This window comes from Aythya marila, assembly GCF_965140915.1.
Source record: "Aythya marila genome assembly, chromosome: 3".
Classification (NCBI taxonomy): domain Eukaryota; kingdom Metazoa; phylum Chordata; class Aves; order Anseriformes; family Anatidae; genus Aythya; species Aythya marila.
In genome coordinates, this window is record NC_139044.1 from 94688119 (window position 1) to 94809499 (window position 121381).

General features: G+C 43.2%; 2 protein-coding genes across 6 annotated transcripts; both read left to right on the top strand.

The window, feature by feature from the left end:
* The first annotated feature begins 1064 nt into the window (after window positions 1-1064).
* GCLC (glutamate-cysteine ligase catalytic subunit) lies at window positions 1065-33638 on the top strand. 3 transcript variants are annotated; one of them, XM_082758388.1, is made up of 17 exons: window positions 1065-1343; window positions 13100-13212; window positions 14526-14708; window positions 16787-16900; window positions 17683-17741; window positions 17842-17978; window positions 20368-20442; window positions 21366-21482; window positions 22246-22384; window positions 22898-23010; window positions 23707-23799; window positions 24532-24636; window positions 26071-26316; window positions 28044-28125; window positions 28221-28324; window positions 28429-28549; window positions 31989-33638. In XM_082758388.1, exons 1-17 carry the CDS (start codon window positions 1194-1196, stop codon window positions 32192-32194), a joined length of 2157 nt encoding a protein of 718 aa, XP_082614514.1. In that variant the 5' UTR covers window positions 1065-1193; the 3' UTR covers window positions 32195-33638. The 3 variants fall into 3 exon arrangements, with proteins under 3 accessions (XP_082614514.1, XP_082614516.1, XP_082614515.1); XM_082758389.1 differs by lacking the exon at window positions 1065-1343 and adding an exon at window positions 7209-7685; XM_082758390.1 differs by lacking the exon at window positions 26071-26316.
* Window positions 33639-42737: 9099 nt separating this feature from the next.
* ELOVL5 (ELOVL fatty acid elongase 5) lies at window positions 42738-99382 on the top strand. 3 transcript variants are annotated; one of them, XM_082757567.1, is made up of 8 exons: window positions 42738-42820; window positions 82915-82980; window positions 84871-85058; window positions 91581-91658; window positions 92288-92459; window positions 93945-94069; window positions 95849-95983; window positions 97452-99382. In XM_082757567.1, exons 2-8 carry the CDS (start codon window positions 82923-82925, stop codon window positions 97581-97583), a joined length of 888 nt encoding a protein of 295 aa, XP_082613693.1. In that variant the 5' UTR covers window positions 42738-42820; window positions 82915-82922; the 3' UTR covers window positions 97584-99382. The 3 variants fall into 3 exon arrangements, with proteins under 3 accessions (XP_082613693.1, XP_082613692.1, XP_082613694.1); XM_082757566.1 differs by lacking the exon at window positions 42738-42820 and adding an exon at window positions 63788-63874; XM_082757568.1 differs by lacking the exon at window positions 42738-42820 and adding an exon at window positions 66067-66157.
* The last annotated feature ends 21999 nt before the right edge of the window (window positions 99383-121381 follow it).

Genomic DNA, 121381 nt, shown 5'->3' on the forward strand with positions numbered 1-121381 from the left:
GTACACTGTCCACATTTTAGGAGCTCTTAGTTGGGACACTGAGCTAGGACAGTTGGTAGCCCCTTTACCACAGAAGCATCCTTTTTCATCAGGAACATCAGCCTGGCCAAGGTGACACCCAGAAGATGTCCTCCTGCCTACACACAGCTCTACATTCCTGGCTGACCCCCCTTGCTCACATATCCAGGCTCACAGTGATGGCTGGATTTGGGACTGAGGAAGAAATTTTCCCCAGGCCCAGCTGTGCTAACATGTGCTGGCCGTACTTCACTTTGCAGCCTGAGAAAAGCCCATTAACTGGAGGATCACCTGAATATACCATTATTTATCGCGTTCTCTGATACCGCAGACACAGGGAGCACAGAATATCCCGAGCTGGAAAGGACCCGCAAGGCTCATCGAGTCCAACTCCCAACTTCACACAGCACCACCTGAAAATCAGACCGTGCGTCTGAGCATGTTAAGCGTGTAACAAGTTGGAATCTCATTCTAAATCTGAAATATATACATCTGTCTCAAGAGGAATCTCATTCTAAATCTGAAATATGTATGCGTGTATGTCTCAAGAGGACTCGAGTGCCTCACTGAGGCACTCACTGAGGCCACTTGGCTGTAGCATTAGGGACTATATTGACGAAGCGTGTCGGTGCAGAAGCTCACCCCTGCAGCAGGGGGTGGCCGTTCACCCATTTTTTGTCTTTTCGGCTTCCATTCGTGCCAGGCCCGGCCTGGCTGCTCTCCCTTCCCCCTGCCCCTAGCCACCCAGCCCCTCCACCTCCCTCACCCCCCCGCCGCCCACCCCCTAGCAGAGAGACCGCACACACAAGCCTGACTTCCAAACACCTTTATTCCCCCTCCAGACCAAACAACCGCAATTAACCCACCCCACCACCCCCCTCTGGCCCATCCGAGGCCCCAGCAGCAGCCGAGCCGTGGTACTCCGAGCAGCGGCAGCAGCAGCAGCGGCAGCAGCAGCAGCCGCAGCAGCACCACGCCCGGCCCGGCCCGGCATTGCGGGGCGGAGCGAGCGGCGCCAAGTGCTGAGTCACGGCCCGACGCCGCCATCACGTGTGGCGCCGGGCACGGGCTGGCCGCCGCCGCCGCTTCTTCTGCCGCTGCCCCTCGCCCCGCAGCCCTGCTCCTGTCCTCGTCCCTATCCCCGTCCCTGTCCCTGCCACCCTGCCCGGCCCGGCATGGGGCTGCTGTCGCAGGGCTCGCCGCTGAGCTGGGAGGAGACGCGGCGGCACGCCGAGCACGTGCGGAAGCACGGCATCCTGCAGTTCCTGCACATCTACCGCGCCCTGCGCGACCGCCACAAGGACGTCCTCAAGTGGGGCGACGAGGTGAGCGGCACCCCCTCCCTCCTTCCCTCCCTCCTTCCTTCCTTCCTTCATCCCCCCCCGCCTTCCTCTTCCTCCCTGCCTCTTCCTCCGGCACCGCGCAGGTGCCGCGGGGGGGGCCGCGGGGCTGTAAAACGCCGAAATAATGCGGGGGGGAGGGAGGGGAGAGCCGCGATTAACGCTGTTGTTGGCGTTATCGGAGCCGGGGAGGCTTGGCCTGTCGCGATAGAGCCTGGCGGGGAGAGCTGGGGCCTCGCTCGCTGCCCCCCGACATGCCCTGTCGCCGACATGCCCCGTCCCACCGACAGGCTGCGGGACATCAGCGGGGCACGCACCCGAGCCAAGGAGCCGCTTTCCAGAGGAGAAAGTGAGGTTTTGGGGGCTTTGCGCCATAAGAAGCTGCCCTGTGAGGGGAGTTGCGCTGTGGGGTGGCCGCTGCGTGCTGTAGGGTTTCGCAGCCGGCGCGGTGTGGGTTTGGGATCCTTCAGTACACAGCTGTGAAGTTGGGCTGACAGCCACACACACACACGGGATCGGGAATAAAACCGGAGCTGACGGTGTCCCTGTGGCTCTGAGGGTTAGCTGGAGGGTTTCATCATGCAGCCCAGGTTGATCTGCAAGCAAGCTGGCTCGGCTCAGCTCCCCTCCTCTCCCTGGGGTTCCTGCTCTGAGGAAACAAAGCAGCCGAAAGCTGTGCCCCCATCCAGCTTTTTAGGCTGGCTTTTTTTCCTCGGCACAGCCTCCGCTGTTCCCCTGCGAGATCCAGCAAGTTAACGTAGGGAAAGTAACGGGAACTTGTGGAGGAAAGGGGCGAGTAAGAGTAGAGTGCCCCTTGCAGCAGCAGCTCGTTGTTGGTGAGCCTGGCCGTATGGCAGGGCTGCACCCTGCAAACCTCATCCCAGCCGTGGCAGAGAGCTTACTGAAGCATTTCTGCACGGTAAAGCGTGGTGCTCTTTAACGAGACTCACGTTTTGTCCTGCCCGGGGTGATAGGGCGAAATTTTAGGGGCAGCATGATTTGCTGCCTGCCACACTACACTCCACGAGGAGCTTGGAGCCACGTTCAAAGCAACTGTGAACACTCAGAAGTTCGAGTAACTGGGCTCATAATCTACGCATTACTTTAGCAAATGATACTAATCCTAGGTGTGGCAATTTATCTTTATTCTGCCTTATTGTGCAATTTTTTATGTAACAGCGTTTAGGAGTGTATTAGCATAGCAGAGGCTTGTTGCCTGTCTGCTGCTCTGCGAGCACAGAAACATACCCCTCTCTACAACTTGCTCAGCTGTGCTGTAGGTAGTGGGGAAAACCGTAAACTCATTTTTCGTTTTTCTTGCAAATAGCTAGTTATTAGATAGCCACATTTATATGCCGCTTAGATGATTCAGCTGACTAGCTGGACAATTTTCATTAAAAAGCCTTCTGTGCCCTTCAACCTTCTTGTGTGTAGTCATAGCCCGAGGGTTTGCTCTTGTCTGAAAACCTCTTGAAGATAGAAATCAAGAATGAAGATGACAGGCCTCACATAATGGTAGCGATGAAATCAGGGTAAAGAAAATTACTTTTGTATTCCCAAGACGTTACTGAGACCAGGTTTGGCAAAAGGTACCTTGTTTTACTTTGTTTTTAATGACTGTTAGGAGGAAAACCCAACTTTCATCATGCCTGCTGAGTTTGTCTTCTACTGTAATGTCATTATTTTAAAGATTGTCTAGCTAGTGCCCTTGTAATGCCTTGTAGTAGGAGAACCAAGGGGTTTACCAAAACAATCCTGTTTTCTGGGGGGGTCTCTATGTTTTGGACTGTTTTCTATAACCACAAAGTTCTTGCAACAGTTCTTTGTGTTTTTTTTTGTTTTTTTTTTTTTTTTTTATAAAAAAGCCACAAGTGTAGCACAGAATAAGACTTGCTTAAAAAATCTTCCTAAGGGTCTCTTTGAACCCACGTTTGCAGGTGAAGGTCCTCTGCCTCTTAATCATCCTTCTGCCTCATTTAGTTTCAGACTGATCGTTGGCCTCCCTCTTTATGCTTGGCTTCTCCTGGCTGTGGGAAATACAAAATACTGGGCTATTTTATTATCCCTCATCAAACCCCACCTAGCTATCCATGCCTTAATGCCCACGAAAGTTGGGCAGCAAATAGGTCTGCCAGTACTGTTGCACATTTTCCTCATGTTTCCATCTTTGTTTCCCACACAGCAGTGTCTGCTCATCTGTGGGTTTCCAGAGTAAGGAGTCATTAGATTGTCTTTTATTTTTTTTTTTCCTCATGCAGCAAATGAAAAAAAAATTTAAACCTTTTCAGGGCTGTGTTTTACAAGTCCAGCAGAGGTAGCAGGTACTACGTAAAACAACTAGTTGGGGATGCTTGGCAGATGTTAGTGGTACCTCTTATGGTAAAAACTGTTTTGTTTGGAGCTTTTGAGAGTAAGGCAAAGTCTATGCTGTTGCTTTCCAGCTTTTCTGCTGAAAAACTGGCTCGGGTGCTCGTGCACAGCAAACCTCCTGTGCTGCACAGCACCTCGTGTCTGCTGATTGCATTCCTGCAGCTGACGGATGTTGCTTAAATTTCCCTTTGCAGCTTAATGCGGATGCTGGGATCAGGCAAGTGGAATGGGAGGCTCTCGGCTAACTCAGCTCCATCCTTTGTGCTGTGTGTGCACGTGAGTCTGCAAGGACATCAACGTGCACATGTGCAGGCACACACACGAGTACATGTATGGGATGCTTTAAGTTTTTCTACTCTGTTTAACTGCTAAAAGGGACAGGTTGACTGCTCTGCAGGCTGAATCCCTGTCTGGACTGGGCAGAAGAGTTGGAAAAGAGAAGTTGAAGGGAGCAAATACTGTAGAGAGGAAGGGAGAGCTGCTTCGGTTTGTGGAAGTGTGAAGAAAAGTATGCTAGAGGGAGATCCCCTCAGAAGGAGGGTTGTAGAAAGCAAGCATGGGCAGAACATGGCTTTATTTGAAAGTGTATGTGGATTAAAGGGCAATCTGACTTGCCTGGCCTTGTTCAGTGCAGTTGGACGTAATGACCCTGCTGTGGCATGGGGCTGGCTACTGCCAGCGCTGGGGCACGGAGCATAACAGGCGTCTTCAGCTTGTAGAGAGCTGTTGTCTTTGTGGAAAATTAAGGTGGAATTTGGCCATCTTTAAAATTTGTTTTGATGCTGAATTCCATGAGGCATCGTGAAAAATGTGACACTGCTGCTTGCAAGCTGAAATCTTCCTGACTTTTTTCTTTTTTTTCTTTCTGCATTTGTTTCTTTCTCAGTCCTTTCTTTTATGTTCTTTTGATCTGTACTCTTTCCTTATCTTTCTTCTTACTTTTGATTTACTCTGCTCCTTGTTCATTAGTTTTTTTTAATTATACCGTGAAATGGATTAGAAAAAAAATGACCACTTGCTGCTCAGCACTTCCTAATGCAAGCAGCAAAGCAGCCTTTCTCAGACGCTGCAAGAAGAGAAACCAAAGGCCTCTTACCACAGTGACCCACAGGTATTCCTCCTGGTCAGACAATCTTTAAAGTTTTCTCCTTTTTCCTAAGGAAAGCCTGGGCTGTGAGAAGAGCTCCTTTTCCTTCTGAACGATATTTTTCCCAGGGACCTAGCTACAGCATTAACGTCTTGCTGTTGTTCACAGCCTGTACGTGTTTTTCAGGGCAGCAACAGCAGTGTTCAGTGACACTGCATCACAGCCCGTGGATTTTCAGACTGGTGAAATACTTGTTGCCACTGAAGGACGTGGTGTGGGGTTCAGACGCACACACACTGAGGCTCCTGTTTGATGTCTGTTACTCCTGTAAATCCAGGAGCAGTCCAGGGTGTTCTTAACAGTGATGAATCTAGCTCACCTACTGCAGGAAATAAGTACAGCTCCTGTCCCTAAAACACACAGGTAAAGTTTTGGCTACTGCTCCTCTAAAAGACAATAAAGAGGCCTAGAGAGAGACACACTTGCTCAAAAGTGAATGCAAAGAGGAATTCAGGTGGAGACAAGAAAAGACACTGACTGTTCAAAGGAACAGGTTCAGAGAGCATCACGGTGTGCAGGAAAAGCATTCAGCTTTTCTCATTTTACAAGAAATTTGGGTAAGCTAGTGGAGCAGAAAAGCAGCAGATGTCCTTTTAAGATAATTACGAAGTCTGGGTGTCCTGTGGAATAGGATGCCAAATGATAGCTTTAAAGCTAAGGTGGACACTTAGGTGGATGACAAGCATACAGTTTATCATGTTTTTTATTCAAAACATTTTTTTTATATCCACATGCTGGAAGATATATGTCCATAGCCACTTAGATAATAGTATATATATTGTTTTACATTGAGCCCTTGCCACTTTAAGGGCAATGGCTTCTGGTCTCCCTCTCCCAGCAAAATTCCCCCCACGGAATGCATTTTTCAATTTCTTTCATGCAGAAATTCCCCGCGATGGCCCCCTGCCAGATGCAGCCTGTCTGGATGCCTCTGGATGGTGGCTTTCCTACCCGATGTGCCCACCGCGTGAGGAAGGGCAGCACTTGTGAGCCATTTGGTTATCCCTCATGTGCCTGCCTGATCACACTTCGAGCTTTGACTAGATAAAGGGAGGCTGACGTTGTTTGTTTACAAATAATTTGTGCTTCCTTTATTTTAGAACAAGCAGCAGGTGCGGCTACAATGGATGTGTCGGCTGATAGTTGTTGTACTACCTCTCTGCCCTGCCTTAATCCTGTGGGAAATGCCTAAAGGGAACTGAACCTAAAGCCTCCAGCTCTCAAAACATGCGTGAAGTGATGACTTCTTTTTAGTGGTTGTATTTATGGAAATTACTAACTTCTAAGCATGGGTTTCTGTTAAGTTTCTTTATACCTGGTATTGCTAGAGTGGCCTATCCTGAGCTTAAAACTGCTCAGACTGCAAAAAAGGGGAGCAAACAAACAGGGAGAAAACTGCAAAATACTTAATATCCACAAGTCTAGAGCCATTATGCTGAAGAAAACATAGAAGTTTAGATTTAGAGAGAAAACATCTGAGAAGTTTAGCTCCAGAGCAACAGGAAGGGGCTGGGATTTGGGAAGCTATCCCTGACTACTAAAAATAAAAATAAAAAAACTTGTACATCGTGATATTTTCTTTACCCCAGGCTGATAGGAAAGCAAAAGCAATTCTCAACTCCAATCCTAGCAGATGAAAATGCAGATATATCTATAGGTCCTTTGCCTTACGTCTTTTCCAGTCCTTGTTTCTGCTCATGTTATGCTTCTGCTTTTACTTTTCTTCTATAAACTTCTCTCTATTCGTTTGGAATTGCTTTCATAAAGTTTATTAGTGTAATCCTACTGGTATTGGGCTGAACTAGACTGAATGTTGCAGCAAATAGAAAAAGCATCCCACTGTAAACTAAAGCTAATTTTGCAATTCGTGGAAAACATTTTGGAAGGGTTTTTAATCGCTTGTTTTCCGTAAACAAACTGTAATTTGTCATAAATAGTGACCAAGCCCTGTGACATGCATTGATATCCTCCTCTGCAATCGCGGATCTCAATAAGAGGAATTTTAATTATCCGCTGGTTGTATTTCAGATAGAGAAATACTCTGCTCACAGTGAACTTCCTGCCTTTTGTGGATGTCAAATGAATTGTTATAATCTTGTCGTGGAGTTACTGTCTATTGCTTCAGCATAATTTCGCTTTTGCCACGGGACTTCCTCTTCGTGCTGTGCAGATGCATTGTTTTAGTTAATAGTGTTAGAAAAGCTGAGTAGGAAGGATGAGTACAGGAAGGATTTTTTTGTTTTTATTTTTTTCTCTCTTTGTGATGCAAGAGGAAACTTGGAAGCTTGCAACGTCTTGCTTCACAGTTGGAGAAATGGTTTGCTGTTAGTCTATTAAAACATCTAGCTTGTGTGGATTAGAAAATAGTTGTGCCGAAAACACTTGTGCCTTTTTGTCTTAAATCTAAAATTCTGTGAGTGCCATAAATTTGCTCTTGCTACAGAAATCTAAACGTTATCCTAATCTTTTACAGTCTTACCTCAGATATGACGCAGTGCAGCGGTCAAAGAGGAGGCACCTTGTTCTCTAATGTGCCACATCTTGTTCTGGAGACGCATGCAAAGAGTTATGACCTCTAAATTTAGTTTTCAATAACCCAGCTTCCTGGTTTGTGGTATGTGCAGCGCAGGACATCCTCTAGTTGCGTTCTATCACATGCAAAAGAAGAAAATCTGCAGCCCTGATGTCGGCAAGCGGGAGGGCAGCGGGCAGCAGCACTTCATGGGGGCTGCTTGGGTTGCCTGGGATGAGGAGTGCTGCATCCTCTTCTGTATCTCTGGTCATCTTAGTGTGGTATAAAAGTACTTCAGGTTTGTACAAACTCAATGTAATGAACAGCGGTTATGCTGTTTTTTGTTTGTTTGTTTGTTTGTTTGTTTTTGTTGTTGTTGTTATTGTTATTGGTTTTTAGTGCACAATTTCTGTAGGTTGGTTTCATGGAGAGCTGCAGACTGCTTTGGTTATTGGATTAGCCACTTTGAGTCAGCTTGATCAAAATTAAGCATTTCAGAAAATAAATTTGAGTAGCAGATTAAAAAAAAAAAGTTTTACAACAGAAAATACCCATTGTAATCCTGTGAGCATGGGAGTGCTCTGCATTGTGACAGTGAGCAGTTTGGAGGCTTGCTGATGAGAAATGGGGAGAATGGCTTCTGCTGCGATCCCAGAGTTGTTTTCCTCGTAAGTTCACTCCCTCGGGGGTTAGGCTGTCCTTTGTGGGCCAGTAAACCTTTCATTAAAGGTGCATCATGATCTGGTTATTACTGTGGCTCCACGTTTTATGACAGCAGTGGTGAGAAAATAGCTGTGTTTAAAAAACTCTACATATATTGCAAATACGCATGCTTACGGAAAAACCTACTTTTTGCACTTTAGCACTGAATACTTGTGGTAGAGGTCTTTTGATGAGCAGTCAGGTTATTAAAACTTTATTCTTCTGTAGGCTGTTATTTTAATGATATGTGGCATGTTAATGATGCATTAACTGACCAATAAATGTATCAGGAATTATGTTTTCTTGCTATGATGTAGTTTAATAACTGGTGAAATGAGTTTTGTTTTGTTTGAGGCTCTTGAGAGGAAAGGTTGCCTTTTTATTTATTGTGTACGTAAATATATGAGGCGTACTACGTGAAGAGATGTGAATTAAATGTTCTAGTGGCTTCTGGGAATAGTCAGCAAAAGCCAAGAAAAGTCAGGAAAACCTTAGATCTTTCTTAAAAGCTCCAGGCCAGGGGTGAAGTATGCATAAAGACAGCTGGCATTATAAGGTGACTCCAACAATTGCTTTAGATCCTTGTGGCAGTGGCTGCCCAGTGAAGGCACTGCTAGAGAAGAAAGCATCACTAAGATTTTATTCTAGGAAGAAGGGTCGGCTGTGAGTCATCCAGGACTCTGCTGTGTCTCCAGTGACTCATTTGTGATCAGGTCTAGCCGGAGGCAGGCGATCAGAAGCCCAGGTAAAAGGCGAGTGCACAGGGCTGATTTTCCCAGGAGGATGGACAGGGCAGAGAGCATGCAAACTTGCCCACTTTCCTCTCAAAAGCAGCTCCTTTTCAGGTAACTCTTTTTGACACATCTTCCTCTGGTTTAGAATCTCAGCCTGCTCAGCACCTCATGTCTGACCTTACCGAGCTGCGAGACCAAATTCCTACTTGTGTATTTACATACAGATGTGTCTCATGGCAAATAGTTGGTATGCTAAAAGCACCTGAGTAACTACACTCTGGAGAAAAAGGCTTTTGCCCAAATGTTAGCCAGGCTTTGTTCCTGGTGTACCTGGCATAACGGTGTTAGTTGTGTGCTGGGAGGGGGAGCTGATACTGGGAAACTGGCCGCTGCCCAGGTGTGTATTTGGACAATGATACCCTGTGGGACTTGCATCAGCTTAAGTCCTCCTCAGCTCGTAGCGTTGCTGCTGCTGAAGAGTTGCTGGACGGGTATTTCTTCAGTCTTAAGTAGCGAGTTCTCTGCAGGAAGAATACATGCAATTATGGTCAAATAAAACTCCATGAACTCTAGCACTCAAACACAGCTTTAGACATGCTCGCCCATTTTCAGAGGACTATTAGCTTTCATGTTGCTGCCGGGCAAGTCCAGTAACAACTATTTGGCTTCGTGTGGTGAGAGTGGTTTGGCTCTTCCCCAGTTGAGGGTGATTCAAGGTCTTGTTTGCAGTCATATTTACAGAAGCAGCATTAAGAATTTTGAAAGCCTGACATTTCTCCAGTAGCCAGCTATGAGAAGTAATCCTGACAAATGAAGCAGGGCTATTCTAGGTACTGTCCTGACAGCGAGCTGCTGGTGAAGGCCTCCCTCTTAGAAGACAAGGCCATGGAGTGAAACTGATGTGGAAATATTCTGTAGTTGCAGTATGCTGCAGGTTAGTAGTTGAAGGAAGCTGGTAAAGAACAGGGGTTTTTTTGGCTCAGAGGTAGACCTGTTGCACTTGAATATTATTAATTTTGTATGTAGAATTTATTTGCCATTTGAATGCATTTAACTTTTTCCTAGGCTTGTTGTATATGTGGAGGGATTTACAGCTTTCACTTCACAATCTTCTCGGCCAAGCTCTTGTCCCTCTCCTGGTGAGGTGTCCACCACACTTCTGTGAGCTGGACAGACTCTTGCTGTTCGAAGGGTTTAGGCCACTGAAACCATGTTGTACACCCCTCTGTGCAGGAGGGAGCCAAGTGGCAGGCTTTTTTCTCCTCATGCATCATGTTCTAGCCGGAGAAGAGTGACGTCTAGGGTTTGGTTTGCTTTGGGACAAGAGCCCCAGCTAGACACAAGGATCCGTGGTGTCTGCCTTCCTTACAGTGGCAAGGTGTGCTTCCCTTGCAGATAAACTAGTTAAAAACAGGGAGAAAAGTGAACTATAAAGGAGTCTGGCAAAGCGATGAATTACAAAGGCTGGGTGAAGCCCCACACACTTGGCTTTCAGAGTCAAAGCTCTCATGGGCATACTGATGCTTTCAGCTAGGCCGCAGCTCTCTGAACTTCACTGTGGATAAAAAACATGTGCAAAGTCTGTAAACGAAGAGCTGAAGTTAAATGTAAAAATGTGTGAACTGTGAATTTGTTTCCCTTTTTCTAGCTGGAGGCTAAATCTTTTGATGAGCTTAAATTAAATTCTTCAAGGATGCCCATTCAGTCGGTCCCTCTGTTGGCAAGATACTCTGTGGGTTACTCGGAATCGTTGGCAGCTGTCTGAAGCTTTCTTCTTTTCTCATTAAAATTAATGGCAGATCTTCTGTGTGTGAAGACAACTTTGAAGGTTTAGTCAAATGTTTCCAGAGGCAAGAGTAGCAGTTGTTTCTAAAGCTGTTTGCATAAATGAAATATATTCACTACAGCACTCAGATCATGAAACGTTTTGGTTTCTTTCTTGTTGCCTTCTTGGCTTAATGCTTCTTTACATTCTTTTGGCTAATTTTCTTTTGTGGAACTTTTAAGCTGTATATAATACAGCTTATAGAGAAGTACAGTGTTCACTCTACCAGCTTGTTGTAATTAGATTTGGAGAGGGATTACTGAGATAGGAGGCTAATCACAGGAACATAAATTAGAATAGTGGACAAGTGTTGGCCTTTGGTGTCTCTCAAACACAGCTGCAATTACTCTGCCATGTTTCTGCTTTCAGTCCGTCCTGCAGGCACCACAAGGACTGTGTGGTGGGTTGCCAGGAGGGCAGCAGGCTCAATATACCCTGTCACACGTCTGTCTTTATAACTTGGAGAACTGCAGTTATGTACCTCCACTAGTTCGGGCTGGGTCTAAGCAAGGATAAGTTGGCTGAAGCTTTTCCAAAGCAGGAAGAGATGTGGTAGGAAAACCAGAAGGTGTGAAAAAAGTCCTTTTATATCCCCACTAATCACAGGTCAAGTGTCACTTGAGAGTGAGAGACTGGTACTCAGTAATAACTAAATCAGTGCTCGAGTGCGTTCTGGTTGACTGTTGTCTGCAGTTATCTCGAGTAGATTGTTGTGGCACAATACACACAAACCACAAAACATGCTGCACAAAGAAATAGCGTCTTGCATGGAAACTAGAAATCATTTTTCTTTAGGGGATTAAGATTTGATCTTAAAAAATACTGAGAACATGCATAATTGCTCAATGAGTCCCTGCAGGATTTGTCTAATCAGATTCTGTAGAATTACAAACATTCTCGGGTAATGCTGTTTCAGATTTAATCACAAATCCCAACAGAGGATTACATTCATTGTCACTGCGGCTAGCAACAGCTCTTCTGTGAATGCCAAAGTAACCAAAGACTGGGAAGCCCACAAATCCACTTACAGTGTGCTGGAAAGCACCGCACAAGCTTTCCTGTGCTTTGGCAGCCCGTTTTCCTATACTCACAGACTTCTGTACAAAAACAAGTTGCTGCCAGCTTGGACCCAGCAGCTCCAAAATCTGTGTCGTGGTGAGTCTGAGCCTCTGGCATCGAAGCAGCTGAGTTCAGTAAGTACTGCTGGATGGCATCCTACACAAAGTCAGAAAAAATGACTGAATAGCACAGCACAAAGACTGATAAATTCTAGCAGTGGATTTACAGTTCACAACTCGAGCTTGATGTTTACATTAGATTAGTCGTGAAAGTTGTGGAAGCAGGGGTTTGAGAGCTGCAAACAGAAAGCATTGTGTATCACTGCTGGGCCAGCCAGGAGTTCTCACAGCCCTTGTGATGCATTTCCATGTATGATTTCTGATTTTACTTGGCAGGCAAAGCATCCCCTTCCAAATATGTGTCAGGAAATAGTTATATCAGTAAGTACAGAAGGGTTATAATGTCCAGGTGACTGTCAGGTGGTGCTCTAAAAGGCCTTAAGGGAGTTTTGATAGCAAGTATGCATTGAGATTAGAAGGTTTGAAGTGTGGGTGTTCCGGGTCTGATGGCTTTCAGGTAATCTCTGGGCAAAAACCATTTCCTTCGGATCTGGAGCACAGCACTGGCACCGCTTTCTTTAGCGGCTTCTTGGGTCGAGTTCTCCACCGGTGTGGTGCCAGGAGCAGGTGGAGGTGACAGCCCTGGGGACGTGGAGGGGCAGAGGCCTGGAGCAAGGTGCTGTGGGGTCAGGAAGGCAGGCCGTGGGGCAGGGAGGCAAGAAGGGCCGTGGAAGCAAGGCTGAACCAAGAAAGGGTGGAAGCGCCTGTGCTCTACCAAGAGCTGGAGTGTATTCATGGCAGGGCTGGTGCCGTTCGTTACAACCCTGGGCTTTCTGTGCTGTAATTGAGGCTCTGTGGCTGTAGGCTTTATAGCTCCAACAAGTGGCTGATGTAAATGGACATCCTGTTTTTAAGTGAGGGTTTATCTTTTTTATTTTATTTTATTTTAGTCAGCTGTAGACTGTAACCCATGGGATGACAGAGGCACGCTTGTGGTTAATAGTTTGCATGGTTTAGCAAATAATGCCAATAATGGAGGCAAATGCAAATTCAGAATCTCTGAAGTGAGCACAGTTAAAAACTGAGGATTTTCAAATCAGATTTCAAGGAATTTTCGGTTCTTCATTCAAGATGAAATGAGCAAGCAGCTGTCTTCTTCAGTATTGTTTACCACATTCGTAGTTAGCTATGGTTTTAAGCCTCTCTAGAGGTGAAGTCCAGTCTGACGTCTGTCATCCCTTTATAGCTGATACTTAAATTCATGCGCCAATGAATTTGTGTGTGAAGAAAATGCCATCTTTTAACTGGTTGTTCTGTTTTTATTATTTACAAGGTGGAGTATATGCTAGTAAAATTTGACCATGAGAATAAGAAAGTACGCTTACTGCTGTGTGGCGAAGAAGTTCTTCAGACGCTGCAAGACAAGGGGGAGAAGATAAACCCCAAGTGAGTAGCTGTTTCCTGTTACTTTTTCTTCTTCCCATTATGATACCGTACAGAATTTTGTACAATTAACTTTCAAGTCTGCTCTTTGTAAAACCATAAACCACCGGTACCAATATTTGCAGATTAAACTGGGGTGCAGGAAGTGAAAGGCTCTGAGCGCACCTGCAGGCAGTCCGTGCACCTTTCATGTTATGCCTTGTGAAAATGAAGGGTGTAATGGTGAGCCCACAGAAGCTGCAGTTTCAGTGTTTGTTTTGTCCTGCTCTGGTTTTGTGTCTGTGTGTACTCAGTAATTGTATACCAGACCTTCCTTCCCTGCTGAAGTGCATGTGTACACTGAGCCATGCATCCCTGGCTACAGGAGTGAATGAGGTCTGTGTAAGAGAGCTGCTATCTGTAGGAACACTGTCCTATTTTTGGCAGAAGGCTGGGCGTAAGGTGGCAGGGCAGTTCTTCCCCATCCTCTCCTGTGGAGTTTGCAGTAATAAGTGGATCATATCCCTACTTCAGCTAGCCAGGGAACTGCAAATTCCCTTCTAATTCATGGCACCAGATGTATTTTTCCAAAGCAGAGGAATGAGACCAGAGATACTGAAGTGTTTTGGCTGAAGAGAGCCAGAAGCTTAAAGGAAGTTGGAGAAACTGCTGTGGTGATAAAAGGCCTTTGTGCCCTGAGCCTGTCTGCTCCTTGCTAGGAACGCCTGGTATCCAGCAAGGCTTTCCTATTTTTCTTCCAGGGTAGAGGAGCTGTTGAAAGCCTACAAGAAGCAATTTCTCTTCTTTTAAGACTTTGTGCTTCAAACTATTCATGTACAGAGGAGTGTAGGGACAATGCTGCTCTGCCTTTGTGCTCCATGGAGGTGGGGTGGCTTGTCAGGAAAGAAAGATGCTTTTCAGGGGTTAATGGTGTGCTTAAACTTCATTTCATTTCTTAGCCCAATAAATTTGTGAAATCTGACCAGGTTTCCACAGCCAGTAGGAATAAGAAATGGAGCATAATTTGTGTGGCTTTTTCTGTAGCGTGTTACAACCCCAAGAAACAAAGTTTGAGACAGACACTGAAGCTGTCAGCCCAGGCAGTTTCTGCTTACTGCATTATACACCAGTTCTAGTGGAAAAACTGTACCTTAATTTCTCTCAACTGTCTCCAAGTGATTCCATCCATTTGAAGGTACATCGTACCACTCTACTCCACCAAATAATCAGCTTTAGGAGGTTTTTCTTACAAGTTGCCTTTGTCTGAAATTTATAGTAATAACCTATCTTTTTTGAAGTTGCATAAATACTTAAATAATGCTATTTATTTACTAAAGCCACCCAACGCTCTGGCGACCAGAATATGGAAGCTATATGATTGAAGGGACACCTGGGCAGCCATATGGAGGAACCATGTCTGAATTCAACACTGTACAAGACAACATGAGGAAAAGGAGGCAAGAGGCTGCCTCTGTGCTGAAAGAAAATGAGGCCGTTTGCACTGTGACATCTTTTCCAAGGTGAGATTGTTGTTTGAGAAGTGTAACACCGTCTCCTTATTCTCCATATATGCTTTTTCTCTTTTACTGTATAGCTAAACAGTACAATGAAACTGAGCAAAATATGACTCCACTAAAGTAGTTAATGTTCCAGTCATGTTTTCAAATTTTTTTTATTGCTGTGAGACAGAAATAAATCTGCATCTTTTATATTTTTAAGCTTCTAATCTATGATAGTTTTGCAGTAGGAGAGAAAATTTGATTATTCATAACAAAGTATAGTATGCAGAGTAGCCTGCAATCTTGAATTGATATGGTAAAGGTTTCCATTTACCGATTTTCCAAGCTTTGATCTTTATAAATAGCAGTTCTATAAAACTTGGCTAACCTGATCTATTTTTTAATACTACATATTCACTGAAGCACATGCATACTTCCTTTTATTACTTTGAACACAGTAGAAAAGGAAAGTGATTACCTTTACAAAATGGAGATGTAAAGCTTCTATAGTCCTGTATTTATTGAATCTAGAAAAGGTAGGCCTCTCCTGAGGTCATAACATCCTTACAAAGGGTAGATTTCATCTTATTGTAAGGAGACTCTTGAAAAAGTACATTCAGGATGTTCCTCATTGCCTAGGAGAAACTGAACTTTGTGACTTTCAAACATAATTCTGAGGGGGGATATAATGTGTTCATTTGAACTAGCCTGGTCAGTCAAACGAATGAAGATAATTATGCTTAAAATAGTTCAAAAAAAAAATCTGCAATAAAACAGAAGCATTTGGCCTTACTGGCTGGTTTCTTGTGTAGTACAGAACGCCCTGAATTGTTGCCGGGAGCGTGAACAGTACAAAATGTGATTTAGCAGCGAAAATCAGGTACCAAAATACCTCATGTATTCTACCCTGAGGTCTCTCTATTGATTAAACTATGCTTCTTCTTTATGGGAACTAGACTAGATATGTCTATAGTAATGAGCGCTTTTTTAAACTCCTATAGTAAGCAGTTTTCAGTGTGTTGCAGAATTGCATTTTTGCCCTGCAACCTTACAAAAAGATTACTCCAATAAATTTTGTATAAAAGATTTCACGTCCAGTCTCACAAGGACTAAAGAGATACAGATAAATAGTTTTTACATGACTGTGGAAACAGTACATTAGACTTCATTCAGTAGAAGCTGGCAAATAATATGTACAGTCTGCATATGACTTATCTTTGGAATGATTCATAGTTTCATCCCTCAGAGATTGTTCTCCCTAGGCTGTGTAGGGAGAACATATTTCTTATTTCTGCCTTTAACTGTTTTGCCATTCAAATCCGTGTTTGTTGGAGTCTTGCTAACTTACTTTTCCAGGATTTTTTTTCCTGTTGTTACATCCTCCAAGGCTCCAAAGAGGAGGGTTTTATTTTGATTTTCTTGCTCATATCTCAGCATTTTATGCCTTATAGGTGTAACTTTTTGTTACTTCCTAAGTTTCTCCCATTAGGGGGTTCTTCAAAGTTCCAAAATCACAAATTGCTATGACATTTGCTTGTGTGTAACACATGAAACTACCTCTAATTATTAATTAGGTACATCCTTTTAACAGAGGTGGTTTGTTGGGGGCAGAACTGGGTAAACTACATATGTCAGAAATTGAATGTTAACCAGCAGCATGTAGAGAAACTGAGGCACTGAATGCCAGTGTGTGTCACTATTAATGACAGGTACTAATGCCCTAAAAATATGTGAGCTTACTCTGTATAATGCTGTGAAGTTTCCTAATTTGGCCACTGAAAAGGTCTGCATTTAGTGTTCAGAGATGAAGTAATACATTTTAAAAAATAAGTCTGTTTTAACTACAACAGAAGCCAGCTGTTGACAAGCACTGACCTTTTTATGGTAACTCTTTCTGGCAATTCCAGATGGGTAGGTAACAGTCTTGAAAAGCACTTTAGAAGTAATCAGACTTAGATTCAAGTTTTTAAAAATCCTTTTTTTTTTTTTTTTTTTTTTTTTCCTTTGTATACTGAGATCCTAATCTTAGGTCATCTGACCCTTTTAAAATCACAGTCTGTATTCATTACAACTTGGACTCTCATTGTTGTGTTATATAGGTTAGGGTGTCCTGGATTTACGGTGCCAGAATATAAGCCAACACCAGTAGAAGGAGGAGCTTCAAAATCCCTCTTCTTTCCAGATGAAGCCATCAATAAACATCCTAGGTTTAGGTAAGAGCATTTCAGGAGTCTGAATGAGAAACTGAACTTTTTTTTTCTGTGCTGTAATATTATAGGAATACCTGCAATAGAGAACTACTTGGCTAGCTGCTGCACATGTCCCAAGGACTTGGACAGAGATGGTTGTGATGGTGTATTTTCTGTCAAAGTGACATAAAGTAAACTGTTAAGCTCAAATAACATTATATAGTAGTTCATGCCATTATGGGGCAAAAGGTGTTGATTATGCTACTGCAAAATTGTTTCCAGTTTGAAATCCCATGATTAACCACTTTGTTCACAGTTAATATAGCTCTTATTCAGGTATGTCACAGTCCATTTTATTCCATAAACATCTCGGTGTCCTGAACTTACCCAAGTTACTCTGGAATGGAGCATGAGTGTTGTACTACTTGTATGCTACTTGTATACTACTATACTACTACTTGTGTAGTTCAAGAGGAGCTTTGATTATAAGGATAGGACTTAGGAGAAACAAAATCATGCTGTTTAAAAACTAAGCAATGCCTTTTCACTCACCCTTGTATTCTTCGGGTCAGTAGCCTATTGCTTCTGCCTATTAAGTTCCTCTAAGTGGGTTTGACTTCACTGAAGAAAAATTCAGTGCTGTCTGTTATAGTCTATTGTAAACCAGGGAAAGAAGGGTCCTGAAGGAAAATGCCTAAAACCAATAGGAAGCTGATATTCTGAAATCATGAAAATTAATGAGGAATTAACTCTGAAACTATTTTCATAAAGATAAACCTTTGGATATTGAATTCTTCTTGTTCTAGTACACTGACAAGAAATATCCGGCACCGGAGAGGAGAGAAGGTTGTCATAAATGTACCAAGTGAGTAAATCCAATGTATCCTTTATTCTTCAAAAAAAAAAAAAAAAAAAGAGTTCAGTCTGTTACTCTGAGTTACTGAGTACCTGTGTTTTCCACCCAGTATTTAAAGATAAGAACACGCCGTCACCATTTATCGAAACATTTCCCAATGATGATGGAGAAGCAGCAAAAGCAGCTAAACCAGACTATATCTATATGGATGCTATGGGTTTTGGAATGGGCAACTGCTGTCTTCAGGTAAAATGCATCTGCTTTTGAGATGTAAATGAATGTCGTCTTCCCTAAACTGTTCCCTTTTTTTTTTTTTTTTAAATATTTGCCTTATGTCTAATCACTCTAGCTTAATGTAGTTTGTGTTTTCAGTGTGGCAAAAAGGGAAATCTAGGTTTATTTTCTGTTAATTTTCAAATGGAATTGGAGGCTTTACTTAAAAGGATTTGCTCAAACTAGTCACATCCCATTCACTTGATCAAGTACCTTCTGTTGGAACTCCAACATTTTTCAGGTGTGAAAGATCTTCCACTGACTTCTTTCTTCAGGCATGACCAAAGGGCACAGTGGGAATTAAAACAATCTATCTAGCACAAATGCGTGGGTTTTTTGGTTATTCATTTTGATCTTATTTTTTTTGGCTTTTCCCAATTCTTAGAACAACAAAAACAAAGTGACAAGAAGTTATTGGAACATCTTTAAAAAATAAGTAGCTCTCTTCTGTGTAGTTTCATTTTCTTTACAAGCTATGTTAACTCCTGTGTACACATTCCTCATTCATACATATTTTTAACTACCTACTGAGAGGCCTCCTTCTTATTGCTTGTACCATGAAATCCATGTGGGTAACTGTTTTCTCTCACAGTATACTAGAAGACATTCTGGTTCTTCTTTGCTCCTGTTAATGCATGCCCTATTTTTATTGTTTTCATTCATTTGCCTGAGTTCAGGTACCTTTAGTTTAAATCCAGGTGTTGTATATTGGGAGTGCTTTAATTCTTTCAGTATCTTTTGTTGTTGTGTTTTATATTTCTTAATTATTGCTATAATTTCTCTATCACAGTAACCCAGTGCTAGGGGATGATGGCTTAGGTAACAGCAATGTGTGCAACTGTCAATAAAATCTGCCTGTTGCCACCATTAACTTCGAAGCAGAGTGAGGAAGAGCCTAGTGTTAAGTCCCTAGGGAAAGGAAATTCTCCAAGCTCCTCTTGTTTCACATCACTGCCAGAAATAACCACATTCCAAACAAGTCTCTTTGAGATTAAGAAAGTTTAAAAGGTGCATAGATAAAATGTTTTTGACTGCAGCTAAGTAAGGTTTCCTGTCCATTTGGGTAAACGAGGGAGAATAAGTAGTAAAGTGTAAAAACAGGCAATATTATACACATTTTATTAAGCTTGATACAGCCTGTTTTATACCATCTCTTTTTATTATTTAAGAGCAACAATAGCAATGCAGCCTTAACTTGCAGTCATTGTACGAGATTATTCTAAAATTAGGAATTTAATATATTTTTAAACACTGTTTTACTATTAACCATCCTTAAAATCAATGGTTGAATTCAAATTCAGTACTCTTGTTACCATCAAAGGGAGAATGGAGAAAAAGCTGGTAGGCTCTGTAAGCAGCTGCTTACATATTAACTGTTAATTCTTAATTGCCAACTAGAAGAAAAACATGTGTTCCCCACTTATTTTTTGGAGTTTGTACTATGCAGACTTCCTTTTGTCTTTTTCTCACTACACACCTAGGCTGTGACTTGGCTGAAGGAGTTTTCAAGGTCAGAAATGTCCTGATCGGATCAGTTGGGATCATATGCAGTGATGGTGCAATTCTTGCCAGATGGGGAGAAAGATGATGTCCCCTGCAAGTGTCTAGGCAAAGTGCTGTGCTTCTGCCCTTATTCAGGCTTCATGTGCCAAGCTCGGGAGGTTTTGGATATGGATTTGGATTTTTTTTGAAGCTTACTTGCAGATGAGGAGGACTTTAGTGTCAGATCAAGAATAATGTGTATGGTTTTGGAGACTGTAGATTTGTAATCTGTGGATGAGGAAAATCTGTGTTGAGATTGTGTTTGATGCTGCCCTGAGCAAATTTCACCAAAAGTCGCTAAGAAATCATAGCTTCCCAGGGGCTTATGTGTGGTAGAGCTTCCTTATCATTAATAGCTTATGCAAATAATGCTTCATTTTGTTGTATCCTGGTCTCTAATACAGGCAAAACTGTATTCTTTAAAAACTATAACATACATATTACAGTAGACACACAAATATTTATTTTTCTCAATTGCAGGATCAAACAGAGGCATATTGAAATTAAGACAGCTCTTTAAAAGAGGACTAGCTGTCACATAAAATAAATGTTTCATGTGCAACAGTTTGGCTGTTGTTTTAAATGAGTAGGCTCCTGGCTTGTTTCCTGAATGCACATTATCAGCCCATGTGTATTGTAAATGTTAACTCAGTTTTCTTTGGTTCTGGCAAGTATTTATGTATCTGGTGTCACAGCCTAAGTGCTGCGGTATAAAATGCTTTAGTACACATGGGAAGTGTGGGGAAAGAACCTTGTAACATAAATGCTGCTGGTAGATTATAAAAATTGTTACAACAACTGTCCTTCCTCTCTCTATCAGGTGACATTCCAGGCTTGCAGCATTTCTGAAGCGAGGTATCTCTATGATCAGCTAGCCACAATCTGTCCCATTGTGGTGAGTAATGCACTTCTGTCACATCAGATATTTGTTATGTGCAAGCCACTACGTGTGAAAAATAAAATCAGAATTAAGAGCTTAAATACTAGCAACAAATTTAATACTCTGGGGAAAGCATTGGTGTCTCTTACTATGTTGTCACATTAACAGTATGGTTTATTTAACGATGAAATATGTTTAATGCATCTGAGCTATCACTTTGGATTGCATGTGTATTTGTGTGTTACAGTCTTCCTTAAAGAAAAGTGTGATACCACAAAGCAGAAGATGTCTGTTTCTCCACCTCTACCCTGCTTCCCACATGCAGAAGACTTTAGTTGAATTGCTTTAGAAACAAATTTTGGAGAATCTTCCATGGAAACTTGTTAAAATCGCTCCTTAAACAATTTTCAAAAATTTTAGCTTTGGTCTCATATAATAGATTCACCTTCTGTCCCTTTTGTAAACATGTGGAAATGGGTGTTATAAAGTTTTGCCTTGTTCAGGAAGAACTCCTGCTCTCAGTGAGGTATATTCCAGCTCTGTTGCTAAGATGCCTGGCCGATAAGCTAAACAGAAATAAAATGTTTGCCAAGTGAACTCCCAGGGATTAAAGGAGTGTGCAAGCACAATCCTTGCTGATTTTTTTCTTACGCAATTGCTTCTACCTGTATCAACTTTCTGTTCCTTAAATGCTCATCTGTAGAGGTAGTGCATTTGGAAAGCATAAGCTGTTGTGTCAGTAATACTGACCTTTCGTCTAGGCATTTTATGGAGATAACAATTGAGAGACTATGGTATGGGCTTCATTTACATGCCAAACCGTAGTTTGTACTTCAGTTACTTCTGGACTGGCAAATTTCCCTTCCCTATGGGATTAAGATAGTGTGTTTGGTTCCTTGGCTTGTCCTTTGTGTTCATATCAGGCTGTTTTCTTTCAGATGGCATTGAGTGCTGCATCTCCGTTCTACAGAGGCTATGTGTCTGATATTGATTGTCGCTGGGGAGTAATCTCTGCATCTGTAGATGATCGAACACGAGAAGAGAGGGGGCTGGAGGTAAGTGATTTAAGTAGTAGGTGTCCATTATTTTTTTGTTGTGTGTTGGCTTTTTTTTTTCCAGGCAAAATTTTTTTTAACTTCCTTTATTATCAAATTCTGCCTGTGGTCATCAGAATCCCTAATGAGGGAATGTGGCAGTCGTTGTGGTAAATGCACGAGAGATGGTGCAAACAGTCATCTTGGTTGTACAGCTTATGTTAGCAAATATGTTTTCAGTTAGATATGGAATTCCAGTAAAACTCCACTTTCACTCCTCCACAGCTTGCTAAAAATTGTCCTTCTGTGTTTAAAATTTCCATTTTGTGCTTAAGCCCAAAAGGCAAAAATTGCTTTGAGTTAAATAGTGGGTGATGCTGAGTAATCTAGTAGTGTAAACTGGAGCTACGTGAAGAGAGCCAGTTGCTAGAACTTCAAGAATTGGCATCCAGGACACTTAGGGAATTAAAAACAAGCAAACAAAAATACTAGAAATACTTCTTGAGCTACACAGTTTAAGAATATCTCTAACAATGTGTGTGAATGAAACTGCATCAGTATGTGTTGCAATAGGTATAATAATGCTTTCCAGACAGTCGGGGTAATAATGTTCTGTTGCATCAGGAAAATGTTTCCGTTTAAGACTCATACTTTGAATAATTTTAATTGAGGCTGTAGGATATTTTAAACAGGATAATAATTCTCACATAAGTGTCATTAGTGAGCAAAACTTAGGTAACATTGTTAACAAGCTGTTAAAATATTGTATTCTTAAATTATATAGCCACTGAAGAACAACCATTATAGAATCAGTAAATCCAGATATGATTCCATAGACAGTTATCTATCTGAATGTGGTGAGAAATACAATGACATTGATTTGACAATAGACAAAGATATCTACGAGCACCTAATAAAGGAAGGTAAGTGTTTGCTTCATTATGAGCAGGTTTAGAATTATGCTTGCAGTGTGTGGGGATATTTTTACATTTAACTTTTTGTTTTGATCATGCTTCCCTGATAGTGATTCTACTCAAAGTATCTGTGCATTGTGGTATTGAGAAATTAAAAATAAATAGAATTAGAAACTGTCCCTAATTCCAATTCAGGAAGCTTAGTGTTTCGTGTACTAATGTTTATCTTTGTGGAGAGAGCAGAACTGCATTAGGAAACGTGGCACAGAGTTGCATCAGAAAACGGAAAGAATGGCAGCCACACCAATATCCAGTTGCCACTTCCAAAGGAGAACTTGTTCATTTTTCTCTTTAATCATTTCCTTCCTTCCCAAAGTAATCATTTAAACCTTAACAGGATATGGTGGGTTAAGATAGTATTGCGGAATTGGAATTTTTCATTTTTGGTTCTTATAAATCAAGTTGTTTCCTAGAGCCTGCTTTGCAATGTCTGAAATGTTTCTCCGAATTTTCATTTTGTAGGTATTGACCACCTTTTGGCACAGCATATTGCACACTTGTTCATTCGAGACCCACTGACTTTGTTTGAGGAGAAAATACATCTTGATGATGCAAATGAATCTGATCATTTTGAGGTTGTATCTGATTTAGAGGAATTTAATAGATGTAGAGGTGTGTGTGTGAAATGTTTTATAGTACTGCTTAATTGGAGGATGACTGTTAGCTAAGAATATTTTTTCTTGAGTTTTTCACTTAAGCTACTTGCTTAGCATGTGACTTTGTAGTTGTAAGCACATATTTTTGTTTCACCATTTACTTTGAAGAAGATGATAGCATATTTTATATCCAACAAAATACAAAGGGCCCAAACTAATTATCCCCATTGTTATGGGGAATTGCATTTTTTGTGACTTCCTGAAAACTGTTTTGCATGACTTCTCTGATTCGTGTGTGTGTCTTACATAGATTTATTAAAATCTGTATAATCTTATAATGATTATGAAGTAATAGCTATAGTAATATTGTGTATTTTTACATTTGGATGAATTGATCTCTTATGGAAAGGCCAGCATAATCTCAACACATCCTAGTATCTTTTATGTAATCCTCAAACAAAATAGCATGAGAAAGTACAGCATATCTGCTTCTTGGATGAGTAGTTACATTATAGTTTTTAGGAAGTTGAGCAACTCAGTTTGGAAGCATTTCTCTGTGAAGTTGATGAGCTGTTCTTGGGAAACGACTAAGACAGTAGCTGTTTGTTCATTTTGCTTTGATCTTATAGGTTGATGCATATCTAGACTGACAGATTTTTTTCATGTGCTTTGCAGAACATACAGTCTACAAACTGGCAGACAATGAGATTTAAGCCACCTCCTCCAAATTCGGATATAGGATGGAGAGTGGAATTCAGGCCTATGGAGGTAAGGAAAGAGTCAATACGCACAAAAACACGTTCACTTTTAAGTGGAAGAGTATGGGGCCTGCTGTCATCAAGTATCAGGCCCTTATTACTTATGCTGTGTTTTCTCCCCTCTGAATTGCCAGACGCAAATGAACTGGACAGCAGTGTTTAATCAGACACGGACTGTGGGAATGCGACTGACAGGAGAATCCACTGTAGCACAGCAAAGCATGCTAATGGATTTGGGGTGATGGGGAAAGGAATTAGGCTTGTACTAAAGCTATTGCAAACAAAGAGCCATTTAGTTTCCAGGGACCTTATTTATCCAGTACTTCTGTTGGTACTGAACAATTCCACAGTCACTATTTTGTGTTTTGTAAGTGCTTTTATTTTATAGCTGTCTATTTCAGAGCTGTCTGAACTGAATCCCCTAAGTAGAAATTTAAAAGTTGTTCTGCATTTGTAATTACACAGAGAGCCCAAAGATGCAAGTTATTAGCCTTTTGAAACACAAGTGTGCTTTGGCATTGGATTAAAGGGTTGAGCTTGTTGAAGTGTGTGCACTGCGTTGTGCATTTGAAGGCCTTGATTCCAGTATGTACATCACCATCTCTGCTAGTAGTGTGTGTGTGTGAATACAAGTATCAACATGAGTGCTTGAGTCACACTTTTAAACTCTCCCAGATAGCCATCTAATTCTATGAGCATGTTCCCACTAGAGTAATTCAGTCTCTAATCCTTTCATGTCTAGGTCCAGTTAACAGACTTCGAAAACTCTGCATACGTTGTGTTTGTGGTACTGCTAACCAGAGTGATTCTGTCATACAAACTGGATTTTCTCATTCCTTTGTCCAAGGTAGGTGTGAAAGGTCAGATGTACTAGAGCTAATTGCAAAATATTTGCATTCCAGTTGATTGCTATCCTCTGCAAGCTAGGAATTAATATTTGTACACTTACAGAACAATCATTACTATCACAGAATCACAGAATTTCTAGGTTGGAAGAGACCTCAAGGTCATCGAGTCCAACCTCCAACCTAACGCTAACAGCCCTCCACTAAACCATATCCCTAAGCTCTACATCTAAACGTCTTTTGAAGACTTCCAAGGATGGTGACTCCACCACTTCCCTGGGCAGCCTGTTCCAATGCCTCACAACCCTTTCAGTGAAGAAGTTCTTCCTAACATCTAGCCTAAAACTCCCCTGGCTCAACTTAAACCCATTCCCCCTCGTCCTGTCACCAGGCACGTGGGAGAACAGGCCAACCCCCACCTCGCTACAGCCTCCCTTGAGGTACCTAAAAAGAGCGATAAGGTCGCCCCTGAGCCTCCTCTTCTCCAGGCTGAACAAGCCCAGCTCCCTCAGCCGCTCCTCGTAGGACTTGTTCTCCAGGCCCCTCACCAGCTTCGTCGCCCTTCTCTGCACCCGCTCAAGCACCTCGATGTCCTTCTTGTAGCGAGGGGCCCAAAACTGAACACAGTATCTTTCTTTCAATCAGTTTAAATCTGGACCAATAATTGGCATCAACTTCACTTCTACACTATATTAAAAATACTGCTATCTAATGGCGTTAGGCTTTACAGACAGTTAGCTTTCTCCTATTTGCATTTTATGGCTCCGTTAAAAATGTCTGATGGACCATTATTTATAAACTGTTCACAGAAATTTTTAAGTTATCAGAAGCAAAAATGTCTTACCTATTCTTAGAAGAAATAATCTGAATTTAGCCTTCAGCTTTTAGCAGTAAGAAAATTTGCTGCATCTTCTCTTTGTTCCTCTTACACAAAGCCAAAATATGTTTGCCAAAGGTACTTCAACATAAATGATAAAATTAATTTTTTTCAGGTTGCCAAACTTGACTTTTCCATGTTTGCTTTCCCACCAAGATCCACCTTTCCAGCAGCTTACACAAATTCATGCCTCCTTGTTCTTTCTTCACTTATTCCTTTTGACTTACGTATTTAAAAATTTGGCATTGTATTAAATTTATTCTCCCGGTAATAATTTCCAGTCATTTGTGCCATCCAGTGCTGGTGGCCAGGTACTTTAGCTCTCCTCCTAAGTTTATCTTGTTGTCTTGCATCCAGGGCAAGAATAAAAGTTAAACTTCAGGCATCTGTTCTAGTGCAAGTTCTGTAAAAGGAGGAAGGAATAAATAGTGTATAAGCTTTGCTGCAGAAATGTTATCACAGTTGCCAAATGAAACAGGTCTGTGGAGAGTTTGTCATTTTCTTTTTTACAAAAGTATTAAGCCATTGCCTTCATTTCAACTGCAAACTCTTTCTGCAGACCTGCTGCTGCATTTCAGTGAGCAGTAGCCACGCAGTACTGTTCTTTTCCTGTTTGGTTGCTGTGAGGCTTCATGCTTGTTTAGTGAAAGCTGAACAAAATATTTCCCTGAAGCCCTGCCTGCTGCTGATGGTGGAATTTCTGTGGTGCCCAACAATGTCAGACTACTACAGAAATGTTGATAAAAGCCCGTTGTCACAAATCTGCTTGAAGAATGGGAAAGGAGATATTTCCACCATTTTACGGGTGGGGAAAGTAATCTGTGGAGGCTAAAACTGTAACTTCCTTAGTTATTTATTTTAATGTGGCTATGGCCTATATCTTACATTATTTATATCTTGCTTTTGTTTGGGTGAGAGGGAAAGAAGCTGAGCACACGCAGTGTTACTCAGTATTGAAAACAGATACTCTGGATTCTGGTCACAACTGCAACTAGCCATGCAAAATTTGTTTTTTCCTTAATATCGGCCTCACAATTGCTGAACTGTTTTGAAGGAAACCGTCTTTGTACGCCTTCCGGAGGCACCTGACCAGAAAATCCCTTTTTAAAGGGGCAGTCCTGCAGCGTTATAGGTGACTTTAAAGAAGATCTTGTACAGCAGAAGGCTTTTGATGAGCTGTGTAACAGAAAACACTGCCAATACTGGCTGTGGCATAGCAATAGTCCTGACGCTTTTCTAATGGTTTTAATCAAAACGGAGAAAAAAACTGAAGTTGCCAGTTAACTATATATATATATATATATATATATATATATGGTATGATTACTGTTATGATCTATTTCTGTATGAAATCATACTAACACCACAAAGAGAAATTCTCTTCCTTATGTTGGGGAGTTCAGATTTCATGCTTAATACAGTAGATTAGCACTTATAGTTCACAGTTAAGTGGGATGTCTTAAAAGTGCAAAAATCTTTTAACTAATGAACACAAGTTATGACCAAAAAAGAGCTTGGGTGCAGGAAAAATATGAAGAGTTTTTGATGGAGAAACCAAATTGAGCCTGCCAAGCAATTTAGCAGGTAATGCAACACCAAATTGCACAACCATTGGTAAACCCGCCTCATATAATTAAAAGAATAAAGGATTATGGGGCTGATCTTTTCTGTCTGAGTACTGTTGTATTTCAGTTAGCTAGTTGTGTAAACAAATTTCATAATACAACATGAACAAAACCAGGCTTTTGAAAAACAAAGCTTTGAAAGGCAAGAGTTAAGATTTTATTTCCATTAGAGGTGGAGCAAAGAATTCAGCAAATTGTATCCCTTCTTCTAAAGACAACATAGTAAAGCTAGCATCCCAAAGCAAAGTGCTGTTAATTCCAAAAGAACATTCCTGTTAAAAAAAAAAAAAAAAAACAAAAAAACTTGGACAAAATCTGTCTGGAAACTTATGAGCAGTGCTTTGTACTTTGTAGACTTTTTGGGAAGTCTGTAACTTAGAACTACTTTATTAGCAGTTTGTTTAACAGATGTTCACGTACGGGATAGATATAATTCTCATACAATGTTACTGGGATTCTGTTTCTGAAAGTTTTTTTTCTCAAATTCAGCATTAACTTTTCTAAAGATGTAATTGATTTTGTTAATAAAAGCAACAAACTATTGCTAGGAAAGTGGCAGTTTCTTCATCTGTACTCATTTAGGTTGCATCTGAATATGCAAAGAACTTTAAGGTGGGATGCAACCTGTTGCCTGTTTTCAGTCCAACTTAAAAGCTTAGCATGGCACGTTCTAACATTATATATCACCTTTTCTGCTGAAGAGACCTAGGTTTATAGAATGTGATCTCATGGTTTTGCAAAGGAAATAATAAAAAAAAAAAAAAAAACTATCTCCAGAGTTTAGCCTTCTGGGGTGAGATAATAAAAAACATAGGGGATATTTCAGTTAATAAGACCAAAATGTGAGGGCTTGGAGAATCCTAATTTTCAAAAGTATCACAAATCTCTGCAATATTTCTTTTTCCAGGTGGATGAAAATATGAAGGTGGCTCAGAAAAGAGATGCTGTCCGGCAGGGAATGTTTTACTTCAGAAAGGATATTTGCAAAGGTATCCCAGCGAGTGATCTGGCAACACAGTTGTTGATGATTAGTGTATCTCTTGCCTTCTAACTGCTTCTTCCTTTCCCTTTGTCACTTATAAAGGTGGAAATGTCGTCGTGGATGGATGTGGCTCTGCGCAGAATGGGACAGGCACAGACACAGAAGAGTACATCTTAATGAGCATCGATACAATTATCAATGGGAAGGTCATAACCTCTTCTACCTGGAACACACAACCTCTTCCCCTCCTCTCCATCCTCTCAGAAATCTGATCAACCATGTTTCATGTTAACTGTGTTCTCCTATACAGGAGGGAGTCTTTCCTGGTTTGATCCCAATTTTGAATTCTTACCTTGAAAACATGGAAGTGGACGTGGACACAAGATGCACCATCCTAAACTACCTGAAGTTAATAAAAAAGAGAGCATCTGGTATGTTTGACACTTTCAGACACTCATTTTCCTGGCATTTTTCTATTTAGAAAGTAATTGGGGTGTTCTCTAATTATCAGTTGGGTAAAACTGGTGGCAACTGTGGCTGTCTGGGTAAGTGCTGAATCATGGGAGCAAAGGACTGGAATGTGTTCTCTGGCTTATATTTGGTCCTGTTTAATTCTGATCCTAAGTGTTTCGTGATCTATTTAGGACTTAAATCAGGAGTAATTGTTACACTACCCCCGAAGCTGCAATTATATCTCCAAGACTTTTTTCAGCACTGCTGCTTTTGCCAGTGTACTGTCTATGTTGTAGTAGCTTGTACATAAACTACTCAATCCCTTTTTCCTGGAACTCAAATGTTTTAAGGGTATATGAGGCTGGGTCTGATAGCCAGGTAATTGGTGCAGTTCCTAAACATGCTGGCATTAAGTTGGATTAAGCTCTGATATGCCAGAGCACAGGGCCTTGTTAGCTCCCCAATAAGAGAGCCCTTCTGGAAGTGGTGAAACGCCTTCAGCTCAAAGTAAACCAGGCCCTTTCCCTGCCCTTCTCTTGCTGTAGCGTTTTCCCAGATAGGTGGTATAATGACTTTTTATGCTGCTCCTTAAAATGCAACAGTATCCTGAATAGGAGATGCAGGCTAAATGCTTTCGTTCAAAACCGGGCACGTGGCAGCTTTATACTGATGTGTAAATCTCTCATGTGCCTTTCTTGCTGTAAGTTTATCTAAACAGTTAATTTTAGTCTTAAAAGTCGAGACACAGATTTTTATTTATGATGCATTCATTGGTTTTAAATGTAAGTGTTGCATTCCTTTTCAATTCTTGGTAATTGCTGTAGAGCCTTCTACCTAAAGACATTTTTAAAGGTGAGATGAAAATCAGGACTCTTCCTTGTCTGGTAATTTAATACTTTAGTAGCACTTCAGAATGCTAACAAGTTGTAATTAATTCCTGCTTGCACTGAAAATGTTCTGTCCTAAGGCTGCTTGTTTGCAGGAGGCTTCTGTCCCTCAGATAACACAGCCCAGGGATTTGATGCCTGGCTTAACAGAGGGAGAGAGGAGAGAAACTGGCAGGTAGAAAACATCTGAGGCACATCAACCCTCAAAGTAGCAATGCTTCAAAAATACTTTTTTTTAAATATTTTTCATTCAGAAAAATGCTGCTGGAAAAAAAAAAAAAAAAGGAATGCAATGGTATAAAGTTTTTTTTCTTTTGTTTGTGAAGAGCTAATTGCCCAGGCTCAGCCCTGTGTCACAGGTGTTCCCATTCCAAAGAACCTCTGCTTTGTGATGTGAAGCTGTGGACCCTGCAGAAGTCACCTTTTAGACCTACACAGATGTAGAAGGTGCGAGGACAAATAGTCTAGGGTGTATATCTTAACTCTAAGCTTGAAATAATTGTTAAGTAAAGCTTCATAAGAACAACAATACACAGAATAAGAAGCATTAGGCGTCATGTTACTGTGCCATATTTCTCAGTCATGAGCTCTGGATTTTTCTGGTGAACCATTGATCTGAAATCAAATGTTCCTGAATTGCTGGCTGTCTAGCATGGGACATGTCCACAGAACAGCCACTTGTCACATTACTCTCCTCAAACGGTGAACACAGAGCACTTGTGAGAGTTGAATGCTGGTGCCCTAGCTGCTGAGGATTTAACCTTGCCCTGGCATAGTTTGTTGGTCACTTCTTTCACAGCATGGTTAGGAATTGCCCTGCCTGGTCTCAGTGTAGCTGCTCTGTGACTGTCACCACGCTCAGTGAGACTACAGATGTGCTAGGCAAGCAGCAGCTGCTGACCACCACCAAGTGCTACAGAAAGTAGTGTTAGGATGAGCTGCAGCAGGTTATCCTTGTGCTGGCTCGCTCTGGCTGTCTGCAGCATGGGCATTTTTATATTTTTGCAGCCATAGGTAGCACAGTTAGCATGGTGCCTGATAACAGCTCACAAACATGGTTTCCACGCTCTCTGTCAGATCCATCTTGAAGCAACTATATTTTTGTTCCCACAAAGTCATAAAAAAAAGCCACGATTTTATTATATGCTCTTTGAAAAAAATTACTTCCTTTATTTTTTATGTTTAAATGTGCTTCCCAATAACTTCATTATAGGGCTTCTGGTTCCTGCACTGTGGGATGATAATGTCTATTATCATTGTTTCTATTCACTTTTGATCAATGTTGATGATTGTGCAAGCTTCTCAGAATCTCTTCCATCCTTGAGATACTCTTTGTCCTTTCTTTCTCCACTTGGAAGTCGTCTTAAATGTTTGTCAGTCTGTGGTGCTTTTTTCCTTTACTCTTTTTGAGAACTTCATGAGGAGTTCAAGGTGAAGTTTTACACAGTTTTATACAGATGTATACAGCTAGAAACAATGTCATTTATTGTCGGTGGAGAGTGGTGGGGCTGTGTGACCACCAGGTGTCAGTGTTGTATGAGCTTCACAGCATTGGGAGTGCAGGAATGTCTCGTTATGCTCTGCTCATCTCCTGGCCTCGCTGATTTTTCTTGCAAGCCCTCTGCTTCTGACTTGTTTGAGAGCTTCCTCTCACGTTTTTAGTGCCTTCACCAAATGTGCCTTGCATATTTTTCTTCTGCCCCTTTTTTATATAGAAGTGGATAACATTGGCTTCATTTGTTTAAAAACATGACTTGTTTTTTGAGGATGTTTTTATTTCTAATAACTTTCCATATTACACTTTCCTTTCTTGTACTTTTCATATTTTTTCTTATTTGTGTTAGGATGCCTCTGTTCAAAACCACCCATAGGATATCTTCAAGCAGTACTGATGACACATTGGGTGCTTTTTACTTTTTACTTTGTTTGTTCATCTTTGCTTTCCCTAACTTGATTCCTTTTGTTTTTTAATAATATTCTTAAGAAAAAAAGTGTAGTAGAAGCCTGTGGCTCTTTCCTCTCTCTAATAAGGGAGCAGTAAAAGTTCAGCTAGGCTCTTCAAGCAATGTCTTACCTCCAGAGTTACCTTAAACTTGTACTGGTGGAGGTTTCCTTACAGATGCTGTGTGCAGGAGCAAGGTTCAGCTCCCTAAGCACTGACATCCAGCTGGCCTCCAGCTGCTACCTGTTGAGAAATCAGGTCTCCAGCAAGTGGTGGGTGTCACCTCGTGACCCTGAATAGAAGGCGGTAACACCTGCTGCAGCAGCTGGGTGTGACACTTCTCTCTGCTCTGTCTCATTAAGAGTTGAAAGTTTGAAGATCATACCAGATAAGTGAGTTTTGGACTATCTGTGATATATCAGCTGAAGTATACTTGAAGTTTAGTCATTGTATAGCAAAAAAAATACACATAGGAGCATGTTTCCTAAAAATATAGGCTATTCACTAATTGTGTATGTAACACACACAACGCTTTTACTGCTAAATTAGATGTGTAAACTGTGAAATTTGACTTGATCTTGCCCACAGGAGAGCTGATGACAGTCGCCCGCTGGATGAGGGAGTTCATCGCACAGCATCCAGACTACAAGCAAGACAGTGTGATAACGGATGAGATGAATTACAGCCTTATCTGGAAGTGCAACCAGATCGCACAAGGCCAGGCGGAGTGCCCTGAACTATTGGGGGTAGGATTTAACAAGAAACAAAGCGGAAGCAAAACCGGCTCCTTGTAATGAATGTTTCTCAGATATTAGAGAGTTCAAGCCTTTCAGCAAAGCACTAGCTAAGATACTGTGAATCTGGTACAGCTTCATGGTGTGAAGACCAAAACAGGGATACTGCACTATAAAATGGGCCAATCTGCCTAAATATTCATTTAAGGCATCCTAAATAGGGCATATTCTTATTGTTAAGGTTTATACAATGTACATGTAAATAGTAAAATATTTTTATGATTAACATCAATGTATTTTAATAAGCATTGTATCTAAAGTTATTGTGAATTAGCTTGTAACTTTTTTATGCTTATTCTAGAAAGAAAAATTGTCCTGGACAGCTTTGTAAATGTAATGGTACTTGTATATTATATGCATTCCAGTTACTGAATGTTTACTGTAATTTTTTAATCTGGAATGTGCTGAGTAATCTACCTTATTGTGTAAGAAAAAAAAAACTTTTGGACCTACCTGCTTCACAGAGACTTCTTCCTTCCATTCTGGTTTTGAAAGTATGTAAGAACAGATAACTGCATGTGCATCAACTTTCTCAATCTCTACAACAGTTTCTCAGTTGCCACAAGACCTGCATCCAGTCATAGAGCGTAAAATTGGGAGGAAGAGATCAATCTTTATTCAGATAACACAACTCTGCCTGTCTCCTGATAACTGTAGTCTTAGGTAAGGGCTGCCCTATGGTTTAGTAACCTGCATTTCCTGCAGCAAAGGACTAACATGAAGACATCTCCCTGTAGCAGCATCATTTTTATCCCTCGCAAGTATGTTGTTATGGTTCAGAAGCTTGCCTGAGTGTTTCTTTATGATTTAACAAAAAACAGTAAGCGGGGAGAGGCAGTGAAAGAGAGGAAGAATTGGGAAGCAAACATAAAGATCTCTACAAGCATAGCACAGACAACTGCTCTGGACTGTGGCACTGCTCCCACGTTACTGCAGTTGACAGCAACCGCAGCATAAAACCAAGGACCTTCTGGTTTTTCCTAAAGCTCGAGTTTCTCATTTGTCTTTTTATTAAAATATGTCAGCAAGTTTATTTCTGACAAGGTACTTCATGTAGCTAGCTGAGGTACCATGGAGCTGTAGGTGTGGGCAACTTAATCCCTTCTATAAAGCAGATAAAGGAAATCATGGAGTGTACTAATCCTTTGAATTGGGAGCCAGTGCTGGGAGTGACTGTAGCATATTTAAAATTTAGCCATTGCAAGTGTAAATAAAGCAAATTAATGGGCCCTTTTTAATTTAGCTTCTTAACTGACTCCTAAAAGTGAATTGCAAAGCTTAACGCAAGCATATATAATTACCTAAGGTGTAATAATTTTTACAAACAACTAATGGAGGAACTGCAATGAAGAGGTGCACTAAGAAGAAGCTTTTATGTACTGACATTAGAATTTGTTCTGTGTTCACAGGTGTGCTTTAGAGAATAAAATGCTTTTTTTCTGCAGTGGTGAATTTGTTTTAATCAAGATGTAGGCATATGCTAATTTAGTTTCTGTAATAAGGAAATAAAAATAAAATTTGCAGTATGTGTTGGTCACTTGCATCAGTTGAACCCCTGTGCTCAGATTCAAAGAAGCAGAAGAGCTGCGTGTGGAGCAAGCAGAGCTCGTGTAAGCCAGACTTTGGTTTTGTACAGTGAAACTTCTCAGGACTGGTGGCCAAAGTTTTATTAGCTGTTGTCCTGGCACTTAAAAGCCCTGAGTTGTGGTGTCCAATGTGTTGCGTTCATGGTTTCAGAAAGGATGGGAAAGGCTGGACACGAGGCTGCTGCTCCTTTATTAAGGTGTCTGTGGTTGCTGGATGAGGAGTTCAGGTATGTGCCCCAGCCTGTTCTAGGTGTGTGGTGAAGGCCCTGGGGCAGCGCGGAGTTGCTGCAGGAAGGGCAGGCTTTGAATAAGCCCTTGGAGACAAGCCTGCGGTGTCTTCGCCCACTCAGAGGTGGAGAAGCAAGCCCTAGGCCAAGCTGGTGCTGGCAGGCTCTGGCTGACCTTCAGCACAAAGCACGAGACGCTGCCTCAAGTTATGGATTTGGGAATTTGGGTCCTGCGGTCACCAGGTGCTCTCATGGAGATACTGACTCCTCCGCAAAGGGAGGGTAAGAAGCACAGAGCACCTGAGGTGAAAGGTGGTTGGTTCCTTATCCCAAAACTCTATTAACGTGGTGATCTTTGCATTTCCCATAAACACTATAATGTTCTGGCCCCAGTTCAACCACAGTGATTCGACTCTTGCCTTCCACTTGGCTTTCAGCTGGAAGATGTTTTTTCTGATTTCCTGAGGTCTCAACACTATAAACAAAACCCTGACAGCCATGTTTTTCTTGACAGTAACCTACGTGAGTACAAGTACCTTTTCTTTCCTGAATTATTTTTGCTACGCTTGTACCATGGCCTAAATCTCCAAAACGTGGCTCACTGTGTGTGTGTGCACAGAGCAGTGTGAGCACTTTGCGTCTCTGGGAGTGGATGGGGTCAGTTCGTGCAGCCAGCTCCAGAGCTGCTTTCCCACATGGTTTCCCCAATAAACATGTAAATAGCCCTGGGGGAATGTTCCCTTTGGAAACCTAAATGCAACCTCCAGAAGAAAAGTTCAACCGCCCATAAATGCTGTCTATGAATTGAACATTGGGTGAAAATCTACATCTTATATGAAGCAAGAAATGGCTATCTAGTCCTTTCTAAGTCCATGCGTATCTACCTATTAATTTGGCCCTCCACTTTAATCAAAGCTCTTCCAAAATCTACCCATTGCATACACCTAGAGGGAAATCTGTAATCATCCCAACAGTGAGAAGATAAAAATGACTGCGGTGCAGCAAAGGGAGAGAAAGGCCCAGAGACAAGCTGCTAACAGGCATCAGCTAACAGGCTCAAAATCACTTTTTGATTTTTGATTTGAAAATTGTGTTGGTGTGTGATGGCTCCTCATCGCTGGCTTCCAAGAGTTTGTTTTTTGGCTAGAAAAATGTTAGTTTATAAATATTGAAGCAACAGCAACTGCTCTTTCTCTGGAGGGAGTCCAAGCTCCTATTAACTGCAATTAGATTAAAAGGAAAGCAGGTTGTTATGAAGATGACAGCACAGATTTTGATGAAGGCATCCCAAATAGCTCCTTGTCCAAGTGCATAGCAAGGGGTTGTGTTGTGTATGTTGCTCTTGCCCTGGGAGGGTGCAAATTTTAGTTTTCTTTGTCCTGCACAAGAAGTAAAATTTGTATCTAATACCTGTTCATAAATTAAGGGTTCGTTGTTTGTACGTTTCCTGCAATGGTCAGACACTTTTGAGAGCTCTTGTGTTGCTAGAGGCCAGTAATGACATGATTAAATAAAGATGCTGCCAGGCTCGCAGCTCTGCCAGCCCCACTTTCTGCTGCTCAGAGGTGCAAAGTGACCTGAGAGCAGCAGGACACTCACGGCCAAGCTCTCCCTGTTTCACAGAGGGAGCCCGTGATGACACAGAGCCGCCTGAAGAGGCTCTGGGAATTTATTTAAGGAGAAGGAGAGGTCATGTGCAGAAAAAGAGGCTGGGGGTGGTAGGGAACAGAGCGTGAAGGAGTGAAGCCGAAGAGTCTGAAACTGCCTGCTCCTTCCCATGCTTTGCTTCCCCAGGCAGCAGCAGCTGTGCCAGGATGACCTCCAGCTCCCTGGCATTTTTCAGCTCAGTTTATTCCTTCCCTTAAACCACTTACGAGGCTGGGCTCTACGCTTCCCAGTCCTTTCCCATGGAAGCACGCACACGCAGGGCCGGACGCCTCACCCCCCCCCCCTCCCCGGTTTACTCACGACATGGGCATTCAGGGGCCGGGAGCTCCGAGTGTTTCTCTTGGCCGTGTAAGGCACTGCGACTCCGTGCCCAGAGCCCGTCGTGCAGCTGCCTGATGGAAACCAGGGCACTGTGCCAGCAAAACCTCCGCACCGCCAGCACCCCGCGGCCTGCCTGGCTCGTACTCAGCCCCCTGGCACCAGCTCGAGAGCCTCCGGATCGAAGCAGCGCAGAAAGGGATGTTACTGGGGGGAGGCCAGGCCTGGGTTGGGTGGCTGGGAGATGTGGCTGCGTGTCCCAGATGTAAACCAGGCTACCAAGCTCCCCGGCCTCTAATTCATCCCGGGGTGAACGACAGAGATGCACTTTCAACTCTGATGGGGTCCTTAAGTGTTAAAATTGTTGGCAAAGCAAAAAATCCCCAAAGCAAGCCACAGTCCTCGCTGGGGTCTGCTCACGACACGGGGACGGATGAGGTTAGGAAAAGCTCACTGCTAAGCCCAGGGCCAGCCCTAGGTGGCCTCCTAAGTTCAGAGGCAATGCAGTGAGCTGGGAGAGAACATAACTGTCCTGGGAGGAATAAGGAGAAAAACTAAAGAGCCTCAGCTTCAGGATTTCAGCTCCAAATCCTCTCTGGATTTTGTCCCCAAGTGTCTGCCCCGATCCAAGTCCCAGCCCATGCTGCTGGCCATCTCCAGCTGCTTCCCAGCCCTCGTGTGCAGCTCTCCTGGGGGCTGCAAGAAGGGCAGCCCGTCCCTTCCAGGGGCTTAGTGCAGCTGATTGCATTGCTGAGAGCAAAACTGTCCCCTCTGAGTCAGGCTGCGGAGCTGCCAAGTGCTCCCGGCCGCGGCACACCCGGCTCAGCTCTGCGGGGTGAACCCGGGAGCTCTGCTTTCAAGCGCAGTGTAGGGAGGTGCTGCTCTTGAAATGTTTGCTTCTGGACAGCAAACGTCACTTTAGAGGTAAATAAATAAATAAAAACAACTCTGTCTAAGGCAGCTCAGAGAATGGCACAAACTAACATTTTGCAGATTTTTGTCTTCCCCCTTTATTTACGGCCAGCCCGACTGGCACAGGTCCCACTGCTTTTGCTGGGCAAGGGCTCGGGCTGGTTTCGGAGTAGCTGTAGGGAAACCCATGGCAGTCTCTGAGGGGGAGAGCAAGTAAGTGCTGGGCTCCCTGACCCCGGGCACATCCCCACCGTGCTGCTGCTTGCACCGTGAGCATCTCAGCGATGTGAAAGGCAGAGCCCAGGCAAGGCAAGGCAAGGCAGGAGGGATTTTTCCGAAGCATCCACAATATCCTGGGAACTTGTTCTGACTTCCCACTTCCCTATCATCCAGGCACGCGTGGTATCATCAGTATGTGCCTGTTTCCTCTCAGGCTGTGGGGATATGAAGGTGTGGCATGCCTGGGAGAGATGGCAGTCCTGCTGCATCCCTCGGGCTGCAAATCCAGCTTCCAGCAGCACGGCGTGTTTGGCCTTGCTGTGAGCTGATGCAACGCGGTGCTTGCCCTGAAGCCGAACCCAGCACTAGAATAAGACATTATTCCTCATCCTGCCTTGGAAAAGCAAAATCCATGCTACAGAAAGGAAACTTGAAGGATTCAAGCTGTGTACCAGAGAATCCAGGGAAAGGCTCTGCCTTCTGTGCTCATGTTTTTATAAAGCTTTGTAATTCTCGGCAAGGTGGACCAGGGTGAGCTGTTCTTCAAGGGGAGAGGAACGCTTCCTCCAGGGCCCTGCTGTCCAGAGGAAGGGACAATCTGCCAGGCACATCACTGTTTGGGATGCCACCAGATCTGGCATCTGTTTCCAGACTTACATCCACCCAGAAAGGGAGTTTTTAATCTTCCTTTTGTCCCAATGCAACCAAAGGAGTTCAGTAGTCTGAAAACTGTGGTAACAGCCTGCTGCAGCCATGTGCAGCTCGAGGCATGAATCGCTGTGCCTCCCGTTGATGTGTGACAACTGGAGGCACGGTGTTGGTCCAAACAGACCCTAGAAATGATGTGGTGTGGTGAGTCTGATGCTCTAGTTGCAATTCACATGATCGATTTTATCTACCGAGCTGCTCTGTCTTTACTGCATTTCCTCATCCATGCCTGGAGCCTGAGAGAGGTGACACAGCGACAGCCTCACACACCCATTTCCTACCTTTTATCGTGAGAAAATACAGTGTGTATAAATTTGGACTGTACCAGCAAATTCCTCATTGACATCTTTCACTGGCAGAGCCCACTGGCCGTAAGGACTTCTAATCTGCCAGATGTGTGTTCTGACACCTACCTTCCTATCTGACACCTACCCTGAGAAGAAATCTGTGAGCTGTGCTGGGGTACCACAGGCTATGTGTGCCTCCCAGGAGGCATTAAAGATGGATTTAATTATCATTAAATCCTAGTGCTGAGCCTTCATGGCGTATCTCCAGCGGGAGATGAGCTGCTGTGACAGGCCCTACAACAGGAGCCAGTGATTTAGCAGCTACTTTTCAAAGCTCCTTTGATGGGAACTTCCATAACATGAGGTTCCCAGTTCTGTGATGTGATGATTCCTCCCTGGGTAGGGATGGGAGCAAACCTCAGCCACTCCCCTAGAGTTCCCATCAGCTCTTGAACCTAGTCGAGAGGAAATGCAGAGATGTTTCTCAGGGAAGAAGGCTTAGTTTCATCACTACTTCCCACTTCCCAGCCTTATCTTCTCCCCAGGTAGACTCTCCACCACTGAGTCTCCTGTCCAAGCGCTCCTTTTGCTCCAGCATCAGCTCTGCCTCCTGATTTTGCCTTGACTGCCTGGGAAGAAGGAGGCTGTATGTCCTTCTGCAGCTGCCCTCCAGCAACCCTGCACCAGGAGGAAGCAAACCAGGAGATGGTGACTTCTTCCCGCAGCTGAAGTGACGGAAAAGACAGGAAGAGCTGTGGAGTCAGACACAGGAGTGAGCCACCCGTAGCCCTCTTTGAAACACCTCATTATTTTTTGTTGTTACTCAAGAGGACTCCACAAGGCTTAGGTGGTCTGGACGTGGGAACTGAGGGAGAGGGAAGAGTTTAAATGACCAAGTTCCAACAAGCTCCTTTATGTGTGTCTTTTTTTTGTCCATGGTTAACCAAAAAAAAGGAAGAAGAAAAAGAGGGAGATGCTGAAGAGTCACGGTTTGGCCAAACTCAGCTTATCTGTCAGCTAATCTCAAAGGAACAAGCTGAGATTTAATTGTGGGCAGAAGAAGTCTGAAATAGCTGTAAATTGTCTGCCAGGAGACAGGCAAATGAAATTCTGCTTTTATCCAGAGACAGGAGGAGAGACGGCAGACATGGAGGCCCTCAGGGCATATAGGAGAGGTGAGAAGAGGAGGAGAACCCTCCAAAGGCAACTTGTTACAGTGGGGAGGTAGCCAGGAGGGAACCCCAGGCTGGGAAGAACTAGAGAAAACCAGGGAAGACTGCAAAATGGAGCAAGGGTGAAGGCGTCTGTGGAGCCTGATGGTCCAAGGAGATAATGCTGGTGCACTAGTTAGGACTGAAGGAAGGCCTTTCTGGTTGCAAAATTTTATCTTGACAAGAAAATTAAATACACAGCTGAAAACAAACCAACCACTCCAATTATGAGCCACTCCTTGCCACTTAGAGGTCCACAAATGATTGCCAAGGAATGTTTTTGCGTTCTTACTTCATTAGTTTTGGCATGTGGCGTGGCAGGCAGAGAGCTTCTCTGTGTGGGGTTAATGTGGAGCAGGTTTTTGATATGCAACCAGCAACACTTCTTCTGAAATTCCTAACGATTCCTCCTCAGTGAAGACAGCTTGGTTTTCCGTCCTCCGCTTCTTCCTGTGTGACGTACATAAATCAAAAAGGACTTCAGCATTTCTGAGGTAAAATGTTCATTTTAAGTGCCTCAGGACTTGCTGTTGTGGAAAGAGAGCTTTGTGGGGATGAGGCTGAAGAGTGGCTTGGTCCAGCACAACCAGCGCAGGCTGTGTCACCCTGCCATGGGATGGCAGCTGAAGCTTTATGTCACACTCGCAGTGGTGACCCTAACACAAATTTTGGTTTTGTATGCTTAGAGCAATGTTTTATCTAGATCAGGAGAGACAAAAGTCCACTTATGTTGACAGTTTTATCCACGATGGGCCAAGATGTCAGACACTTGCTCATTTGCTGTCTTCTGCAGGGGCCTGAGCTCCAGATTCCTCTCACATTTCATCTCCGACCTTCCCAGGCACCTCCAGACAGCAACGAGCACCACAAGACCTGGAACAGCCCTGCAGAGAAGGACTTGGGGGTTCTGGTGGATGAAAATCTCAATATGAGCCAGCAGTGTGTGCTTGCAGCCCAGAAGGCCAACTGCGTCCTGGGCTGCACCAACAGAGGGGTGGCCAGCAGGGCGAGGGAGGTGATTGTCCGCTTCTCTCTGCCCTTGTGAGGCCCCACCTGGAGTGCTGTGTCTTGGTCTGGGGCCCCAGCACGTGAAGGATGTGGGGCTGTTGGAGTGGGTGATGATCAGAAGGCTGGAGCACCTGTCCTAAGAAGAAAGGCTGAGAGAGCTGGGGATGTTCAGCCTGGAGAAGAGAAGGCTTCAGGGGGACCTCATTGCAACTTAAAGGGGGCTTATAAAAAAGATGAACAACTTCTTGCTTGGGCAGAAAATGACAGGAAAAGAGGGAATGGTTTTAAACTAAACGAGGGGAGATTTAGATTAGAGGTGAGGCACTGAAACAGGTTGCCTGGAGAGGTTGTGGATGCCCCATCCCTGGAAGTGTTCAAGACCAGGCTGGATGAGGCCCTGGGCAATCTCATCTAGTCAGTGGTGTCCCTGCCCATGGTTAGATCTAGGTGATCCCTTTAAGGTCTCTTCCAACCCAAGCCATTATGTAATTCTATTATTCTATGACCTGTGTAAATCCAGTCAATGTCCAAACCAGCAATGCCTACATCCCAGAGGGCCTCAGTTTGGAAGGCAAACAACAAGCAACAGCAGTCCACAAATTGCAATAGTGGCCTCTTTTTTCAACATGGCTTAGCAGAAAAAAAAAAGGTGTCTTAAAGTTCATAGGAGACCCTTGCAGTTAGGACTTCTCAGAAAGTGAAAGGCCAGATGCTTTCTTGCCTCAGAAGGTTCAAAGACACTTAATCTCCACACAGAGCACCTAAACCAATTCATGAATGTGTTTTCTAAAGGGTCTCTGGAACTGGCGCAAATTCTTGAGCCTCCCCATGGGACTTTGCTACCATAGAAAACAAAACAATATATTTTTAAACCTCATTATTTTTAAACCTCGTTATAATTCTATGATGTACTGGCATCTCCATTATTGTGCAATGTTCTGCCTGCCTAACCAAAAAGCATAAAATAGAGCTAGAGATGGCCAAAACCAAAGAGAACATTCGGGGGGGAAAAAAAAAAAAAGTGAGAGATTAAGTAAATTAGAGTTTGTACTCTTGGAAAACAGGCATCTGGGAGGTAACTATGATAGGGGTACATAAAATTAAATCATCTGAGTAAATTGTGGAACTGATCACTGCAAGATGTTATAGAGGCCAAAATATAGATGGTTCAGCAAGCAATTAGCCAAACGAACAGAGAAGACATAGCTACAGTAGCTAGATAGTGGCTCTTCATCATTATTATTACTACTGCTGTTGTTCTTTGTTTTAATATTTAGCATTCCGGTTGCCATGGTCTGGGTGCCATCTCTGTCCAAGGAAATCCTCAAACCACTGCTGGAAGATGGAAAATATGTCAGGGACAGATCATTCTGTACAGGCTGTTTCTCATGTTCTTTTCTAAGCATCCACATCTGTAAGGGGAAAAATAATGTCTCTCTGGTCTGTCTGAGTTAAACAATTTCTGTGTTCTTACACAATTCAATGTTAACTGAGAAGAGGGCACAGGAGACAGGAAGGACTGCAGCCTAGCAGGCAGGTATTAGGTTAGGAGTCCTGGGTTTGGGGAGCTGGTCCATTATTCAAGAAGTCACTAGTAGAGTACAGAAAAAGAGGATATGGGCCACTCAGACCTCTCACCTAGCAGGTGAACTTCCCAATCACAAGGCCTACATGTGTTCGTCTCTGGTGGGAGCCTTGAACACAGTCTAAAGGCTCCTTCCCTGGGGTGATTGTTAATGATTTGAACATCCTTTGGCTGAGGTGCATCTAAATTTGTGTTCAGCTTTCTGGGGAGCCCTCCAAACCCAATGGTATTGTGCAGAAGACACCCAGAGCAGCTGCAGCAATGTTGCCATGTTCCCCGACAGAAGGGTGAAGTCTGCCCAGCTCTTCCAGCAATCACATAGAGCCGGTAGGCTCTTCTTCTCCAGAGGACTCAGAGCTCTCAGAGTGCTAACCTTCTAACAATACTGACTAAGTGTTTTGTAAGAAAACCTCATGGTTTCCTGCTGACTTTGCTACATAGCAGCATTTTCAGCAGTTTTGCTCCATGCTCCTGCTCTAGGTGAATTCATTCATTCTTGCCCCTCTCCCTCAGTAGTAATGTATTAATGGACTTACACTCACATTTTCTCATACCCAGCTATTTTCCCAACCATCTCTTCTGAACTGCTTAATGGATACAGTCCACATCTTAGGAAATCATGCTCCAACAGCCTGTTAAAATTAACTAGCCCCTTCCATGGAAGTACAGGTTGCACTGAACCATAAAGACACCTAGCCCTCCCCATGAAGAGGACAAAGAGTTTGGGGCTCAGTTATAGCCCTAGGAAAGCAAACAGTCCTGGGTGGCGATATATGCACAGAAAACATATGGTTAGCTTGCTCCCTGGCACAGCCCTGGCCTGATCTGACCAGCAGTCTGCCTGAATCTGCCTGGAGAGAATCTGCCTGTATGGACATGAGCTGCACTGGCCTCAAGGTGAGTTGGCCTCCTTGGTCTGTTTCATTTACTACTACAGATCCTCACACCAATATCCACTGGAGAAAGCAGGCTATAGCCATAAATTAGCCACAATGACATTCAGCTTCTGTGTGCCCTCATATTTTCTTGGTTTTGCCACCTGACTCTCTAGAAAACTAGAATTTTATGCTACTGTGGTTATATCCAGGAGTACTTGATGCCACATTGTGTACTATACAGGACCCAAGGAGCCCTTCACAGATGAGGAGGCTGGTCAAGTACTGCAGCTCCAGGCAATGGCACAGACTCAGAAATTTATGATTCAACCTTGTGAAAGTCAAGCAGCATTTGAGTCTCATATAATAAATGTTCCTGGTACACACTGTCTCCAAGTCAAATTTTTGGTAAAACATCTGAAAAGCTACATCCAGACTTTGTGCCTGAAATAACAAACAGATGTTCTCAGGCATGGAGAAGGTCTAATAGCATTGCCTGTTTCCTACAGCATGAGCAGGAACTGATTTGCTTTCCTGATAAAGGAAAGTGCCATTCAAATGCACACCAATTTAGAAATTACAGAACAGGAGCACAAAACAGTTGAGGTTGGAAGAGATGTCCGGAGGTCATCTGGTCCAGCCCCCTGCTCAAGGTGGGGTCAGACAGAGCAGGTCACTCAGGACCATGTCCAGCTGGGTTTTGAATGTCTCCAAGGATGGAGACTCTGCATCCTCTCTGGGCAACCTGTGCCAGTGTTTGATCTCTCTCACAGTGAAAAAGGTTTTTTAAGTTTCAGATGGAGTTTCCAGGAGTTTCCTGGAGCACTCTGCCCCAGCACCCAGGTTATTAACGAAGATGTTAAATAATATTGGCCTCAGTATCAATGTCTGGTTACACCACTAGGGACCCGTCGGGACTTTGTGCCACTGATGGCAACCCTTTGAGCCAGGCAAGTCAGCCCTTTTTCTGTCCACCTCGCTGCCCACCTACCCAGCCCCATATTTCATCAGCTTGTCTATGAGGGTGTTACCGGAGACAGGGCTGAGGGCCTGGCTAAAGGCAGGACAAACAACATCCACTGCTTCACCCTCATCCACCAAGCCACTCATCTCATTGTGGAAGGTTATCAGGTTGGTTAAGCAAAATGTCTCCTTCATAAACCCATAGTAGCTACTCTCAATCACTTTCTTGTCCTTCACATGTCTGGTATTGGCATCCAGGAAGATTTTCTCCATCATCTTTACAGGGTTTGAGGCAAGGTTAACCAGCCCCATCCCAGTTCTTCAAATCTTCCTTCTTGTACTTCTTGAAAATAGGAGTGATGTTTACTTTCTTTCAGTCCTCGGGAACCTCTCCTGAGTGCCAAGATCTTTCAAAGATAATCAAGAGTGGCCACACAGTGACATTGGCCAGCTCCCTTAGCACTCATGGGTGCATCATATAGGTCCCATGGACTTGTGTATGTCCAATTTGTTTAAATTCTGAAGGCCAGTCTTAGCAGTAGAGACCAAGGTGAGAAGGCTTTGAGTACATCAGCTTTTTCACTCTGTCACCACATCCTTTGCCCCACTCAAAAGCAGGACCACATAGTCTTCACATAGTCTTCCTTTTGTTCCTTGATTTGTTACCATTCTTGATGTTCTCCAGACTCAAATGTCATGCAGTTCCTCTATATTCTTCCTGGGTCACCTGTCCCTGATTCTACCTCTTGTACTCCTTTTTATTTTTATTTTTATTTTTATTTTTATTTTTATTTTTATTTTTATTTTTATTTTTATTTTTATTTTGTTAAGTTTGAACCTGTTTCTGAGCATACCCAGGACCTATGCAAAAACCCAGAACCTTTGGAAAGCTGCAGGTCTGTGAGCAGTTCATGTCCTTTGCCTTTGGGACCAACCTGAGGCCGGAGGCAAGGCTGAGGCTGGCAGCAGAAAAGCAGATCTTTATTCCTCTGAAGGTCTAAGATGGAAAGAATGGTGGAAAGGATGAACAGAGAGGGAGGAGTGCAGAAGGGAGGATAAAAGACAGAAGATAAAGTCTCATTTTAATGGGAGTTCTTATATTTCCTCAAATTCAACATGCCTGCTTGTATCTATAGGCTTTACAGGGCCTTTACCTGTGCCAGATGACACACAGGTGGTCACATCAGCAATTTGGTTTTAGCTGTTACAGAACACATTATATGTCCTCATATACCCACCTCGTGATGAATGATGTCCTCATATTCTTCCTCCTAAATATTCCCACTGATGCTTGCTTTCAAATTCCAACTCGGTGCCCATTTTCTAGACCATTTGCTGTATGTGGAGAAACCTTCCCGATCTTTGAAGCACAAACGCACATCCACATTTCCTCCAGGCTCTCATTGTTCATACAGATTTCCAGTTCAAGGCACGTTTTCAATGCCAAAATTTACACCCCTCAACTTCTACCAGCTGCATGGCATTTATCTAAAAAAGATAGCGCCTAAAAGCAGCACATCTGTGAAGCCTGTGCAGAGCCATGCAGATCTTTGATTCATCGCCTGATGGTAACTGATGTCCAGAGCACTTTGTATCAAAAAGAGGCAGGCAGCCAAATTCCAATTCTCTCACCTGTGTTGCTATAAAAGCAGGGTTAGAGCTCTGAGGTTACCTCAGCATTATGCTTAGGCTAAGTGACAGCAGAATGTCATCCAGCAGGAGGGTTTTGCAATTGAAAGGGGTAAACAGATTATCTTTTGTTGATCTTATCTTGCTTACCCATTCATTGGCAATGTTATATCACCTACACATGCAGTCAGGGTTTGTATAAACATATAAAGGCAATATCCTTAAAGTCTCTTGCAAATTTACTGAATTTATTTCAGGAAAAATGTTGTTTAAGATTTTTACAAGGGAAAGGCAGACCAGGAGTACGGCACATTTGTCTGCTGCCAAGTCCTTTCCACTACAGCAGATATAAGCACCAAATGGGCAGAGAGATAAAGCTGTTCCAAAGGAACATTTTCCCCTTTTGAATGTTCAGCATTGTGCAGAACTGTACACATGAATTGTGCCTTTTACAGGAACAGGGAAAGTAAAAGACTTTTCGACAAAAGTCAAAAAGCTCAATTTTGATAAAAGCTTCATCCTTCGCAAAATTCAGAAGGTATGATATTTGACTTTGCTGGGTTTAGACCTTGTCCTTAATTTCCCTTTCCCAGCAGATGTAAGAAAATGCCATACAATTTCAAATCACTGCAACACAAGACAGTGGTTATTGCCCTCCTGACACATGTGCTTACACACATCTTTCTGGCAAGGTAAAATAGCCCCAAGTGTATCCACATTTTAAAGCTTTTTCTCACTGCCAGAACACACAAAAGCATAATTAGGTCACAAAATGATCCAAGTGGTTTCCCTTAAATTATTGTCATCTTTTGGTATTTAAGATTAGTGAGCAGTTTAAGATTTTTAAGGCGAAAACTATTCATTTGTGCTGTTTTCATAGCAAAACCAATTACCTCTTGCTGCAAGCTAAGCTTCTCATGGATCCTGGAAGAAAGAGTAAGAAATCAAGCAAAAGGATTGTGCATACATTATAGTTTATTGTTCTGCCTTCAGTAAAACCCTCCATGGCCCACAAAAACACATTTGTAACTATCAAATGTTTGGCTTCTCACAATTGCTGCCTGGCTAAAAATACTGAGCTGGCATATCCTTTGTAGCATTATAAAATTTTTGTCACAAGGTTGGCTTAGGAATATTTCTGTGTTAACAATACCTTGTGCTTACCTAACAGGCTTGCTCGGTGACCTCAGAGCAAACACTGAACTTGACAGCTGGAAGTGAAGGGGGAACACGGCTTTTGGGAGAAGGACAAGTGTATTCAGGCAGCACAGCCCAGGGGCCTGCCTGTTTGCCAAGGCTGAGGAACGTTTCATTGACAAAGACAGGAAGCGCTGATGCATTTTCCCCAAGCAAGGCATTAAAACTGTTTTTCCCTGCTATTGATGCCACCATTTTCAAAAACACATTGAAAACAAAGGGCATTTGTTCTTACGGGCTTTTAAAAAAATAGAGTTTGTTTTGTATATAGCAGGAATAAATATTTTTTATACTCTTTTTTTTTTTTTATTTGTCAGAAGTCATTCTTTTGGGGCTTATGGCCTCTCAGGTTCAAAACCCCATTGTTTCCCCTTGCATTTTCAGTGGGTTTTTTAGTAGTTGTTCCTCTAGCTAGACAGCAGCAGACGTAAATGTGTTTCCATGTGTTTAGAAACAAAGGAACAATGAAACATTCAGCCAAGCTTGCCTGAACAGATTTATTTATTTATTTATTTAATTTCAGAGCAATTTGGACCAGGAGAACTGCCTGAGAACCCAGAGGATTCATGAGGAGGAGCTCCGTGTAGCAACTGTGACAGTTGGGAGATTAAGGGTCGGACACTCCTCTCGCTAAACTCCCAAAAGTAGCCCAATTATCCAAACCGAGCTGAGAGCATTTGATCCCCTTTCTTGCAGTGGTATTCTGAGGGTAAATTACCATGATTAATGAGTTAATGTTTGTCAACCGGAGCGCAGTAACTGGGTGTGTGACAGCCAGCTTAAGGCTTCTCAGCAGCACAAGCAAAATCCAAGCTTGCAGCAGTGGCAGAAAGGATTTTGCTCGTGGGTCTGGGGAGGTGGAGGCACGAGGTGTGATCGGGGTGGGTGGCAGGTGCCTGCCATTTGGAAGCGAGCACAGCCTGTGGCTCCCAGCAGCTTGCTCCTGCAGGCAGCTTCCTGCTCCCCGTGTAGCACCGGCAAGCTCTGCCTTGTCTTCTCAGCCCGTGGCAGTTGTGAAATGAGGCTCAGTTAGCTGAATCCCTGCAGCTAACAGGTTTTACATGATAATCCTGCGGGCTGACAGCAAACAGGTAGTGGAGGCCAACTGTCATCTGGGAACCTGCCCGATTGCCTGCCTGCACACTTCCCTAAGTACTAGACAGCACTTAGAGCTTTCAAATAAGGCAATGGCAATGAAGGCCTTGGCCCCTAATAAGGCTGGGGCCACGTTTTCTACTTTGAGAGCAGTTTCCAGCCATGTGGAAACCACAGCAAAAATATTAACCAGCTTGCTTTACTAACACATGGAGAAAAAAAAAAAGAAAAAAAAGAAAAAAAAAAGAAAAAAAAAAAGATGTCAAATTTGGTTTAAACTGCTGAAAGTAATTTCAGCAGGCAGAATGTAATCACACAGGCTGGAAAATAGCCAAGGTGCTGATTAGCACCCTACAAAAAGCCACAGGGGATCGCTAATGATCAGGGCTATTTGATTAGCTGCTGCTGTGCTCTGCATGCAGAGCGCTGTGCTCTCCATCCCGCTCGGTGGCTCTCCCGGTGCTTACCCTCGTGTGCCCTCTCCGTGGCATGCACAGGGCTTTGAGGCACATTAATACACTCTCTGTTTCCCAGGAAAGTAAAGCACTGCTGGTGCATAAAGGATTGCCCTTTGTACCACGGCCTGGCCTGAGCACTGACTGGAAGCAGTTACAGTCCTTGGTATTTTCTGTTTTTTCTCTTCTGCCTTTCTTTGGCAGCAGGATTCAGGTCCAGTGAAGTCTGAGCTCCTTGCCTTCAGTAGGCTGTGTTGCTAGCACTAGGGAGTATTTCCAAGAAAGCTGAGCTTATAGCTTCTATTGCTGGTTCAAAGTGAGATATTTATGATCTTATTTTTCACTGCTGGTATTTCAAAAAGAGGATATTAAACCAGATTTTATATGATTGCCTGTATTCTTAATGCTATTACAGTTCAGTCTGTTCAGAATTTCATCTTCTTCTTCAGCCAGCATTTCCTTGTTACAATTTCTTCAAACCTTATCTAATTTCTTTCTGCTGAGCAGCTATTGTTCTACAGGTGTCTTTCCTTTGTTTTCTTCACTGTTTTCCCTTTCCAGGATTTTGCATCATTTCCTTAGGTTTTCAATTTTGCTTTCAGAGCTTCTTTTTTGATCCTTTTTCCCAACTAACTAAAATGAACTGCCAACACCATAAATATGTGTGATTGTGATGTGACTTTATAACATAAAAAGAATGGAGGCGCAGAAAGGAAGAACATATTTTAGAAGAAAAAAGGATGTTCTGAAAGTACCTGCAGAGAGAAGCTAACAATGTGGGTGCTGGAAGAATTGCGTATGCAATGGATGGATGCTTTTATGACTGGGATTTATCTGAGGGATGAATTTTGGCCTGATGGAGGAGCTAATCTCCTGATCGCAGGGATCAGTCTGTTCTTAAGTTAAGAGGACAGCATGACCACACAGTTTTAGTGTGAAGAAAGAGAATTCTGTGTTGCTCTGGTGAACTAATTCCACACATCCCAATGCTGGGCTGTAAGGTTGCAGTCAACAGCCTTGGTCAGAAGAGCATGGACTCAACCTGGAAGACACATTAGTCAGTAGGACAGCCTGTGGGGGCAGAAAATCCCAAGCATCTGCTCATGTTACTAAAAAAAAAATTGCCCTGCAAAGGGGTGAGACCAACAGAATAGATATTAGAGAAGGATGGAGGACTTCGCACCTCCTGTTCACTGCAAGAAATATGCACTTGTCCTGCCTCCACTTCGCACCTCAGGGAAACAGTTGGTATTGCCTGCCCCAAGGCAGGGCAGGGCACGCTTGCACATTAGGTAAGGCCAAAGCAATGCAAAGAAGACAGGGCAGGAGCAATTAGTCCCTACAAATCTGCTGTAACATCTTGGTCCCCGCCACTGATGTTATCAGCAGCTTGTGGTGCCCTTGGGCGCCTCAGAGCTGGGGTGAGGTGGGAGCATGAACCAAGCCGAATGGCTGCTTGTCTGTGGGTTTAACCCAAATCCCTCAGCCTCCTCAGGAAAACATGCCTCGCAGTACCTCAGGGAGTGGCCTGCCACTGCACATCCCGAGGCAGGAGGCCAAGAGGCAGCCCTGACTCACGGCCGGGAAAACAACCACGCGCTTCCTGGCCTGGGCCGGCCCGGCCCGCACCACAGGCACACCAACCCTCAGAGAGGAAACTGCAATGGAAACCCTGCTCGTTTCGTTCATCTCCAATGCTGTGCAAAGCCTGGCTGCCCTGGCAGGGGTTGCCTACTTCAACGTTTCCTTCACACCCTTGGAAAAGGGGTATCACGTCCACTCCTCTTGGCATAGAGATCTGTGCAAATGGTAAACGCTTCAGCTGGCACCAGTGGTGCGGTTTGTGCTTTATCTGTTTCTTCAAGTCCAAAAAGCAAAACAAAAATACCCAGGATTTCTCAGGGCAGGCAGCAGGGGACATTGTGACAACACAGAGCTTCCAGGGTACCAGAAACAGTGGTGGTCTGCTGAGATCTTCCCTTTGAACCTTCAACAAAAATACCCTAGGTCCAACACCTGGGACAAGATGGCTGCAGGGTAGCCAGGCCCTAAGCCACCCTAAACCACCCTTAATCACCACCATAAATGGAATTTAGTGGCTCCCCTTCCTTTCCCAAGGGATAATGCACTTGAACAAGCCTGCTGCCTCAAGCTCAGAGTTTATAAACCAGCAACCACCAAGCAGCTTTTGCAAGGGAAGAGCCACGTGTCTTTGTTATGCTCAGGGGTGGGAACGTGACAAGTGTCTTTCACAGTATTCATGGTCTGTTTAAATTCTGTTGTCAAAACTGTCAGTTTAGTAACAAGACAGCTAAGAAACAAAAATGCTTTATTTAGAGAAGAGTGGTAAGGCAGGAGTGGAAAGCAAAGGAAAGAGCAGCTGGGAATGCCTAGATTTGAACCTAGGTGAGGCTACAAATTTACCCAAAAAGGCATCAAAATGCATCCCCTGGCTTTAGTGGGATTCCTCTAGATTTAAAGTGGTCTGAACAAAATTAGAGAAGGACTGGTGGGTTGGCACCTGGTGTTTTACAATAGGGATTGCAAACAGCTGGGTGACTAGAGTTTGGCAAGTAACCATTTGTCATCCGAATTTAAAGAAGTGCCTGAGGCAATGTTCCCAGCCTTGTCTTTGAAGGAATTTTAAAACGATGTGTTTTATTTGCACGTTGGCATGCTCTGTGATTCAGCTGGTGAGCGCTGACTTCTTGTAAAGGCAGGCTGACTGCTCTCCAATCCTCTTCCGTGGTATCTGTAATTTCACTTCTCTATTTCTGTACAGAATGCAGAATTATTGTCCAGTAATGACAACTGAACTGAAGAACGAATTTTTATTTTTTTACCTTCATGAGAGATTATTTCAGATAAAATGGTATTTAAAAGAGGAACACATATAGCTTTTACCCAAAGGCATTCTTAATAGCTTTTACCCAAAGTGATACAATTTGTCGTGATCTAAGAAGAGTTTGCCAGATGAAATCTAATTTTTAGTTTTGTCTAAATCAATGTGAGGCTCATTCCTTCTGCTGTTAAAATCAATGGCAATTTAAGAAGAAGTTGGAATGTGTTTCTGTGAAAACCTAAACCAGATCATTCTCTTAGGTCAGTTCTTTTTTAAGAAAGAAATTCAGCAAATCTACACCACGTTAAGTTTCACTCTGTTCTAAATAAACATTTCTAAAGATAATTCCAAAAACATTTTGCTCCTTTGACAAATATTTCCTTTATATCATATTACCCCTATAGCTGGATCTGTGGATTTTCAACAGGTCTATGTGAATTTTCCAAAGTACACAGGACTGGACAGCTTTAGTGAACGTGACTGGTTTTTGTAGCAGTGTGACTCTGGGGGTCTTACCCTGCACATCCTAACAAGCTTCAGAGACATTCCTGAGACCCTGCAAAGCGCAGTCGTTGCTCCCATCACCTGCAGACATGCTGTGATTCTCTGGGGCTAGTCACAGCATTCGTTTGCTCTAAGGCTTCACTGACAAATAGAAAAACTGATTGAACTGAGAGAGGTCCAGTCCATACATGTATTTGTAGAGCTGCTTTCTTTCAGTTCTTGTTGTATGAGATCTGAGAGTACAGTTTTCTTCCTCCTTGCAATTTCAGGCAATGAAAGAGGAGCTAGTGCAGGGAAATAAACCTTTTCAGGGAAGAAAAAGAACAACAACAACAAAACATACTGAAGAACAAAATTAGAAAATGTGTTAGGTGCCCATTTTTGAGAGGCTGCAAGCAATTAAAGCAGAAAAAGAAGTCAATACTTGCAAAAAGTCTGCTTGAAACAAGAGGTGGAGATGAGAGGTCTGATCCTAGGTACCTTCTAGAAACGGAAACCATCATCAAGAGCAAGTTGCAGTAAGCATCACAGCACCCACATCTGCCTGCAGTGACAACTGACGCTGTATTTCCATGTTCTGTTAGTTCTGGATAAGTGCTCACTGGAGCAGAGAGGAGTGGTTTTGCCCTGCTCCCAGCTCTCGTTCCCAACCTCTCCCTTGCACTCACATCAGTGTTCATGAAGCCTGCCAGAGCCCATTACTCTCTGAACACGTTCTTTTAGATACTCCATGGGAGCAGGGTGTAATGTTTTAATACCAAATACACTTATTTGAAGTTATTTGACTTTACATAGTTATTACAATATACTGAAACCTCAACACAAGTGCAATACAGCAATTGCAATATACAGTTGAATCGCTATACAAACATGACTGCCATTACCGGTGTCTACATGTACACAACCACAATGCTGCACATTCCCAGTTGCCATGAAGGAACAGGTGGGTTGAAGCCAGATGAAATCTGTTCTCTTCAAAACTCATTTTTGATGGTTATTTACTTTTTATACTCCATGTTGTGCTGAGCTGCATATACACTTCCCCCAAGTTGGCCTGGCTAGCTCACGAAGATACTTTCTGTTGACCATTTTAGGGAATTTATCCCATTTACACAACCAGTTGATCCACCCAACTGATAGAGCTGATTATCTGCAACAGTGATCATCTTCTGGTCCACTTGGGTTGAGATAAGTTCATTTTCCTTTACAATCGTTGTGGTCACTTTCTACATTCCTTCCTGAGCTTCATAAGAACATCATCCTTGCCTACTTCCTCTGAGCCTTCTTTTGTGGTAGGAGTTTGCTGATCAGTCACACGGCCACATTATGTACTATGCCTATTTATTTAATTAAGCTGTGCCAGAAACAGTAACCAGGCACAGAAGCTTGAGCATCTCTGCTTAAATAATTAAAGTAATGACTTCTGGCCACCTCCCAGATGAGTTCCTAGGAATGATTTGGAGTTTAGCACAAGGAGGCACCACTCATGAACTGGGGATGCATACTTTACAAAGTTACGTTGTGTACATTAATTCATTTGGGGAGCATATGCTTCCCCTGCTGTCAAAATCCACACTGCACATAGTGTATTGGCGTAATGAGAAACACTGAGTAATGTGAGCATTAAACACAGGAACTAAGCTGTGGTGCTAACGTATAGGCAGAGGACTTCAAAGGCTTTCAGGGCCTGAAAAGTTGTTGTCGTTCCATGGTGTTGTCCCTGGGGGCAGATGTCCTCTGAAGTGCTGGCGGTGGGAACGCTAGGCCTCCTTGTCCAAACCGGCACCTCAGGTGGGATTGAGTGACTGCGACTTTCCAGTCGCTCAGGCAGAGATTAGGGCCGAGGAAAGGGCAGAGGAAAGGCGAGCGCTGTATCTTGAAATAAACGCAAGATCTGCGTATAACAAAGCTATCTGCTGGAAGCAGCTGGGCGGTGAACAGCCCTGCCCTCAGGCTGTGGCCCAGGGGAGCTCCCCAGAGAGGGAGCAAGGCCTCACTCACTGCACCAGGCACGCTACAAACACAGCTCAGGCACTCACAGGGCCACACACACTACTGCTCAGACGTCTGAAGCCAGCCCTACTATTATTAAACCAAAATGATGCACTTCCCTGCTTTCCTTAAAGAAGACAACCCTCCATTATCAAAAGGGGGAGTTACGCTCAGTTAGCTTGTAATTCTGATCTTAATGGGTTTCGTGCTGTTGCCATTATTAGACAAGCCTTCACCATGTGGGTGGAAGCCGAAAACCTGCCAAGAGCTAGGAGACAAATAAGAAACTATTTGAGGAATGGGGATTTCTGATGAGAGCCTTTGACGATGAATCCACTGCTGTCACGAGAACTGGGCCAAAAGCTGAAACTTCAAGCTGCCTTTCCTGTAGGGTTGGTGCTCCAACAACAGAGCTGGAGCAAAAATGTGATGTTTATAGAAAGAGGCACAATCAATGATCCATACAAGAGATGTAACAAGGCAGCTACCTTGTCAAGATGATACGAGGAGGAGCAGTTTATAGCGAAAAGCAAATAGGCTTTGGTGGTTCTTTTTTTTCCTCATAAAAGTAGGTTGAAGAAAGCAAGATATATTGAAGCTGACAGTGTATTGAATTTGGCAGCAGTTCAAAGCTAGAACCTCTTGTTCATGCTGTGCAGAGCATGCACCTGCAATGTGCAAGAGGTAAAGGACGGGGAGCACAGAGTCCTTGCACAGAATAAAGGGATGAACTGATTATTCCTCCTGTGTTTCAGAGGATGCTCTGTGCAGAGCCCAGCACGGAAGATAAACATATTCAGTGAGTGTGTGCGTGTGAAACTGCTGTAATAATATAATAAAATCCTGACCCTTAAGGCTGGTAGGTGTCTATACATAAAAGAGTATTATTATTTTTTTTAATGTACTCCATTGAGCTTCTAATGCTTCTCCTGGTATATAACAGACAGACGAGAAGAGCTGTTTACAGTGACCATTTGTGCAGGTTAAGCCCACACAAAAAGCTCCATTCAAGTGAAAGGTGAGGAGGGTGTGAGGACACCGCCTATGCTAAGCTAAAGCTTCAAGAGGTTTTTCTCAGCAACAAATGCATCTGGAATTTAGCACACTTCACCAATAAGTAGGAGTTCAGGCGATTTTAAACTTGTCTAATTATAGCATGTCGGTAGTGATACTATAATTACAAGTATGGAGGCACTCATATATATGCCTAGAGGAGCTTCTGGTGCCAAGAAGAGCTGTTAGCAACCATAAGTGTCCTTGGTATACACAGTGCTAATTTAGTTATAGTTCAAATGTTCATGCTCAGACACTGAATTGAGTCCCTGCAGCTGAACAAGTTCCTGCACACCAGCAGTAGCTAAAAGCTTGGGCCACAGCAAGAGCAATGCACGCCAGCTTCAACCTGTGAAGATTTATGCTGTATACTTTATTTCTCATTTCCAACAGGAAGTGAGAGTACAAACAATTTATTTCCGTGGTTGAAGTGATGCCTGGTAACTCATTAAACGTCAGTAACATGGAGTTTCTGAGTTCCAGCTGTTTCCCTCCAACACAGAGAAGCCCTCCCAGAGATGGAGTCTGGGGACATCCCAGAGCAGCAATTCCCACCCACACTGCGGCTGGAGCCACAGCGACTGCTCAGAAATGTTTGGTCCTTACCATGTTTTAATGAAATAACTTAAATCAAGGATGACTTAAAGCTGACGAGCTGAGGTCTTATAAAGTCTAGGATTGCAGAGCTAAAGAGTAGACGCAAAGATACCTAATTTCTTTCTTATTTTAATAAATGACATGTAACTTGAGAAAAATAAACTCCAGCGACCCTACAGCTTTGTCATGCTGCAGGAGTTACTTACACTTAATACAAGTTATTTGCCTTTCACTGCTGCAAAATTCAAATAGACTGATGATTTCAATATATCTGGGCTGCTTTGGTCAATTTTTCAGAGCACTGAAAGCAGCTTCTGGTTTCTGTTTCAAAACATAAACATAATCTGAGGTTGGATATATATTGCTACAGCTTTCGATTTTAGAAAAAATCAGTGCATAATATTACTCCAATAATAATTATAAAAACAGATAATAGAACAATCATATTGAATCTCTTCCTTTTGAATGAGAAAAAGCCAATTTCAAGAATTGCATACAACACAGATTTTCTCTAAAATTGATTACATAAAAATTTGGTATTTAAAGTTAGCAAATAATAACAATACAGCTATTAGACATTGATAAAGGCAAAAAGAAAAAGAGATCAAATTTAGATATAGAATCTTTTACTGCAGAAATCACTGGAAACATTAGTGTTAAATGTAAGAGACAAAACTGTCTCAAAAAGAGGAACTTGACTCATTTAAATTGAAGTTATGCAAGGAAATAAAGGCAGACAAGAAAAAGAAAGAAAGAAAGAAAGAAAGAAAGAAAGAAAGAAAGAAAGAAAGAAAAAGAAAGAAAGAAAGAAAGAAAGAAAGAAAGAAAGAAAGAAAGAAAGAAAGAAAGAAAGAAAAAGAAAGAAAGGAAGGAATGAAGGAAGGAAGGAAGGAAGGAAGGAAGGAAGGAAGGAAGGAAGGAAGGAAGGAAGGAAGGAAGGAAGGAAGGAAGGAAGGAAGGAAGGAAGGAAGGAAGGAAGGAAGGAAGGAAGGAAGGAAGGAAGGAAGGAAGAAGAAAACACAACAAGAACTGGGTCTCATAATCCCAATATTTTCTTAAAATGACTGCTCATATGTGTAGATCTACTAACCTTCCACTCTTGGAAGTAGTTAAAATCCACAGCATACACTCAGCACACTGGAGCTTGGTAGGACAGAGACTGATGTGACAGGCTGGTACATAGTGTCTGGTAATAGTGCAATCATGTCATTCACTTAAAGTTCTGCTCCTACTGCCTTTAAAATATATATATATCTATTTCAATAAACCCCCTAATAATAATGAGATTTGTGTCAAAGGACTGGAAATAAAGTATGAAGGAGACAAATAAACAGGTTTCAGCAGAAAACATCTTGGAAATTTTATAAATGTAAAAAATATATACATGTATGTAAGCAGGAAATGGGAATTATGATTATAGGCCAAATTCTGTAGCTGAGGCCCAATTCCCCCTGGAACAACAGCCTCTTTTTGAAGGGAAAACTTCTTTCTGAGGACCCCACTGTCACCTTGTGTTGACTTTAGCACAGGCAGGGCCTCGGTTGGCAGTCTCAGTCTCAACCTGTAAACCTGGGACGTGGTAACCTCTGTAACAAGGGACACTCATTTTGGCTGCTAACCTGGCCCAGCAGGAATAGTTTAGTATCATCAGCTCTACTCAAGAAAATCTCACTGTGCTAAGGGTGAGGGAATGGATTAGATCAGCTTGAAGACCTCTGCTTACTTACGGCCTTGTGATGAGTCTGTGAGGCCTCTCTGGAGAGCCTCCAGGACTATTCCCTTAATGCTCCTTGGGTCATTAACCAAATGACTCTGGTGGGGGTGCAACCCCTTTATACCTTTCACCTATCTCCCAACGTCTTTATATTTTTCACCTATCTCCTGAAGAATCAGGGTCCTCTCTATGCACACATAGCAGGAGACCATCCCTACCCTGAGGAGTTTAGAGTCTACAGCAGTCAAACAAGGTAAAGGGTGAGGGAGAAAGAGATGAATATCCACTGTTATTTACCTCAGTGTCTACCTATATCCGTTATTGTTCACACCTGGAAAAAAAAATGCAGCACTGATTCCTAGGAGAGAAAAGCAAACCACCTTTCCTTCTGCCCCTGCTCATGGCAGGGGGGTTGGACTAGATGGTCTTTAAAGGTCCTTTCCAATCCAAGCCATTCATGATTCATAGTATCACCCACAGGGAAAACCAAACTACGTTTCATCTAACAAGAATAAAACATAGGCTAAAGTATCCCCCGTACAAAAGCTGACATGGATTTGTGGCCCTATCTCTCATCAGGGATTATCCCCAACTGCTGGTAATTTGCTGTCAGGGAACACACTCAAGGACCTTTTAAAAAAAAAATAAAATAAAATATTGGTTATTTTGAATGTTTAAGCTTTACCTTGGTGTTTTCTGGTAATTATAAGATATATTCCCAGCCTTTCTTCTTCCCAGGCTGTTTGAGCAAAGGTCCCAAGAAGGCTGCAGAGACCACAGGGCAAAGGCAGGTTCTGCTTCAGAGCTGAAGCAACGCTTGGGAGTGGGAAAAGGTACCTGAACACCTTATACTGGGGAAAACAGTTACCCTCGCCTTAATACAGAGGCTGAGCAAGCACCAGAGACAGCACATTGGATTTGCAGTGAACTCAGCTCCTGGGGAGAAGATCTGCAGGGAAGGGTTCAGCTTTGCATGCTGAAGCCTTACTATCTTGCAGGCAGGAAAGGAGGCTTCAAGCTGCACAGACAGTGATCCTGGAATAAAACAGACTATTTAAATCGCATGCAGTGGGCTTCATTCAGGAAAAATGTCCAGGTATAATGGTTTTCTTGAAAAGATCTTTTGTAAATGAAAAAAAAAAAAAAAAAAAAAAAAGAAAAGGAGAAAAAGAATGACACGGAATGACAACCATTCAGATTTATGGATGTGTTTTTAGATAAATCGGGGTATTTACAAAAATCCTTTCCCTGTTGTGCTTGCATTAAGACAGGATGACTTACTGTTAGCTCTAAGCAGTGGGACAGGGTTCTCTTCAACAACAAAAATGTCTCAAAACGGTTTACACTGGCTGTGTTTAAAGAGGAGTGGACAGGGAGCATGGCCCATGAAGAGGGATCGCATCTCCCCTGAGGAATAACCGCCAGGGTTTTTCAGCTGAGGTTACGTGGGAACACAGTGCTGAGAGCCGGCACCACCGCTGACTGCCAGTGCTCCCTGTGACGACAGCGTTCCAGCTATCTTAATTACATAGCCAGTGGTTAAAGAGTGCATGTTTTAAACCTTGGCAATCTCCTTTTCCGAGGCAGGAAAAAAAAAAAATATCCATGGGGCTTGGGGTCAAATAGGTATATTGTCTGGTAAATGTACTGAAATCTGCACTGACCTTATTTCCTTATTTCAGCAGTGAGGACAGCCTGGTTTCTCCTTCTTGTTCTCTTATTTATTCTCTGTCCTTCACTCTTTCACTCCTTTATTTCTTATACAAAGCTACATTAGTTTACAGCCATCTATAAGAATACCTAACAAAAAGTTACATTTATGATTTTTTTCCCCCCAAAATAATTGCTGTCTTTAACTGCTTTCCCAAACCAGAACATCTAATAGTCTTAATGGAAACACAGCGGTGTGCTCCTAGCAGCTCTGCTCTACTGGGTGATGTAACAGTGATATAAATGCCATTCTGACTAGTTTTGAGTTGGGGCAGCAATAAAAGATAAAGCAGAAAATTGGTGACAAAGATAAAGCAGAAAATTGGTGACAGGCTGCAGTGGACGATGATGTTGTTTTGGAAGAACGAATACTGTTTGGAAGGATTAGATGTTGCAATCCCAACAGTAAGTCAACAAAAAGGCACCATAAAAGGAATAGTCAGGGAGCAGGCATCCAATTACTAATGCAAAATAATGCCATTTATACTTTGATTCCAGTCCTAATTACCCTGCTATGATTACCATTAGCCCTTGTAACATCACCCTTTGGCAGCTCTCTAGATGAAGTCACAATACACTTTCTCCCTCGAAGAGCTTCTAATCTTAACCACTGATGTGCACAAATCGTGAGGGGAACACCCAGAACAAGGCAGGACAGCAGGGCCAGGCTGCCAGGGCTTTCTGGGGCCAGATCGAAGCCAGAGGGACAGAGTACAGAGAGGTCTGGCCACGGCCCCTGCCTTGGGGCTGAAATGATCCTTACAGCCCGCTCCCTGCATCGACCAGCCACTTATGGGCTAAGCTAAGTGGCTAAGAGACTGGGTTTACCCCAGAAAGAGGAACAGTTTGAGCATGGTGTTGAAAATTAGATGCTCCTGTCCTTCATTTGTAACACAGATGCTGACCAGCAGGAGCGATCAGTGCGGGACACGTGGGCACCACCCACATGGGCTAGCTGAGTATTTGTGCCCCCTGGTTAAGTGACAATTTTTCCCTCATGCTTTGTCTTCGTGCTTCTTTGGAAACTACCTGCTCCTGCTCACCAGAATCACCTTTTAATTTCCCCCATGTGTCTCCTATTAGCGGCCCCAGCGGCTGCTGGCGCCAGCTATCTCGCAGTGCCACGGGGGCCAACCAGCTGGTAGACAGTGGCAAGATTCCCAGGGCTTGTTATTTTCTGAGCTCAGGGCAATCAAAGCTCAGCAGCCAATTAATGACACCGAATGAAAGCGAACATAGCCCAAGCAACAAAGATAAGCTGCATTGACAGGGGTGAAAAGAATCGTTTAGAAAAGAATCATTTGCCTACAGCACTGCACGCTGGAGGCAGATGTAAGGAGAGGAAGAGGAAATGCAGGAACGCAGCTTGTTAATGTGAAACGCGTGAAATCGGATTAGGAACTGGGGCAAAATCCTGCCTCCAGTTCAGCGTGTGAGAGCTTTACCCTCGATGGCAGATAGCAGAAGTGCTCAGAAGTTAACGACAGTTTGTAACAGGATCATCCTCAGAACTGCCAGTGTGTTCACACCAGTTTTGTGCTGAAATATGAAAACCACAGCTTCACCCAGCCACTTGTTAACAATACCTGTCAAGTACGAAATTATCAAGAAAACCTTGGCCATGAGCCTTTTTCACAAGGATCAAGCAATTAAAAGAGTTAGACAAAGTCTTACAAACAGCATAAAGCATTTGTGCTTCACACATAAGACGAAAATGCCATGTTTTAAACAGAGAGATACTGAAATTTCAGGCCTGATACATTAGTCCAGTGTTTGATTTAAAGGGAACAATAATCATATCCCACTTATCTCACTGATAAAGAACATGGGACTGCCACAGTCAGCCTGGACAGAAGCCAAGGCAAACCCAAGCAGAGCTGAGGATTTGTGTTGAGGTGACTGGGTCGCAAACGATGGTTGTGTATCCAAATCAATTTGTTCATTTCTGGAAAAAATGGATTAATTTGTTTCTAATCAAAACAAAGAACTATTCATTACAGTGTGGATGATAAATAGACATAGCCAGGATTTCTAATGGTTTTGTTTGTGTTTTTTTTTTTTTTTTTTTTTTAAAGAAAAGGTCAAGTTAATTGCCTGTCCCTCCAATTAATGAAATTTAGGCTCGTCTCCCTGCAATGCACACTTCCATCACTTTATCCATGCTAATTTCAAACCTCATGCTGATGGACCTTCTACTCCAAACTCCTTCTCCTGCGCTATAGCCCCCAATGACGCTCAATTCTCCTTTCAGTTGTTCCAGCTCTTGTCCTCCTATCTGGATTCTCAAACACTAGCAGCTATTTAACCAGTTCCCTTTGCTAACCATTGCGTAAGGAGAAGTTGATTTAGTGAGGACAACCGTGTCTCCTGAGGCCTCGTCACCTCTGCTGCTGCTACCCAAGCTAGGCCACTCATGCTCTGCATTCTGCCTCTTCTCTTCTCTTCTCCCTCTTGAAAAGCAGGATTATGATAGCCATGAGAGGCATGGAAATCCACTAGTCGGAGACCCCTGGATGAATAATGTTACCAAAACGCAAGGCATAATTTATTTTAAACTTGTCCTGGCAACCTTTGGGTCTAAATCCCTGATAATGTTTGATTGGCCCTGTTGTGAACCCCAGCTTCATCGATCCCACTCTGATAGCAAAGCCTCTGAAGCCCATCCTGAGCAAACACACTGACAGCATTTCATGGGCACTCGGTGCTGAGGCCAACAGCAACGCTCACTTGTGAAAAACTTGCAGATGCTCCAACAAAACACTTGGAAGACCAAGACTCAGTAGATCTGCAGCCCAGAATGACATTGGCCTGCCCCTACCCCTCATCAAGTGCCAAATGCTCGGTGCCAGAACTATTCAGCAAATTTTTAACTCTTTAAACAAGCATGAACAAACAACCCCTTTGTTTACTCAGAGTTCTCCTGACTGGGTAATTCTGAAACAAGATTTCCTATGGTGTGACCTCGCTCTCATTTTCTGACTGATAAGAACACGAGCACTTTAGAGAGGTCAGAAGAGGAAAAGAGCAGCTCGGGGAGCTGGTGCCGTGATGGTAAAGCCAAAACTTTCTTCTCCTCCAGTCAGTAACTCTCCCTTGTCGAGTGCCCACTGCTCGACTGAAGGAAAGCACCCAGGCTCTGCAGGTGTATAGAGCACGTTATAAGTCCAAGGGACAAGAGCACGCTCTGAATCAGAGGGAACTGAAGCTGGTGTGTGCCCTGCCGCTTGTCACCGCGCAGGCAGAAGCAGGTCACGTCGCTGGCACGAGGGAGGCAGCCAGCAGCACGTCCCTCTCCTGCACAGGGAACTGCTGTCCTTCCAACCACTACCAGCCCTACATTCAGTTCCCTGCGCTCTGCTCCATCCCTTCTCACATCTGAAGTTGCAGGGGTTGTTAGGTTTTATTTTTGAAGCTACCAGATTGAGTCTTAATTATTTAAGCATCTTCCGGATTTAGAAAGCTGTTTTGGCTGTGAAAGTAACACTCGGTGCAATCATATCTCATCAATAAACCATGGGGAAAAAAAATAGGTATGCCTGTTGAGAAGCAACTTTATTTAAAGCACGTTTCAAAGTCAAGTTCAGATTTATAGATGTGAAAAGACCTAACGTTGGTCACGTTTCAACAAGTGCATGACGTTTTAGCTCGCTAACAAGAATGTGAGAAACAAGGGGACTTGCACTTCATGACATTAACTTTGCTGCCAGCAAGATAGGAGGGATCACAGGATCTCCCCTCAAACCAGAAGGAATGCTTCTGTAGCATCCCAAATACAGACTTGGGCAAGAGGTCTCTAGAAGGATGTACTTATTTGAGAGTTATGCTAGCTTTCATGTTTGTTTTTTTTGTTTGTTTGTTTGTTTTTGTTTTTTCCCAAAAGCATTAAGACTTGTGACTGCTCACAACTTACTGAATACTGTTACAAAGTCTCAAATCACACACAAAATAATCATACAGGGGGTTGTTCCTTCAAAAAGCAAGGGAAATGGGAAATTTGGGCTTTTAAATCCAAAATATATTCCTATTACCATCTTACTGTGGTCAAGAAGTAAGCTAGCACTGTGGCGTGGCCTTGACGACCAATATGGAGAAAGATATTTGGAGAAAGATTTTTTTTTTCTTGTTCCAATATTAAAGAAAGGTTTTTATTTGTTTGGGTTTTTTTTGTTTTTCTGATGGCAGTGGGCAAACACGCTGTTACGATGTTGCCTGTGTACAACAAGACCATCACCCGCAGGACCTCTTGGTACTCTGAACTCAAACCAGGTTGCAACACACTGCTTAGGCCAAGTGGCCACCGACATGGGATTATTACAGGATGAAAGGGATATTGCAGGGTATCGGGCTGGCAAGGTTAGCCTCGGTGGCTTTATCTGCCAAAGTTGAGCACCTCTTTGCTCCTGCAGCTGTCTAAAATGGTGTGGTTTGTTGCTGCCCGTTGAGCATGGACACTTGGCTTTGACTACAGCTCGGGCAAATTGCTGCTGTGTCCCTCATGAAGCAGGGCTGCTCTTTGTTCCACAGCATGGGAATAAAAATTGGCAGGGACCTCTGGAGATCTCAGCCCACCCTCTGCCGAGCAGGATCCCCTAGAGCAGGTTACACAGGATAGATAGCATCCAGGAGGGGTTTGGTTATCTCCAGAGAAGGAGACCCCACAGCCTCTCCGGGCAGCCTGTCCCAGCACTGTCACCTCCCAGCAAAGAAGCACCCCTCAACTTCAGACAGAAAACTTTTTTTTTTGGCGACACTTTTATTTAGCAAAGAAACAGAACAAACTCTTATAAAGATGAACTGCTGGCACGAGGGCGTGAGGGCCAGCCCGAGAGGGACAGGCGTGGGGTACAGGGGCAAGATGGGGGCTGCGGGCTCCATTTTGTCCTCACAGCCGCCGGGGCCGCCCGCCCCGCCGCGGGGCCCATTCGGATGGGTTCGGGTCCGTTCGGGTCCGTTCGGGTCCGTCCGGGTCTGCTCGAGTCCGTTCGGGTCCCTTCGGGTCCGTTCGGGTCCGCCCGTCTCGGCCCGGTCCGGTTCGGCGCCAACCGCCGGGGGCGTGTCCGGGAGGTTCCCCAACCTCTCCCGAACCTTCCACCGCCGCCGGATTGGCCCCCCGCCGCCCATGACGTCAGAGCGCGCCCCCCTCTCTCTCGCTCCCCTCCCTCCCCTCCCTCCTTCCCGCATCCCTCTCCCCACCCGCACCACCGTGACGTCACGGTCAGCCCACGGGCGGCCTGGGGGCGGGGCCTCCCCACTCAAGCCCCGCCCCCGGCCCCGCCCCCGGCCCCGCAGCGCGCCCAGTGCCGGCCGGTGCTGCCCGCGCCCCAGGTACGGCACCGGGGGGGGGGGGGCGCGGGTTTTGGGGGGATTTTGGGGGGTTTTGGGGCTCGGGACGGGGATGGGGCGCAGGGAGGGCAGCAGGGGGGGTCCCCCCGTGGGCAGCTTGGGGAGCATGATGCAATCCCGCATCGCCATGGCTACCGCATCTCCCAACTTGGGGCTGCGCCGTGCCCGGGCACGGGAAGTCCTTGGGGCGGGGGGGGGGCATGGAAAAAAAGGGGAAAAATTAAAAAAAAATTTTAAATTTAAAAATTAAAAAAAGACGCGCACGGGAAGTGTGGGGGGGGAGTTCCTCTTGTCCCCATAACCCCGCCACGCGTGTCTCTGCCCACGGGCCGGCCCCTGGGAGGGACACACGGACGGACACACGGACATGGACGGACAGACGGATGGACACAAGGACACGGACGGACACACGGCCTCCGAGCCTCCCCATGTGGCTGGAGCGTGGCTCCGAGCATCCCGTGCCATGGGGGAAGGGGGGAAAATCCCGAGTGGGGTGCTGGTGGTGGTGCTGCTGGGGGTGCTGGTGGTGCTGGGGGTGCTGGGGGTGAAGGGGGCTAGGACATGGTGGGGAAGGGAAGGACCCCCCCAGGCAGCGGGTGCTGCTGCATGGAGGATGCTTCCGGACAGGAAGCCTCGGCAAAGGCTCGCTGTGCGGCTGGCAGCACGCCCTGCAGCTGGAGACGGCTCCCCCGGCCACGGCCCCGTGGCAAAGTTTGGGGTTAGGTCGCTGCCAGGGTGTGGGGGACGTGGTGGTGGTGGTGGTGTTGGCTGGGGCTCCTGCTCAGCCGGCTGCCAGCTGGGGATGGTCCTAGGGTGGTTCAGTCTTTTGGGGTATTCGTGTTTGAGTGCACAGAGCAAGGATTTCCCATGCAAACCTTCCGGGGTGGGAGCCCCCTTCCAGCTCTGCAGACCACCAAAATCAGCAGTGTCCTCAGCGACACCCACCAGCAGAGCTCGTGGCCCCAGAACGATGCCGGAATTGTGGGTTCTGGGCTGGATTTCCTACAAACGGCACCAGCGATGCCTGCTGGAAGCACATGTCCTTTGTAAAAAGCTCTGCACTTTGTGTAGTCCGGGGTATTTTACGTAGCAGCAGTTGATGAAGTATCTCAGTGTGTGTGTACTTGTAGCGTAAAGGCAGCATCCGTAGGGTTTTTCAGCTGATGTGCTCTCTGACCGCCCTTGGGGTATGCTCAGCACAGTATTTTTAGTAAGTTGTTGTTGCCTTCACGTCGCTCAGCACGAATTCCTCCTGCCTCATTCCTCGCCCTTCGTGCAGTGGGAGCTGAAATCAAATATTTTGGATTCTCTCCTCTTATCTCCTCTTTTCCTGCTGACCTTCCTTTTATGTTGCTTACCAGAGGAATTAGCTCAGAGATTGTCCTGCCGTCAGCAGGACGACGAAACGTGTAAATGTGTCAGGTGGAAATAACCCCAGACGTGTGGCAGGCTGCTGGGCACTGACTGAAGTTGCTCATTTTGCAGCTTTTGGAGCAGATTTTTGGAGATGTGTTTGAAAATTCTGACTTTTTGGCTGCAGAAACAAACGTTTCAGGTTTCCAGGCTGCTTGTGGTGTTCTCGTTCAGGTGATGACAGGTGGAAAGCCCAGTGCTGAGGCTGAATCAGAGCTGCCTGGGTGGGAGCGTGATCTGTGGAAGTTTTGTTCAGCTGATAACCGGTGAAATGCTTTCACACAACAAGCAGACCTTAAACCCTTTTCCCCTTTACCTTCCTCATTTCTGGGCCACAGGCATTGCGACATGAAACACTTGTGTTGCTGCAGAGCCCAAAAACCCACCCATGTAGTGGCAGTGCTCGAGCAGAGGAGCCCTCGCTAGGTTAAAGCACTCCCTTTTGCCTTCCCCAGCCTGGTGGGCTTGATGGAGCGAGCCCCCCAATTACTGCCATCCATGCATCACCTAAGGGAAATATTTTGTGAGAGGAGACCTGAAAAGCCTCTAGGAGCAGTCAGGCTCCTGGTGGGTTCCTTATTGTCCACGGTGAGGGTTTGTCACAGAGCCCAGGGTGCTGCCTCACCACTGAGGAGCCCAGGCCACCCAGCTCCAACCCCCTGCCATGGCAGGGATGCCTCCCGCCAGGCCTGGTTGCCCAAAGCCCCATCCAGCCTGGCCTTGAACACTTCCAGGGAAATACTTCTGTGTCTCACTCGTTTCTTGCTTGATTTTGAGGCCATGCACGAGCTGACCCTGTGCCTGTTGTGAGGTACCGAAGTTCCTCTTGAGGTTTGCCAGCTCTTTGCGGAGGTGAGGAGGGCGCGTATTGATTCTGGTGCTTTTTGCCGTAGCCTCTCCCCCAAGCAGCCACACAACTTGCTTGTTTTGTCCTCTTCATCTTTGCCCTCTTTCATTGCAGTGTCTGAAATTGGTCTCACAGCGAGATCCGTAAAGCTGTTTAAACATGTGAGTGCTTTAAGGCCGCTGGCCTAAACTTCGCAGCAACATCCTCCTGTCTTTAAAGTGCAAGCCGATACCCTTCCGGGATGCAACACATGCTTTTAAGCCGTTCAACTTCAGAAAATGATGCTTGCTGCATGCCTTTCGGGCTTCAAAACGCTGCACTAAACTGACAACAAGCCTTGTAATCTGTGGCTGTCTTGTCATCTGCAGTGTACTCTCTGATTTGCGTTGTGATTCCCAAACGCGCTGCTCCTGCAGACCAAAGGGTTTGGCACGCTAGCATCAGAAACGCTTTTCCCCTCAAAGATCACATGCGTTCGTCCACGTGCAGGCAAAAGAAGAGAATAATTAAGGAATTACGTCTAGTCTGTTTGCAAACTGCCTGCCAGCTCAGCTGCTTTGCCGAGTGCTGTTCAGGTGCCACGCTCAGTTTTGCTACCAAGGCGCCTCTCAGAGTTGCAATGGGCTGTGTGTGCGGTGACTCTGCTTAAAATAATTTTACTCCCTAAAGCTTACTGCCTTGGTTTCTCTGTTAGTGTGTTGGTGTTTGGGATGCATTATCTGACGGGGTAAATAAGAGCACAAGAACAAACTTGCCCAAAGTATGCGCTCTGTGAGCGCTCCCCCAGCGCGGTCTGTGCGCTGAAATTATTTCATTTCCTTGATCAAATGGTTGACTCACGCGAAGCACAAAGCGTCGAGCATGTGGAAAGCACAATGGCAGTCTAATAAACTCCCTCACCAGGTGTACAGTTTTTAGGGATGCAGGCTGCTAGATGGGGTTGTCCCTTCTCCAGGAAGAAATGAATCACCCTGCATCTGCCGAGCTCACTGGGATTGGGTCTCAGCATCATCCCACTGCATCCGATGTTCTGCCTGCCCCTATTAAAGCATTATTAGCTATATAGGTTATGCCTCAGTACTGATAGCTTCATTAATGACCAATGGCATATTGAGGAGGTAGGAATATGAAAACCTTTCACGAACTCGTATTTATACTACAGCTGTCTGGATTTAATTGACCTCTGTGTTAAGGCTCTGTGCTGAGCATTTGTCTGCCAAGTGGGATGTTTTTTGGGCGATGACTAAACACGCCAAGTTGTAGGAATATTTTCGGGAAACAGGACTTGCTTGTGAAAAGCAATAGCAGACATGGAATAAACTTCTCTTCCCTGCAGTTTTAAATTCTGCCGTGCTCTGTGCTTCCTACACAATCGCATCCTTGAGGATCCGCGGTCAGTCGTTTACACAAAGTGACTATTTCCCTTCTGCTATCGCTTCAGAGTGCTCCTCTCTCTCTCCTTCTCGTGACCTTGAGGAAACTGTTATTCTTCTTGCCAGCTGTATTTGCTGTGGCTGGAGGATAAGGGCTCTCTTCCCATGCACAGGCTGAGGGCTCTGCTGTGAAGCGAAGGAGATGGGCTTGAGTTCAAATGACACGCAAGTTTTTGAGGAATGCATGTGTTGATAGATGTTTTCTGTTGGTGTCACAATTCTTAGGGATGTTACTCACGACAGACCCAAACGAGCAGGTATGAAATTGCAGAATATTGCCCTAAGGCTTATTAGACCAAATACACATTACAGCACCCTGTAAGATTAATTTGGTAATTCATAAACATGCATATTTTTGTTAATACTATAACAAACCTGCTGTGGAGCATGGAAGATGAAGGCAGCCTTTGCCCCTCTGCCGAAGGGCTCCCTGGCTCGGGCTGGTGACGGGGAGATGCTGACATCCCTTGGGTGCCCTATGGGCACCGGTGTGGGTTTGGCAGGCTTGGAGCAGACCATGGCCTGGTGGAAGAGCCCCTCCACCAATTCTGAGGCTATTCCAGCAAGCACTACCTGCCAGCAGACTGCAAAATAAACTCAAACCGTGGTATCTGTACTTAGGTAGGGGCAAATCAGGTTTTGAAGCTCTTAGAAATGGGCAAAAATATCTGCTTGTAGGTTCACGGCTACTTTGTCTACTGTCAGTAGACTTATCCGAGCATAGGGGTGTGGGTCATGTGTTGGTCCTGTGTCCTCAGCTCTGGTTTCAGTCAAGATCTGGGAAACTGAAAATCTTTGTACCTTGATCTTTGTAGGCTTCCCCTTAGGCATGCTATTCCCATGCACGCAATTTAATCAGAAGGCTTCTCTTAACCTTTTCCTGAAGGATTATTTCTTGTTCCCAGCTGGCTTTTAGAAGTGCTGATCATCCCCATCTCCTCGCCAAGCAGTAGGGAGAATCTCTGACTCCAATAACAATAATTAAACCATTAACCAGTTCGCAGGGTGACGTTCTGCGACGCTTAACCCTGCCCTTTACAAAAAGAAACTTGAGAAACCCTCCTGCCTGCTACAGTTTAACTCATGAGGCAGTTTTTGTGTGGCTCTTGCAGTCAGCTGAATGCACATACGTTCAGTTCATTCATGACCTGGTAGTTGTAGGACAACTGTGGGTAGAGAGATGTGGAGCTGGATTGGGCTCTGGAGGCCACAACGTGAGTTATGCTTGCGTTTTTATGTACATGCTAACAATGCTGTGCTAGTTGCAGGGTAGTCAATGTGTACAGTGAAATTCTGGGCAAGCATCCCCATCACCTTCTTAAAAGGTAGCATAAGGGGTATGGGAAACATAACCATAAGGGAGCACTAGCAATATGTGGGGTAGCAGACCCAATACCCGGTGATGGAGGGAGAAGACACCAGGCAAGTCAGTAAGGACTTCTACTCCTGCTGCCTTTGGGAAGCTTTGCCTCTTCTCTTTCCAACCAGGGAGGGAAAAAAGGAAAAAAAAAAAAAAAAGATACATTTGTCCCAGAAGGGTCATTGCATTTTGGTGTAGATTATTGCCCTGGTAATGCAATAGCTGCTTATATGTAAAAATTTGGCAGGGGCATAAGCCGTTTTTAGAGCTGATGGCAGTGTCGTACCCCTTGTCGTGAGACTTTACACGGCTCTAGCTCTGTCTTCTGGTTTTGCAGCCTTTATTAGGTTCCCGAGTAGTCCCGAAACCTCCAGGGGTCTTTGAGGCAGTACTCAGTGCTTCGCTTCTACCTGGCAGGTTCCCGAAACCTTTAACTTCGTTACCCTTTCTTCTGCCCTTTCAAAGCCATCATCAGCTGCCTTTAAAGCAGGCAAAGGCAAGCTGTGAGCCTGACAATGCCTTGCAGAACAAAAATAACATGCTTTGGTACTTTTTTATCTTTTATATTGATTTCTTGCTCTATCACCGCAGCTAAGTGCTTGCATTAAGATACAGGAAGGGATCGCTAATGTTATTTCCAAAGGTTTTTCTATCATTTTTTTTGAAGTTGACCACCTAACTGACTTGTTTCTTCTGCCTTCAGTGCAGATCTCGTTTAGATAACTTATTCGGGTAGAAGCCCTAGTTGAGTAACTGCAAAGCTATGGTGAATTTTCAGTTGTGCAGGCTAAATGCTTCTCAGTTTTACAGAACACACATCAGGCTCAAATGATGCACAAACCTAGGTGTCAGCTGCATGTAGTACAGGTCAGGTCTCTCCGTGTTTGTGTGGACTGGCTTTGCCTGTCAAAATAGATATTCAAGAAGCTGTTGAGGTATAAATCTGAGTCCTCAGGGACATAGTTGGTGAGAACATGGGGATTTCGCCAGGTTTTAGCCACCATTTAGAGTGTGTAAAATGATCATTTTGGAGTGATGGATGTGTATGCTTCAGTGCTGTGCTTCCTTTGAAGGAGACAGCTGTACCTGACCCTACAGCGCTGGGGACTGTAAGTGGATTGCCAAGCGTGTGCATGCAGCAGATCATCAGTAAAGTTAAGGGGTTTTCTACCCTGCTTCCCCTTTCATTTTTCCTTGCTGTGCCTTTTCTCTCTTCTCTATTTTTCTCTTTATCTCGTTTTCCAGCATTGCCTTGTAAAAGCTGATTCAGCAGGTGCTCAGGGAGGTTGCTGTGCAAAACAAGCGAGCAGGGCTGGCGTCTGTGCTGAGCCGACGGAGGAGTCCTGGGCTCCGATCGGCAGGCAAAAGATGTGGTTCCTCTCTGCCAGGAGCCCAGCCAATCCCCACCTTAAGCTATTCTCATCGTGAACAGGATGTTAAAAAATTTTTTTTTTCTTTCTCTGTTCTTCCACCACGTAACAGTTGCTGCGTGAGGTTGTGAACTTGAGCATTTAGCTTCCTTCATCAGGAATAGCAGGTCTGCCTAAACGAAAAGTCCCTTTTTTGTCGTTTATTTTAGAGATGGCACACCTGTTTGGAGGACTTGTGTTTCATGGTGATAAAAGCATCGTGGAACAACAGCCTCCAGCCACCAGCATCATCTTTTAATGTTTACAAATTTGGTTTGTGGAAGAGGTTATTTTGGACAAAAGCATGTTTTGCTTTTAATATACATGAAAAATAGAGTCATGGTGGTGGCGAGAGACTGGTGGGGAACTTTCATAGAGCTGCCAACTTTATCAATAAGCAATTTTGTTGTCTGCAACATGCAGTATCCTACACGGTCTCTACGAAACATATACAAAATAGGTGCACCGCAGAATGCAAAGGTTTGGCGTTGCTTCCTGAGCAACTTTTAATATATTACTATTCATGCCATAGGTGTGCACAAAGTTCTGCTGTGGAGGCTAAAGAGCTTATCTTTTTCCTAGGGTTTGATGAGTTGCCTTACAAGAGCGGCTAATGAAGCACAACTTAATTCTTTCCCATCTTCCACTCTTGGCAAAATATTAGTGCTTATAAAATGTAGCGTAGGTTAGGTTTTCACTTTGCTGTTAGCAGAAAGGAGGAAGCTTCATTTTCCCTTATAAATCACTTCCTAATTATCTAGCAATGTGTTTTTCTATATAATGAATTTAATTACAAGCTCTGGGCATCGAGTTAAACTGTTTGGAATTATCAGAAATGAAAGTCATTGAAAGTCAGTCTTGGGCTGCTGTACTCAAGGCTTGTCTCAAATCACTACTAAGGACTTAGATTATTCTTTTTTACAGTACGATGCGATTTAGTGCTGAGAGGTAGGATACTGATGGGTATCCCCTCTGTCTTCTAAGGTCTTTATCTGCAGACTGACTGTTGTTGTGTAGTAGTTTTCAGTCATATTCACCTGAAGCCCTGTGTTTAGCTTTTTTATAATTTTCCGTGTATTTCTTTTCACTGTCTCTGGTTCTGTTGGAGTATTTTTGCAGATAAAATGAAGCATTTAAGTTGCCTTGTCATAGGATCACAGAATGGTTTGGGTTGGAAGGGACCTTTAATTTCATCTGGTTCCAACTCCCCTGCCCTGGGCAGGGATACCTCCCAGCAGACCAGGTTGCCCAAAGCCCCATCCAGCCTGGCCTTGAACACCTCCAGGGATGGGGCATCCACAGCTTCACTGGGCAGCCTGTGCCAGGGCCTCACCACCCTCTGAAGGAAGAGTTTCCTCCTTATATCTAATCCAAATCTCCCCTCTTTTAGTTTAAAGCCATTCCTCCTCGTCCTATCACTGCACTCCCTGACAAGGAGTCCCTCCCCAGCTTTCCTGTAGGCCCCCTTTAGGTACTGGCAGGCCGCTGTAAGGCCTCCCCAGAGCCTTCTCTTCCATAAGCTGAGCAACCCCAGCACCCTCAGCCTTGCCTTCGTAGGAGAGGTGCTCCAGCCCCTTGATCATCTTCATGGCCCTCCTCTGGACTCATTCTAATACATCCATGTCCTTCTTGTGCTGGGGGCCCCAGAGCTGAACACTGGGGTCTCAGGAGAGCAGAGCAGAGGGGGACAATCACCTCCCTCAGCCTGCTTCCACACTTCTTTTGATACAGCCCAGGATACGGTTGGCTTTCTGGGCTGCAAGCACACATTGCTGGCTCATGTCGAGCTTCTTGTCAGCCAACACCCGCTAAAGAAGTCTATCTTTAGTCCCCAGCTGTGCTTTCTCTTGATAGTTCACTTTGTCCTCCTTCACCTTAAGCCCTGCACTCTCACAGCTGGCTTGGACTGAGTCCATCCCTGGGCCTGCATTTATCAAGACAGAAAGATAGCGATGCTTCTTAAATTCCACTTCATTTTGTATTTTGAACATCTTAGCTCTTTTTTGTTTCTGCTCTTTACAGCACAATAATCTGTGAGTTCATGCTATAATAATTATATTTAAGACATCTCTACAAGCTAGCTCTGCATGACATTAACATACTTTGTATGACCTTCTGTTATTTAAGTTTTGTGTTTTTTTGCCTGCAGTTCTTGCACTTTCCCCCAGATCCTTTCTCACATGTGAAATGCAGCGTGTATGATGCATTTCATTTTGGCCTTATTTGAATAGCGTTCTATAATTTTGCTTTAAAAATAGGGGCACCTTTCTCTTTATAGGGAAGAAAACCATTGTGCTGGAATTTCCTGCTGGATTCTGCAGGTGCCTGCATTTTTTGTATTGTGGACTTGTAGAGAATGGCTTGGCAGCTGTCGGATGTTGCAGGCAGTGTTTTTCCTTTGAGTAACCTTTTTAAAGTTCTTAGAAAGAATCGGCGATAAGATCACAGCAAGCTTTACCACGACTGCCTTTCCCCTTGGTTGGTCTTTCTCACCCGAAAGCAAACAAGAAGACACGAGGGACTGCATCCTGGAGCAGGGTCTTGTGATGAAGCAGTACTTATGAAAGTGCTGCCAGCATCAAAGGAAATCTGCAGGTAGAATTGCTTCCTTTCCCAGTTAATCCAGGATTCAGTGATCCTTCCAGCAGCCCTTGGTAGGCTGTTGACTTGGTGCCCCGTATCAAATGCTGGTTCTTGGCAGCGGAGCACAAAGCCAGTGTAGGGTCACTCACAGGTACATCCTAAAGCTCTTCAGGCCCCCCCTGGCTCTCAGATTCTGTAACAGAAATGCTGCCAGCTGGCTGCCCGCTGGGCTTATTAGCAAATCTGTAAATGAAGTGCTGCCAGGTGCCCGTGTTGTACAGGAAGGGAAAGGAGGGGGTGATGAGAATGAGGCGTCTGTAAGAAATCTCCTGCCTCCTCTTCCTCTGCCCCTTTAGTAGGACATGTCTTCGCTTCTGACACTGCTTGTCATCACTGGGCAGGAGAAAAATCCATCTTGCCTTCCACCGATGAGTTTTAACTCCTTTGTCGCATGGAAAAGAGAGTAAGATCTGAATGCTTCAAAGGCAGTTGCTTTTCTGAGTGATGAGCACTGTATTTTTTCACTGTTTTGAAGGCAGGGGGGTTGACAGGACTTAGGTCTGTGTCTCATGAGTCAATCGTTTCATCAAGGAAATTTAAAAATTCTTCAATGCAGAGACTGTGCCAAGAAAGCATTTGCAGAATTTGTTAGCTGCAGGGTTTTGTTCTGAGCGGCATGCTGCCATGGCCTAACGGTGGTACCCTAAATATTTTTCCTTCTTCTCTTCTCCATGTTACTTTTCCCACCGTTCTGAGAACTTCTTTGGCACCTTCTTCTGTTTCAAGCCAGCAGTCATTCGTGCTTGCCTGACTCTTTTTGATAGCACAGCTGTGTGTAGCGAATGGTGCTGCTGGGCAGGATACTTGGCATCTTAAAATGAAGGCACCAACTATCCGTGCAGCTGCAACCCTGATGATTAACTCATGTCTTCCAGGGGTACAGCAGGAGAATGCAAAAGTTTCAAGAGTGACTTCTTGTAGTGTGGCTGGCTGTGTGAAGAAACGGCAGCAAGATAAGCTGTGGGCTGGGTTTACAGGGACAATGTGAATCTTTTCTTTCTTTAGGTAAAAGTGTAGAAACTCACTCTTTTTGAGGACCTTAGCTAATGCAGTGTATTGCATGTGTTTTTCTGCATCTTATATTCCACTGGGGAATTTACCATCTCCCCTGGCAATCCATGCTCAGTGGAAATCAGAGAAGCACTCAAATAAATAACGTGCAGCAACTTGCCTAATGTTGACTTGGTTGTGTAGGTGTTTTTTCCATGGGATTTAGTTTCCCGAGCACAAGTGGTCCTCCAACAGGTATTGTTTACCCATCTGAACGTGGGTTGTAGGTACACAGCTCAGCAGGGCATCTGGTTTTGGTTTTGTGTGCTCTGTTATCCCAGTACTCATCAGTATGGCATAATGTAGTGCTGCCTTTGTGACCATCACCCTCGCTTTCACAATCTGCCTCTAATTTCTCAGCTTTTTATTGGGTTACTGCATCTAGTCACCGTGTGGACACCAGATAACCTCTTTATAGCTAGCCCTGTTTACTGGATAACTGTGCATGGTGCTCTCTTGCCTAGAATGGTGTTTCAGGTCTTTATGGGGCAGTTTACAAGCTTTTGTACATCAAGCTAGTAAATGCAAAGAAAATAATTAAGAGTTAGAGGTGTCCTACTTTTTGTTTCGCTCTTGAGATGTCCACCAGGCTCAGAAAGGGTCAGTGACACTGCTGTGGGGTGCTGGAGGAAATGAAGGTTCAAGTGGCTCCACTTGCAACTCTTTTTATTGCTATTTTAATGCTTTTTATGTTTATATATGCAATTACATGATGGGGGTATTTAAAAAAAAAAAAAAGGCTCACTCTGCTGAAGCAGTGCAGTACCCTTGAACTCTGCTGCTGGTGCTGGGTGCTCATCATGGTCATGCAAGACTGGGCTTCTCTGTCCTTTGGACTTTGTTGGCTCTGCTGCTAGAAAATGATGTGTGTGGCGGGGATGCGGTGTTTTCATCAAGAAGGCTCATTACAAACGGCTTCAGGGACCAGGCCTTTATCTTCTGTGGGTGTAAAATGTTGGCTTGAGTGATAAGCACAGTCTGAAATTAGAGAAGTTACTTTATTAACAGAGGAATTTCGCAGTCCTTGCTGCAGGTGGCACTTGAATGAGAGGAAGGAGACCTGAAATGAAAGCTGTGGTCTTTGTGGCCCTTTGGACTTAGCTCGTGGCTCCTCCTTTCTGGCAGCTCTCTTTAGCTTCCCAGACTGCTTATTGCTGGCTTGCAACAAATAAGCTACAGCTAGCAATATTTTTGCAATTGTGATACCAGCAAAGCTTTTGAAAAAGAGAAAAATTCCCATTAAACAGTAGCTGTTTAAGTACTTTCATACTGCTGGGTGAGGTGGGGTTTGGAGCAAAGCTGTGTAGGAAATGCTGTGTGTCAGCCTCACTTCCAAAACAATCAGCCTGCTGCTCTTCCGCTCTGTGTGTGTGTGTGTGCATATTTCCATCCAATGCAGTTTGCTACAATTTTATCCTCTCTTCTGCCTGATTTCTTTCCCACTTTAAAAAAAAAAAAAAAAAAAAGAAAATCAGTTCTGAACAGCCCAGAGGGAATTGCTGGTGTCCTTGCACATTTTGTAGTTCTGTGCTATTCCAAACAGAGCAGTTGAATAAACCTGAGTGCTTTGCCTTTTTTTTTTTTTTTTTTTTCTCCTCCTCCTTTGATTTCTGTAAATACTTTTGCAATGTGCACTTTACGACTCCAACACCACAGCGCTATAAGCTGGCAGGCGTGATGAGCAGCTCTGTGGTTGCTGGATAATAGGCGCAGCAGCCGGGCAAAGGATACCATGTCGAACGCTCGATTCCTGGAAAATGCATGCTGCTGCAAAAAGCATTTTGTCGTACCGCTGATGTGTACTAGCTTTTCTGCTGCTAATGGGGACTCTGCAGTGCAGGGAGACTATTATTTCTAGCTGGATGTATCCTTCTGGGATCGAGAGGTGATGGTGTACCCCTTTTCCACCTACTCTCAGCACTTGCGTGCTTTTATTTGAGTGTTTCCAGTTTGTTTTTTCCCACTTGGCCATCGTCCTCAGTGCTCTCCCTTAGGCTAAAATTGTCCCACAGCACAGCACAAACTGTTGACCGCAAAGGGATGAAATGCATGTGAACGTCCTAATCTTAGGATGTTCAGATCCTAATTTGAGCTTGTTTAGATCTGCTGAAAATGTGAATTGAACTGCAAGGATCTGTGATTTGTCTTTATCGTCTATGTGATGATTAGATTCTGGTTTAATGAGGTATGGGGCATCAAGCACAATTAATTATTCTGTTTTGCAGAATTCTGAATTCTTTCTCTGATTTGTTTCTGTTCTGAAAAATGCTTCAGTTACCACAGTTGTACTTCAGTATGAAGGCAGTCACAGCTGAAGGATTTGGCAAGGAGTGGGAGGGATGACAGGAAAAGGTAGTGGCATGAAATCACACCCTAATTAACTGGGCAAAGCTTTCCCCTACTCCCTTTGTTTTCAAAGTTTCTGAAATACCATTGAGGTTAAACTGCTTGAGACTGGCTTCTACCCTTTGTCCTGCCTTTTTTTTTTTCTCCTCACACTTCCCTGAGTTTTGTACACATCATTTATTCCTAAGCTTCCTTACGCTTGTGCTGATGGTGAGCATGAAAGCTCAGCACTGTTGAGGCCTGGTGAGTCAGCAGCAGCCGGGATGATTTGCCACTGCTGCAAGGTGGGCTGAAAATCTGCATTGCTTTGCTAGGGATACAGTTGCAAAATGAAGTTTAAAATTAGTTTATTTCATTTCACAAAAAAAAAAAAAATGCATAAACTGCAAAATCTCCAGCACTCGTACTTCATATGGTTTCAGATAAAACAAATGGACTTGCACTTTCAGATCAATATGGACTGTGGTTTCCTGTAAAATTCCTTTCACTGCCGACATCAAGCATGCTCGAGTCCTAAAAGGCAGAAAAAGGAATCTGGGGCTGGTGGCAAGCTGGAAGACAAAATGTGTGTGAAAGTGAAAGATTTGGGAACATTGAAGCCATCTGGATGGCTTTGGTGAAGGAGACAGTAATAGCTAACAACTTTAGTTACTGGTGCTGCCTTCCCAGTGTCAAGCAGCCGAGCATTTGCAAACAGTGGTGTGATGGTCGTGTTTTGGGGTGAGGGGCTGGTTGGATTTTCTGAGGAGGGAAAAGAGGAGTCACCTTCACAGTGGTAAGGATTGGGAAACATCAGTTTAACTAGAAAACATCATTCACCATTTTCAAAATCAAATATCTAAAATTAGGCTTCTAAGTCCTAATTTAAGGACTGAGAAAGTGGCTGATTTCCAGGAATGCCGAGCAGCCAGGCCTGACTCTGTGTTGCGCTCAAAAGTCAGGACAATTATTTAGTTGCCTATTTGGGGATTTTTTTGGAACTCGACTTCAGGCACTTACATTTGATAAATGGGATCTGTTATTTTGGGGAATTCTGGAGCAGCAGAATGAAAGCCTCTTGCTTAAAGGGAGCAGGCCCCTAACGTGTTGAGCGTTCAGCCCAAGATGTTTTGTTGCTGTGGCTGGGTTTGTTTTAAAAAAAGGTGGTGTGGGGCAGGGGGTGAAAACCTTCAGGCTTCCGTGACTGGTCTTTGGACCTGGAAACTGAAGTTACTCCAAGGAAAAAGTCAACATGAAGATGGACCAAGAATTCTTAGATCAGCTTTTGGCATAAACCCACCAGAATGTGTTTTCTGTTGAAAGCGTAGGAGAGAATTTCCTTTGAAGGGAAGAAGCTGGTAAAATACTGCAGTTTTTAGTAGCTCTTCAGTCGGGGAGTCGTGATGTGCGTAAAAGAGCAGGTTCTCAGTATCTGTAGGCTGTACAAAAAAACATTGATAAACAAATAAAATTCAACAAGAAAAACACAGCTGAGCTTAGCCTTTGGCCTGTATTTTCAGCTGCCAAGGGTCACTCGTGGCCAGACCGAGCAGCTCAGTATCATTCAAATTTTCCACCTGCACTGTATTGAGGATATGCGTGGACACACTAAAAGGAGACTGAGCATGCAAAACATTCTGTAGATGTCCAAAAACCCTACTTAGATTAAGTCCAGAGGATTTAAAAAGAAAAAAAGTATTTTTAAGACAGAGCTCAATGTGGTTGGAGCAAGACGAAACTTTGGCCTTTGTTGTGTTTGCGTTGGAGAATTGGAAGTTCCGTAATTAAAAGGACATGGGAATAGTTTTATGAAAATCAGAGTTGCCTAAAGATGCCTAATAGCTTTAAAAATATGGAGAAGGTCAAAGATGTGATCTCTCAATGGGTTTGTTGCTTCTTTGGAACAGTGCTTGGTTATACTTGAAGGCAAAGGCCAAGTTAAAGTCATATCTGCTCTGCATTTCATGTTCATATCGACAGTCCTCCTAGGAACGGCTTTGTACTCCACCTCCTGTTCCAATTTAAAAACATAGGATTATTTTTCTCATGAACTGTGTCATCTGAGGAACTTGAATGTGTCCATGCTCCACACCACCTAGTCAGTGTGAATTTTCCCTCATTGATACGATGAAGCATCAAACCTCGGGAGGTCAGGGACAGAACAAACAAGTCCTGGAAAAGTAACCACAGTATTTTTAGTATCTTCTGTCCAAACCTTTCTTCTCCCAGAAGCTGTGCTTTGACGTGCTCAACCCTGGCCTGTTGGTGCTGACTGCAGCTTGCCTCAGCCATGGCAGGTGGGGCCATGCAGCCAGCTGCAGCAGCCAAGGCCACAGCCTCTTGTCAGCCAGCTTTAGACTTCATCTCGTTTTGAGAAATCAGTGGTTGTCTGGGCTTTTGGTAGCTTTATGAAGTGTTCTTGTAATATATCATCTGCAACAGGTACTTTACAGCCTATCAGTACCGTATCTCTGCCTACAGCATGCAAGTCATAGAAGAAGTTGTATATATACCAAGGAAACTGAGACTTGGTACTTTAAAATATCGACCTGAAATAATGACACATCTCTTCCTAGTGTGAACAGATTAGCAGGGTACACGTTTTTTCTCTGGGTGTGGAAAGGTGTTTATTATTTTGACAGGGAGGGATTTTTTTCCTTCATCTTACAACCACGCAGCTGCTTTCTCCAGGCTGGCAAGGCCTTCACCCTTTCTTCTCTCCCAGCTTGTTCGTTAGCAGCTCCCTTTTTGGATTTCTGCTGGATTTTTGTGGCAAAACACAAAGTGACATCTCACAGCCTTCACATGTGCTGGTTGGTGGCTTCCATCCAATGCTTTTAACCTCAATTTAGGTTCCAAGTGATGAGGAGAAATAGCCTGAAATTGCACCAGTGGAGGTTTAGGTTGGATATTAGGAGAAATTTCTTTACTGAAAGGGTTGTGTGGCATTGGACCAGGCTACCCAGGGAAGTGGTTGACTCACCATCCCTGGAGGTCTTCAAGAAACGTGTAGAGGTAGAGCTTAGCGACATGGTTTAGTGGTGGTCTTGTCAGTACCAGGTTAAAGGTTGGACCTTTAAGATGATCTTAGAGGTCTTTTCCAACCTGAATGATTGGAAAATGATGTGTGTCTGTTTTCACAGTCCCCTGAACTATGACTTTTGGTAGGTTGGGTGGTCACCTGTGAGTGGGTAGATGTCTGAGCCCTGAATTCTGACCAGTCCTCTGGTAATTTTACTTCTGCCACTTAGTATATTTTAATACTTCTGAAGATTTTCATAGTAACCTGAAATTTCCTGTAGTTCTACCCTGGAGGTTTTGACTGAAGAAAAATATTCACACATTTGGCTCAACTTAGGCACAGTGTTGGTGAGCAGAGATCCTGAGGGTGTTTGTGTTCTAAATCTGAGCAGCAATGGATCTGGGCACATCACAGACTTCTTTTTCCTAGTAGCCTTAATGGATTTTTTTGATGAATTTTGAACAGCTCACTTACAGTCATAAAAAATGATAGGGCAAGAGAAAAGAGGAGCTGGTTTCATGCTACTGAACATAACTGATAAATCAGGTCATTAGGATGGAACCTTTCTTATCTTCGTTTAAGATGACCTTGATGGGGCTTATTTAGGTGCACTACCGTGGTCTTGGTGTGCCAGGAGAGCATTAAAAGTGCAGTGCATTCAGAGTGTAATGGAGAGGCTGGTAGCAGAGAGGATGGTTCATTTCCTGGCCACTGTAGATTAGGAAAAATAATGTATGTAAGTGTACCTGTTTTAAAAAGCAATGTAACATAATTGGGTGATTTTTTTTTCCCTTTTCTCACTTTAGGTACCAAATTGTATGCCTTGCTGTGGGATGATTTCTGGATAAAGGAGCACTGCTAGTTATCATTGGTGTATTTGACAAGCTGCAGGATTTGTTTATTTTCAGTGTTAGGAAATGTGCTGGTTACAGTGTTTCAAATAGCAACTGGTTCAATTTTTCTGGAAGTTGATGTTCCTCTGAATTGGGAAACTATTCCAGTTTCAAAAAAGAGCCCTTGTAGTTGCTGCAGTTGAAGCAGTGTTTAATGTTGTGCAGTTATTGGCAGGAGACTTGATGCATTTTCGCATGACCCCCTCTGGAACAAAAGCAGATTGTTTCGCTCTGTTTGTGCATTATACAAATGAGTTCCTTTTGAGATAAATTCTTCTTCTGCAAAATCTTGGAAATTGACACCAGGAGTAGTTCTTCTTTCGCTGCTCCTTTTACAGTCTGCTGTATGCTAACAGTGCAACGAAAAGCTACTTGGGGTAGCAGCTCCCTGAGGTGAAACCCCTGCAGAAAGCCTCCTGGTGGGGATTGAATGTTTCTTCCAGTTTTATGAAAAGGGCTGGCCATGGAGTTTCGTTTCTTGCCTTCTTTGCTATAGCAAGGTGTGCTTTCTTTGTGCTTTTGCAGTTGTTTCATTTTCATATCTGAATTTTTATAGGGTCCAGCAAACAAGAATAAACAGCACGTCAGTAATGAACTGAGCTGAGTTTGTATAACAAGTTGTTGTTTTCAATCACGTTCTACTATCTGAAGTCTTTGTCTTCAATGAGAGAAACTGAGGTTAGAAGCAGGTTATGTTTTATTGGATGAATATGTAACTAAATTGTTGCTGGATCAAAGGAACAACTGACAAATTGAGTAAGTGAGGGTTTCAAACAGTAAAATAATTTATCAGCTGAGAAGTACTTTTCCTGGAGATATTTAATAGCTAACCAATTAAAAAAAAAAAAAAAAAAAAAAAAAAAACCTCTAAAGAGAAAAAGAAAGAAGCATGCTCTGGATACTTTTATTTCTTTTCCTTGGAATTTAGGTACTTATTTCTAGAAGTCTTCCTGATATTTGTGTTTGTGCTAGCATAGAATAGCTTTCTTAAACGCCACTATTCCTAGGATACCAGCATGCAGGGGGCATTCGTAATTCTTGTCATAATTGGTGCTGTAAGGCAATCCAAAAAATGTACATTCTTGTGAAGTGTGTACTTATTTGGACTGGGCTTCTTCGGGATTCTTAGTTGGAAAATACAGCTGCTATGAACCAGGATTACAAGAGTCTTTTAAGGCTTCTGATGATTTTAATTGACCTCTTTATTATTATTTTTTTTTTTTTGGTGACAAAATTTCAGGGAAGTTTCTTTGTGCTTGTGTAGTCCAAACCAGTAAAAAATAGTTTGTGCACACAGATTAGAAAATCCTCTTCTGTGCGTGTCCCTGAGACTGCAGTGGGGCAAGATGGGCTTGGGTTGCAACCAGAAATCCTCTAGGAGCACCGGAGCCTCGAGGTTGCAATGGGGTAGGAGGGACATGAGGTTTATGTAGAACAACAAGTGATGTAAATGCATCTTTTACCACCACCACCCCCCCAAAAAAAAAGAACTTATTTGTTGTTGGCAGTGAGACATAGACTTGCATAATCATTTCAGTTTTCACTGTGGGTATGTTGACAGCTTATGTGTTGCTTACGTTATTTCCATGTAACTGAAAATTGCTGTTAATATGAGTACTTAAGGGAAGAGAAACACTAAGAAGTGAAAATTATCCTGCTGAACACGGGCAAAATTCTTTTAGTGAAAGCTCAGTGCATCTGTTAGAAGAAATTGGAAGGAATTCTGGACAGAAAAGAGGAAATTGGAAGGAGTTTTTTTTTTAATCAAAAGTAAATTTTCTTCCCATTCTCACAAGAACAATTTCAGAACAATTTCATGCATTTCTTTCCTGCTTTAACCGTAGGGAAGCACAGCAAACCCATGTACTGCAGTGTGCCAGGTTCTCCCAATAAATATTGGCCATGTAAGGAGATGACAGATGACACAATCACTTTTCTGTACTGATATTTGATGAGTTTTATTTCACAATGTTTTGCCAGTAAGGAAGTTGTGGAACTGGGGACGTTCATGCTGTGAATTGCAATATTTTCCTCCCTCGCCTCTGCAACCCTCTATGTCATTCATTCCAGAGTTGTTCATCTGTTAGTTTTATGGGCTGTTAATCATAGCTGTAATCAGTCACCTATTCATAAAAGTGATAGCAGAGCCAGTTTTTACATTTTTTCTTTCCCTTCTTTCTCCCCAGCTAGTGTTGCCAGCTATTTGAGGTTCTTTGTTAAAATAGCTTCATAGTATTTATTTGTGAATTTCAATGTTGCTGCTTTTCTTAAGGTCCAAGCCTCATGCTCCTCTTCGCAGAGGGACCTTGCAAGATGTCATCCTGTATTTGCACTCTTAAATACAGAACTAGAAGGAACTTCAGGTTAATCTGAACTTACAGTTTTAAACCATTTTTATTCTATATCCATAATTAAATAATTCAGTAGAAAACACGGCTTTTTAGACCAGTGGTTCTCTGACACTAGAGTAAGCTTTCCACACTTGTAAATGCTAGTAATGGCCAGTACCTGTCTGCAATTTTTGTGTTAGTATTTTTTCTGTTGACCTTTACAGTTGATTCTCAGATGACTGAAGTGTTTCCATGAGCTGAAGAACTAACTTTCTCTTCATCTTTTCATTTCAACAGATTATAGAATGGAACGTCTAGATAAAACAATCAATAGCTACCTTGACGTTTGGCTTGGACCCAGAGGTAAGCTTTTTCAAAACATAAAACAGTAGGACTGATATGAAAGTGTAGACACCAGAGTATAAGAAAACACATTTCTAGCATCCTGATTTCAAAAGGTGACCACTTTTCTTAGTATCGGCAGAACATCAAAATGTGTGATCCTATAATAAATGAAAAATTTCTACTCAGTGCTTGCAATTTTCTGACCTGAAGAGCAGCTACTTGTTCAGCAATGCTGTTCTTTTTACTACCAGTTAAGTGCCAGTGTTGTTAGCCTTGGTGACCTACTTATCTCACACAGATCTTTGCACTTTTTTTCTTAGAAGTTAATAATAGATTGTATTACGGAAGAAAAAAAAAAAAAACTTGTATGAATTTGCATTGTGAAATAAAACTACTCTTGCCCTTTTAATTAAAGCTGCTCACCAAGTTTTCACTGACAAAAAATCTGTAATTTTTAGAAAGCTATGCTTTTTTGAAAACCTCTTGAAACAAGCTGTGGGTTTGGTGGGTTTCTCACTTGGAAGAGGTTCACAGGTGGAGAGCAGAAATCCTGGTCAGTGTGAAGAAGGGAGAGGCGGTGGGACCAGAGCAGGCGATGCCCTTGTGGTGGGGGCTTTCTTCCAGGATTCAGATGATCCTGTAGGCAGTGTGCATAGCTGACCCCTGTGATGTTGCTCAGTGGCTTGTGCTTTCTTCTTCTGGCATCTTTCCTACTGCTTCTTACCCTCTTTCTCTGTCCAAGTGAAACTCCTGCAGTGATGCTGCCCCTTCCTTGGTGGCCGAAGTCCACCAGGGAATTCCTGTTCTGCTGTGGAGCAAGCCTCCAATTCTTCAAAGTGTGTTTTCTGTTTGCTTTGAGTTGCTTTGTGCCCTCTTTGTGCTCATCTTCATGCTGAACTTGTTCAAATGATGTGATAAAACTTCCAGTCTGTGCCCGCATGTGGTCTGTATTTGCCATGTCTTGAAAATGAAGGCAGCAAATGCAAACAATTCTCAGGCTTTCTTAACTATTTCCCAACCTACATTTTAAGGCCTCATTTCGTACAGTCAAGATCCACATTTGATGCCTTTAAAAGGAAGACATTGTTGGCTTATGTAAGCTTCTGGTTTATGGTAAGCACGGTTTCTGTCCTTTGGGCAAGAATCAGGTGAAGGGAGTGAAATGCCGTGCTGTTACTGGGCTTGGACCATGCACTTGTAGGTCAGCAGTGACTGTGTAGAAAAGTGTCATGTGCTTACCTCTGAATTGCTCTTGTTCTGATCAGTTTATGTGCTTTTTCTGAAGAATCAACATTTTGCCAGCTGAGCTGGTTGGTCAAACTAGACTGACCGTTCTGTGTTTCATTGCACAGGACTCCAAAACTTAAATATCCTGAGTAGCACATATAGATACCTATCAGGGTTAACATTGGTACAATGTAGACTAATAAAAAATGATCAGGAGTATCCACTGATACCTGTAAAGGTGTGCACTTCACTCCTAGCTTTGCTTGTTCTGAGGAAATAAGAAGGGTACTATTTGGAAAGGTTAATTTGAGAGAATAAGGGGAAAAAGGTCACTGAAGCCTTTATCATTTAAATTCATCTTTGGTATTCAGGATGAATGACGTTTTGGAACAGTAGTGAGTATTTCACTCATAATAATTAGGTAATAATTTAGGACTATCTTTGTTTCTGGAAGAGGATTATTTCTGTTTTCTTTAACAACTGTAAAACTAAAATCTTCTTGTCTGTGTAAGTTTTTCATAATTAGCAACATGGTCCTTAATAGAAAGGACTTGCTGTTCTTCCTTCATCTCTGATAATTCTGGCACTAGAAGCATTCTTGCGTAGAGCTATTTCTGGGCACATTAACTTCTTTCACTTACAAAAAATTAAGCGTTTGTAATTTTTGTTTGTTTGTTTCAGACCCCAGAGTAAAAGGATGGCTTCTTCTGGAGAATTATACACCTACCTTTATCTTCTCAGTCTTGTACTTACTAATCGTATGGCTAGGACCAAAGTACATGCGGAACAAACAACCATTTTCATGCAGGGGTATTCTAGTGGTCTACAACCTCGGACTCACGCTGCTTTCTCTGTATATGTTTTATGAGGTAGGAGAAAGGGTTTGGGCTGGGGTTATTTTGCATTGTCTGGTTCAATTATATTGGCATGTGTTGATCTATGGGGATATTCCTCATAAATCTGAGGAAACATCTGAAAAATTTTGCTACCGTTCTTCAGTGTCTCTTCTCAGAGGAGAAAACTACTGCTTGCCTAAAAGACAGGCTTAACTTGATTGCTTTGGTGGGTTGTGCAAAGTACTCAGTAGCAAAACTGTCTTGTTTCAGAGTGCAAAATGTGTTTTATTTGATTGTGTTTAATCATGCACGCACTCTGCATCTATTTCTGTAAGCTTGGAGTAGCTTTTCTTGTGTCATCTTCTTTTTTGTTGAAACAATTACATCTAGGCAATTGTGATTCATCTGTTTTTGAAAGTTAAAATCTGAACATTCAAATGTATTTCCGACTGAATTGGACTTTCTGTGGACTTAATTTCTTTCTTAACAAAACAGAGATTTAGGCACTGTAAAGTTTTCTGCTTTCATAGAGCAGTTTAGCTGCTTTTAATTAGCATTGCATGTTTTTGATTAACGCAAAACCAAAAACCTATAGCAATGTAAATAAGAATGTAGTCAGTGAATGATGGAGCATGTGGTTTTAATGTACAGAATACTCTGGCTTGCTTTTAACCAAAAGCGTTTCTCCTTCCTGCAAGGAGGCATTTTGTTTCCAACATGAGATTACAAACAAGAACTAAAACTACTAATTTCTTTTTGTGGGGAAGGGGGACGTTTGCTTAGAAGTACATGAAAGCCATAATTCTTGAAGTTTGTAGTTTGTAGTGTTCTACAAAGTGAATTTAGATAGGGAGTGATTTAAATTTCAAGTTCTTTCTCTTGTGTAGTGAAGTGTTTATTCAGAAATCACTGTGTTGAGTTGGATTATTGAGAATTTTGACACTTGATTCTTTAGGATGAGCATTTTGGGATTCAGTAGGCACTTAGAACAACTTGCATTCTTGATTTGCTTACATTTCTAATCTGCCTGTCAGGATATTCTAAATACAAGTGTGTGAGGAGTGCATCCAGAATTTGCATATTGATCTCTTTAATTTGTTGAAATGTAGCGCTGCTGTGCACTTATATACTACATCTGCATTATTAGTTTTATGATGAGATTATTTATAATTACACAATAACTTGAGATTAAAATAATACAAATGATTTTATTGGAGGTTTACAAGTGCAAACTTTTCTTCAGTTGTACTAAGTACAGATACAGTTCTCATACTAACCATTCTTTTTTTTCTTGAATACTTGAAATAATACTCATAGTTCCCAAGTGAAAGTTATTGTAATATTCTGCTGTGTTAAATAAAAAAAAAAAAAAAGATGAAATCTTTTCTATTGTTTAAATTTAACTGACTTTTCTTGCTAATAGTGAATATTTTACCAAGAAAGGATTGATTATTGTGTGTTAGAGAAGTCTTCATACTTGTGACCAGCTGAATAGCTTTTATATTATCTCATTCCTTCACAATTAAAATAGATTGAAATATTAAGGTTTCTGCTTTCTGTAAAGTGAAACACTTCATATCAAAGTGAATGTTGCTCTTAATGTAGTGTTATGGGAGTGTTCATTGGTATTACTGGAAATACACTTTATAAATGGGAATACACGAAGCTGCAGTGTTGTGAAGACTATTAAACTCATGATAGTTACAACAAAAATGCTTTTGAGAACATCTTACAAGCAAGTTTGCTCTTCTGTAGCCGAAGTTGTCTTAGAAGACCACTGGATGTCCTCTGCTGTGAACATGCCGTGCTGCATCTCTGCTGATGCAGCAACACTGAGGGCAAGCAATGGTCTGCAGCAAGGACTGACCCCATGAAAATGCTGCTGAGCAGACAGCCTTACTGACATAACACCATGCTGCTTGATGTTGCAGGGTGAGAGTCGAAGGGCCAGGTGATAGGGAAAAAATCAGCTTCCTGAACCTCCAGGTATGTTTTCTAGCTGCAGTGCTGCTGCAATTACCCGTGTCAGTGCAAAGCAGGTGGTAGCCTCGCTCAGATCACATCAGGCACTGAAATTTCCCTTTGAAGGATTAGTGATTCATCAGTAGTAGCACTTCATGGTACATGTGCTCTCTTTCAAGCTAAAATGCTGAAGCATTCAAAAAGAGGTGAGGGTGAGATAATACCTTATAGTGCCTGTGTTACTCTGTGCTCCCTTCCTTGTCACTTTGTATTTCAACTGAATTAAACTGTTTTCAGTCCTAGTTTGAGGAAATAATGCATAAAACACCACCACATACAAACTTGTTCACTATCCTGTCAGAAAATAAGCTGTTTTAATAGCTTGTGTACAATATACCTCAGATCCTGCTTGGGAGTTTTTCCTGAGTTGCAGCTGTCAGGGTGTCAGCTCGTGAATCATAGCATCACAGCTCAGTTTAAATACTTTTTGAACAAAGCATGGTATTAAAGTGAGGCATGCTCCCAGCTAGGATGAGAAAGATGACCTGCTTGGTTTTCTGACCTTTATGTATGAATGTTTGTGTGCAGTAACATTAAAAAGAAATTGTGGGATTTGCATAATTCCAGCTACTGTGCTCTTGCACCACATTGTCTGCTGAGGTAATGTGGTATAATCTCATTTTAAAGTCACGAAAATTCTTACACCTCTTAGCTGGGATATCTAGATAGTATTTCACTTACATAATTGTTGTAAATTATTTGTTCAGGCATTTAATGACTAGACAAAGGTCGGGGGGTGTTCTGGTACTAGCTAAAGAGCATAGTGGGCTGCTTGTCCCAGATGATTTAAAAGGCAATGCAGGTCTGAGGGATGGGAAAGGTTCCTCTCGGCTGACCTGCCCGCGTAGCAGAGGGCAGCATCATCATTCTGTACTGTAGGGGGAGGGCATGCTCGTTAGAGGGAAATAACAGGGTATTTTAGGTAAATTTACAGTGCCTAGTGACTGAGAGAGGCCATGTGGACTCTGCTAGTCCTCATTAACTGCTATAATATCAAGTTTATAATCCAAGGCAGTCATTAATAGGTGTGTTGCTTGAACACCAAGGGCGACAGCACAAAGGGTAAGGGGAGCCTGGGCTGTGCTGGGGAGTGCTGGCCCTGCACTCACCTCTCTGGAGGGTGCTTGTGAGCTGTGCGTGCCCAAAAGACCCACAGGTGTGTCGCATGTCCCTGACAGGGTCAGGCCAAGGTAGGGCTGGCTTTGGACTTTGGTGGAAGCAGCATTCCTCCCATGGGCAGGGGTGAGGAGGGTCAGCCCTCTGTGAGGTGGTGAAGGTGAGGGGCAGGGTGTGGGCTGGCAGGAGGCTGCAGGTGGCTCACAGCAGCTAATCACCGGGGCAATTTTGCATCTTGGCAAGCGTTTCCTTTCTTTGATCGGACACGTGGACCTCTGCTCCGATCTAGATCTGTTTGAAAGCCCGTAAAGTACCTCATCATGCGCTCACAGTGTGGCCCTCTGCAGCAAGTCTCAGACCTTGGCTGGTGTCACGAGAACACCAAACCCGTCCCAGGCAGCCCTCTGACAGCCCCTTCACGCTGCTGTGAGCGTGTTTTGGTAGCAGATATGATAAAAAGCGCAATCCGCAGCGTTTTAAAGAATCCAGCAACAGAATTATAAAGTGAAAGTGGTACCAAAATGAAAGGCCGGAGAGAAGGAGGAGGTCCTGCTGAAGCAGAAAAGCAACCTTGAACTGCACAGGGTTTTCCCTGCCACCAAAGAACTTCGCGCTGGCTTTGAGTACCATTTTAACCAGACTGTGAGGGAGCCGTCTCGTTTGTGTGTCATTTAAAAATCACGGACTCTGATGAAAATGATTACAGTCAGCCTTTTTGAGACAGGCTCATTTCTCCAGAGGAGATGTGCCTGTGGCCATTAGCAAGCCTGGGCCGCTGCCAGCCTGACAGTGAAGGTACACAGCAGAGCCATTTGGGAACTGCTGTTGGTCAGGTCTCAGAGTGACCGATTGTTTTTTTTGTTTTGTGAAGCCTTCCAGCACGTGCTGACAGTATTGTGGACGTAACAAACAGCGGTGTAGGGCAAAGGGGCAGCTGGCTCCCTCTGGAAAAGCACTGCCCGTGTGTGCTGTGTGGTGCACAAAGCAAGCTCTGTGGGCAGCGGCACCAGCTCGTGGCAGTGGCAGAAGGTTTTGACCACTGGGTTTATTCTGGAAAGGGAGGGTTTAAATTATTTTTTGCAACTATACTATTTATATGTTAAAAGTTACTACCGTTTCCTGCAAATGTTGCTTTGCTTGTATCATTTAAAACACTTTGGCTGTGAGATACTACTGCTCTGAGAATATTCCAATATGCTCATCTGGAAGCAAAGGTTTAGCTGAAGCTGCCTGTTAGCCACACTGATGCCTTTACCCTTCATAGGGCTGGAATCAATCCAGACACCTGATGTCAAGCTGTAGGTGGAGAACTTCTGTCCCTTACAGAGAAAGCTGCTTGGGTTTCACTGCGCTAGGCGTTACTTTGGAGAAGTTTGTGGAGCACAGGGGTGCTAAAGGACACCGAGCCTGGCTGTTTGGAGTGATCACAGTGTAAACGTTGTGATGATTCCTCTATTTCTCACATTTCCTTGAGCTGTGAGAACTGTATGAAAGCATCTGTAGGCTCTCAGCGACATGATTACAGCACAATGTGGGCTTCTGTCTGATATTCCAGCGGGCACCCAAGGAGCCCTATGGGCTTTCCCTCGATGCCATCAGAGCGACTTGGTGCAAGGGCTGCTCTGAGTTGGTTCATCGCCTTAAAACCGTGCTTTTAAACAGCAGTGGAAAGGAGAAGTCTCCATGGCTGCCTTCCCTTTGCAGCTTGGATAGAGGAGTCGTGTGGGTCTGCCGCTGATGCAGAAGGCTGCCCTGCTGGCACTGTGGCATGGCAATATTGATTTTTGTCCATTACATGAGGTAATTCCAGGTCTATCTGTTATGGTATAACTAGATGTCTTTTTTTTTTTTCCCTAAATAATGGTGGTAATTCTATCTCAGAAGGTCAGAAATAAAGACCTAGGCTGGCTGGGTATTTTAAAAGCTCATTTAGGGAGAAAATGAGCCATGAAAGAAATAACATTAGGAAAAGGTAGAGCGTTTAAGTGATTATCTTTATTGTACCTTTCAGAGTTAGTTTCCCACTCATAGTTCTGAGCAGCGTTTAATAGCACCAGTTATTGCAGTCTTCTCACCAACTTTTCATCATTTTAAATGGCGTATGGTACAGAGTTTTGCACTGTGGCTTTGCAAAGCTTTTCTTTTTTATTCTCCACGAGTGTAGATAAGGCCAAAAATGGACAAGTCTCTTGTGCAAGATATCTGCCTCTGCTTTTAAAATGTATTTTGGATACCTAAAAAAATCGTTTTTCACTTGGGAGTAGTCTAAATTTGTTACTCCTCTTCTAATGCTACTCCCAGGAGGAAAAAAACATCTTTATAAACATCAAGCAAGCCCTTCTGTCTTGATTATTAATTTAATAGAAGCACTGATGGCAGCTTCAGAAAAGCCAGAGGCCAGAACCACCGAGGCATCATCCTTGGTTTTAAAAATAAATAAGTTAAATAGCAAGCTGTGCCCTGGCCAAGGCACACTTGTTCTCATCTGCTCCTGTCTTCATAGCTGTCCTTCTCCAGTCCCACCCTCACTATCTCCTCCTCTGGGTGCTCCTCCATCTCTCCCCCTCCTCCAGCCTCCTCCAGAGCCCGTTTCAGCCTCTCCTTTTGCAGTCTGCCTCCTCCCCACGGCCCCATCATTTGCAGAGCTCAGGCACAGCACCGTGCTTCATCAGCCTGGGGAAAAAGGGTGGGACTCAGGCACCCTCCTTGGCAGCTTGGTCCAGATTTCCTCTTGCTTTCCCAGAGGTTTCAGCCAGCCCCTAGGCAGAGGGTTCCCTGCCATCCTCTCGTGGCTAATAGCTGGTCATTACTCTTAAAAGTAATTTCGTTGTGTTTGATGTGCCAGGAAGTCAGGCAGGCAACGGCAGATACTGTGGAGGAAATCACTTGGGCAGTGAAGGATGTAATGTACTTGGGATTAGTGAATTATTTAAAAGGATCCTGAAGAATCAAAATATGGCAAAACGTCAGTTGTTATCTCTTAAGGGTAGCAAAGCTGAAGGGTTTGCTCTGTTACACAGCTGAAAAAAATTGTAGTCAGTTCCATGTTTATAAAAGTTATAATCACGGGAGAAATATGTTTACTTTTTCTTTGGTCGTTCACTTTTCCATCAATGACATCGCCAGCTAAAAAGCAGAGACCTTTCGTAAGAATCCGTGTAGATTATGTCCATGCAAAACGCATGCCATGTGGGATAAGCTGGGATGAGATGGTGCCTCCTATTTTTATTCTGGGATGCTGCAATTGGAAGAATTTGTGTTATTTCAGCCTCCATTATGATTCAGTAAGTGCCCGGAGCCTCGTGTCACAAAAAGAAGGCCTTGACACCAGGTGTCTCAACAAAACTCAACAAAGCTGTCAAGGTGCGAGGCACGGTGTGGTCACCAAAATGACACTTTGTTCTTTCATCTTCCCAGCTGGTGACAGGAGTATGGGAAGGAGGATACAATTTCTTCTGTCAGGATACACACAGTGGAGGTGAAGCTGATATGAAGGTAATGTAATCAAGACTTACAGCTAATTACATTTCAGATTGTCTCCCTGAGTCTAAGTGAAGAGCAGAAAGGCATTGATGATGTAGTTTTTGTTCAAATTATATGTTCTTTTTTTCTCCTTCTACAATAGGGAAGGGAAACGTGTAGTTAAATGTAATAACCCGCAATATGCTTGGTATTTACAGTTTCAGTGAGTAGCTGTATTTAAATTTTCATGCCTTTCTAGCTCAAAAACCAGGGAGTTGGTCTTTGGTCTGTATCCAGCCACTGTGTCACAACGCCTTCACTGTCTGAGGAAAAACATGGTGATGATTCCTTCTGGTCACCACTCAGACCGTGCCTCTACAGAGAGCACTACAGGAGCACCTGTGGTTAAGCCTTGTCTTGTTTCTGCCAGGACACCACAGGTGCACAGCAAGAACCTCATAAAGCAATCATCCTGTTTTCACCTGTAGCTATGGGTTTGTACTGGGGTCTCGTATGGGAGAACTCAGTGCCAAAGTGTTACAGAAGATCTCAGTGAAGAGTCTTCAGTCCAGCTAGTGCAAGACAGAGTTTGAATTTTAAGCAAAAGAGTTAAAAGCCCCCATGATGTGCAATACTTCTAAAACTTGTTTCTTCCTTTCTAGATCATACGTGTCCTCTGGTGGTACTATTTCTCCAAACTCATTGAGTTCATGGATACCTTCTTTTTCATTTTGCGGAAAAATAATCATCAGATCACCGTCCTGCATGTCTATCACCATGCAACGATGCTGAATATTTGGTGGTTTGTGATGAACTGGGTGCCTTGTGGTCACTGTAAGTACTGGGTTATGGTGGGGAGTGTTTGCAGTAAAGGCCTTGTGTTGGTTTTCTTTTGGTAAAATCCAACTTCAGCTGCAGGATTTGTTCTTTCCAATACTAACCTGCTTTGCTGAATTGCAGCCAGTGCTGGAAGATAGTAAGATGCCCGCAGAGCATCTAGAAAATACATAGCTATGTAATTTGAAGATTTTGTTTGGCAGTGGGACATTTATCTGCTGCAGTAGTCCAGGTCTGACACCTGTCAACCTTGCTTTCTCATTTTTATGGTGGTTGGAGACCTTCAAATGAAACAATACTTATTTTCCAAGTCAGGACCAGAAGTTTGTTTCAGCTGCAAGGTGTCTAATAGTGACCCTTGCCCTTGAATCTGTCAAGTTCACTGGAGATGTTACTTTCTTAAATTAATTTCATTATACCAGTAGCTATAAATTATTATTTCAATTAAAATCTTGTCCCCTGAGCACTAATGAATGTGACCAAATGCTTCTGAAGTGGAAGATATCCATGTTTCTCTTGTCTAAATCCAGCTAGACTCTGGCAATTTTACTTTGGTTCTTTAATGCATTAACATGGCTTAGCTGTGGTTCAGATGTGCAGCTTATGGGCACTGGCTTTGTCGAACTCTCCTCCAAGAGAAACCTTTGCAAATCCATTGGATGTGAACTCCCAGCAGTGCAGACCAAGAAGCTGGATTGCTCAGGAGTCTGCTGTCCGAGCCAAACAACATAGAAACTCGTACTTGTTTTGTGTTGTTAGCACAACAGTGAATAATGTTGAACCTATGAAAAATGTGGATGTGGAAACACATTTTCCTCTAAAGAAGTTGATCCCTGTTTATAGAACAGTCAAAAGTGCAAGTACTTAGAGTCTATCTTGAGTTTCTGTGGTCTTGAAAATACTTTTGTGCTATTTCTGGTGATATTTTTTTTCTACTTCCTTTCCAAGCTCTGTGTCGGGCTCAGTCATCTCGTACTATGCAGTTTGGTGCTGAGCTAAAACAGAAATTTCTTTAATGACTAAAGATGCTGTAAACAAGGACAAATAAAATGGTTAACTTGCAGTACTTGCGCTTTCAGAAGATACCCGTTGCTTTTGATTATAAGTGACAAAATAGGCTCCCACCTAGAAGGAAGTGAAATCAGCCTAAAATTAGATCAGAGAATCTATTGATTGCTGAACATGTTTACATGTCTCCTTTTTATCAGCTTCCTCAATACCCTTGAGAAACTAGAATGTAGAAAAATAATAAATAGAACGATCAAAATCAGAAGGCTGATATAAAGTGTACAGTTGCAAAGCTTTTCAACCACTCAGTTGGGTCAACAGAAAAAGTTTAAGGGGAAGTGGAGTTTTTTGCCTTTGTTCTAAGGGAAATTGTGTTTTAAATAGTGACATTTTGAACTTGTTATCTTAGTAGGCTCCAAGAAACACCATTTTCATGGTAACGCAGTGTACTTTCTTTCCTGTTTGCTCTTTTAGCTTACTTTGGTGCCACACTGAACAGCTTTATCCATGTCCTCATGTACTCCTACTATGGATTGTCTGCTGTTCCAGCAATGCGTCCGTATCTGTGGTGGAAGAAATACATCACTCAGGGGCAGCTGGTGAGTGACAAGCTCTTCGGTGCTTCAGCAGGTTCTTGTATTTCCAGTGGGATCTTCTTGTCGTTACTGAGTGAGAGAGTTTTGGCAGGATGTAAAAGGGGAAATAAAGGATAATACCTTCTATACCTTCGAGTGCCTAAATCACCTTAGAAATCCAGCTTTTCACCTCTGTTTGTACTGTTTTCAGGGCAAAAGGGAGGCAGGGATTTGTGGTGTACACAAATCAGTGCTGAGCAGCTTAGAAGGATCTTTACCTCCCCGTGTTTTGTGGCGAGATGTATTTGGGAATCATAATGCTGGGTGTTCAGGGACTCAGGAGCCAGAGAGGAGGGAGAAGCTTTTCTTCCAAGCCCACTTTGACTCGTGTGCTCTTCTGGGTGCTTTGTTGCTCAGGCTGATGTTGAGAAGACAGACCAGAAAGGGAGTGCAACACAGTGCACAGCTAACAAGGCCCTTCATTCTGCTCCTGCAGGACAATGGATTTTCTGTCCCATTTTTGCATGCAGTTGCAAATGGTTTATTAAAAACTGTTTAATATTTCTGGTCTCCTTCCGCACTTTAAATGGGCAGATTTTTTTCACTTGTAATTCTGTGTTGGACTCCTTGCATCCATTTGCATTGTTTCCTGTGTGTACAGTGATGAAGGCTGAGTGCTGTGTACTGGAGATGAAAAGAGCCCTGAAATTAAGCAACGTGGCACAGGCAGTAGTGGTACTACGTGTTTTGATGTGTGTAACATGTCTGAACACCACAAGGAAATGTGCGTGGGTCTTTTGTCTTCCTCATTTTATAGATAGGGAAGCTAAAGCCTGGAGATGATTTTTATTATGATGATTTTATTATTTTTTCTCCCTAGTTAGGAAGTCCCCTCTCAGACCTGTGAATAGGTTTAATAACCTTTGCTGGTGATGACCAGCAATTCAGAGTTTTGATTCTCAAAGCCTGCTTCTCTTAGCCATCCTACAGGAAGGAACAGTGCTAAGTAGTGGAGTTCTTTGTGGTTTTACAGGTTGTTTTGTTTTGTTTTGTTTCGTTTCCAGACTTAGGCCCTGTTCTTCATCCATGTTGCCTGAGTGCTGCAGAGTGCAAGTGTCTCAGTGGTGCTCCCCTGGCTATTGTCACAGCCACTTCCACTTCCCTGCCTGCTCTGCATGCATAACTGTTAGGGCAGCAAAATAGCAGAACGGAGCTGTCTTATTTTAAATAAACATTCCCTAATGTGGTAGCCTTCATGTAAGGGTGAATTTTTGCCTGAGGGCCTCGGCAGTACTTAAGCCCAAACTCTTTTTTTTTTTTTTTTTTTTTTTTTTCTCTCAGAAGAGAACATTGAAGATAGTTAAACAGGTCTAATGAACCTCAGTTCTTCTCCTTGACTACCCCCAGCTTCCCTGCTTCATATGTGTAGCTTTCAACCTCAAAATATCTCCCCAGGAGCCACATGTAGGGTAGTCCCAGTCTCTGGGAGAGGGTGGCAGGATCAGGATGTGAACCCTGATATTTGCAACTGAAGCAGTGAGATGTGAGTTGCACTAGTGCTCCAGAATGGAGCAATATTAAATAAAAGCACTTAATCAACAGAACACTGCAGCCTGAAAGTCTTCCTAACTCACGTTTACTTTTAGAAAGGCAGAGAAGATAAATTTATCAAACACACAGGATTACATGTTTTGACTTGCTTTGTGTATAACTAATTAGGTTTTGGTCAGTAATGGCTATTTTCCATCTTGCATTAGTGTGCTCTGTTTTCTCTTGTTTATTTATTTTTTTTTCTTTCCCCAGACTCAGTTTGTCCTGACAATCTTCCAGACCAGTTGTGGTGTTGTTTGGCCATGTGCATTTCCTCAGGGGTGGCTGTATTTCCAGATTTCTTATATGATTTCTTTGATTATCCTCTTCACAAATTTCTACATTCAGGTAAAAGCAATATTCATCAATTCTTTGTATCATTCTGCTGGTGTTACATCACCAGAAAGCTGTTTTTCAAAGAGATGCTTAAAATATTCTTTTTCTATCTTCCTGTAATATGCATAGATTCTTAGAGTACTGTTCTTGTTGGTGCGCCCTCAAATTTGAGAGCTTCAGGGTGTGTTCTCTGCATAATTCAGAATGATTAGAAATCACAATACAAAAACAAATTTTACTAATGCAATTTCAACTGCAGATAAGAGAGAGGAGGAGCTTTATGTAAGAAACAGCTTTTCATTCTGAAATAAAACAGCTGCCTGTGAACCTCTGAAGCACACAAAGGAATTGTTCCCTACTGTTCTTACAAGGGTAAATGCTTATTCTATTTCCAGGGAAACTTCCCAAACTATCAACATACAAAAACCTGGTTTTGGTTCACCTTTATAAGCATTGGCTTGTAATTCTGTATGGAAAATCATCATTTTGAATTGTGTTTCTGTGAAATTTGTTTCATGTCTGAACAGATTTGGACTTCGATATATGTTGTTCGGAGTAGGTCATAATCAGGCTCTGTGCAGACATCTCCCCATCTTCAAAAAATCAAACCTGTGCAAGCTACAGCCCCCGAACAACAAATTCTGAGACATATTTTAAATGTCTCTTGAAAGAGTCAAATATTTCAGATCCAGTAAGAGTGACTATGGGTGGAAAACACAGTAGGCTTCACCTTTCTGATCTTCTGGTACTTCTTAAAGTCAGTCCTATGGTTCATATAAATTGCTCTGTAGGAACATGCTAATTAAACATGATTGTATATTCCAAATAATGCTTTAATTTCTTCCTCAGCTTTACTCATATTTTAACTTTCCTTCACACACACGCATACTTTGGGCATTGCATTCTCATCAGGCAAGATCTCTTAATCTTTCAAAAAGATTAAGTCACATATATTCTTTCCACTGCCTGTAATTTTTGGTGCCCTGAATCTCCTGAGAGCTGTTAGTTTTTACTTCTTTCCTACTTCATACGTCAGCTCCTGCAAATTTGTTTCACATTTCTGTCTCTGAGACGTCCCTAGCTGTTCTTGTTTATCCACTTCTTCTGGCATTGCTGGAGATAGTCACCTGTGTTGCATCAAACCTCTTTCCTCACTTGTCATTTTGAATATATTCTTAGGCTGTAGTCTGCTCATAAAATTGCTTTCCTGCTTCTAAGTGACTGTTAACGTAGCACTGCCAGTGCTACCTCATACAACAATTCTTATTCTTTCCCAGTGAACTAATGCTCTTCTTGTGATGAATGAAATGCGTAGTATAGCCTTATACACAAAAAATGGTAAAGCTTGTTAGACTGCCACAAGCACAAGGCCTTTAAAAATGATGGATGCAAGTTCACTTTTGTGTTTCTTGAACTACTGTGAGGAAGTGGTTGTTTATACCTGTTTAAACAAAACCGTGTGCCTTTCCGTGTATTCTAGACTTACAACAAGAAGGCATCCTCGAGGAGGAAAGAGTATCAGAATGGCTCTACAGCCACTGTGAACGGGTACACAAACAGCTTTTCTTCCCTTGAGAACAATGTGAAACAAAGAAAACAAAGGAAGGATTGAAGACCAAACTGAAAAACCATTTTGATAACCCCAACAACAAAATCATCTGATTGTAAGCACAATAAGAGTTGTGCACTAATACTCTAATGGCTACTGTAACTATTCCTGCCTAGAATAGTGTGATTTATGTAGGACTTAACCAGTGCAAACACCCTAGAAACTGTATACAGAACATAAAAGTAGGTTAAAGTTTAAAAATAATTCTGGGCTGTCACTGACCCCGCTATAGACTGTGGAAGGGAGTATTATTGTAGTATACGACACTGCTGTTGCCTTACTAGTCAATATGATAGGTGCTGAATTATGATTCACAATTTGAAAACACTGTAATCTAAACTCCATTTTTTTACTGTAGATCGTGCATGTGATTGTAGAGGTAATTTGTACGATGCTGGTTTCAGTAGATAAACACACATGCCTTAAATTAAAAAGCAGGGCCCAAAGCTTATTACTGGTTTAAAAATTAGGGTATGTTTCAACCTTTCAGTTGATTGACTTTTTATTAAAAAGTCATTTAGAAGAATCCATTGATCATTTTACTGTTCTGTATGTGATACACAGCATTAAGTATCTCTTACATGATGCAGTGAAATTGGAAATGGCACATTTAGTTTTGTATATTTGGCTTTAACTGACTAAACAGTCACAAACCAGATGGAAAAGTTATTTTACCTTTTTAATAGATCTTATTTTTTTATTTGAAGTATGTCACTAATGTAAGATTAATTGGCGCTTACACAGTCCAGGAAGATTTAATTATTGTCTCTGAGGTTTAGGGTATATACAGGGTGGACCCATCTTTTATTTTCTTTCTTTTTCTTATTTCTGGGAATTCTTAAATGTTAAATGAAGAGTGGTTTTTAATATGGAAACTGGCAGAATTTCAAGTGTTGTTACCATAGCCATATCCACACTTTAGAAGCTACTGTTTAAGTCTGTGACATATCCAAAAATGTATTTAAAAACGAAGACAGAAAGATGCTTTTCTGACGGAATTGTCTGTATTTAAGTTGGTATCTGTACTGTTCTTCATGTAGCATATGTTCATTTTTAAAATGTGCCTAACAAACATATTTTTTTTTTCCCCAAACAAGCAAAATTAAATGGTCTAAGTCATACGTAATGTTTTTTAAATGTTACTGAAATGTGCTGGAGGTGTCTGTTTCTGTAATGTGAGTTGTGTATATCACCAGTAATGTTTTGGCTTCTTATCTGAGGATTTGTTTAGAGTGCTTGTTAAAGTCGCTCCTTCCTGTAAAATCTTGCCTTGCACGTATGAGGAGCTAATTGCAAAGCCAATATCTATTGCTGGGGTGTTATTCTGGTATCTGCCGTGGTGGAGTCTGGCTTATGAATATCTTATTCATTAAGCTCTGAAGAATGAAATTGTGCAAGACGTTCAGTTGGTCATTGCTCAAGTTTAGCTATATTTTTTTTTTGATATTTATGTAAAAGCCAGTTTTAACATGTTTAATTTTTCTTTTTTTTTTTTTTTAAATTAAATCTTTTAAAATTTTTTTGCACATCTTTTAGGGAATTAATACGTTCTCCTGCTAGCCTTGTGGGTTTTCATTCCTTGTTTTGAAGGAGACAGTGTCTGTTATGTTTACATTATCGAAGCTTGAGTGTGTGTCTTCATTTCTAGGTACTGGTTTGCAGAGTCTTTACATAGCTCAGTACAGCAGCTACAATGTTCAAAATAGGCTGTCTAAATGTGCTAGAAATAAACCCTTGGCTCATTGAATATACCTACATTGTTAATGTTTGACATAGTTTAATCATTAAAACACTTTTGATGATCTCTGCCTGAATTCTATAGTGGGTTTGTACAGATTTAACACATTGCTGCTTCCTGCGCATGGCCACGAAGGAATTGTCTTGGCTGAATGACAGCTGCAGATACTCAGGGAAATTCAGCGTACCAGAGATTTGGTATCAAATTCCGTACAGAAACCTTTGGCTGTTACTGAACACGGCTCCATTGCCTGGCTGTCAAAATTATTATCTGTGTGATGGATTAAGCCTCCTGATGGAAATAGTGACTTGCTGAAAGCAGAGCATCCCGAACGGCTCTGAGGTTGAGTGCTGGCAGAAAAATTAACAGAGGCCGAGAGGGACTTTCTGCCTCCTATATACTGTCTATAAACAGGAAACGATACTTCTATCCAGAATGTGAGCATTAAAGAACGTTTTTGCAATTTCTCTACAGCTCCTTTTGCCCTTGAGTGATCACTTCTGAGCTCTATCTGATGTGAGTGCACTGCCACAAGCTCAGATAGCTTAGTGATGGACTTAGCAAAAGCAGAACTATTTATATAGCTGCCTGTCTTCAAGTTTGCAGGCTCTTAATGCAAGAAACCTAGACCAAGGAAATGTGTTTTGCATTTTGTATGGAAGTCTCAGAGGCTTTCTGTTATGCTGGTCTCTTCTAGAAGGGAGCTCCAGATGCTTCAGATGATTGCTAAGATAGTTTCACAGTCAAATTTGCAAGTACACAAGAGAGAAACTGAGTTTTTTTTCTGAACAGGGCTCAGAAGGGTTACCAAGAGCAATGCAGTTCTTCGGATGCTGAGCCAAATTGGCAGGTTGTACCTGGAAGGCAGAAGCCACAGCACCTTGCTCAGGGAGCCAGGGGAGACTGGGCAGCTGCGCTCCAAGCTCAGCCATGGACAGAAAGAGGTACAGCATCAGTAACGTGCACACCTGCAGGCCAGAAGGTTGTGGCTCCTTGGCACTCCTACTTGACCTGGGGCAAGTAACAACCTTTGGGTTGCCTCAGTTTCCTGACTGCCTGCTCTTCTCTTAATAGATACAGCTGTGGTTGGGTGCTTGGGGTTGTCAGGGTCCTCTGAACAGACCTTTCATGTTGTAAAGGTTTGGAGAGGTAAAAAAGGGCCAACCACTGCCAATGGCCTGGAGAAAAAGCAGGCTGAGGGGAACAAAACGCTTCAGTAACCATTTGCAAAGGGAATGACCAAGCTTTAAGCTGTTCCATCAAGAGCTGACTGAGCTCTCAGTACTTGGACCCTACAGCTCTTCATGATGGAGAGGGAGGCGAATGCTTTTGTTGAACTGTGCTTGGGGTAGGTAAGCTCAGATGCCCATCACATAGCTTATCCTAGAGCAGTCCTGATGCAAGTACCTCGAGTGCTGTGTAGTGCGGTGTGAGCCAGCTCTAGGGCTGTGGTCACCAGGTGCTGGGATTGCTGGTGCTTGCAGAGGGCAGTGGAAAGCAGAGAACACCTCTGGAAATCTAGGAAGTCCTTTTCATTGTTAGTTTTACTTAACACAAAGCAGATGTTAAACAAGTGCTGGAGCTTCTGATAGGACTTTTACAACCAAAATTGGGGCAGAGACCCCTGAAGCCCAATGGAGAGTCTTCTAGGGGTTACCTCTACCTCTGATGTTTGGTTGCTGTGATGAAGCACAGGCAGATAAAAATGTGTGTGTTGTGTGTGACCAACATGTTGTTATAAGGCATGCATTATTCAAAAAACAGATGTAGAAATAAGCTGCATGCTGAAGGAAAATGTAAATAAATCATAGGCCAAATTACTTTGACAGTGTGGGTTCTGCTGGGAATCTGCTGGAAACCGAGCAGGAGGTGATTAAATTATGGATAGAGATATCTCTCTCTTGCTAGATAAATGCTGCTGAGAATTGTGTTGGTACAGCAGATTAACTTTATGTTGTCACTGTCACCCTCCAGCCAAGAATTGTTTAGCCAACAAAGGTGAATAGTTGTAATTACCAATGTATTGCAAGAACGGGGCTAAAAAGGAAAAAGAAAAAGGAAAAAAAAAAAAAAAAAAAAAAACCTTGAATCCAATTTTAAACTTTCAAACCATTTAATATAAGTGAAGGATATACAAAACAAGGTCTGTATGTGTCTTGATTTCAGTAGAACAAATCCAGATAAGCAGGAGAAGCTGAGTGACCAGGGGCTTCAAAGACATGGCAGTAGAAGAGGCATCATATCTTAAGTCGAAGGTGCTAAAATCATCTCAAAATGGGGAAAAAAATAGTAACAAATGTCTAGTCTAAAAAAATGTATTACTGAGTCAAGCTGGGATGGGGAGAAAGAGAAAAAATATATGGTTTATGTTTCAAGGATGTACAATGTAGATGCTGTATTTTCTATAGGGAGAATGTAAGTAGTGGTACCTGGTAACTGGTAGGCTTCATAGTCTGATTTCAGTATGATGCAAGGCTTCAGAATAAATAGAGGGAGTGGTTGAGTCCATAGCGGTAAACAGAAAATGGGAAAAATGTTTTTCTGCAAGTGTTTTGCACTCGACTTACTGATACTATTTAATAAAAATAATTGTCTAAAAGGAAATATGTATTTCATCCATTGGGAATAGGTACAAATTTCAATCTCAGAACTGATTATCTAACTAAAGGGTATGGTGACCCAGCAACAGGCTCTACACACCAGCCAGGGTCAAGCTGATGGGAAGATAGTTTGTCTTGGTGATGCTTTCAGCCTGAAGGGAGCCTATTAATGTTTTTAGTAAAGACTGCGTGAAGTAGGAGTATTTGCAGCGTTGTTTGCAGATGGCAACGTTAGGAAGCAGCGCTGGTGCCCAGGGGGATTACACACAACAACAGATGTCCTTGGTGGCTGCCATGAGAGAGACGGGATTAGTGTAAGTGTTAAGTCACACCCTCAGGGACTAGTACCGGAATTTCAACCGCTTCCCTGGGAGTTTTAGTTGGAAATGACTGAAGAGGAGAGAAAGAAAAAAAAATAATCTTCTCCTCAACAACTTACAGCTGCTGCTACAAAAAGAAGGAAAAACGTCTCATTTGCTAACCAGTCTGTATCTAGCAGGAACAGGAATGTGCTACAGCAGCAGGGTGAGGGTCTGGTAGCTTTCCTTCTGAAGAATACACTTTCCCCAGCCCTGACTGTGGTCACCCATTATCAAGAAAACTTAAAAGATGAGCTGTACAGAAGAGCTGCTGGGATGGCCAGAGGAACGGAGTCCTGCAAAGTGAGAGTGGAGCAAGACAAAGGTTGAGAAGGAGAGCGATCGGAGCCTACACACGCACCGTGACAGTAGGCCGCGTGAAGGGAGAGGAGCTATTTTAATTGTGTTGACACAACGCAAATGGGTATAAGCTTGCCAAAAGTAAGCTTTGGCTCAAAATTGGAAGAATATTTTTGTTAGTGGAACACGGCTCTGGAGCAGTTTTCTAGTCAGAGTAGTGTGGAGGCCTAGGGGATTGCTTGAAGTTGGGGCACTGGTCACATTTAGCGTCGGCATCCTTCAGTTTCTGGATGAGGCTCTAAAACACAGCTCGATTTGTAGGACCAGGGGATGGGACTCCACGGTGTCCCCCCAGCGTTTTGGCAAAAAGCAGATGGTGACACCTCTGTGGAAGTGTGTTCAAGCAAGAGCGAATTGCTGCCCAGCAGAAAGAGGAGTGAGGACGAAAGTGAGAGAAACAGCCCTGCAGACACCAAGGTGAGAGAAGGAGGGTGCTGGAGCAGAGATTTCCCCTGCAGCCCCCAGAGGACCACAATGGAGCAGATCTCCACGCTGCAGCCCATGGTAGACCACTGTGGAGCAGGTGGATAAGCTCTGAAGGAGCTGCAGTGATGGAGAGCCCCTGCTGGAGCAGGTTTATCCTGAAGGACTGCTGCCCGTGTGAGGAACCACACCAGAGCGAGCAGGGGAGAAGCATGAGGAGGAAGGAGTGGCAGAGGGGAGCTGTCAGGGGCGGACCACAGCCCTCATTCCCCATTCTTCCTGCACTGCTGGAGGAGGAAGGAGGTAGGAGAGTCAGAACAAAGTGGTGAAATTGAGCCTGGGAAGAAGAGGGGTGGGAAGGTGTTCTAGGTTTTGCCTTCGTTTCTCACCATCCAAATCTATTGTAATTGCTAATGAATAAAATAATTTTTCCCCATGTTAAGTCTGTTTCCTCCATGAGGGTAAGAGGTAAGTGATCTCCCTGGCTTTATCTCAACCCACAAGCTTTTCATCTTATTTTCTTCCCTGCCCTGTTGAGGAGGGGGAGTGAGAGAGTGGAGGCCTAAAGACCATCAAGCACCATGGTTCAGCTGGAGCTCCTGTAGTCTGGGAAACCGTGCTCTCTGGAATGAAGCAACTGGATTTATTTTACCTTGTTTCTTCCAAGTCTAATTCATGACAAGGCAACTTCTATTCCAGGAATCTGGCCTATAATTTTTGGAAAGTTTTTTAAGGCAGTGGTTGGACTTCCTGTTTGCTGAGGGAAGGTATCACAGGGCACCGTGTGTGGAGGAAGCCCATGGCCTGCAGAAACCTCCTAAATTCCCTCAAGATAGGAATTGCCTCGCACTGAGAAGAGGCAGCTGGAGATCTGATTTTCAAACAGGGACTGGGCAGCAGTGGGAAAGGAGAATCAATCTCATTGCATTTTGTTTGGGAACAGGTAAAGCTTGATGAGAAATTAATCTGTTCACATAAAAGTGTGATCCTGTATGAGGTGTATCCATCTGTGCATTTGCTTCTTCTGAATTGGTGTAAAGGGGAATGCACAGACATTATTGCACAATTTTATTATTTCTGCCTTATTCGCAACATTCTCTCTAGGATTAGCCAGCACAGAGTTAATGCTGTGATGACAAATTGCATGGTCAAAGCGTTTCAAGTGAAAGCAAGTGAAATATCTTCCGTGCATACTGAAGCAAGGTTATTACAGCATTTATGTAGCTGGTTAGACAGACATATGGTGTCACATCCCATTGAGCAAGCAGGAAACTTGTCTTCGTGAGCAGCTCTATCCGCCACTAGAAGCCAAATGTTTACTAAATGCTATTAGTTCCATTTTACCAGCTGCTTTGGGAAATGGGCATCTCAGATGACATAGCATAAGAATGAACTTTTTGAAATAAATAAATTTTTTAAAGCTTTAGCCTGTATACTTATTTAAGTATCTTGCTTCCATTAAAACCAATGGGACCTGGGTCTCTTAGGGCCCTTCTAGGGCTAAGATCCGAATGTGTTTGTGTACCTCTGGAAAGGATTCCCTCTCTGAAAGATCATTTTATCAGTTTCCTTTGCTTCCCACAGCACTTGGCATTGGGAGCAAGAGCGTGAGCTGCTCCTGGTGCACTGAGCTATTACAGGCTTCAGACATCTGATGCAAATGAACTCCTGCTCACCGGAATAGTGATGAGTTTGCAGAAAAGACCAGGGCATACTTGCTGTGCATACAGATGGCGTAACTGTTACCCGCTTTGTTTCCTTTTTATTTATTTTTTTAAGATTTTAGAAAGTCATCATGAAAAAGGCCCCTCTATCCTCAGTTTAAATAAAGAGCTAAGAAGTCTTTTTAACATCTCACTCTGGTTTCTACAGTAAGTACAGCGCAGCAAGAAATGTCGGGGAAAACTGCTGCCCATTCCCCCTGTTACAAAGCCGTACAAGGAGATCTTGAAAGGAGTAGGAACTCTTGGAGCCAGACAAGGCAATTTGGTGATGAATGGTCTGCCTGGTTCGTCAACATTTTTTCAATATGCAATATTTCATTAAAGTTCCTTTGTAACACAGGAAAATCAGAATTGGCTAACACCCATTTAGTTGGGTCAGAAAGGAAGTGAGGTTACAAGTTTTCAGAAATCTCCAAAAGAAGTGTTGAGCCAACTGCCTGGCTCCAGCTGACAAGAGCACTTAGAAAAAGTGATAGTCAATGTCAGATTCTATTTTATGATTTTATTTTAAAGGGAAAGAAAGCAAACCAAAAAAAGCAAATACCTCTCGCAGCCAAAAACCCACCCTTTAACACCCTCCTTTAAGGTGTAACCTCCTTTAACACCCTGCTGCCTGCTCAGGAAGGAGAAGCAGAGCATGTTCTTGCGAAACCCGGTAAATTGGGTGAGCATCACGGTAAGTGGGTATAAAAAAGTGGAGTTACCTCGGTGTTTCTGAGATTTACTATAAAATGATGCCCTCTCCTGGCAGCACGTGTGAGGAGCCAGGTGGGGACAGGCTGGTGCCTGCCTGCACGGTAGGACCAGAGGGATTTAACAAAAATTGCGGCTGGCACAAGGGACAAATATACCAGCATTTAATACAAGCGAGAATCATGTATAAATATGTACACTGTAACACAGACTTCACAGTCTTCCATCAGAGACTTTTTCATGGCAATTGCACTGTGCAATGTTCTTCCAAGGCCACGTCTGGGCCCTTTTTTAAAAGAGGACTGAACAAAAAGGGAAGTTTTAGGTAAACAGGTCTCCTATCCAATACTTGAAACACCCACACAGGAGTTCCTAGCCATAGGAAAGATCAGAGCATGGTTTTGCATAATGGAGACAAGAATAAAATGACATTGCCCTTTACTTCACCGCAGCAAAGTCTTTGCAATCAAGAGCTATTGCTTTTCCTTGTGTGAAAACAGGGGTCATAAAGGAAGAGGAGGTTAAAAGCAAGCGTATCTTAATGGCTTTTGTACTGCATCTGACTTGATTACACAAGTAAGCTTGGGAGCAGTGATTTGGGGGAGAACACAGGCACTGTTTTGATTAAAATGGTTTGTTCTGGTACCCAGGACAATTTCAAAGCATTTTATATGTAGAGGTGAGGGAATATGTTCAGGCAGGGAAGAAAAAAATAACTCATTAAACTCAGCCTAAATATCAAAGCAAATACATCTAAAGGTTAATCTGCAAAGATGATATAATACACCATCATCAATAGTAATTACTTAATAGTATTCAGTACGGTGCTGTGTACTAGATGAAGATGGATGAGCAAATCCCAAAAAGTCTGGCCTTGGAAGAGCACGAGGAAAGATGGTGACGGAAGAGCAGCACCATTGTAGTGCAGAAGAAATTGTCTTTCCTGCTCTGACACCTCAGTGTGATCACAAATGAAAATGTGCACAGTTATAGGAGCATAGAAAGTGTAAACTTCCAAAACAGCTTCACGAGGCACGGAGGGATTGGGTTATATTAATTAGAATTAGTGGCAATTAAGATCCTGCAGTTCTCTAGAGATTGCATCTGTGGGGAAAGACCACCGTTGGTTCTTTCTGGTGGGCAAAGGAGGAGACTTTAGGAAAAAAATGAGAGAACATGGTTCAGTGGAAAACATTCAGAGGAAGCAGAAAATGCATAAATTGCCAGAGAGAAAAAACAAGGCAGAGGGAGACTCTAGCGGGCAAGGAAGAAGATTGCTCCGGTGACTGTTTTGAGGTGAAGAGGGACAGAGAGAGAAACTGGAGAATATGAGCTGAATTGTTCTCATTTTCAGCAAGGCCAAGGAGATTCTGACACCAGATCACTGCTCTGATCAGCTGCCTCAGCAGCAGGAGCTTAGAGCACACCCAGTAGCAGCCCTGATACCTGCAGAGCAGGCTCCACGCAAGGATGGGTTTCCCTAGAGCAGCACCAAGATGTGTTCTCTGTCCTTTCTTCCTTTGGCCTACTTCACACAGCCGTGCTCACCATCTGGACATGGTTTTGCTTCTCAAGGTGTTGTTCTGAGTCCAAGAGCTGCCAGCCAGACTGCCTCTCGTCCTCTCATCTCTATGGACTGTGGTGGAGGGCCTGGCCCTGTAGTGGGTTTATGTGGCAAGGTTTTGATAGCAGGGGGCCATAGGGGTGGTTTCTGTGAAGCTGCCCCACGTTAGGTAAGGACCCCACAGCTGACTAGAGCCAAGCCGATAAGCGATGTTGTTTTGCGCCTCTGTGAAAGCACGTTTAAGACAGGGAAAAAAAACGCTGCACCACACACAACAGCTGGGAGAGTGAGAGGAGTGAGGAACAGCCTTGCAGGCGCCAAGGTCAGTGAAGAAGGAGGGGGAGAGGTGCTCCAGGCACCGGAGCAGAAGTTCCCTGTGGCCTGTGGTGGGGACCATGGTGAAGCAGGATGTCCCCCTGCAGCCCATGGAGTACCACGGTGGAGCAGGGTTCCACGCTGCAGCCCGTGGAGGAGACCACGGTGGAGCAGGTGGCCCTGCACCGACGGAGGCTGCCGCCTGTGGAAGACCCCTGCCGGAGCAGATTCCGGGCCGGACCTGTAGCCCGTGGAGAGGAGCCCACGCAGGAGCAGGTGACCTGGCAGGAGCTGCTGCCCGTAGGGGAGCCAGGTTGGAGCAGTTTTCTCCTGAGGGATGGACCCCGTGGTACGGACCCATATCTGGAGCAGTTCTGGAAGAGCTGCTGCCTGTGGGAAGCCCACGCCGGATCAGTTCATCAAGGACTGCATCCCGTGGGTGGGACCCCACAGCACAGGGGACGAGAGTGACCAAGAAGGAGCGGCAGAGAAGAAGCACTGTAGACTGACCATAACCCCCATTCCCCCGTTCCCCTGCGCCGCTTGGGGGGAGGAGGTGGAAAAGGGTGGATGGGGGGGGAAGGTGCTTTTGTTTTTTTTCCTTTGTTTCTCACTTCTCTCGCTTGTTAGTAATAAGCAATAAATCTTACTGTCTCCCTATGCCGAGTCTGTTTTGCCCGTTACAATAATTACTGAGTGATCTTCTTGTCTTTATCTCAACCTTTGAGCCCTTTTCATTGTATTTTCTCCCCATTCCTCTTTGAGGAGGGGGAGTGAGAGAGCGGTTGTGGTGGAGCTCGGCTGCCCACTCAAGCGGAACCACGACAGGCCCACATACTCTGGTGTCGCTGTGTGCTGTAGGGCCTTGTGGCATAGGGTATGAATGGAGCTCACTGAAACCTCTTCTGCCACAGGTCTTGACGGTTCTTGCTGAGTAGGGTCATTTAAAATATCAATAGAGAGAGAAATAATCAGCATTCAGAGCAGCGTGAACAATATCCCAGTACTGATCCTGAAATGGCAGATGAGGCTCATGACAGCCACATTAGTTCATGAAGTTTTTCAGGCCGAGCAGTTCAGCTAGCTGGGGGCTGTGCAGGAACGCCTCTCTCCTGGCATCAGGCCTTTGCCCCAGGCCACACTGCTGTCTCTTTCCTAATGCTCTTCATAGGCTTCACTTCAAAGTTTGCAGAGTTACTTCTCCATGCCTCTCATGCCTACTCTTGCTTTCAAGGAAAGAGCGGAGCAGTAGCTACCATTTTCCACAACTTGCATTTGGCTGGCTTTCCACACTTCGGTTCAGGCTACCTCTTTTCACTAGATTTAATTTCTGTTTAGCTTTTTGCCCATATTCAGCTACATTTGGGCTATTTTTTTTTAACCATCTGCTATTCAGAAGAAAAGATGGGGATTTCAACTAAGAAATCCTTGAAATTAGGAAGGTTGTTTGTTTTAGGAAATTGTTTGGTTGTTTGTTTAAGTAACTTAAGTTTGTGTCTAAAATCTAACATCCCAGATCTTAGTTCCCACTCAGAGCTGTAGTTATATTACCTTAGACTAGTTCAGTCTCCCCAGGCATTCACTTTCCCACCCCCATGATGTTCTTGCACCAAAATACTGCCCCTTCACAGCAATTACTGCAGTCGTCTGGCAAGTGCCTGGGAACCCTCCCTGGGAGAATACTATCTCCATTACCACTGAGATCCTAAGACAATATTTCCTTGCCATTTATTTTAGTTGCAATTTAACAGTTCTTTTGCTGAAATAAATGTTGTCATTCTTTTGTCCTTATGTTTCCATTTCTGTCAAAATGGTCTACAGAGAAACACAAAACAAAAATACCTTCCTATTAGCAGTTCTAAAAGATGAATGGAAAGAGGAACAGTCCCAGGTGTCTGGGAACCTGCCTGATGTTTGCTGTACTAGAGCAGCAACCTGTAAGGCAAGCCTTATCCTGCTGGCTGTTGAAAGATCAGATCACTTCAGTGCAGTGACTTCCTATCAAAATAATGATGAATGGATGAGAAGCGTGCTGGAGTTGCAGAACTGTAATAACTTTGCTGGCTGTTGAGATGCTGGTTCTTCCTGAGGGAAAGGTTATACGTTAATCATTCGTGGTACAATGGGAAGAAACCAGGTCACAAGGAGACTGAACACATTCTAAAAATAATGTAATCCAGTTCGGAAATGAAGAGGTCTGCACGATGCAAACTTAGAGGACACTCCGTCTTGACTCTTTTGTCCTTTGAAACTGAAGATCTCAGATCCAATCCTACATTAGCAGTGTAAGAAATGAACAAGTGAAGGCAGCATCCCGTGTTAACCTCTAATTGAGTGAGGTTGGATAGACAGCCCACTAACAACAGGTGGTGGTAACCATTTTCACTGGCTCCTCTCCACCTTTAAGCCACATGAGATAATTTGACATGCTTTGTTTGCACTTAAGAGGGTTGAAGTCTTCCAGTTGTCCTCATTTCTTGACAAAGCATCCATGTTTCCAGGTCCTTAGCCCACCAAAGAGGAGCACCAAGATTTCCAGGGAAACACAGAGTAAAGGGGAAATACCTCTCTGCTGTCCTCAGCTGCCTGGTGGGTGGTACAGAAGAGGGAGAGCCAGGCTTTTCATGGAGGGGCAAGTGTTCCCCAGTTTCTGGGGTTTCTGTACAGGATCTTTCCCACTGGCTGCAACATAGCTTTTACCTTTGCTCTGGAGCTCAGGGAAGATGCAGTCAAAGACATGTGATGGTCATCTCTCATGCTTTGCACCCTCTGTTTCAAGTCTTTGCAAATTTCTTCTAAGTTTTCTTTATGTCTTTTCTTTGTATCGGGTTCTACCACTCAAACTTCCATGTTTCTTGCACAATAGATGCTAAATTAACATGGTTTTCTTCTGTCTTTTTAAGCTGTAGCTAAATCAACAAATAAAACTTAACTTCTTGGACAAACAGCCGCACCTTCATTTTGATGTGTTCCGTGTTTGTTAATACTTACTGTCAGAAGAATTTACCCTCGCTTCCTAAATCCTTTTCTATTTGTCCTGTCCCTGTTCTGCTACCTTAACATTTTACCAAAAAGTCAGGTTGTACTTGGTCTGTTGGCTCCCTTGATGAGCTCTTGCCTTTATTCTGCATTCTGCTTCCTACAGGTAAACTTCCCCACCAAAAGCCACTTTACCTCACAAGAACCTCATCAAAGCTTGTCTGTGCTATAATGCATGGAAGAAAAAGTGTTAATATCCTGGCTTGTGATCAGTGTTACCGAATTACCCTATTACTAACAGAGTGCTGTTCACTTGCATCTATGTTCTGCAGGGATTAAGTCAAATAGAAACTGAGCTTTAAAGAAAAACAAGTAATAGCAATGAACTAAAGAAAAAAATAAGTTGGAAGAGAAATGTCCTGTAGAGTTGGAAGTAAGGGGAGAAGATGTTAATGAGGGCTTGCAGGAAATCTTTTAGGCTAATGTTTCACAAGGGGAACTGCCTACTAACTCCTACCAGGGGAAATAAGAGCATTTGTCAAAGATATGTTGGACTGATTCCTCCATGCAGTTTGTTGGATTGCAGCTCAGAGATGTCGCTGCACCCTGTGGTGGAGTCACGCCTCGGGGGACCTGCTATTCCTTCTGCTACTGATCACACAGCGTGGCACACCACGCGTGTCACCTGGGCCTAAACCAGTGAGCCTTTCAACATCCTGACTGTCAACACTTGCTGTCTCCAAGCCTTGTGGTGCGCAGAAGACAGCTTTGTTCCTGACCCGGGACAGCTTGTCCTTCTGCACTGCCAGGGACCTGTGGGAACACTGCTAACTGCTTAGTGCCTGCAAGTGGCAAAGCCAAAGCGGGGAATCTGAATCACGGTTGGAAGGTTTTGCTTTTTTTTTTTTTTTTTTTTTTTTTCTCTATTCTTATTCTATCCACAGACTGTAAAATAAATAAATTAATAAATACACAGATCTGTATCAGTTTAATGCTCCTAGGAAAGTGAAAGAACACAAAGCAAGACAAAGGAAATAAAGTGCCGCGGGCAGGCTGGGTGGGGTGCATTCTCACCCCTGAAAGCAGGGATTAACGTGACTCACTGATGTAAGAACACCGAGGAGCCGAGAGCCTTTCCAACATTTCCAGCTAGCGAGATCATTTATTGTACAGAAATGACTCACTGACCTTAAGAAGCAGCCAGAGGCTCTCTCTGGAGACTTCTGTAAAGGCAGAATAGTCTAATGGATGTGAAACTGCACCGAATAAAGCTCCTCTTGGGCTTGTTACTGATCACAGAATGCACAACTCTTTTAAACTCTCTGAAAGTATTTGGCAACTTCTCCTTGAGATTTTCAAATAATTTTAAGGTTGGTACACGGTTGCCACCAAAAAATGTAAAATATACCTTAGCTGTGTAGTTTTGAACCTTCCATGTAATTTTTGAGATCTTTTGTAACATAGGTGTCATTTTCTCATTTATTAGGGTTGCCACAGAGCACTTTACCCTAGGAAGAATAAAAAATAAACAACTACAACAACAAACACCCTTAAGGGAAACTGGAAAAACATTGGGCTTTGGGGTCAAAAACTGCACTTGGTTTGGGACAGAAAGGAGCAATTATACGATGAAGTAGGTTTGTGTGACTTTCAAAGTCTGTTATTTCCAGCTTTTATGACTCTGAAACATTTTTTTTAATTTCATGTTGTAAATATGAAGGTACATCACATGAAAGGGGAGCCAGTAATACTTGGAACGAGCAGATAATGTCTGCTCCCCAGGAAAATGTGACCACTTTATAAGCTCCCCTTTCAAATCTGCTTCCAGTTCCCATCTGATTCAAATGGGAGTGTGCCCTTTGCAAAGCTCAGTTGCAGTGATGATTCCTGAAGGTGAAGTTATGCCAGTGCCTCTGCAGCATGGAAGGTCTGTGCTGTGCAATCTCAGAGGAAACTGGTGATTTCTCAAGACCCTGTGAGTCTGGCTACATATTCTGCCTGTAGACTACACAAAGCTCCAGTTTGCATAGAAATGAGGAACCACTATCAAAGGAAAAAGGAAGCAAGAAAACTAAAAACAGCTGCTGTTTGCCCCACCGTTTTAACCAGGGCTACTTACTGGGCCTGCTTAGCAATGCAATCATCCAAAAGTGGTTGGAAGTCATTTTAGCTTGTGGAGTTAGTATCTGCACTGTCAAAAGCAGCAGCAGAAAATGGACCAGACCAATGTGTGAGCATATATTGTGTGTCCTGCACCTGCATGAAACTTTTTCTCTTGTCCTGTGTTGCCCAGAATGGTAGGTGTGATCTTGACAGTAGATATTTATCCCAAATCCATCCATTCATTTGATTATTTTCCTTAGGAAGATGTATTTCTGAACCAGATGACTGATTTTTTTTTTCCTCTGAAGACTTAACTGAATGTGACTGAAAGAAGAAACTTCCCATGAATGAGTAACCACTTAAGCTTTGGGTTCCAACTATTTTTGTACTTCTGCTTTTTGTTTTTTTTTTCGCTGTTAAGTGACTAATAAGTGTGGTAGTGGTTTCTATAGCTATGTCTGAAAAATCCCTTTGCACAAATCATTTACACACAAATAACTGAATTGTATGATTCAGGAAAAAAAAAAAATAAAAAAAATGTAATGAGCTCAGCTTTTGCTTGACATCAGCAGCCTCCACCTCTGTGACGATTGCTCATTAAAGGCCTGATACGCAACTGCAGTGTGCACTGTCCATGTGTGTCCAAGACAGGCTGCAGAACCAGTTCTTAATGCCAGTAGTCAATGTTGCCTCATTTCTTGATGTTGCTTTACTCTGTTTTGCTGTACAGAAACTTTCAGAGACTGTTTTCAGTGATTTTACTGCCTCAAGGGACAGTACATACCAGAAAACTTTCATGTCCCAAATACGCACAGTAGCAGTAGGATTAAAAGACATCACCTCTTGAATTCATAAGAACATCTCTTGCTTGTACCTATTTAAAATTTAGACTTTTAATGTATTTTGTATTTAACCCAAGAAGGAGGATTAGCAAAATGAAGGGGGCACACAGCAGCTAGAAATGGCAGACATCACTTCCAAAAGCAGATGAATAAAGCATAGTCCACCCATACAGAAAGGACATAGGGTTCACCTGGTGAGGAGGAGGGTAGAGGGAATTTGTGCCTTTTTCCAGGAGGTATGAAAACTGCTGCCAGTTTGATGTACTAGGACAAGACTCTATTTTAACAGCACTTCTGAAGATGTAATTCCTCATATGGAGATCAATTTGCCTCTTCTGTCAAGGTGAGCTGGAGTCATGAACGTACTGTGCGAAGAAGAGATGAGAACATCCTGACTTTCTCATTTTGCAAGGACTTTCACTTAGCAGACTTCAAGTTGCATGGGGAAGGGGATGTTAAAAGCAATTTTCACACACGTATCAGCAACAATAAAAAGGCATTTTGTCACAAAATTAAAGCTATCCACAAAGAAACAACTAGCTGAATGCAATTATTATTATCATATATATATATATGTAAGAAAGCTAGGGAAAATAAAAGAAAAGAAAAATGCAGCAGAAAATTAATGTTGGCCTCAGGTCTTTGGTGTGAGGTGAATAACACCACAGGTACATTCCTTCCTTAAGTTTCTGGTGTGTAAATACAAGCATAGAGCCAGCAGGATTTCCTGCCAGACAGGGGCTACAGGGCTTCACAGGAAGATTTTTCTGTGTCATTTAACAAGCTGACGGAAATGAAGCACAAGTCTTCAAGTAATCATAAACCCAGTGAAAGACTTCAGAGACTTAAGGATTCATCATAGAGTAACACTGACAGTAACAAGGAAAACTGGAGAAGGTCCCATCTCATTAGTTAATAGAAAAGGGTTATAAAGTCTTAATGGGAGGGCTGTGATTTCTCTCACACGGATGTCTGAGACTGATTAAAACCACACCATCTAGAGTAAGACAGAAAACAGGATGAGCAGTTAAAAGACACTGTTGGACATAGACTTACATGTATAGAACAATCTGGAGAGAATCTCAGGAGGGCCCCTGCCCAGCTCACTGCTCAAAGCTGTACTAACATCACAGTTAATTCAGGGTGCTCGGGGTCTTGTGCAGTTGAGTTTTGAGTATCTGTCTCCCAAGGACGAAGATCACACAGCCTCTCTGGGCAGTCTGCTCTAATGTTCAACCACCCTCATGGTGAGGAGTCTTCTAAATGTATGAACTGAATTATTCCTGCTGCAGTTTGTGACGACTTGTGATGGCTCAGCATAAGCCATGCTGTACCATTTGTTCTTGGTCTCTTCTTTTCAGTTTCAATGTCAACAGCAATTCCCCCAGATCCGTGGGGCAGGAGTGCATTGCACACTGCCCTCACTCACTGGTGTTACCAAGGCAGGTACAAATCTGGGGGCTTTAATTCAGTGACAGCCTGTCTGAAAAAGCTTCTGGCACTCCTCTTCACGAAGGACAAATGGACAAGTGTAATAAAGAGAAAGCGAAAGACAGGCTTGTCCTTCTGTACTGAGAAGAGCACAAGGTGTAAGAAAAGCCAGTGATCCTTGCTAAACTCCACTGCAGCTTGTGCTGCAGCACGGCAGTGGGTACGTAGGCAACCACCAGAGCGTGTCGTCAGATTACCAGAAAATTGCTGCACCACGTTATTAGATATGCTGGAAACTGTACTGTATTTAGTTTCAAACACAGGACCCATCTCCTGAAAGGGTAATGGTTTGTTCAGAGCAGATTCAGAGCAACTTGCAATAATGTCCTGCTTTTTTGGATGGACTCATAGCAAGGCTGGTCAGACATCCCTCAGACTGAATGGAAAGACAGAAGGAAATTCAGCATGTCACGATACAGTACAAGATGGAAAAACAACAGCCAGCAGAGCTAACTAATCCTGTCAGAGAACCCTGTACAGCTTTCAGTACCTAACCAGCTACGTTGGTTTACAGAGACATACCCAGATTTCAGTGAGCTTGAAGTCCAGGCTGCATGAAGGCTTCACAAGGTAGTCAGCACTGCCTCCCCTTGTAGAAAAATCACCTGCTGGCACGTGAGGACTGGAGCTGTGGCTGACCTGGCTGGAATTTTTGAGATGAAGTCATAGTGCCATTGGATTATCTTGTCAGAACTACCAGTGTCCCAGTACGAATCCATGCTGCCAGTGAAGCAAGGTATGCAAAGTGGCTAGGACCAGGAAAGGCCTGGAGAAAATAGTGATTGTAGACAGGCCTTTTGTAAAGTAAAGTGAACTTGTGGGTGTTCTCCTGCTCATGGGGATACTGTTGGTGACAGGCACCAGCTCAGAAGACTGAGAAACTCATCTATGTGCCCTTCCTGTGTGAGACTCAGTATCAAGGCCAAGAGAAACTCATAAGAAGCAGATTTTTTTCACGTCAGTCTTGAGCAATAGATAAGCTTAGAAATATACTAATGTGATAAAATTTAGCAATGGGACATAAAATGAAAAAAGAGCATGTTGGCTATGATTTTGACAAGGCAAGAGGCAACAATTATCACCTCATCAGTACAAGCAGGGGTTGCCCATGCTGGTGGGATGTCAGTGTGAGTTTGTCTCATTCCCAGTTCAGATGTGAGGCAGAAGTGCAGCTGGCCTTTGCTGAGCTTTGCTGGGGGCTGCTGTGAAGAACGAAGGGAAGACATTTGAATAAAGGATATTGGAAGAGATTTTGTTGGTTTGGGTAAGACGAGGCCAATGAGACACATGGAGGGAGCTGAGGGACTCCGAGGGATGACAGAGAAACCATCCTAGGAGGCCACACCATACTGCCGAGCCTGGACCTATAGCTGAGGTACCTCTCTTCCAAGAGCAACTGGGAGAGGAGCTGGGATCAAACAGATAGCCAAGTGTAATTTGACATTTTTAAAGCTGAAAAAGGCCTAATATTGTGTCACTGTTATAATTTCCAACAATCACTTGGACACAGAGACCAGCCCAGCTGGAGGAGCAGCTATGCTTCCTCAGGGGCAAAGCAAGTTATGTCCCATTGCCAAGCAGGCGACCAGAAGGAAACTCTAGTTCTCCCACAGGGTGCTCCTTTCAGTTGTCCAGGCTGTGGAGAGGTTCCACTCATTCTTGACTGTACAGCACACCAAATCCATCCAAGCTTTAGAATATCTATCTGCATGGACATGTGAGTCCTTGAGAAGATGAGGTCGGTAGAAACTGGAACAACGTGTGCATACTGGATCACCACAGCTACTGATTATACCAGCAACAGTGCCTGTTCTGAAGTTCGGGTGTCAGTAACTGATAGGAATTCATTTTGGAATTACTTATGGGGGGGCTGGATACAGCAGAGATGATACTACCCCTGGCCCTGGAGAAGAGAAGGAAGAGCTGTCAGAGATATCAGAAATGAGTCAGTTCTTACAAGGAACAAAGAAAACAATAATTATAGTGACATACCAAATTCCTGTTCTGAAGCAGGTGGACATGAAAGACTACACTTTTAGCAATTAGACATTCTTTAGATCACAAAGGGGAATAATATGAAATTGCAAGGAAGAAAAAAGCACCATGTTCAGTATGCAAGTGTCAATCTATAAGATGAATTTTGTATGCGTGGGATGTTCATGATATGAAAAACAACAAAATTAAGTGTATTTGCACCAGATACAAAGACAAGATGAGAAACTGAATGTCAAATCAAGAGATGTGTGCACTAGACTATGAAAACTGGTAAAATAAAAGCAGAATGGCCATAAACTAAAGCCATTTTTTGACTACATGAAAATGCCCTCACTAAGACATTGTAATTCATAAGCATAAGACCCACAGAAAGCATTCTAACTAAAATTTTAGGTAATCCACAGAATCCACTGATTTCAATGAGAGCAGGTGAATTCATGACCTTAATGAAAATAAATAAATAAATAAATAAATAAATAAATAAATAAATAAATAAAAACAGGAAAAGTACTTTATACAACCAGCCAAATGCAGAAGAAAAAACAAGTAAAAATAAATGTCCAGAGTTGAATCCACTGGAATATCCCAATATTAATACCATTATGATATTACCATGATGTTTTTGCATCTGTGAAATAGCTGCCACCCGTTTTACCCCAGGAAGGAAATCAGATGTCTAGAACATCACTTGCTTTGCAGACTGTCTGATGTGTTAAGAGAAACAAATTAAGAAGATCAATAAAGCTAATGGAAAAGCTAGACTTCACTGCCAAAACATTAGAGCTCAAGGCTTTAATAAAGAATTACCAAGAAATAAAGTGAAACATCTATTTGCATAGACTCAAGCATTCCAAAGAGATCACTAAAAACAGCTCAGTCCCCCAACTTTACAACTGAAGCTATGTTCTTTATATGGCAGAGAAAGACATATTCCTAGCATTTGATGCTAAAACACTGTCACGGGGGGAAAATGCTTTATGTATTTAAGTTTATGTAAAATTTAAAGCACTCAAGCTATTGCGTTAGAGCAGTTCAAGAAATTGCCATCCCAGCAGCAGGATTTTAACATCCAGTTAATAAGTTCTTACAATGGTCTGTTCTGTGCTATATGGACTGGCTCTCAGTATCTCCCATGGGAGTCTGTACCTGAGTTGTGACTTAATCCCCATAAAGGCAAAACACTACATTTTTGTAGTCTGTCAAAAAATAGTCCAAGACATTCATCAGAATTTGAGCTCATAGTTGAATTCTGGGCTGATCTATCCATTTTATGTACCACGACGTAGATAAGTCTGTCTTATACGATGTTACCAAGAGAGATCACCACAGAATGTATACTTCAAATGGCACTTCTGTAAAGAGGAGGTCTGGGCAGAAATGAGAAAATAAACTTTGAAATTAAAAAGAAAAATGTGTTCAATGAATGTTAATGAAATAACAAAGCTATAAAAGCTACACTATCTACAACTGACTTCTCATCAAGAGCAGTCTGGAATTCAGAAATATGGATAACTTTTTAACTGGATAAAATATGAGATCATCCACCTGTACTGATATCAAGGGCATTAACAAAACTAGTTTCAAGAAAAAAAAAATAAGAAAAAAAATAAAGGAAACAAAGGACAAATAAAACTAAGCAAAGATTTCAAAACATGTCCATCTTTCTTTCAAAGTAACTAAATTACAGTGGAGAAGCTTTTACTTATCCCTTTTAAATACTGGACTGTGAAGACAGTGTAAGCATTTCAAATGATGTTGAGGATAGAGGCGGGCAAGCTGAGTACACAACAGGGCCATCTGGGAACAAAAGTCTGGGTCTCCAGAAAATAAGCGTCTTCAGCAAACTTTTGCACAGGCCAGAACTGTCTTCTCTCTACAAAAGATGTCTATTTGTGGTGAGTTTAATGCTCCGTGTCTGGGAACTGAATCATATTACTTCATCCTGCTGCCACAGCTGATCAAATAGGAAGCTGAACTGGCAGATAAAATTGTTATTTTTAAATCTATTAAATGTAGTTGGGGAAAAAAAAAAAAAATCAAAGAAAAATTTTCCAACCAATTTAAGGAAGTATTCCACAAGGAGCATCCGTAGCATCTTGGTATAGTGTTGTCATCCAAACATGTGTGTTCCTTGGTACCTGTGGTGCAGCAGCATGAAACTCAGCAGTAATAACGGGAGGACCAAAGCAGGATGAGAGACAAGCAAAGGCCAACACCTACAGTGGCTGAGAGGTAACAGTGCTCCTGTATGTGCGGGGAGGAGAGCCTTCAGTGTCAAGATCAGGGAAAACAATGCACTTGAAGGCAAGACACAAGTGTGACCATGGAAGAGAGTGAAACAGGCACTGATGGCAGGACAGGTAACTCAGCCCATGTAAAGGGACACCAACTGCGCCTGAGGTCAGTTAAACATTGTCATCACTGAAAGATGATGCCAAAGGGGGGAAAAGAGAATTTTTTTTCCCAGAAAAGCTGTGGATGTGCTGTCCCTGGAGGTGTTTAGGACCAGGCTGGATGGGGCATTGGGCAACCTGGTCTGGTGGGAGGTGTCCCTGCCCATGGCAGGGGGCTGGAACTGGGTGGTCTTTAAGGTCCCTTCCAGCCCTAGCCATTCTGTGGTTCTATGAAAAGGAAGGCTGATGGTGACACTGATGGAGGCACTGACAGAAGCACCAGCTTTGTGTGTCAGCAAAGCAACACAAGCCTGATCTGGTGATTGCTCCATAATAGCCTCCCTGCAGGCATCCCTGCCGCCAGCTATCGTCTTTCATCAGCGCCTGGCACCTGAACAAAGGGCAGATGGCTGCACCTGGGGCACTGCTCTGCAGGGTTGCAGGACTGCCTCTGGAACCTGAACCCAAATGCAAGAGGCTGCTTTGGGCTCCATTTTTTTTCCAGCCCAACTTCTCTTGTCATTGCTGATGACTGAAGAACCCCTGAGATCCATCTGTAGTTGTGGTTTGAGAGGCCATCCTTCCAAATAAGAGCTTGCAGGTTGGGTTGAATTTAAATTAATTGAAGCTGTTGGCTCACGTAAATTGGTAGTACACATAGTGTCTTTTAGAAACACATAAATCTGTTCCTAGCAGCGGTTGACACCAAGTACTTCTAAGGAAAATATAAGAAACCTTTCTAATCCTTGCTAGTAAAAAAAATGTCATTAGCTGTAAAATATGAGGCTTATTTTCTCTTTCTAAACATATGCTGATATATTTCAGATGTTACACACATATAAGTAATAAAAAGCAGATCTTCATTTATTATTTATTTTCTGTTTCTGTTATTTTTTTTTCAAGTTTATCTAGTGTTCAACCTTCATGAGTGTTGCAGTACAACAACACCAGCAGTAGCGTTATAACACAAGGCACTAAAGAAATGTGGGAAAAAGCTTATAGGGAGTGGAAATAGCATTCATCAGGTCAACTGATATTAATTATATAGCAAACGACAAACGCATCTCTTTGCCTCTCTTTTGAATTTGACAGGAGATTTTATTCAGTGCACCCAGGTTCTTGGGCAGTTCAGAGGAAGCACTCCCTGCTTCCCCTACACCCTTCTGTGTTGTAGTCATTTTACAGTGACTCTTGCTTAATTGTCTTTTCTAGAGTGAACAGTCCCAGATTTCACAGATTTTCTATGCCCAAGCCCTTTCTCTTTCTGGGGAGGTCTGATCTTTCCACACAGTATCATAACTGAAAAAAATAATGGTGGTCTGTGATGGGCAACATCGCAATTTTTGTATGGTTCTTCATGTCAATCCTTCTGTAGCCTAGCAGCCTGGTGGCTTTTATGTCTGACACTTTGTATTTATAGAACTGCCCATTTGGTTCTCTCAGTCACTTCAACGAGTTAATTTAGAGCTGGGTAAGAGAAATAAGTACCTTGTATACTACCCTTCTAAACATGAATTGCTTTATCAGGGTAAAATATAGGCGGGTTTTGCCAGAGGATTAATTCAGAGACGTTTTTGCAGTCTGTGCATTTTTTGTCTTCTTCTTCTTTCTTCCCTTCCAGATCATCAACAAACACATTGAGCATTGGACCAAAACCAGAATCTTGCTATGTTCTGGTGCTTGTTTTCTGTAACGATGAGTATTTACAAGGAAAAAGAAAACAAAAATAAACCAAAGGGCAGGAGAAGAACTAGGTTGCTTTCTCTGTCTCAATTCAATCTCATAAAATCCTCTTTATATTAAAATAGTATCACTGGGGTAAATGGAAGCCTATCCCCAAATCACTGATTGTTAAGGGCCTACCTGGAGCTACTCTCTGGTTGGCATAAGTATTTGGGGCAAAACAGGCAGACAACCAGTTCACACTCACTTCAGGAATCAGTGCTTCTCTTCGCATTAGCTGGGGGCAGGAATCCAACTGAAAATTAAATGACAGTGTTTTACAAGGACAATGAATTCCACCAATCCCAATGCCAGAGGTGCTGCTTACAGAATGCCATCATAACAAAAGAATTCCCATTTTTCTCACTTTTTTTTTTTTTTTTTTTTCCCAGGTCAAAATAATTCAGCACTGGTGTTTTATCTAACCTTTTCTCTAAGAGGAACTGAAGACAGACTTTTTCTTCTAGATCTACCTTTCTCCAGCACTTCACAAACCCAGG

What these genes read in the sequence shown, in the direction of transcription:
- GCLC (XM_082758388.1), top strand. Translation starts at nt 1,194, where the DNA reads ATGGGGCTGCTGTCGCAGGGCTCGCCGCTGAGCTGGGAGGAGACGCGG. An exon ending in TCCTCAAGTGGGGCGACGAG is followed by an intron (nt 1,344 to 13,099) that starts GTGAGCGGCACC and finishes ATTATTTACAAG; the next exon opens with GTGGAGTATATGCTAGTAAA. An exon ending in AATAAACATCCTAGGTTTAG is followed by an intron (nt 16,901 to 17,682) that starts GTAAGAGCATTT and finishes TTCTTGTTCTAG; the next exon opens with TACACTGACAAGAAATATCC.
- ELOVL5 (XM_082757567.1), top strand. Translation starts at nt 82,923, where the DNA reads ATGGAACGTCTAGATAAAACAATCAATAGCTACCTTGACGTTTGGCTT. An exon ending in CTCTGTATATGTTTTATGAG is followed by an intron (nt 85,059 to 91,580) that starts GTAGGAGAAAGG and finishes TCATCTTCCCAG; the next exon opens with CTGGTGACAGGAGTATGGGA. An exon ending in TCACAAATTTCTACATTCAG is followed by an intron (nt 95,984 to 97,451) that starts GTAAAAGCAATA and finishes CGTGTATTCTAG; the next exon opens with ACTTACAACAAGAAGGCATC.